This window comes from Heterocephalus glaber, unplaced genomic scaffold (assembly GCF_053883595.1).
Source record: "Heterocephalus glaber isolate CG9 unplaced genomic scaffold, H.glaber_assembly_v1.0 deba00001550, whole genome shotgun sequence".
NCBI lineage: Eukaryota > Metazoa > Chordata > Mammalia > Rodentia > Bathyergidae > Heterocephalus > Heterocephalus glaber.
Genome location: NW_028258343.1, coordinates 21,342,947 through 21,487,125, shown reverse-complemented (window position 1 = coordinate 21,487,125; position 144,179 = coordinate 21,342,947). Strand labels below are relative to the sequence as shown.

The 144,179-nt window shown below is 43.7% G+C and overlaps 1 protein-coding gene and 1 pseudogene across 1 annotated transcript; both read left to right on the top strand.

Moving 5' to 3' along the window:
* Positions 1-18,824: 18,824 nt before the first annotated feature.
* LOC101711975 (translocating chain-associated membrane protein 1 pseudogene) lies at positions 18,825-20,006 on the top strand (annotated as a pseudogene).
* A 19,442-nt stretch (positions 20,007-39,448) lies between these two features.
* Pkib (cAMP-dependent protein kinase inhibitor beta) lies at positions 39,449-129,113 on the top strand. Its single transcript, XM_021240668.2, has 6 exons — positions 39,449-39,607; positions 43,702-43,996; positions 44,184-44,997; positions 99,523-99,590; positions 125,316-125,486; positions 128,391-129,113. The coding sequence occupies exons 1-6, from the start codon at positions 39,449-39,451 to the stop codon at positions 128,456-128,458; spliced, it is 1,575 nt and encodes a 524-aa protein (XP_021096327.2). The 3' UTR covers positions 128,459-129,113.
* Positions 129,114-144,179: the final 15,066 nt, after the last annotated feature.

The following is a 144,179-nucleotide window of genomic DNA, read 5'->3' as shown; positions in this document are numbered from 1 at the left end:
CACCATTTATTAAAGAGGCTATCTTTCCTCCAGTGAGGGTGTTTGGCTCCTTTATCGAAGATGAGATGGCTGAGTGTGTCTGGCATTGTTTCTGCGTCTTCTAATCTGTTCCACTGGCCCTCAGGTCTCTTTCTTTGCCAGTACCATGCTGTTTTTATCACAGTAGCTTTGTAGTAGAGTTTCAAGTTGGGGATTGTGATTCCCCCTGCCATGTCTCTGTTACCTAGAATTGCTTTTGCTATTCTGGTCTCTTCTTGTTCCAAATGAACTTTTGGATTGTTTTCTCAAGGTTCATGAAGTATGCTGCTGGGATCTCAATTGGAATTGCATTAAATCTATATAGCAGTTTTGGAAGTATGGCCATTTTCACTATATTAATCCTTCCTACCCAGGAGCAGGGGATGTCTGTCCATTTTCTGATATCATCTTCAATCTCTCTTTTCAGAGTACCATAGTTTTTAGAGAAGAGGTCTTTGATTTCTTATCTTAGGTTGATTCCTAGGTATTTCAGGGTTTTTGGATGCTATTGTGAAAGGAATTATTTGCCCTATTTCTCTCTCAGTGAGGCTGTCATTTGTGTAGAGGAAAGCTATTGATTTTTGTGTGTTGAGCTTAAACCAGCTACTTGACTGAATTTGGTTATTAAGTCTAGAATACTTTTGGTGGAGTTCTTGGGGTCTTCTATATAAAGTACCATGTCATCTGCAAATAATGACAATTTGACTTCTTTGTTTCCTATCTTTATTCCTTTTATTTCTTTCTCTTATCTAATTGCCGTAGCTAATGTTTCCAAAACTATATTGAACAAGAGTAGTGATAGTGGACATCCTTGTATTGTTCATGATTTTTGTGTGAAGGATTTCAGCTTTTGACCATTTATTATGATATTGGCTGTTGGTTTTTCATAAATGGCTTTTATCAGATTGAGGTAGAGACCATCTATTCCAATTTTTTGTAGGGTTTTTATCATAAATGCATGTTTGATTTTGTCAAATGCGTTTTCTGCATCTAAGGAGATAATCATATGGTTTTTGTCCTTGGTTCTATTGATATAATTTATTACATTGATCAATTTGCATATGTTGAACCATCCCTGCATCACTGGGATGAATCCCACTTGATCAGGGTGTATGATCTTCTTGATGATCTTCTGCATTCTACTTGCCAATATCTTATTAAGGATTTTTGCATCTATGTTCATTAGTGAGATTGGCCTCTAGTTCTCTTTTTTGGTTGGGTGTTTCTCTGCTTTTGGGATCAAGGTGGTGCTTGCTTCCAGGAATGAATTTGGGAGTATTGCTTCCCTTTCAATTTCGTTGAAGTGTTTAAACAGTAGTGGCAGTAGTTCCTCTCTAAATGTCTTGTAGAATTCAGCAGTGAAGCCATCAGGACCCGGGCTTTTCTGAGTTGATAAGTTTTTAATTACATTTTCAATTTCATTGGTTGATATTGGGTTGTTCAGAATTTTTAGGTCATCTTTGTTCAACTTTGGTAATTCATATGTATCTAGGAATCTGTCCATTTCTTCTGTGTTTCCCATCTTATTGGCGTATAGCTTCTGGAAGTAGGTATTGATGATCCTCTGGATTTCTGCTGGGTCTGTTGTAATTTCACCCTTTTTATTCCTAATTGCATGGATTTGGGCCTTTCCTTTCCTTTTTCTGATAAGGTTGGCTAAGGGTTTGTCAATTTTGTTTATTCTTTTGAAGAACCAACTCTTGACTTCATTGATTTTTTGTATCGTTCTCTGAGTCTCCATTGCATTGACTTCTCCTCTGATCTTTATAATTTCCTCCCTTGTATGAGCTCTGGGGTTGTCCTGCTCTTCTTTTTCTAGAAGCTTGAGGTTTAGCATCACGTTGTTTAATTGGGCTTGTTCTGTTTTCCTATTGCTATGAATTTCCCTCATAAGACTGCTTTCATTGTGTCCCATAGATTCCGATATGTTGTATTGTCATTGTCATTTAATTGAAGGAACTGTCTGATTTCTTCTTTAATTTCCTCTGTGACCCATTGGTTATTCACAAGTGTGTTGTTCAATTTCCATGTGTTTATGAAATTATTTGAGTTTCTTTTGCTATGGATCTCCAATTTGACCGCACTGTGGTCTGATAATATATAGGGAATAACTTCAATTCCTTTGCACTTACTTAAACATGTTCTATGTGTGAGTATGTGGTCTATTTTGGAGAATGACTATGTGCAGCTGAAAAGAATGTGTATTCTGATTTTGTGGGGTGGAAGACTCTGTTAACATCTGTTCATTTGTTCAAGAGTTCGATTGAGTTCTAGTATTTCATTACTTATTTTTTCTCTAGTTGATCTATCTATTTGTGACAGTGGGGTGTTGAGGTCCCCCACTACAATTGTATTAGTGCATATGTGACTTTTCATGTCCATTAGTATTTTTTTTATATAGTTGGGTGCACTAGTGTTTGGTGCATAGATATTTATGATTGTCATCTCTTCCTCTTGGATTCTTCCCTTTACAAGGATGTAGTGTCCTTCTTCATCTCTCTTAATCAGTGTTGGTTTGAAATCTACTTGATCTACCAAGAGGATAGCTACTCCTGCTTTTTTTCGGGTTCCCGTCGCATGGAGTATTGTTTTCCATCCTTTAACTTTCAGTCTATGAGTTTCCTTTTGAATTAAGTGTGTTTCTTGTATGCAGCATATTGTTGGATTTTGCTTCTTGACCCATTCTGACAGTCTATTTCTCTTGATTGGTGAATTGAGACCATTAACGTTGATGGTTATAACTGCAATGTATTGACTTGTCGTTGGCATGACTTTTTCTTTTTGTTGGGTTCTCCCTCTTTACATTTAATTTCTTGTCATGCCAGATGGGTTCAGTCTGCTTTGATTCCTGGGATTGTGATCCTCAATGTCTGTTCCTAGGATATTGTGTAAAATTCTTTGGAGTGCAAGTTTGGTATTCACGAAGTTCCTAAGGTACTCTTTGTCATGAAAGTATCTTATTTCTCCATCAATTTTGAAAGATAGTTTTGCAGGGTACATCAATCTGGGTTGGGGGCTGTTTTAGGGCTTGGAATATGTCACTCCAAGTTCTTCTTGCCTTGATGGTTTGTGTTGAGAAGTCTACTGTGATTCTGATGGGCTTTCCTTTGTATGTGATTTGTTTCTTTTCTCTAACTGCTTGTAGAACTTTGTTCTTCTGTTGAGTTTCTGGAATCCTAACTATTATATGCCTATGTGTAGATTTTTTTTGATCAAGGCTATTTGGAGTCCTATATGCCTCACTTATCTGTATGTCAAATTCTTTTCCCCTGCTTGGGAAGTTTTCTGCCATTATATCTGTGAAGAGTTTTTTATGTCATCTGCACTGTCTCCTGTTTCTTTATTGACTCCAGTCAGTCTTATGTTATTCTTCTTTGCATCATCTAGCAGCTGCTGGATTGATTTCTCATGTTCCCTTATAATTTTGAAGCAATTTTTCTTTTCCTGGTCACTAATTGCAATCTTATCTTCTATATCTGAAATTCTGTCTTCACATTGGCTCATTCTGCTGTGTAGATTTTCAGTGGAGTTTTTCATCTCCTGGAAATCTGTTTGCATCTGTTTTATGGATACCATTCATTTCCTATGTTGGAATTCCATCATGTTCCTGAGCTCCTCTCTAGATTTATTAATCATGTCTTGCACTAGGGGCACAATTTCTCCTGTTATCTGAGAAATTATTTCTGATTTCATTTTTTCCAGATCCCCTTTTGTTGCCAGTTCAGAGAGTCCAGGTGGTTGAGTATCAGAGTATTCCATCTCATTTCCCTTTGGGGTTGCTGTAGGTGATCTGGAAGCCTGGTTTTGAGACTTATTTATATGTTTTCTCATTTGACTGGGGGCCAGGGGGATGCTGTTGGCACCCGCGGATCACCTCCTCTGAGCCCGGAGAGGTGGGATAGGGGCTGGGAGTGGCAGTAGGGATGGTGGCCCAGAAGCCCCTTCCTCTTGGCCAGGAGTAGCGGGACAGAGGGCAGCCCAAAAGCCCTTTCCTCTGGGCTGGGAGCAGCGGGAGGGATGGTGACTGGGAAGCCCCTTCCTCTGGACCTATTTGTAATATATCGAGTTAATATTTAACACTTCCTGTTAAATCTTGTGTCTGTTCTCATCTTTCCTGCCATTCTGAACTGGGCTCGTACCTCCCCCTGGCGAGTGAGCTGCACTTCGTGGAGCTGGACGCCCCTTTGACAGAACACGCTCTCCTTGAATTCCGTCCAATCCCTTTGGTTTCCTTCAAGCTCTGAGGCTAAGCTTCTGTTCTTCTTTGGCACACTGAGTTTTGTCTTTCTTACAGTAGAGAAATAGTTCTTAATATTTATGTTGCCATTAAAAATTAGAAAATGAGAGGCTGAGAGAGATACGTGTTCTGAACAAAACCAGAAGAACACAAATGTCCAAATGGCAATCAACTTTCTTGTCCCTGAAAGATTTCATTTACTTCTGCAGGATTTCGACTATCATCCTTGTGTTAGTGATTCTAATGTATGTACCTCCCTGTGAGATTTTCCTCCTGAACTTCTGAGCATTCATCCAATTGTTTACTCAGCATCTGCTTGAATGACACACAGACATCTCATGCCCAATAAGAACATGTCATCTTCCCATCTTTGAGTTCTTTTAAGACATTGTTATGGTTTAGATCTACAGTGTCCCCCTCAAAATCTCATTGTGCAGGGCGGGGATTTGGAAAATGACTAGATCATGGCTATGCTATACTCACTGGTGAATTAATCCATTGATGAGCTCATAGCTGAATGTGCTTTTTGGAGGCAGACAGACTGAAGAGCATGTCACTGGGTTGTGCCTCAGGAGGTTGTATTCCTCTCCCTGCCTACCCCTTCTCACTCTGTTTCCTGGCTACCATGAGGTGAGCAACTTTCCTCTGACATAGCCTCCTGGCAAGCTGTTTCTTATTTGGAATCAGCTGACCCTGAAATGAAAACTTTGGAACTGTGAGCCAAATTAAACGTCTTCTTTTGAGCTTGTGGGTGTAGGGTACTTGGTCTCAGGAATGGGAAAGTTGACTAACACAGGCACATTTTATTATTGTTCTCAATTATTCATCCTTCCCTTCCCCCAAAGAGGATTATAAGTGTGTATATATTTATCTGTGTATGTGTATATCCACTGCCTCATGGATGCAGTGCTTTCTTTGGGAGGAGAGCTTACTTTCCCACACCATGTAGATCAGCCTGAGCCTGGTGATTGGCTTTGGCCAATGAAGTGTGGCCTGCATACCAGTATACCAGTCTCTGCAGAAGCCTTCATGCTGTGTGATGTTAGCAGCTCTCTTGCTTTTACTGTCTGCACAGAGGGGCAAAGCATAGCTGAGTTATTCTCTTTCCACCTGGACCCTGGAGTGAAAGAACAACTAAGTTGCTGCATCATTTTTTAATAATATAGAAAAGTAAAGGAACTCTTCAAAGGCCGGAAACAAGAAATTAGGAGTCTTTCTCTGGGTCAGTGCTGAAGCTAGCCTCGGCCCTGTGGATCTGGGCTATTGCTTGCAGTTCACAGGCTTGGGTTTTAATGGGCAGAGTGTCAGAGCTGGGGCCACATCAGCTCCTGTGCAAGGTGAGGGCCTGGAGGAGACACAGAGCCAGGCCTGGGAATGTCACAGGGAGATGACAGGAAGCGTGCAGGTCTCTCCTGGCCTTGGTGACTGGGAAGAGGGAAGGAAATTCTGCCCTTGAAATTTTTCAATAAGCTTTCTCTCCATTTTGGGACCTGAACTGACAAGGAATTATACACTTAAACTCAGCCTCAGAGAAGTCTCAGTACTGATCAAGTTCCCGAGGAACACAAATTCACAAAAGCATTTCAGCTTGGGGTGGGGCTCCCTACAGTCTCAACTAATCGGGAGGCTGACATGAAGGATTGCTTTAGCCTGAGTTCAAGGCTAACCTGGTCAAAATAGGGAGACCCCCATCTCAAAACCAAAAACCAGCACAACTGCAATCAGCACCACCACCACCACCACCACCACAAAATATTTTAAAGGAGCTTGGAAATGCATCAAAATTTATCAGAACAACAAAATGAAAAGTCAGATGTACAAAGGTGGCAAGTGTTTGAATAAATAAAGACAATACAAAGAGTTTAATATAGTCAATGGAATAAAAGAGGCCAGTTTAAGGGCCTTGGCCCCTCTATTTTCCGTGGATACTAAGATAAAAAGGACCGCTGTAGAAGTCTGTTTATCTGGGCTTTGTATCACATCCATTCTCTTCTGTGAGGGGTACAGTTTTGGCACAGTTCCTTCTGAGATGTTTATAAAGATAGCCTGATGCTAAAAGTATTTTAATCTTGTAATGGATATTGGCATAGTACTTGTAAATTTACATTCTTCTTGATGAAGAAAGAACAAAGCATTTAAATGAACGTTAACTACCTCATGAAAAATTCAAGCCTAATACACAAAGCTGAACAGTTTTCTATTCCCATAACTGTGATTTTATGGTGATTTGAACCATTTATTCTAGGCATAATGGCAAAATTTGAAAGCCAAACAACTAAACACAAAATGTCTTTTAGTTGTAGCTTTCTATCTGTGCCTTCTTTGAGCCTAGTTAACATTAAACATTAACAGTCATCACTTGCATGGAATAAAAGATTTTAAATGGCTTTTAAAAGTAGTTTGGAACTCAGAGGAGAAAAGAGCTCATTTTCACTAGAGAAATATTATTAACTTTATTTATATTTATTTATAAATTTATGGAAGGTCAACTTAGTCTCAATAACAGAAAGTTGGAATCAAGTAATATTGTAGAATACAGGCCAGGTCTTTTCATACTTTGAAATAAAACACAGAAAATTGAAGAACAAAGTATTTCTTTTTTTTTCTTTTGTACCAGGGATCGAACTCAGGACCTTGCACTTGTGAGGCAGGTTCCGGAACAACTGAGATAAATCCTGGGCCCAGTATTTCTTAATAGATGCTGCTAAGAAACTGATTTAAGAACAATTAAAATGAATTGTCAGTTATCACATGTAAATGAGTACGTCTATAGTTCGTTCAATTGCATAAGTCAAAAATTCCCATTTGAGATCTGGTTTATTAATTAGAATTTTGGCAAACTATTCCTTCATGGGTTTTTGTGATTTCTGACTCATATTTGAAAGGAGCCATAGTAACGAGTGAGATCCCTGTAGACGCTAATGTGCAATTTAATGCCCTACAGCAGAAGAACACAGTTGTAACTACTTGTAGAGGAGGAGCAAGGGCTGCCTTGTAAACGGTGGTGGTCACTGTGAGTGTGGTGACTTCGCTTCTCCTCACCCTTGGCTCCTGACCAACCTCTCAAGGCTGGATTTGTTGTGATGTAATGAGAGAGAGCCCAGGATGAGTCAGAGTTGGATCTCCATTGCCTCGGCCTCCGGAATGCTCAGCTTTTAGGATTCTGATGATGAATGCTCAGTCTCACACCTGAGCACCTGCTCCAACTCCCCAGTGCTCTCTCTCTGCTCTGCTGTAAGACAGACTTTAGATCATGAAGATGTTCTTTTCTTTTTAATACAGCTGGAGTGACTGATCCTAGAACCCTTGGCTGAGTTCCCATTCTGATCCCTGTGCTGCAAACATCTAGTCCACCCTGGCTTGCTTCTCAGTTTCTACTCTACATCCTGTTTTTGCCAATTACAGACATCTCTACAGAAAGGAAAGCTGGAGAGGATCAACCATTTACGGCAAGGCTAAGACACATCCTTAATGAGAATGGTAGCGAAGTAGGGAGAAGGAACAGGAAACTGGAAGAGAGAGAGAGATGGTAGTTAATTAAGGAATTAATTATTGGAGCAAGGAAGGCTCTTGACTGGTCTGATCTTTAAGTTCTCCCCAGGACACCAAAGAGATGTGCTGATTAAGGGGGTGAGCAGATATCTGATTCTAACCAGGGGCTCATAACCTGCTCCCATGGTGCAGAGCCCTGGCCATGCATAAGTCACCCAACCTAGTAATGGACTCTGTGTTGGAATCTTAGAGGTCAGCGTCTTTAGCAATAGTTTAGCTGCTCAAGGGTTTTGGGTTTTGGGTTCTATCAGTGGACTTTTTATCAAAGCAAAACATACATTGAGGAAACCATACAAATATACATACAGTTCTTGGGAGTTTCACAGTGTACACACCCTAGCTGCTGCCCAAATTAAGCTTAGAATACTTCCATCGTTTCTCGGCCTTTTGGCTAAGATCAAGTGAAGCTTAGAATACTTCGAATGCTTCAGAACTTTCTTCCTGTTCACTACCATGTATTATTCAGTTCCACAGGTAACTGCTTTTTGACTTGTATTAAAGGGTTTGAAAAAGTATTTTCTTTCCCTTAATCCAATGCATTGAGGAAATGTTTAAATATTAAGCAAACATTTGCTAAGTACTTAGTGTGCATTTAGTAGTAAGAATTTTAAAAAGAATAAAGTATCATCTTTGTCTTCTGGAAAGCAGTTGGCAGTCTCCTTCTGCAGGGAGTAAATATTCCAGGCTTGGAGACCACAGGGTCTTGTTCACAACTGCCGAACACTGTTGTCATGCAAAAACAAATCCCGACATGAATGAGTGTGCCTGTGTCCGAATGACACTTGTTTTAGGGAGTATGAAATTTGAATTTTATTTGCCATGCCATGAAATAGTCTTTTGAGTTAATTTTCCCAGCCATTTAACAATGTAAAAACCCTTCTTTGCTCACTGGGTGTGGGTGGGTTTTGCATGTGGGCCTAGATTGCCAACCTTGCTTTATGACTTCAACTTTTAAGACAACCTAGAAGGGAACAGAGGAAAATTAGCAGAGCCCCAACTTGCTGTGCGGTACTTTAAGTCATTTTAAAGTGATCGCATCTGGGAGAAAGGAAGAGTGGCTGGTGGGTACCGGCATCCAATAAATGTTCTTACTGCTAGAATGATCATGATTAAAAATGTGAGGAGAGGAGAATTGAATGTGTGAGACCCAAATTCATCACTACAATGAGATTGAATCCGGGGCTCAAGAATGCTAGGCCAGGGCTCTACTACTGAGCTACTTCCCCAGCCCTACAATTATATATTGTGTTAAAAATATACCTTAAAATGATTTTCTTATAATAGCCTTAAGAAAATGGATGTAAACCTGGCATTAACTGTACTTTTCTTTCCTCTCTTTTTGCTTCCTTGCTTTTTCCCTTCTATTCATCTCATTCCTTTTTCCTTCTCTTGCCAAACAAACCTTGATATTGAAATCAATATTTTTTCAATAAATATTTATTATATATTTAGTATGTGTGTAATTTTGTTAAATTACTGATTGTCATCACATAACTAATCTTTTCATAAACGTAAAAAACAAACAAAATATTAACATATTGCTATATATTAAGGGAAAATGAAACATCTTTATTGTTTGTAACTTTTACATGAGCATTATATTTAGTTATTTATTACATATATTTATAGCATATTCATTTTAGTCAACAAATATTTTCTTTTAGTAAAGACCAAATTCTGTTTAAATCCAATGTTTTCCTGTTTCATGCTTATACCTATGGACTTGCTTTCATGTTTATGACCACAAATCTCAACAGCACCTGTCAATCTGATGCTTTTTCCACTTTCTTGAGCACAATTTCATATCTTTCACTTTCACTTATCTTTTTAATAATGGTTGTTTCAAAGTACTTGTTTTATAATTTAATAATCTGTCATATTGTGATCTCTTTTGTCACATTTACGTCTTGTGATGGACTGTATTTTCTTGCTTCTTCATATGTCTACTAATTCTGACTGATGCTGATCATCATATATTACTTTGACTAGACAGACCTTTTTTCTTGCTGATAGTATTCATTATATTTGCAGGTAGTTATTTGTAAACCAGCTTGAATCTTTTGATGCCTTAATAGGATGCTATTGTGTAACCTCTACGGTCATAGTGTTAGTTTAGCCTTATATTGCAGTGTTGTGCTTCTGGGCTCCCTACTGTATTGTCTGGTGTCCAGTGTTATGTCTTTTTTCTAGATAGTCAGGCTTCAAATCTCTCAGTCCTATGTGAACTGTGGGAAATTTTAGCGTACAGATGAGTGATTCTTTGCCTCATGAAGTTTCACCGTATTCAGGAATCACCACACATGCAGCACAGACCTCCAATTTCAACCTCTGCCTTCACAGCCTGAGAGCTGGCCATGATGTGTCCAGGGCCTTCTTCTTGAGCTGTGGTCAAGAAGAGGCCTCTAGGGAGACAAGAGGGGCAATTGGAAGGCCTGACCTCAGTGGTGTCCACAGTTAAAGGGATCCGTCTTGTATGCCTTTGATCAAGGCACGAAGACTTCGTCTCGGGTGTTTCATCCAGTTTCCTACGTGTCCAGAGAAGCCAAGTCCAGGAGCAATTACTCTATGGGAGCCAGAATCGGAAGCCAGGTACGTGGCACGTGGCTGTAGTACTGGCCACCCCGGAGGGTGAGGAGGCGATCATTTAGTTCATAAGTTGGAGACCAGCCTTGGCAACTTCTCCAGACCTCATCACAAAAAGAAACAAAACAAAAAGAGGAGAAGGGTAAACTCTTTAATTTTTTTTTTTGTACCTGGGACCGAACTCAGGACCTTGTGCTTGCGAGGCAGGCTGCGGAACCACTGAGCTAAATCCCTAGCCCCAATTGTTTAATTTTTAAATATTCAGTATATCAATTTCTTTCTTAAATGTGTATGAGTCCTTAGCAAAGGAAAAGAAATTGTTTTTTCTATTCTTTCATATTGCAATGCATTTTATTTTTCAGAACATAAGAAACTTCATGTACTGTAGAACTTGTAAAATTATCTTGTTTATCTTTGAAAATCCTTAGGAAAATAACAGCTACACTTTCAAGGTGAGTTTATTTTGAATTAGATCATCCAAGTAACAAGAGCAGCTTACAAGTACAAAAGTGACTCACAAGAACATTACCTGATGATACGAAGGAGATGAATCCAGTTTCTTCACTCGTGCCTGCCTCTCTTTCCTCTTACTGTCTTTTTTTGTTGTTGTTTGTTTGGTTTCTTTGGTACCAGGGATGGAGCTCAGGACCTTGTGCTTGCGAGGCAGGCTGCGGAACCACTGAGCTAAATCCCTAGTCCCAATTGTTTAATTTTTAAATATTCAGTATATCAATTTCTTTCTTAAATGTGTATGAGTCCTTAGCAAAGGAAAAGAAATTGTTTTTTCTATTCTTTCATATTGCAATGCATTTTATTTTTCAGAACATAAGAAACTTCATGTACTGTAGAACTTGTAAAATTATCTTGTTTATCTTTGAAAATCCTTAGGAAAATAACAGCTATACTTTCAAGGTGAGTTTATTTTGAATTAGATCATCCAAGTAACAAGAGCAGCTTACAAGTACAAAAGTGACTCACAAGAACATTACCTGATGATACGAAGGAGATGAATCCAGTTTCTTCACTCGTGCCTGCCTCTCTTTCCTCTTACTGTCTTTTTTTGTTGTTGTTTGTTTGGTTTCTTTGGTACCAGGGATGGAGCTCAGGACCTTGCGCTTGCGAGGCAGGCGGTGGAACCACTGAGCTACATCCCCGGCCCAGCCCCCTCTTACTGTCTTTAATCGGTGCACCTCTGAATTCTCCTTCCTGCGGGATTGCTTGAGCCTCAGAACTCGTAGGCCCGGCTTCTCAGCTGCTCCGCATCTTCTTTCTGCTTCTTACTTCCAGCCGCTTTCCCCATGGTCTCCGCCTCCCTTTCATCCTGGTCCTATCTTGTTCCTCTCTTTTTTTTGGACCGGGGCTCGAACTCGGGACCTTGCTCTTGCAAGGCAGGCATCAGAACCACTGAGCTAAATCCCCGGCCCCGTATCTTGTGATTTGGATCCTTATCCTCCTTTTTTTCTCTACCTGCCGGTATATGTAAAATTTATCTGTGAAGAAGAATCTGGCCCTTCATTACAGCAGCAGTGACAACAATGTTCTCCAAGAATCTAACCTATGCCCAAGTTCTGGTAACTTCAGCTACTGTGTGTATGTATCTCACAGCGAATTCCCATGGGACCCTGCTTGAATCCCCACAGAAATCCTCATTTCTGAGAAGATTCAGAAAGAATAATTTTTAATTAAAAATGCTGATATTACTTCTACAAGGGCCAAGAAAAGAGTTCAAGTGAACATTCATAGCTTCCTTAGATTAGAGATGTTCTCTCCCTTCAAAACATGTATTTACCACGCAGGAAAACATCATGGTCACGTTTATAATGGTCAACTCTGCTCTCAATGAAGGCAGTTGCAACTTTGGTGTTATTTATAGAAGACTCTCAACCAGTTCTCTCTTTTTACCCCCTCTCAGTTTGAAAGTCTTATTCAGACTTCACCGACTAATTCTTTTATTTTTCGCAAGAAAGATGAAAGGACTTTTTCTTTAAAAAAATCTTGAGGTCGGGCCGGGGATTTAGCTCAGTGGTTTGCTGCCTGCTGCCCAAGTGCAAGGACACGAGTTTAATCCCCGGTACCAAAAAAAAAAAAAACACAAGAAAAAAAACCTTGGTGTAGAGATCTGTTCTTAATCAATCTGCTTCTTTATGAAATGAAAATTTAATTAATTTATTTTTATCTGCAGGGACTTTATAATCTAGATGAGAGGTTCACTTATTAGAACATTAACTCTTTAAGCAGTTTTGACTGTAGGTACTCAATTTAAAACTTAGATTTTTAAACATTCTTTGTAAATCAATGGCTGGTTTCTTTCGTCCTAAAAAATGTTCAATCATGAATCCTTTTTATATAATCAATATAAATTAAATACTATTTCCTTTTGTTCTTTACCGTTATCTACAAGTAAAATGTGATTATGTAGTTAAGTATCAAAATGACAACTAACAAAATTTGATAGAAAGAGAAGAAAAAGTTGGCATCTCAAAAAAAAATTGAAGCTCTATTTATAAGGAAGAAGAATAGAGAAGAATCAGGTAAGCAGCAAATACTGTCCTCATGCCTGCTTTGTCCTTTTAGGTTCCTTCTGTTTTCATTCATTTGATCTTTATTATTAGGGTTTTCTTTTTCTCTCTTTCTTTTAACGTTTTGACTACTATTTCATGGTGTCATCATCAGCATTACCATCAATACTTTGAGTTGTTACCTCATTTGGCACATAGTTCAAGTTCTGGAAAATCTTCATTCCAATCAAAACTTTAACAAATAAAGGAAAGTTACACTGTCAAAAGCATTGTCAGTGTAGAAACCAATAACAGATTCTTCAGGAATCAGTCTCCTATTTCAAAAGAAGCTTTCTTATAAGGTTGTTAGGAATTGTTTTATGTTTGTCCCATTTATTAATGATCATAAAGTAGGATATCGGCAAGTTTCTTTGTACTTTATTTTCCTCGGCATTTTCCAACCTATACTAGGCTGATTACAGGGAGATATGCTCCTACACAAAATGTTAGGATGCATTTCTTATAGTCACTATTAAAGGGAATGTTTTCTAGAACTCATGCCCACGCTGATTGCCAATTGTACGTGACAATTAAAGTAAAACCATTTTTACATATTTTTAGAGCAAAGGAAAGCCACATTAGAGAGAAGCGACTTTCACACAGATCATGGCACAATGCAGGAAGTAGCAGGTGCTGAGGAAGGCTCCTGCCGGGGCTGGAGAGTCTCGGAGAGGAAGAACCTCATGTCATTTGTTTACACTCCTGGCATACAGGTCAGCTTCGGACTGGAGGATAAGAAAGCTAAACCCATGAAATAGATCTTTGTGGGCTGTAAAGCATTCCATTTACCATTCATATTTCAGAGACCAAGACTTGCTGCTGGTTTTATTGAATTCTTTCCTCCCAGATTGGAAATGTGTTGGAAGAAACACAGGCAATTTAATTTTAATAGACCTGTTGTGGCTTGGCTGTGATTAATTTGAAAACCATTTGGGAATTACAGTAAAGACAACTCTCAACTCATTTTCTCCTTAAAAAGTGAGTTCACAGTGAATTTTAAAAATGACAGTTACTTTTGTGGAGACTTTGATGGTGAAAAATTTTAAAAAGCTGCTATAATCTGAGCGGTGGTTTATGGACCGGCAGCTGCTGAACTCTGAACTTCCTGAACATTTGTAAAGCAGGATAAAAAACATGGCTTAGCAAACTTGAAATCTTATCCTGCTCTTTTCAAAATGGTCATCTGACACCCACGTGGAAGTATATGTAGAGAATAATAGGAAAAAGAACATCAAATATTTACGATTTCTCTCATTTCATTTCAATTTGTGATACACTATTGTGACAGTACATGATCACAGGCAGATACTGTCCAAGTGTTGCAATAGTTAGGATGGCAGGATGGACTGAAAGTAGAGCTAAGCATGTTATTTCCTTATCCAGTTTTCATCCTTTATTGGGTGACTACGGCAGGAGCACAATGACTAAGCTGGCAGGAAAATGAAGTAACTGAAGTTTAAATTACATTATTCAGAATATGTTAAAGAAATGTTTTGCACAACAAAGATGTTTTCTTGTCCTAGCACACAGGTTTGTTTCAGTAGCGTTGTGCTGATGGTAAACTGCAGCAACAATTTTCCATCTTCACTTCAGCCTACAGAAAGAAAAACACTGTTGAGTCATGGTAGAGAGGATCATCTAGTTTATTCCCTCCCTCTGAGTCAGAATCATGTCAGCCACCAGCATGAATGAAAAGCTCTGTTAGTCAAGCAGGTCCTGTGACTCAGCTCATCTGTAAAGCAAGGCCACTAGAACTTGCCTCATTAGAGTTCAGATTAGATCGAAGGATTGAATGAAAAGACTTTCTGTGGGTCTTGTATACAGAGGAGCCCGTAAGACAATATTATTCCTATTATTATCGATGAGATGATACAGCAACCTGCTGAAGCAACCTCCTTTAAATGGTACATTCATTGCCAAGAACATTTTTTCTCTCCTATTTCTCTTCGACAATTGAATTCCTCGTGCTACCATTCATGCTGCACATCCAGCACTGGCATGGCAGTTCCCTCTTTTTTACCTGTTCTATGTTTTTCTCAGCATCCTCAGTCATGCTCTAACCCATGAGCTCCTTGTGGTTGACAACCAGTCTCATTTTGATTTAATGCCCAGTGTGCAACATCGAGGGAGAGCACAGTTAATTCCTAACACGTACTTGTTTAGTGAGTATGAGTATGAAAACAACTGTTTAAGTGATACAGTCTTTTCTTCTTTTAAAATTAATTTTATTTTTAAAAATGATATACACATAATTTATGAGTTAAATAGGACAAAATAATATGTAATGGAATACAGAAATTTTCTTTCCAATGTTTCTTCAGTCCCCTTCCCAGAGGCAATCTCTTTGGACTCCTTTAGAGAAGTTTTCTTTTTTATTACTATATTTCTAAATAAATAATATGGATATACAGAACTGATGTGTTTTGATTATTCTATTTCAGGTGTTATCTATTGACTCTTTAATGTGACGGTTGAAGATTTAACTCTCAGTAACTTCCATCTTTTCTGATTCCTCTCCTTATTTCTGAGAATACTCTATTCTCAGAGTAGCAGTATAAGTTTGTGTTTTAATCTATATTCATTGGTTAAATTATTATGATGATGTAATATTTATAGCTCAACATTTCAGTTTTCTCAGATTGCATTTCCTTTTGTAATTCTTCTTGACATTGGTAATAGAGACTTGGTAAATAATTGTTTTTTCATTAGACTGATTCCATTTAAACCTTCTGCTAGCTTTTCATACCCCTTCCAACAGATTTTGGTACCATTTTCCCAAGGTCATTCTTATCAGGTTATCTATCAGTTGTTTTTATAGGACCATCTACCTGTAGATCTCTGATGTTTTCCTGTTTGAATGACTACTCTTTGGAGATACTGCAGAGTACTTGTCAGAAACTTCCTTCCTTCCCATGCTGAAACTCCCTTGATTTTTTTCTAACTTGGCTGAAAACTTGAGTGATTTTCTTCTAACTTGACTTTTTCTTTGATCCCCTCTTTTCTCTTGCTTGTTTACTCTTTTGTTTTTGTTGGAGCATATCCTTTATTTCCTGGGAAAGAATGCATAGGAAACACAATATTTGAGAATTTACATTTTTAAAATTGTCGTTATTTTATCAAGAAACCAGTATCAATTTCTATGTTGCATCAATTTCTAAACTGAAAAGAACTTTTTCTTCATAGCTTTGAAGGTGCTGGTGGCTTCTCTTCTAGAGAGCAAACATTAATGAAATGCCAAACACTAATTTGATTCCTCATATTTGTTTGATATACTGTACAATCTCCTTTTTTCTCTCTTCGAGTTTTTCTCTGGTACTCTGAAATTTCACTTACAGGTTTGAGTGTAGATCTATTTTTCATCTTTTTTGCTATCACTTAGTGGGTACTTTAAAACCAAGAAACTTGTGTCTTTCAGTGGTGGGAGTTTTAAAAAAAAATATGGATGATTCCTTCCTTACAGTTTAATATGATTTACCTTTTTGAAAATTTCTGTGATTTAAATATTGCTCCTCCTGAACTGTAAAATATTTCCATCTTTTCTCTCATTTCTCATATTTGTACTCTAATTTCTGGATAATTTCCCTGACATTATCTTTCATCATTACCATTGAGTTTTTTCATCTCAGCCATCATTCTTTTTTATCATGTTGCTGTTTGTTTTCCAAATATCCCTTTTTGTTTAGCAGCCTTTTTTTGTATTTCTTAGCTGTAATATTTTATTTCTCTATATGAACTTCTCCTTCTTAGGTCTTTGTCAAATACTGTTTTTCTCTCAGTCTCTCATGTTGGACTTTCTTCAGCTTGTCCCTTATCCTGGGTTTTCCTCATTTTGAGCACAGCAATGCCTTCAAGCGCAGCCACCCTCTGAAAGCCACAGAGGAAGAACAGAGAGGGCTTCACGGTCAGCATCCAACACGTTTATGTTCGCTTGCCTGCCCAATTTTCACAGTGCGCCTGCCTGACATTTCCCAGTCCAAAGGCCTCGGCTTTGTTGTCCACGAATAAAACCCTAGAACTCCAGTCGTGTGCTGAGCTGAAGTGGGCAGCCAGGCTTGGCAGGGAGGGGAGCAGTCCTCGGGCCCACGCCCTCTCCCGCAGGTTTCCGACCCTGCTTTAGCCTCCACCTGGGCCCCTCCGGAGGTGTCGCCGTGCCGTCCCGGGCCTTTCCTGTATTCTCCACGTTGAGTTTGCTCTGTTGTCTCGGTGCCGCCTCTCCAGGCTAAACTCGCCCCTTTCACCTGCTTCGGGACGTGACTTGAGGGGGAGCGGCCTGTGGGAGCCCCGTGTGCTCTCCAGGGTCCAGGCGGGCTGTCCGGCAGGCAGGCCCGAGTTCTGGCCCACCCAGCGGGGCGGCTCCTCAGGAGGACCTGCTCTTTCCGGATCGTCTGGAGTCCTTTGCGGGGGTCGTTCCTGGCTAATGCATGATCATTCCAGCCCCGAGCGGTTATGAAATCCTGGGGCTGCTGCGTGCGGGTCCCAGGAGAACCGCAGTCCCCGAACGCGGCTCGGCTCCCAGCGCTCCTTTGTCTTCAGGAGCCTGAGACGGACGTCCTGGGCCTGGTGCAGGCTTCCCTTCTGCTAGAAATACCCAGACCAGCAGCATCAGTTTGAGGCACTCACCTCTCCAGGCTGGGAAGCGCCACCTTCTCCGAAAAGCCTTCTGCTCCCTGCAGGAGCTGAGTCTCGAGCGCACCTCCGGAGCACCTCCCACCGCATTCAGATTACGAACTCCGTAGGCCTCTGCGAAGTGACCGAACCTGTGTAATTTTCTGGGATCTAACTTACAATTTCCCCTCTAGGGAACTGAGCTTGAATATGTAAGGAGATGATAAAGGTGAGACTTCAGAGGAGGGAGAAACGTGAGGCGGGGTGATGAGCACTCCACGTGAGGACTTGTTTTCACTGCTGTCACCGCGGCTGCGCTGCACAGGACTTCTGGGACAGCGGCCTGAGTTCGGAGCTCTTCACAGGTCTCCGGCGCAGCAGTGGGTTCCAGGGCAGGGCGAGCAGGCCGAGGCACATCCGGGGCGTCCCTTAAATTTACCAAGTTAAACTCTACGTCAGAACTGGGATTTCCAAGGCCAACACCAGAGGTTACCAGAATAGCCTACTGCGCCTGCCTGCTTCTGTTAAAGGGAACAACGTATTAGCTCGCAATAATGGCAGAACAAATCATCCCCGCTCTGCAGCAGGATTCCCGAATTCCCTTACTGTCTCAGTGGTTGGCTTTGAAAGGTCCATGTCTGAATGTGAGTCAGTAAGGTTTGCTCAGATACTGTGTAGGTGGATAGAGACAAAATGTTAAATGATTGTGGAGCACAGACATTGTGCATGGGACCCTTCATTAGATGCACCAGTATGTTTTGCTTACATTTGAGTAGCGCTTGTCCTCACTTAAAACCCGGCGCAATATATCCACCTGTAAGGCGGGCAGGAATGCGTCTCACGGGACATGGGAAGAACTGAGCAGTAGAAGGATTACCTAATAAAGGTCACGCAGCCAGTGTGTTGGAAAACAGGACTTTGATAGAGGGCTCTGTCTCATCTGGAAGAAGAACTTAATTTTAAGAGTAAACAAAAAAGAAAATCAATATTTTAATTGAACGGTCAGTTATTTCGCTTAGAGATTCATGCAAGACTGGGCCACCAAAATAAAGAAAAAAAACTAATTAAGGCTGTGGGGTGGGAAGCGAAGCCCCAGCGAGCGGCGACGACCGGCCGGTCGGGAGCAGCTGGAGAGAACAGAGCAGCTGGAGAGAGCAGAGCACGCACCGTGCAGAGCCGGGCGGCGGCCCCCACCGTGACGATTGGCAAGAAGAGCACCGAGAGCCCCTGGTCCTGAGTCACGAATCCGTCCTGCAGAACCACTCAGACATCGTGTCCTTGTGGCGATGGTCTCCTTGCTGGGGCTTGCGTCTGAGGTAACAGCAAAGGCTTCTATCATTTTTGTCACTCTTCAATACAATGTTATCCTCCCTGCAACAGAAGAGCAAGCTTATTACTCTAGTATCAAAGATTTGGCTTCGGTTTTCTCCTACACGCTAGTGGCGAGAATTAGTCATGCCGTAATTCAAAAGTATGTGTTGGATAAAATTAACAGATGGATGCACTTCTCCAAAACGAAACACAGCGAGTTTAATGAAGCTGGTCAGCTTAGTGCATTCTACCTTTTTGCTTGTGTTTGGGGTCCATTCATGCTAATCTCTGAAAGCTACATCTCAGACCCAACCATCTTGTGGGGGGATTATCCCCACAACCTCATGAGATTTCACATGAAGTTTTTTTACCTGTGACAGTTGGCATACTGGTTTCATGCTTTCCCTGAACTCTACTTCCAGAAAACCAAAAAACAAGATATTCCTGGTCAGCTTGTCTACATCGGTCTTTACCTCTTTCCCATTGCTGGAGCTTATCTTTTGAATCTGAATCATCTAGGACTTGTTCTTCTGGTGCTGCACTATTTTGTTGAATTTCTTTTCCACATTTCCCACCTGTTTTATTTTAGTGATGAAAAATATCAGAAGGGATTTTCTCTGTAGGCAGTTCTTTTTGTTCTGGAAAGACTTCTGGCTTTAATTCTTTCAGAACTCACTATTGGTTTTGGCCTTGCAAGACCAGAGAATCAGAACCTGGATTTCAGGACTGGAAATTTCACTGTGCTGGCTGTTAGAAGTGCTGTTCTGGCACCCATGTGTATTACTTGAGCATTCGTGATGTGGAAGTTTATTAATTTTCAGCTTTGACGGTGGATGGAACACTCTGCTTTTCAGGCACCACCTCTAAGGAGGAAACTACCAGTGACGAAAGGCAGCCGGTCTTCTAGAAAAGGAACAGAAAATGGTGTGAATGGAACAGTGACATCAAATGGAGCAGACTCTCCCTGTAACAGAAAAGAGAAATCTACATAATGAATTAGAAACTAATTGATCAATGTCCCCAAAGAAATCTGCTTTTTACTATATCTTTCAGCACTGGAGATTTTTCTGTTCTTGAAAATACAGTTTCTGCTCTTGGATTCTTGCTATTGTACTGTTTCATGCATTTTTTAAAAGGGCATTTGAGGGAAGAATGATTATTATGAGAGAAAAAATATTTTAGCTTAGACTAAGCTACCTGCCTTCAAAATAGCTTAGGGACCACCACATATTTTATTTTGTCTTTTAATCTTTGAACATTTTTCTATTTATTTGGAGGAGAAAAAAATACTATTTGCAGAGATCCCACATATCAGTGAAACAGTTTCTTGCACTCACCAACTTTTTATTTTGGCAAAGTGACCTGTTCCAACAAGGTCATATTTTTTAAGTTATCTTTCAGGGTAAAATGGAAATACTATAAAGTCAGATGTCAAACTTTAATATGTTTCCAGTGTTCTGTATTTTAGGAATTTTTGTAGCCTTTACACCTGGAAAAAGCAATTTGTAAAATCACCAAAATAACTGTGTGCTTTATTTTATACATAGTGATTGCTAGTGTTAATCTTCCATTTAAAAAAATACATGCTAATGGTTACAACATGTGAAGATTTATCACCATACATAGAAGATCAAATTATCTTAACATAAAAGTACTTGTGAAGTAAAATCTTTCTTTTGCATTTTCAATACTTACAAACTGGTAATCACAAAATATTTACTATGAAAAGGAAAATCCAACTTTTTGATATATTTATTAATAATGATTCTTACTGGGGGCTTGTCATAAGTTTGATATGCACAGCATCTTAGAAATATCCTGGATAGGGCCAGGGATTTACCTCAGTGGTTTTGCTGCCTACTGCACAAGCACAAGGACCCAAGTTCAATCTACAGTACCAAAAATATAAAAAGAAATCTAACTTTTGGCCAGGGATTTAGCTCAGCGGTCCTGCCACCTGCCTCACAAGCTCAAGGTCCCAAGTTTGATCCCCGGTACCGAAAAAGAAAAAACAGAAAAGGAAAAAGAAAAAAAAAAAGAAATATCTTGCACACCCTTTTAAAAGACAATGCCTATTTGATTTATATCTATAAAAAGATGTCAGGTAATTATATTTGGAAAACTAATGCATTAACTTTAAAGAGATTGAAAATTCAGGTGGATAGTCTTACAAAAGACTGCTTTATGTTATAATTATAGTTTTGGTCCCATCTTTAATTGAGAAACATTTATCTGTATAAAACATATTTTTGGATATATATATATATATATATATATTTATTTATTTATTTATATCTCCACAGAAAGGCTCTAAAAAACATTTGAGTAAAATATTTGGTTCTCTTTTCTATAATTATCCTTTAAAACCCTTATAGATATATTTTGTTTGTCTGTCTTTATGGTATATATAGTGTACCTTTTGGTGTTCTTGTCTTGTTCTCCATTTCTCACTTCTGTCACCAGCTCATACATGTTTGTGCCATTTTTAGTGAAAAAGTTACAGATCTTTCAAGTTTGTGGTTTAAGTTGCCATGCTGCTAGAAAGTGTGCTTTCTCTTTCCAGCTGTTTACTTCTTCCTGGAAAAAGTAGTAGCTCTCTGTAGCATTATGGAGTTTCAGTGGAACCAAATTTTTGCCATTAAAAACTGGCATTATATTAAACTATACATTGAGAAATAAATCAGAATAAAAATTTTTTATTTCCACACACACAAAAATTAATTAAGCATTAAACACCAGGCTTTTTTAAAGTGACCTCTAAGCAAATCAGTTCAAAGGACTCTGATAATGACTTTAGTAATGCTCGTATAGTTGTTTTGGGAAACTAAGTTCTTACTAAAGATTTTAGATAAAATCAACCGTACATTGCAAGTCAATAACCAGCTACAGTGAGGGTTCTGGGAAAGCCAGAAGGTGAGAGATACATCCACCTGTCGTTTGTTCATCAGATGATTATCATGCTTCTCCTCTGTTCTAGCTGCTGAGGTAGGCACACTCAGGTAAACAGCAGTCTCCGCGCGAGCGAGCTCACTAATGGGACCCACGTGCTGGGCGGGGGCCCCAGGGCGGGACCCAATCACTTGTTCAGTGGAATCAGGGCATTCAGAGAAATGGAGCTGGAACTGAGCCTTGAGGATGGGTTGAACGGTCCAGGAGAAGAGAAGCAAGGACACTCCCGGCAGAGGACCCAGGGTGTGCAAAGGCTGAAAGGCCGAGAAAACATCCAGTCATTCTGCGGAAGGCGAGGAATTTTATATGACGGGCAATGGGCTGTGTGCGGTGTTAGAGCCGAGGCTGCAGAACCATTGGGGCCAGCATTTTAGGGCGCCTTTGGGCTATGAGTTGTTTGGTTTTACCTGGTAGGCATCAGGGAGGCACTGGGATTTGATATATTTGGCAAGAATAATTAACAAAACTCAGTTTTTAAATTGAGAGTAGAAGAGCTACCAAGTGGGAAGAGCAAGGAAGAAAAATACAAAGCAGAAAAAGGCCTCCCCAAACCAGTCCTGAAGGTGATGTCCTTGCTTTGACATGCCGGGACAGTCTCAGCCTAATTCTGCGCTTTCTACTGTGCAGACTCCTTTCTGTTTTTCTTTCTTTCAAATTGCCACCGGGTCTTTAGCTTTCGGCTCCATTTCTTACCTCAGGGTTCTGCTTTCCTTCAGAACACGACTCAGTGGCTGGTTTGAAGATCCCGCTCACCATCCCTGAGCTCTTCTTTGTCGGTGTTGATACTTGTGACGACGCAAGTCTCCTAACAGCTTTGAAGAGCAGGACTCCCTACCTTGAAAACTCAAAGACGGGCTTCACACAGAGCTGCCATATGGGTGCCCAGTGGCTTCCACCATGGCAAGACTGCTTGATGCCTAGTGGCCTGGGGTATGTCAACATGTCATCATGTTATCATATTTGAAGATGAAGGAAACATCCCAGTGTCTGCCCCTGTAACCTTGAGGAGGAAGCACAGGGCCTTGTGGCAATGCACATCTCATTTGGACGTACTGCTTCAACCCATTTACTGTGTATCTCTAAAGTCTGCCAGTTTTGAGAGCTAGAGTGGAAACGGTGCTCTGTATAAGGTCCAAGGAACCAGACCAACTGCTTCATCACAGACCACACGAAACTGTGCAGATCCAGTGGCACCGGAAGTCTCAGAGTTAGATAGGCATGCGCTATGGAAGCTCCCACACATTCCTACAGAGGGAACCTAGCTCAGAGCTTCAGCAATTTTGGACCAGAGCCTTGGCTCCTCTGCAGATTTTTCTCCTTTTGAAAAGCAGCCTCAGGCTTTCCTCTGGGAAAGCTACAAGCAACAGAACATTTGACTGTTATGTTATCAAGCATGTGAGTTATCAAGGGCTATGTGTTTGGTACCATGCCAGTGTTGGGTATGTGAAAACAGCCCTCCATCATCAAATGAAGTTAGTATATATAAGACCAGACTCACCCAGGTCCTGAAGGCATAGTTAGTGCATCAGCAAGTATTCCAGATGCTCAGGGCCCATATTTCTACCTCATTGCTTCACCCATCTCTCCCTGTTCCTATAGCCTCATGGGGAGCTCCCTGTGACCAGCTGTTGAAGGAGGAACAAACTGGGATCTGGTTTCCAAGTGTCTCTGGAAATGCTGGCACACTATGAAGAAAAATGCTGCAGGTCTACAGTTCTGCTCCAAAATTCTCAAAGCAGTGCACCTGGTTTTTTATTTTTGCCTAGAAGATGTTGTAACCAAAGACATGGGTCTACCACATGAGGCATGCACAGCGCTGAATGTGTGGGTGCACAGTGACATGCAGGTAACACAACCAGAGAATTAGTTACAAGACAGTCTGAAGAAGGTATGTGAATTAATCTCTCTATGTGCAAAACATGAAGACATCTTGGCCTGTGTGAACGCTCAGTGAAAAGTAACATTAGAAGGGAGGGTTTTAATAATCATGGGAAAATCTGCAATTGTGTGACTATTAGTGTCTTCCTTAGCCCTTCCTATCCTAACCAAATGAACAAGAAACTGGTCATGGAAGAAAGAATGGAAGCTATGCATGGGCTCAGAAACACAAAGCACGTCTGGACATAGCGATGGTAAATATCAGCCTGTCAAGACACTTAAGTGGCATCTCTCCCCTGGTAGTCTTGCCATTTACCCACTGGCAGGGTGATTATTCAGACCATTTGCATCATGGAAAGGTTGATGCTTTATTTTCACTGGAATAGATGTTCCTCTGAATACAGATGTGAATATGACAATGTTTCCGCCGAAGTCATCTTGCAAGATTGTTTGGAATCCAAGTCTTCTGTACAGAATGCCTTTCTCAACAGCATAGCTTTCTACACAGCATTACCCCTGAACAAGGAACTTATTTTATAACAAATGCAGTTGACAATGGGCTCATGTTCGCAGAACCCATTGATCTTAGCGTGCCGCTCACCTCCCTGAGAAGCTGGCCTGACAGAACTGTGCAGTGACCTTTTGGAAACTCAGTTTTGTGCCAACTGAAGAGCAACACCAGTGGAGACTGCAAGATGTCCTGCAGGGTTACATAGATTATATCTGAGGCCACTAATGGTACTGCTTTTCCCATAACTAAAATTCAAAGAACTGATATAGGAGTGCCTGTCAGAAAATTTGCCTCTCATTCCTCCATTCTTTGACTGATGGTTTGGAAATGTCAGTTTCCAAGGAAGCAATAATTTCTACCAAGGGGCACAGTAATAATTTTACTACTACCAATAAGCTTAAACTAATTATTTTTAATAATAAGCTGAAACTAACACTTGGTTACTGTGGACTCCTTATGCTACCTAACCAATTGGTCAAAAGGCAATTTTTTTTCTGTTTGGGAAATGAATCCTGACTATTAAGAAGAAATCGCGTTGCTAATGTACATTGGAGTTATAAGACTTTGTTTGGGGTGGGGGAGGGAATACCTTGGAGGTGCTATATTCATATGACTTGTGAGAAAATTTAATGAAAAACTGCAATTGATCGATAGAGCTGAGACTGGTAAAGGTACAGATCTTTACAAACCTTAGGAAATGAAGGTTTTGATTATCAGGAAATAAAACAGCACAGGCTGAGGTGCTTTCTGGGAGCAAAGGGGTGATGGGAAGATTAGCGGAAGAAGAAAGCTATGAGTGCCAGCTACCACCATGTGATCATTTACAGAACAAAGGAATGCTATGGTTGTGAAGTTTTTTTATTATTTTGACACAAACTTACTTGTATCTACATTAGCTGACTGCCTTTCCTTTCTTCTTTCCTTTTCTCATTCCTCTACTACCTAAAGTTAACAAGATGCACTCATAGTAATTCCATTGACAGCTCGGTATTAGTTACAGGTGAACAAAAGGGGAATGTGACTCAGAAAAAGAAGAATCCCCTACGGTGATAGTTTGTGTGTTCTCTTCTGGGGAAAAGGGTTGGCATGTTTTCAGTTGTGCAAGAGACTGTTGGGTGACATTAGGCAAAAGCATGAGTTTCCTTTTGACTTACACTGAATCTGCTTAAGAAACCTGCACATCGATGCCGAGAGGAACAGGATAGAAGGACTATTTCAGGTTGTTCTGCATGAACTTGGTTGAGAAGCTGAGAACTACATTTCCCACAATCATCCTTTTTACGATCCTAAGTTAAAGTTGACCCAAAGAGAATTTGTATGAGATCTAGAACATGTAAGTATGAGAACAACAGCCTTTATTCTGTGGGTGTCTTTGAGGGCAAGGTGACAAAGATGAGGAACTCTTTTTCCTAACTGTTGGCCCCAGCAATTAAAAGCCTTCAAGCTCCATCAGCTGGTTACTGGCTGTCAGTCACAGAAGCCACACAGAACTTCACCCCTCCACCCTACATTCCTACCTGGGAGGCCAGGTATACCGCCTGCAATCAACCGCCGCTCTTTGACTTGAAACAACATTTCTGGAAGACTCTGCTCCTCTGATTCGCTTCCTTTTCCTTTGGACGATCAGTGAACTAACTCCTCCTATGATTGGGCAAGGTCTTCTTACTGCAATGTATCCCTTAGCTGGCCCAGTCATAGACAAACACCTTCTAGGCTCTTGATTTCCATGGAAATCTTTAGAATATTAAGATGAGGAGGATGGCTAAGTCAATTTTAAGGAATTAGGAAGTTTTTTTCTAGGAGAACATTCTTTTCTTGAGGAAATTAATGTTGTATAACAGACAGACTTACAAATTGAAAGTTTGAATCATTAAAGTGGAGAGTAAGACCAGAAGTATGTTTAGGGTTATGAAGAGTCTAACTTTCAGAAACATTATCTTGAACTTACTGAAGCAGAAAAGTGACTTTGTTGGCTGAAATAGCTGAGAACTGCAGAGTGTTCTTTATGGGTTTTGAGCTTGGCTGAATTTAAGAGCTCACACAATATTATCAAGAATCTCCATACCTTTAAGCTCTGTTTTCTTGATTGGTTTCATTCTCAGAAGCTTTCTAAGAGGTAGCAAAGATGAGAATTAGTCCTGGGCCTGTATTCTATCAGCTTAGTAACACCAGTGGCATAAAGTGCTCTTTTCCTAATATTTTAGCCCAAGTGCTCAGGCCGATTTGGTTGATGTACCTTGGGTTGTGGGCCCACAGCACAAGTGATTTACAGATTTTGTTTGTAAAACGTAAGGTTGGAGTAGGTCTGAGGAAGTAGGATAGCCCGTGTAAACCTCACGTATTAGAAATGGAAAAGTCCATAGGGAAAAGAAGCTTTCTGTTGTTAGGATGCTGGGCGGGCAACATCATATGTTTCTGTCATGTCATCCTTTGTTATCTAAAACCCACACTTTAAAAAATTCATACATCGCATTTATCATAATACAACACTGTTCCTTTGTAACATAATGCAACTATTTCGTATACAGCAAAACTACCTTCAGCTTCTCTCTGCAAAGTACAAATATGTTTTGTACAGTTACATTATGCACCTCTAAATCAAGATGTTTGCTTTATGCCTGTCTAGGATGGAGCTTCTTGTGGCCCAGCAGTTGATGGCCAAGTGGTATATTTGTTTAACCACATACAGCAAATATAGCAAGCCATAGTGGAGTAAATAAAATAAAATAAAATATAATATAATTTCAATACAATTCTCATTTGGAAGTGAGATGAGAGGTTTGAATAAGCAGTGGCTTCACTCTTCCAGGGTTACAAGTTCTTCCTGTCCTGGTAGGACAGTGAGCTCTGTGATCAGCCAGCCCCACACGAAGGAGTCCACCACTATCTTCTTGTGGCCACATTTGGTGTGGATTTTGGAAAGGAAGCTTGTTTTGGTGGATGCCATAGGTGAGCAAGCCACTTCTTGGTGGAGTCTGGGTGGTGTAGGGAATGCTTAGGGATCGAGCGCATGTTCACGTATTTGCTGGAAGCAGAAGTTTCTCATAACCTTGGAAAGCATTAGGATAGCTTACATTTGGTTAATGCCATTAACTAGTAACTGGAGCCCGAGATGATAACAAGAATCTGTGCTTCAGTTTCTTAGTGTTAGGTCACAAAGTGCCTCCCATATGCTTAAAGGCTCTGAGCTTAAAGGCTTTTGGAGGTGCAGAACAGTTGCTGGAATCAAGAGTGATGATTAATTTTCTCTACATCTCCAGTTGGCAGGACAGACAATACTTTTTCCACTGTTTTTAAATTGAGATAATTAGACTGATTTTCTCCTAAACCCTCTAACATTATCTTTATGCAGGGAGTGGCACTCACACTCACGTTTCTTGGAAAGGGTCTAGAAAGTCAACTCATAGCTTCTGGGTCCTATTCTCATTTGTTATTATCAGCCTCCCTGGCTTGCTTTGCAAAACTTCATCTTAGAGTGGAGAATTTTCCTTTTTTTAAATTTTCAAAGCTGATGGTTATTTGAATGTCAGCTGTCTCGGATCTTCAGATATAGATCAGCAAGTTTGTGATTTCCTTTCCTCTGCTTTCAGATGGGCAAACTTGAGTGAATTGACTAAATACATACTCAGCAACCTGACATTTTCCTACCAAATTCCCAGAAATTCTAGCCTTGGGAGACACATGTGCCTAATCTGAAAGCACAACAGATCACTGTTTACCCACTGCTCTCCTACTGGATTGCACAAAGGGACTGCTTTCTAGCAGGTGCCAGGGGAATACTCACTACCCTGTAGCCCACCTAGACCTGGCCAACTCAATACTTGAAGATTTGGCAATAATGTCTTCCACATTGGCCAGGATTTTTTTTTTGGTACCAGGGATCAAACTTGTGAGGCAGGCGGCACAACCACTGAGCTAAATCCCCAGCCCTGGCCAGGATATTTTGAAGCAGAAAACAAACAAACGAGGTAATAATTCGTTCCCAAGCCTGAAAAGGCCAAGGGAGGACCTCAGCTAGATGCATGGCCAGCTGTGAAGATGAAGCTGCTTTTACAGCGTCGCCAGAAATCTGTCTCTTCTCATTTCCACCTGTTTTTCTCTCATACCTTTCCTTTCCTCACAGATAGAGTCTTTTAAGACCTGTCTAACATATCTGTGGGCAATGTGAAGCTTGTCATCTCCTGATCACTTATATCTTCTAACGGCTTAGCACCCAATGGAAGGAGCTGTCTGCCGTGGTTTGTGTGGGGTTGGAGCGGGTTTCTCAGAGGGTCGTGTCCCTCGGCTGTGTGCCCAGTGTAGTGATGTTGAGGGGAGCATCTGTGAGGAGGAGGAATGGTAGTGGGAGGCGATGAGGTCATGGGGCAGCACCCTCAGAAGAGGTGAATGTCGTTCTCACAGGGCCCTGGTTAGTTCTGTGAGAGTAGGTCATTATAGATGGAGTGAACCTGTCCCCCACACTTCCCTGGCTTCCGGTCTCACATGTGGTCTCTCCTCACACACACTTCTACCACCATACCATCTGCTGTGTTGTAGTCCTGAGGCCGAGTGCACGGGGGCACCACATGCTGCAGTCTCCAGCACTGCACGCTAAGGAAGTGTGCATTGTTTATAAAGGGCCCAGACCCACTTGCTTTGTTAGAGCAACAGAAAACAGATTTGGGCATCCTCTCTTCTCCACAATTCCCAGTCAAAGTCCTGGGTGACTTTAGCCTAGCTTGGGTCACATTCCTAGCCCTGCACCTATGTGTACTGAGATTTTACTAGACAAACTTGGGCTACCACATGCTTTTGAAGATGATGGGAGAAGAAGTTCTTGAAAATAAAACAAAGAAATTCAATTATTATAAAATGGGTACTGGAAAAGCAAATGCAAAAGATATTTATCATTGTCATACAGAACAGTCGCCCAGGAGTCAGAACAAAACATAGTTCAATCACAATTCTATTATTATCTATCCATGTGGGGCCTTCTCAGCCCAGTTTCCTCATTTATAACATAAGGACATTAGTACTAACTCAGTTATTTCGCAAGATCTTGTGATGAGAAGTTATGTAAAGATATCAGGAAATATTAAAATATTTCTGGGTGTTCTTTGCAAGATAATGCTCATGTTCCTTTCAAAATGCATTGTTCTGAGTATAAAAACTGTACTCCCCAGTATAATCATGTTATTGCCATTTGGAAATAATTCCCTCTCTTCCTCCCTCCCCCTCAGTACTTCTTGGCTATGTGATTTAGGGTAAGTTACTTTTTCTCATTGAACCTATTTCCTATCTGTAGAATTTTGATAACTGTACCATGAAGGTTAAATTTAATAACACAATTAACAACTTGGTATACAGGTAAATCTTCAGTTATTCCATTTCAGAGATGCTCCTGACAGCAGTTATGGATACTGTTACAAAGTTAGGCTTTCTCCAAATGCCCAGTATATAGAGGATAGGTAAAAAAAATCAGGGTACTATTTTCAAAGAGAGCACTGTATGGCTGTAAAGATTCTTTCTGAAACTTTTCAATAACAATATATTCATCATCTTAAATAAAAAACTGACTAAAATAAAAAGCTATATACAAATTATGATCTCATGTATCAAAAATCATGCAGAAAATGCACAAAAGGTCAGGAGTATTTCTGGGTTGTGGCATTATGAATGATTTTTTGTTATGCTTTGGGTATTTTCTATGTCTTTTATCATGGAGAACTTTCACAATCAGAAAAGAAGGTTACCAAGGTAATATGATAGAAAAGAGCACTCTGAAGTAGGGAAACATTGACGGTACTTCTTAGCTGAAAAAGGTATGTTTAAGACATCACCTCTTTTATTAGGCATATGATATATTATCTCCTATATTTTAAAAATTAATTGCAATTTGCTTGGGTTTATGTGTAAATGAATCAAAGATCCCCAGAAGGAATGAGAAGAATCACAAAAACTTGGGTAAACACAGTTCTACTTTCTCCTTGATCTTGGTGAGCATCAAACTCAAAAGTCTGTTCTTGAGAAAGTCCATCCCCAGGGCCACCGGGCAGCACTTTCCTGGTACAGCAAATGTGCGTGGTGCTTGCAGGCAGCAGTGTGGTGATGAGGGGATGTGGACTTGGGAGAACAGTGGAGCGGGTGGGGCTTGAGGAGCTGGGAACCCGGGGCGCATGAGACCCCCGAGTGTGAGGAGCAGACACAGCTCTGCCAGGTGACTACCCTTGGGGCCACAGGAACCTCGGGAGCACCTCTCACAGTGGATTTCCCTGTCTGCACCTGTGTGGGTGATTTCACTCTAGCACCATATTCACTGTTTGCAGCTAAAAGTAAAATAAGCAGCTTCTTTATTCAGATGAATAAAGCAAACTAAATAAGCAGTGTGGTTAGTTTTGGACCTTTAGTTTTGAAAACATGCATTTTGTAGCCTCCTTGTACTTGTTTAACTGATACCTGTTTATGCATTGCTTTGTTTCCTGGTAATACTTCTTGTTACGTCCTTGTGAAAAATTGTAGGTTCTGATTGTGTGTGTGTGTGGGAGGCAGTGGTAGAGATTGAACTCTGGCCCTCACAAACTCCAGGCAAGAGCGTTATTGTTATAAACTCTTGTGTACTCCTTGTATATGCTTGTTCAGTGAATGAATATCTGAAGAGTAGAAATATGCTACGTAGATCTAGAAAATTTCTAAGAAATCATCTAGCCTCAATTCCTAAACTTGTAGATGAGCAAATCGACTCCAGTAGGCTGCACCACTCTTCCCCAGCAGCAGAGAGGGTCATGTCGGGTTCTTTGGACTCAAGACAGTGTGTTTTCCATCGGGAGAACACAACTGCTGCTAAGTCGACAGGCTTTATACCTTTACTTTGGGATTGAGGCAGCTTTTACTGTAGTGCCGCAGCCTTTATGACACTAATATAATTCTCTAGGACAGAAACATCGTTAAGACTAAGACATATGCCACAATCCAGAGATTCTACTTCTCATTTCTACCCTAAGTTACACGTATGTAAGAATTCTACTAATAAAAAATTACAAGCAATATTTGTAATAATAAAATCCCAGAAAGAATCTGGATGTTTCCGTAAAACACATAGCTATAAAAACATTATTATATAATATGTCTGGGTCCATGTGCTCTGTATGTGAAAACATTATCAAAGTGTTGAAAATAAATATGTTCAGTGGTGATGGAGCTAGGTATTTATGGGATGGTGGAACTAGCAGTCAAAGAAGGTAGCTTTAAGGGTGGGTTTGATTTCGTCTCTATATTTAAAATTTGTAAAAAAAAATAGAGCATATTCATTATTTGTATAACATAAAAAAGGCTTTAGAAACACAGTATCCAATGAAAGGAGATTATGCCCTGGTTTTTGACGTTGCTTTCCACTGGAGGGGACTCTGAAACATGCAGAAGGATGTCATCATTCTAAGCCAGCGTAGGTCCTACACAGTGATACCATGGGTAAGTTGATATTTCATTATTATGGGAAAAAGAAAATAATAAAAGCAGAGACCAGTGACAGAAGGCAGGAAAACTGATTACATTTTTATCGTAAAAGAGTCAATTTAGTTTATAATACAACACCACATTGTTTCAAGTCCAAATCCGATATTCTCATGCTATACACTTTCTTAGGGAAAGTTCAGAGATTTCAGTATTGGCTATTTTGAAATATTTTACCTTTGATGTTCCTGTACTTACTATTTAGTTTGGCATTACTGTAAATCAGAAAAATGTGAGTAAAATCAGAATCAGAAAAAGGGGATATTTTAACGTATATGTGGGAAAACAGTATACAGAAATGCTAAATTATTGAAAAGTTTGATTACAATATTTTTTACTGAGGTCTGAGCCTGCCTCTAGTAAATGTATCATGTTAACATAAGCCTTATGTATATGAAGAAGACCTGCTTGAATAGCAATTTTACATGAATATGATTCATGGTGTTACAGGAAGCTAGGAGTGTGAAAGTTAAGATAACATTCTTAGGGCTCAGACTGAATTAAATTTTGAAACTGAGTTCCACATTTACAGTTTTTAAGATTTTGGGTCAGTTATTTAACCTGTCTGTGCCTCAGTTAATAATCTGGTTAAAGGCAGTAATACTACATACGTCACATAGTTCTGAGGAGGTAGTAAGTGAGATAATGAGGGAAAAGCTCAGTAGGTGCTCGGTAACTAGAGAAAACTCTGGGTGTGTTCTCCGTCCAGGGAAGTGTATAAATGTAGGCAGAATGCAGAATGATAGCCTTTACCAGTGTTCTACAAGACAAAGTGTAGATTGTTAGCTCTGTAGTTAGTTTGGTGAATACAGACACCAAAGAGAAGAGAGTTTAATCTCCACGGTGGGTGTTTCAAATTTGAGATGATGACAGAGCAGTTAGAAAGTGTTCTTAGTCTAGCCTGGCCAGGGAGTAGGAGAGTCAGAACACGGTCAGAGACTGAGGTATGGTAAAGCGTGGGAAACATCTGGTAATGCTGTTATTCCACAGCTGTGTGGTTCCTTTAGAACTGCCCCTGCCTGTACCGGTAAAAACCTTTCACAAACCTTGCTTAACACACACACACACACACACACACACACACACACACATACACACACACACACACGTTTTGCCAGGTTAGAAAAACTTTCGATGATTACATAATTGAAGGGAAATTATTAAAATGACTGGAAATTGTTGCTTTTCAGTATTAACTGCATTGGTAGACTGCTCTCACCTGCTTCCTTTACTAGAATGAAAAATATCTATTCCCCATCCTTTGCAGAAAAACTTCCTACTGATTTGAGCTATTTAAAAACAACTGGCAAGATATTAATATCCAGGTCAAGAATCTAGTTTTTTTTTTTGGCTTAAAAAATTAGTCAAACTGTATCTGCTCTTATCAGTTTCATTCATTTCACCAGTGGAATTTTTCTTGCATGTTAGAGTTACATTCAATAGTTCACTAAATTAGAATGATACCAAACCAAGTTTGACCGTCTTTCACTAGTTGTGGAAATATAACACTTCAGATAAATGTCTAGCTAATCTGATCATCTGTATTAAGGTTTTAAAGAATAAAATGAACTATTTGGATATCCTCAACTGAAACTCTATACTCAGTAGTGAAAATGCTAGTGCTAGTCTGCGTTGTTTCCCCTTTTTGTCTTAATTTTCCTTTTTTGTTTTAGTAAATAACAAAATTTGTGGCTTTCTTCTTTTCTTTTTTCTTTATCTTTCTTTTTTTGTGAGATAAGCTATTTCTATGATGCCTAGGCTGACCTTGACACATTGGGCTACAATGACCTCCTGCCCAGGTTCTGAGTATCTGAGATAACAGGCATGGGCCATTGTACCCTGTGGAAAAACAAGATTTAATGTTCAGTATCAATGAACACAACTGAGGTGGTTGATATATTAGTTTCAGCTCCTTACACATTAAAAAATAAATCCATATAAATGGTTTTAACTCTCCAGTCAAAAGACACAGACTGACAGATTGTATCAAAAAACAAAATGCACTGCAAGAGACACACCTAACACACACACACACACACAGATCGAAAGTAAAAGGATAGAAAACAACCAGGAGTAGCTGTCCTAATTTCAGACAGGCAAAGTGGACTTAAGTCAAAACTGATCAAAAGTGTCAAAGAATGTCAATACGTGCAGGTAAAGGGAACAATTCAACAGGAAGAGATAATGACTGTAAATACACTAAATATCAGCACATCCAATTTCATAAAACTAAAACTAACAAATTTCAAAAGATGGACACTAACACAATTATAGTGGGGGCCTTTAGTATCCCACTTACAAATGGATAGGTTGACGAGACAAAAAAATTAACAAAAAATATCAGAGTAGAACAACACTATTGAACAAATAGACTTCACAGATATCTACAGAGTATTTCAACAATAACAACAGAATCCATATTTTCTTAGCAGCATATGGAACTTTTTCCAAAATGAAACATATCTTAGGCCATAAAGTATGTTTAAATAAATACAAAAGAATTTAAATAATCTTTTGCATGCTATAAGATCACAATGGAATGAAACTAGAAATCAGCAACAGAAAAACCCACAGAAACTATACAAACACATGGAGATTAAATGACACACTCCTGTATACCAGTGGGTCACAGAGAAAATCTGGAAAAAATTACAAAGACCTCAGAATCAAATGACAGTGTCACTGCAGCAAACCAAAACCTGTTGGACATGATGAAAACACTCCTAAGAAGAAGTTCATATCTGTAAATGCCCACATCAAAAACAACTGAAAGGAAAAAAAGATGAAATCATGATAGACACTTCCAGAATCCAGAGGATTATAAGAAACTGTTTCATAAACACATTACAATAAATCAGAGAATCTAGAGGAAATAGTTAAATTCAGACACACACAACTTACCAACACTGAACTAGGATGATATAAAAACCTTGAACAGGGCTGGGGATTTAGCTCAGTGGTTCTGTCACCTGCCTTGCAAGTGCAAGGACCTGAGTTTGATCCCCAGTACCAAAAATAAATAAATAAATACATACATACATAAATAAATAAATACATAAATAAACAAACAAACAAATAAATAAATTTTTAAAAAGTAAAATCCTTGAATAGACTAATAACAGGCAATAAGACAGAGGTAGTAATAAAAACCTATAAAGAAACATAAGAAAATCTCAGGACCCAATGGATTCACCATTGAATTTTACCAGAACTTCAGGGAAGAAATAATGCTAATATTCCTTAAACTGTTCACAAAATTGAACAAGAAAGAACACTGCCAAACTTATTTGAATTCCTCATTAGCTGATACTAAAACCAGACAAAGACGTAACCACAACAGAAGAACCAACCCCCCCCCCAAAGCCCCCAAAATACAAACAAACAAATTAACTACACGTCAATTTCCTTGATGAACATAGATGAAAAAATCCTCAAGAAGATATGTGCAAATACAATGCTACAAATCATTAAAAGATCATACATCATGACCAAGTTGACTTCATCCCAGGAATGCAAGGATGGTCCAATACAGGTAAATCCATAAATATAACACACCACATAAACAGAAGTAAAGATGAAACTTACATGATCATCTCAATAGACTCAGAAAAAGCCCTTGACAAAATCAAATATCCATTCCTGATAAAATCACTGATGAAAATAAATAAAAAGACTGCAGCTTAAATCGATGAAAGACATTTATGACAAACCCACTACATCACACTATATGGAGACACACTAAAAGGTTTCCCATTAAAATCAGGAACAAGACAAGGATGTCCACTCTAACTATTCCTGTTGAATACAGTATTGAGACTTTAGCTACAGTAATTAGGCAAGGAAAAGAAATAAAAAGGATATGAGTAAGAAACTACCCTTATTTGCAGATGGTATGATCCTTTACATTGAAGACCCAAAAAACTCCACCAGAAATTTCTTAAAACTAAAAAACAAATTCAATAAATTGGCAGGATGCGAAACTAACACGCACAAAAAATAGCATTCCTGTACACCAAAACTGAATGAATCCACCATGAAAGTAGTCAAGAGAACAATCCCACTCACTGTAGCTTCAAAACAATCAAATAACTAGGAATTAACCTAAAAAAAGAAGTGAAAGACCTCTATAGTAAAACCTATAGTGCTCTGAAAAAAGACATTGAAGAGGACACTAGAAAACGGAAAGACATTCCCTGTTCCTGGATAGGCAGACTCAATTTTGTCAAAATGGAAAATGATACATAGATTTAATGTAATTCCAATCAAAATGGTATTAAAATCCTGCATTTCAAGTTGTACTCTAAAGTTAGAAGGAGAAAAACAGAATGGTACTAGCACAAAACACACATGTAAATAGAATGGAATGAAATAGAAGACATAGAAACGTCCTCATGCACCACTAGCCATCTGATTTTTGACAAAAGCTCTACAAACATATGCTTGAGAAAAGATAGCTTCTTTAACAAATCATGCTGGGAAAGCTGCTTGTCCATGAGCAGAAGAATACATCTAGACCAATCTCTCTCACCCTGTACTAAAATCAAATCAAAATGGATCAAAGATCTAGATGTGAAAACAGAAATACTGAATTTACTGGAAGATAAATTTGGTAAACTCTTGAAAAATAGGCATAGGCAAGGGCTTTCCGAACAGAACCCCAATCACACAAGAGATAACACTGAAAATCAATAATGGGATCGTATCAAACTAAAAAGTTTCTGCACAGCAATGGAAACCACAGAGTGAAGAGACAGCCTACAGAATGTGATACATTTTTGCCAGCTACTCTTTGGGGAGAGGACTAGTATCTGGAATATATAAAGATCTCAAAAATAAGTAGACCCCAGTAGGAGGGCTAGGGGAAAGGATAGAAGGGAATGGGATTAATATGAGAAAATGGAAAAATAGGAACAAAATCTTTGTAAATAGGGAGGAATGGAGGGGTTGAAGGGAGGGCTGGGCAAGGGTGAAAAATAAGCACCAAGAGAGACTATGTAAAGGTGCAAATTTCCAATGATGAATGTCATTACATTGTATACCTAAAATGTACCAATGATTAGAATGAATAATCGATAATGTAAAACAGGAAGAAAAGGTCCAAAGGGGTAGGGGTAGTGGGAGGGGCAGGGGAAAGGAAAGAAGGGAAAGGAAAAATGATGAGAAATGGAAAAAATGGAAATAAAGATTTTGTAAATAGGGAAGGGTGGAGGGGGTGAAGGGAGGGCTAGGAATGGGGAAACAATAAGAACCAAGATGCATTATGTAAAGGTACAATTCCCAATGAGAAATGTGATTGTGTTGTATACCTAAAATGTACCAATAAAAGAATTTAATAAAAAGAAATTAATGAAAAACAATAAGTTGACGGAGCCCACCATCACTTGTCGAACAGCACCTGAATGGGGGAGTGAGGATGAAGAAAAAGAAAGACACAGAGATAGAGTCGGGAGGGCTCCCAGAGAGATTGAGAGCACAAGTTTATTTTTTCTGGATCTTTTATACGCTGAACAGGCTGTGGCTATTTTTAGTCCTGGCCCTGATACAGAAACGCCCACTTCTCTTTTCTTTGGAATTTCCCCATTCTCTAGAATTTCCCTGTTCTTTTAGTTCTTTATATCTCTGGGTAAAAGAACATTCATCATGGCACAGGACAATCTTTAAAGATAAGCATTTGGCTTGGCAGGGACAGAGTATTCCCAGAGCTGATATCTTGTCCTTTACAGTGGAGGGCAAAGTTAAAATGAAATCTTCATAGCTAACACTGCCTTCCACAATAAGTAGACCCCAACCCCAAATAAAAGATCCAATTAAAAAATAGGCAAGTGAAATGAATAGATACTTCTCAAAAGACAAAGTACAAATGGCCTATAAGGGCATGAAAAAATGCTCAGCATTTTTGGCCTTTAGAGAAATGCAAATCAAAACAACGCTGAGAGGGCCGGGGATTTAGCTTAGTGCTTCTGCCACCTGCCTGGCAAGTGCAAGGTCCCAAGTTCGATACCTGGTAACAAAAAAAAAACAACCCCAAAACAACAACAACAAAAAACAACACTGAGATTCTATTTTACTCCAGCAAGAATGGCTGTCATCAGGAATTAAAAAAAGGTGCTGGGAAGTTGCAGCCAAGAAGGAACTTTTCTACATTGTCAGTGGGAGTATAAACTAGTACAATCATTATGGAAATCAGTATGGAGATCCCTCAAAACACTAAAAACAGAAATACCATTTTACTCAGCTACACCCCTTCTGGGTATATTCCCCAAAGAGTTAGAGTCATCATTTTATAGGGATACCTGCATAGCCATGTTGTGGCAGCACAATTCACAATAGCTAAATGATGGAAGCAGCCTGTATGCCCATCAACAGATGAGTAGATAAAGAAAATGTCATAGAAGAACACAATGGGGTACTACTCAGCAGTAAAGAGGGTCATAGTCAAGTCATTTGTAGAAAAATGGATGAATTTTGAGATCATAATGCTAAGTGAAATAAATCAGGCATAGAAGGTTAAATATTGCATGGTTTCCTCTTATAAGAGAAATCCAAAATGAAAATAATTTAAGAGAAAAATTAAAGAAAAATAATAGGAAAGAGCAAGATAGACTTTGTTGGGGTAGGAAGGAGATTTAGGGAAGGAAGGAGACAGAAGGAAACATTGCCAAGATGCAGTGTGTGTGTGTCCCAGTTCCCCAAGCTGTGTAGAGTTAGTGTGCATCACAAATCTATAATAATAAAAGACAGAATGGAAAAGGTTACATGTCAACATCTTACAGTACTGTGTATCTTATTGTTATCGCTCCATGAATAACTCAAGTATTGCACCATTGTGTGCACAGAGATGCAGTTGGATTTATGTATGTGAATGCACTTTTCCATGTTCATCACCAATTCTTTTATAATGTGACTGTTTCACCATTGTGTGTTTTAATCTGTGAGGGGGGAAAATCCTCAATTTAATATTATTTCATATATGTGGTCTTTTTTCTTTTTCTTTTTTTTTGGGGGGGGGACCGGGGATCGAACTCAGGACCTTGCGCTTGGGAGGCAGGCAGCAGCACCACTGAGCTAAATCCCCGGCCCTATATGTGGTCTTTTCTAATAATAAATTTCCTTTGAAAGCTTGACAGGATATCATTTGTAGAGAGGATAAATAACAAGTTCTATAATTTTTTTTCTGGAAAATCACTTCTTTTTAAATGTAACAGGAGGTGGTTTGACTTAATAACATTTCGAATTTCTTTCTGATCAAAACTTCTGCTATTACTGAGGTTTTGAATAACTTCATCTGACCTTTTAATCTGAACAATGAAAACTGATGTTATTTTAAATTAGGGATTTGAGTAAACTGAGGAAAATTATAGTCATTAAAGAATCATGAAGGAATTGCATTTTTAATATTGTATAGTGATATACATTGATGATTCAGAGTTAAATGATCTTGAACCCATTTTCAGGAAGAAATAGCCTTGTTCCCTGGGATTATTTTCCACAGTATTTCCCTCTCCTATCTGCAACTTTGCCTATAAATTTCATTTGCCACCACAGAAATTGGATTAGCCTACATCCGGGGATTACCGATGGCAGGAATTGCCCCTCTGAAGTACGGGAAGCTCGGTGTATCCAGAGCAAACTTGGAGATTAACCACAGAGTTAGGGGTGCAGTTCAATAGTGCTTCTCAGCCTTTAATGTTGCACAACTCACTCGCACATCCTGTTAAACAGCTGTGACTCAGGAATTACGGACGGGGGTCCAGGGCTATGCTTCCAATAAACTCGGGCGGTGTCATCGTTCGTGGTGTGGAGAGAGCCTGTAACGATACCCCGCAGAACGCTGATATTCAGGGACAACTGTGGCTGATAATCTTGATTATCGCTGAGTGTGTGGAGGTCGCTTTCTCCTCCGGTGCTGATGCTAAGGTGAGCGGTGCCTAGCCCACGTGCTTCAGTGCTATTTAACTTTCCTATTTGGACGCCCTGGGTAGCTTGACGTGAACAGGGTCAGGGTGGGAGAAAAGTTGGCTGAAGCAGCTTTACATGTTTTTACAGCAGAAATGGGCATAGGCTGTTTATAAATAACAATTCTAGAGAAGTTTTGTGGAAAACTGAGGCGTTCATTGCCAGTCTGGCTCTGTGAGATCATTTAGTTAATGTGAAAGCTGAGATTATCACCACTAAACTGAGAAACACTTTTTATTCTTTCCTGTCTGTGAGATGCAGCCTCAGCATTACGTGCGATGATCATTTACCAAATACATTCCAGTGTGCCTTAGAGTCAGCCCCGTGCTGATTAGGCATACTTTATCGGTATCATTCATAATTTTAAAAGTATTAAAGAAAATATAGATCGAACTTAAATATAATCCTAAGAAGACTGTCCTTCTTCAAAAGGAATGTGAAAACGACTTCATCTTAGGTAGGAGTGCCAATATTCATTGCCATTTTATTTGAAAGTGAAGATGTGCAGAGTAAAGGCCACCGGAATCACTGGGAACAGAGCTGAGGACAGAACTGGATATCTCAGAATTAGGTCATCCACGAAATTCTCTACAAGTAGATTTCCTGCTTTCTTTATGATTCATTTCATTCAGTCCTGAACACCTGTCAAATGTGTGAGCTTTGAGCGGTTACTGAGACTCTGTGGAGCAGGATCTGCAGACTTAAGGACTGGCTCTCCGCTGAGCTGGGGTGACAGGGACTTATCCTCTCGCTGGAACAATGGAAGAGGAGCAGGATGTGCCCAGACGAATGACTTCTTTCTAATCCTACTTCACAAACCTGAGCAGAAAGCCTCAAAAGGATACATGCTGAACGAAGACAGGAAGTAAGAATTCTCATAAAAAAGAAAAGTATCCATCACCTAACCAATCAGGTAAAACCACAACATCTGGTGTCCTGTGGAAATTATCAGGCATTTGAATCCTCCCTGTCTTCACTGGCCAAATCACGCAAAATTCTGAGGGAACTTACAGCTCCCGTTCTGTCTCTAGCAGGAGGGAAAATGGACTGGTGCAGTGTGCTTTTCTTTTGGTACCAGGGATCGAACACAGGACATTGCACTTGCCAGGCTGGTGCAGCGCCACTGAGCTAAATCCTGGCCCTGAGCCTTAAGGGGCAGTCCTTCTGGATCGGGCAGCTACTTGAGCATTCTGAGCGCCCATCAGCTAGAGAACGGAGCAGCACAGTTAGCTCTGACCTTAACATTTCCTCCTGTCCTCTCTACGTGTTTTAAGATTGTGTTCTTTCACGCCTGGCTTGGGAAACTCGTTCAGCTTCAATATCACAAATGCATGAGGTCACCACTCTAGCCCTTCTAAATTTCATGTTTCGGTGAGAAATGAAATCCAATCATCCCACAGACTTTGCTTTTGGACCAGGCACCACGTACATATCCTGTAGAGCGGAAGGTGGGTGAGGAGGAAGAGTGGGGAATCCTATTTCCTGAATTCCGTGTAACCAGAGTGGGGCTGTCTCAGGTACCAGGCCCCTCCCCTGGGCAGGTTTTGTCCCCAGGGACAGAAGAAGCTACTGTTAGGGATGTAAAGCCTCCGCAAAGTTTTAACCTTCAGAATCTCCTATGCATTAGATTTGATGCTTGCAAAGCGTTGGAAATGCTGATAAGCTTCATATTACTACGACATTCCGTTTGCCAAACAGACTTGAAATGCTGTCACCTGCCAGGCTCATCCAGCTCGGTCACTCCTGTGGGCTCAGCAGACCAAGCGGGGTACACTGAATGGTGGGACCCCAGTAGATGTCTGACTCCTAGTCCCTGTGACTTGTGAATGTGACCTTGTCGGATAAAACCATTTCTGAAGATGTGATTACGGTAATGATCTCCGGATGAGGTCATCATAGATTGCTTGGCTGTACCTAAATCTTCTGACCAGAAAACACAGACAGTAGAAGAAACAGGAAAAACAGGAAGGTGAAAGCAGAGGTAAGAATAACACTGCTTACAGCCAATATGCATGAAGGATTAATTTCCCCTAGCTACCAAAAACCCTAAAGAGGCAACAAAGAATTCTCCCCTCACACCTTCAGAGGGAAGCTCGCCCTGCCAACACCTGGATTTCAGACTCCTGGGTTCCGAGGGTGAGACCACAATTCTTCTGGGTTTGGTCAGCAGCTCTGTGGCTGTTTGTTACAGTTCTGTAAGAAACGAATAGGCCCGTATGTAAAGACATGGAGTAGGCTGTGAGGGACGTCTTAAATTCTCCTGCTTGGATCTCAGTCAGCCGGCCCACATTCTTCTCCCTGCAGATGTGGTCTCCCAACTTTAATCTCAGGAGGCCTGCTCAGCCTCCTGCCTGGCCCATGTGTCCCTTTCTGCACTCTTCCATGTGGTTTTGCCTGCAATCTTCAGACCCTAGTGCAAGATAAAATCCCTGGTCTCTTTGTTAGAAAATGACCAAGTGTCTCCAGACCGGCTCAGAAGGGCATTTAGCAGGCAGGGGCCCCTCTGAGGGGCAGAGGCTTGTTGATGGCCTGAGAGGCTGTCTTGCCTCCTGTACCTATGCACACACACCCTGCAGAATGCTGCTCAGTACTGAAAGATCTCACTGTGCACACAACTATTCGCTAAGTTTTCTTCCACCTCTGGCTTGAAGTGAAAAATCAGCTTTCTGCTGCGAAGCTTTCCCTCGGTGTTCACTCCGTGTAAAGGACTCGGTGTCCCTCGCTAGGATCATGGAGGGCAGCGGTGGTGACCTTGTGGCTGCCTGGGATTGCACGTTTAAACCGCTCTTCCTCACCTGGGTCCACACCGCAGGCTCTTCCCCCCTGGGTGGGGCCTTGCCCAACGTGGCACAGCCACCCCTCAGTCCTCTGTTACCCGTGGCATCTTGTTGGTGGCTTCAACCCCCACGTGGATACTTTAGTCCCCAGGTTTTCGGTTCCTCAGTGTATAGTCAGCTGACCGCACCCACAGCTGTTCCAGAAATGTGGGTTCCTTCCTGCACTGAAACTTCAGACAGCCTCCTGCCTTTTCCTCTCCTACCTCTCCTATATGTGGGGCATTTGCAGTCCCGGCTGGCTCTTTTTTTTCTAACCTTCACATATGTTCTGTCTTTAAATTACCCTCATAACCCCATAATTCAGCTACTCTGTTGAAAGGAACGGGCAAGCTTTCTTCCCACCTTCACTCGACCCCACCCCAGCGTGGGGTTAAACTAGCTTCACGTGATCCTGTGAGACTCCTGCCACCGCCCATTCGTGGCCTCCGGCACTGCTGCTCTGCACCTGGCTCAGGTGCTGCCCGCCACTCGCGCAGCTGCTGCTGCAGACCCCAGGCTGTCTACCCACGCGAGGCCACCGAAAGTCCGTCCGCTCTAAGCCGACAGAACATCGGTAAGTCTTTACTTTGCCTTCGTGAAGAAATGAGGTTACTGGTGGTTCATTTAAAAGCTACTTCCCAAGCCACTGCTGAGTGCGGGTGCAGGTGGAGTAGACAGCTCTCCCGGCCACAGGTCCCTGGGGTCCTGAAGATGCCAGTACAGAGTGTACAAACAGCTCAGTGAGGTCTAATTGTTTTATCAAATTTCTCCCCAAAATGGAGCTTTTACAAAACAAATTTTGTGAACACCAAGAATTCAGTTGTAGAATCATAAAAGTCCAATCAGGGTAGTGTAGCTCCTAACTTCAAACATTTAACCAGATTGTTCATAATAGGATCCCTAAAATAAATAGGCTTTAGGATAATTTGCCTTAGATAATAGCAATGTCGTATACTATCATATGATATAATAATATTAGGCCTTAGAAACAGGCCAAATAAGTTTTGAAGTTATATTAAAAATAAACATAAACCTCCATGTCTTTTATTAATAGTTGTACGACCACATAAGTAGCTATTTTCATAGAAAACACGATATGCCCCTGCCGTCATTAAGAAAAATCACAAGACTTACTAATTGAGTTCAAAACTAGTTTGTATTCTTTCTAGCTACCTCACCGGGTTTAAATGATCTAAACTTTCCGAGTACCAGTCCGTTCTCGCTCGTGCATGCTTGCAGCACGCAGTGCTTGGGTTCCTCGTGGGCGATGGCGCGGGCTTCACGCGTCTCGGTCCGCGGCCCCTCGGCTGCCGCCCTGATCACAGGAGCATTGATCTGATTCTGGTTTCCGGCCCGCGCAGCCCGGCCCGGGAGGGGAGCGGGCGCTGGTCTGCGCAGCGCAGAGAGATTGCAGCTTCGGAAATCCGAGCCCAGCCGGGTTCCGGGGCGCCGCCCCCCGGAGCAGCAGCTCTGTATCCCGGGCTGCGCAGCCGCGCGCTCCGGCGGCTCTGGGGCGCGGGGACCTGGAGGACGGGTTCATTTTCCTTAGCGAGAGCCCCGGAGTGAAGCCTGCGACGCGCTGACCTGAGCTCTCCTCTGCCCCGAGGTAGCCCGCGGGCGCGTCGCCGTCCGGATCCGCTCTTCTGTTCCCGACTGCGAGCCTGGTTCCGGGCGCAGGTGATAGGATGGGCATTCCTGCCTCGGCCTCCGCCCGCGGTTAGACAGGGCCAGGACGCGTACCCCGTCCCCGCCCCTGCCCCTCGGGCCCCGCCAGCAGCGGGGACAGGACGGGGACGGGGACGGCGGAGCCGCGGCGAGCGCACTCGGGGCTCGGCTCGGGACGCGGCGGGAACCCGGCCCGCGGGGCCGCATCGGTGCGCAGCGGGTACGCACAGGGCGCTGGGCGCTGGGCGCTGGGCGCTGGTCCCGGGTGCCGGCCGGGTCGGGTCGGGTCGGTCCGGAGCGCGCACCGCTGCCTTCCTCGCGAGGGGGCGCCGGGCTCCCGCTTCTCCGCGCCGGTTGCTGGGCTCGCCACCGGCCGCCCCTAGGGTTCCCGCGGGGCCTTCTGGGCACCACGACCTCGCCTTACGCGTCCGGGCGCAAGCCCCGTCCGAGGCCGCAGAGTCGGTGCCGTCTCCGGAGCTGCGCACACAGCGCACTGGGCCGATCCGCCCTCCGGGACCGAGCCCTTGGCCCGGGGACCGTGCAGGCCCGGGGCCCTGGAGGCCGAGGATCCAGGAGAGTTCACCTAGAAGGTGAAGTGCGGACCCGCCTCGGGAGCCGCGACCCGAGGGAAGGGACCCGCGGCTTCTGGCGCGCAGCATCCGACTCGAAATCCGCCTCCAGGGCGCCCCTGGCAGGCGCCTCGCTGTACCGGCCTAGCAGGGCCGCAGCCGGGGACGCCGCCCGGGCTGGGGTGGGGTCGGTTCCTCCGCGCTTTGGGGCTGCGCTCCGGTCCGGCCCCTGCCCAGCATCGCCGAGTTCGTTTTCTAAAAAGGAGTTTTGGAAGCTCGGATGGTCCCATTTTGAAGCAAGGTATTATTTCGAGAATTTTTTTTGGTAGGGGAAATGATTTGAGTAATTTGCTTCAGTCTTTGCTAGACTTTCTTCAAGAAAGTATCAAAGGTTACATGGCTACCTTCACCAGAATATTTAAAAAGTATTGTTTCATTTTTGTTAAATTTTCCCCTTAGTCTGTTTTAAGCATATGTTTAGATCAATAATGGAATTAATTTAATAGTCTGAAATATAATTACTTAAATTCGTATGCAGTTTGCACTATAGATTTTTTAGAAAATTATTGAGGTAGAATTTACAAATTTGCGTATCATATAAGTCTCCCTTTTCAAAGGCAGATGAGTTTTAGAAGTTACTCCAGTGATTTAGAAACTTCACCAGTTGTCCAATTACCAGGAAAACCTGGCTTTGGGACACTTTCCTCACTTTGTAATGCTCCTCGTGCAGACTTATAGTCACTGTCCCCATGCAAACATTTCAGTCTCTTGAGATAGAATTTGTCTTTTCTGAGTATTTTGTCTGTTTGTTTACGGCTTCATTCACTTAGCATAGTATCTTTGAGGCGCATTGCTGGGGCACCATGTATCCGTATTTGGTTCCTTTTCCTTGCCAAATGCTTTTCCGTGGTATGGATATACCATATTTTGTCAATGGCACTCACCAGCTGCGGGGGCTTGGAATGTTCCCATCTCGGAGGGCTATCTTCTGTCGTGCTGCTGACCCATTGTGTGCATCTTTGTGAGCGCATACTTTTTCATTGCTCTAGGCAGACACTTGGCAGTGGAGTTTCTTGGTTATGCCATGAAGGTGGCTAGCTTTTGAAAAACATCATAGAATGATTTCTGGTAGAAGCTGCGTATTTACAAAATGTAGAAAATTCTGGAGGAATAAATGTTTCTTAGTGCATCATATATGATTTTTTATGTATGTAGAGAGGGTTGAGAAAGAAAACATGTTGAATCCTTTCAAATTTGGAGCTCAAGTACAGCAAACAATTTTGAAAAAGATGTTTGCAGTGTTTCTGAGTAAGATGTTTTGTGTGATGTTTTTAATGCTAAATGAGAGCGAATCAGGCTTAATCAAGACTGCTTTTTCAAACGAAATGAGAAAGAGCAGTTTGAAAATTGTGCTTTTAGAGTTGATGAGAGCCATTGTCTTGACATAAATTCAGTGGGTTTTATATTCCTGCAGTGGAAAATTTTAGTTGAGCTAGAAAAAAGTATCATTCCCTCTGAGTATCAAAAAACAATCCCCTGATAATATAAACTCCCTGAGCCATGATGCCATAGAATTCTTTTCAAAAATAATTAAACACATCATTTTAGGTAGATGTGGAGATATAAGGCCCAAGATTCAGTGATTACACATACAAAATCCAAATGTCAGATATAAATCCAGGACTCCAGCCTTCCCGTTTTAAAACTTCTTCCATTGGTAAGCATTTTCTAAATCTTGTTGGTCTCAAACATTTTCATGTGCTCTATGAACTTTTTACAAGTCATTATCAGTAACATTACATAAGAAGAATTCTAGGTTAAGCACTTGTACATACCCATAAAACCAACTATTTTTTCTTCTTTTAGAAGTACAGGTGATTTTGAGAAAATCTGCTTTTACCCCAGTGAGACGCACTGCTCTGCTTGTGTCTGCGCTTGGCAGCAGACAGCAGTGTCCTGCATGGTGTCCCTGGTGACTCTCAGTGGCTCCGTGTCCCTGCCCACCCCTCCTCCTGTGAGCAGCTGAGAGCTGGACGCTTCGTTGGAGAATGGGGTTCAGAGAGGTCTAGACAAGAGTGAGACACTTTGGGCTTGTGTGGGTTCCCGACTAGGAGGAGGCGATCACTCCTAGAGCCCGGGATAGTTGGAAATAGGAATTCTCAGACAAGGATGATGGCCCAGGGGCTGCCTGTGCTTTGAGACGAGAAGGTCTGGGGCCAGGACAGCTGCATGAGTGTGTGAGGGAGCCCCGCAGACAGCAGAAACAGGCCTGGCTGCCCGCCCGGACCCGCCCTGTCCTTGGGGGCCTAGGGTCCGCTGCTGTACCGAGGGAGGAGAAGCCTCATTTCCGCGGAGGTGTGGGGACAGCAGGGCTAATGGCGTGACTTCCCTTCTGAGGGTGAAACAAAGGGGAAGTGGAGGTCCAGTCCGAGGGGCTTAGGCATGAAACCATGGAGGGTGAGGAGGAGGGAAGTGTCTCCTAAGCATGATTCTGTTTTAAGGATCACAAAATGATTTGTTTCTAGACTAATTTTTTTTTTTTGGTACTGGGGATCGAACTCGAGACCTTGTGCTTTCGAGGCAGGTGGTGGAACCATGAGCCTAAATCCCTGGCCTGTTTCTAGACTAGTTTTGTTGGGCCGAGATAATGTGGCTCAAGAAGAAAACATCATTTAAAGAGTGAGTGCATAAGTGTGTGTGTGTGAATAAGGGTGCCTGCAACTTGGGCAGGTACATTAGTTTATTGTGTTTGTTAATTGTTTGGTGCAAATCAGTGCTTCTCTGGTGGACCTTCTGGAGCCAGGTGTGATATCAAATCACAAAGAGCTGAGGTGAGAACTTGCAGTCCAGTAAGATGCACACTGTAGGCACGAAGGCTTCCCTTATTGGGAAACTGTGAAGCAGCTGTCGCCCCAAAAGAGGAAGCTCGGAGGCTGACGCTTCCTCAGAAGCCACCTGCCTCTCAGTTCCTCCCGCTGGAAGGACGTCCACACCAGTCCTGCGCATGGGGGTAAAGAAGAAAACAGCATCCATCACCCGTGCCTTTCAATCACGGCACAAAGCCGTCCACACCTGCATTAGCCGCGAAGCTCCCGGATGCTGGGTTCCAGGGGAATTTGACAGGCGCTGCAGTGGTGAATTGGGCAGCGCAAGGAGAGGAGTGGAGTGTCGGAGTGCAGAAAGAGGAGCTGGGGATGGGAGCTGGGAGCAGGCACTGTCTGTGAACAGGGCAAGGGGAAGGAGGAGCGGGTCTGGTGGGTCCCGGGTAGTCGCCCCAGATTCATGTCCTTCCCCGCCCCTCAAGGCGACCTTGCGGCGGAAGACGGTGGCTGCAGGTGCAGCTGTTAGGACAGGTCAGCGGGTTAGGGCGGGACCATAACCAGTACAACTAGGCTCCCCCTAAGAAGGGCCACAGAGGGCGGAGGAAATGTGGCCGTGCAGACGGGCTGTGCCCGGCAGGCCAAGCGTGCCACGGTTTGCTGGTAATGACGAAGAATGAGGCACAGAACAGATTCCCCTCTGCGTCCACAAGAAGGAACCAGTCCCGCCATCCCGAGTGTTTGGCCCTGGCCTCCTGAACTATATGAAGACAGATTCCTTTGTTTGTGGTAGGTCATCCCAGCTGCTCTAGAACCCTAACACAGTGGTGTCAGGGAGATAAGGAAAGACCAGTGGGGAGGCAGCCAGGAGGCTGTCGGGGAGCACACCCAGGAGATGTGGCTGTAGGTGACACTGGCATGCAGAGGTGAGTGCATGACCAGACCTGCTGTGGGAAGCACGCGGGGCGAGAGGGGAACCCGAGAAAACAGGGGCCTGGAAATGAGTTCCCTGGGACCCAGGAGGAAACACCTGAGGAGAGGAAGAACATCGTCAGGGCAACAATGCCTGTAGAGAGGCGTGCACCCTGTGGCAGGATCCGCGGGCCACAGTCATGAAAGGAAATAGCAGGAGGTTAGCTGAGAGAACTTTCCACCCGACAAGAAGAAAAGCAGAGTAAAGGCGTTAGATTGGAGGAGGAAGAAGGAAATGGGAAACAGGAAATGGACTCAGCCAGGGTTGAGAACTTCTCCCAGACTGCAGGGGAAAGATGGACGGGAGAGCTGGGGAGCGGGGCCAGACTGAGGCTCAAGGGGGCTGTCCTCTAAGAGACGCTTTGTTCTCTCTTCTGCCTGAAGGGCTCCTGTGTGGGAGAGGCTGGAAGGACAGGGAAGGCAGCTGCTCCTGGGGCCGCTTTCCGGAGGAGGGGCCAGGGTTGAGGGCCCTGGAGGCTTTAAGGAGCAGCAGGTGCCGCCTGGAGCAGACGCTTGCAGGCTTAGGGGAGTAGGTAGAGTACTCCGTCCCTGGAAATAGCCATCTGTGCTGAGACAGTGGGATGACTGTTCACTGAGCCGCTCGCCAGCCTCACCCTGGGTGCAGAACTTGGCGTGCGCCCTTTGCCCTCCAGCCTGTGGGGCTGGCCGTGGGCTGTTCTCTGGAGGAAGAGGTGAAGAACAAGCCTTGCAAACCTTAAAAACTGCGAAACATTCTTACTCACTGTCTTCCTAAGCATGACTCTGTTTTAAGGTCCACAAAATGATTTGTTTCTAGACTAAATTTCTTTTTTGGTACCAGGGTTGGAACTCAGGACCTTGCGCTTGCGAACCAGGCAGTGGGCGGCACTGAGACAAATCTCTGGCCCAAATTTTTGTTTTTATGAACACTTTAAAAAAGTATAATTTTATTGACTTGTTGAAAAACTTTTCACATTATCTGTGAATAATTTTTATTTGTCTTAATTGTCAATTGATTCACTTCTTTCCTGTAGGTTTTATCTCAATGTGACCCATTAGAAATCTAGATTAAGGCTAAGTACAATAGAGTGCTGCGTAAGGACAACTCAAATTATTTTACATAAGGATTGTAAATGTTTATTTGTTAGTTTACTTCTGTGTTCCTTACTTTTCTCTCCTTGCTGAGATAAAATACCCGACACCCAAAGTCAAAGGGGAAGGACTTACTTGGCTCACTGAAGTCCTAGAGGTTTCAGTCTGTAATCAGCTGGCTCCGAGATGGAATGGCAGAGGGCGTCGCAGAGGAGAAAGGACACGGTGCACACAAGGCAGCAAAGGCAGCAAGGGGACCTAGCAGTGGCTTTCTACCCCTTTTATCCCATCCCCTGAACCCCAGAATCACAGGTTCCAGATTCAGCCACCTCTGGAAAAGAAAGCCCCACCTCATCTGCATGCAGCTTTGGGCGGACATCTAAGCACAAGCCGTAACTACTTTAAAAGTTTTGTATCATAAAATATAATTGAGTATATTTAAATATTTTAATTTTAATATCCAATATTAATTGTTTCAATTTTGGTTATCTTTTAGTCTTTGCACATTTTTAAGGAAATATTTTAATACTAGTGATATATATATATATATTTTTATACTACTTTTTTCCTGGTAAAATTGCTACTTCCAGAATAAAAGTCAACAATAACACCAGATTAAAAGAAAAGAAATAACATTTTTACTTATTATATAAAATGTCCTATAAAATAGTTTTGGGGTACATAAAATTGCAAATATTAAACATATGAGAAGGCTCATTTTCCAGTTTGCTGAAACGGTGCATTCTGATATCACTGTGCCCTGTGGTAACCATTCATTTAGTACAGATACAGGAAAATAAAATTTTTAAAAATGCCTACACCAGAAAAATACATTGCTTTAGCTATTGGCAACATTTCAGTGTAGAATGCAGTTCTCTGAGCATGATATGTACTCACTATGTGAATTTTTCACCAAGAAGCCAAGGTGGGAAAATAAGACAAACTGGCTTCCCCACCAAGCCCTTGCCAACTGTCTGTCGCTGTAACGTGCTGAGCTGTCTAATGCTTTACTTTCTGGACAGACACCACCAGTCCCATAGAACTTTACCAAGCGTTTAAAACTTTTTTTTTTTTTTGCCTGGGGATCGAACTCGGGTCCTTGTGGTTGCGAGGCAGGTGACGGAAGTGCTGAGTTAAATCCCCAGCCCCGTTTAAAAACTTTTTAATTCTGGAGTAGTGCTTTTGAGAAAATATACACTGGAATGGAAATCAAAAATTTCAGAATCCTATTAAGAAAAAGATAAAATCTCATATTTTGTTGGTCTGCCAATTTAAGAAACAAAAATGACATCAGGCCATATGCCCTGTTTCTTGCTTAATAAGTGATCTTACTGTATCTTTCCAATGGAATAAATTATAGTTTTAGGGGATGCATAGTGTTCTACTAAAATAGTGAAAGGAGTCACAGTTGCTAGATATGCAGAATGTTACCACGTTGGGCTTGTAAAACAATATCATAGTAGAAAACTCTGTTCATAATTTTATACAATATGTACACATATCTTGATTATTTCCTTTGAATAAATATTTAGACATAGAATTGCTGGATCAGTGATGTTAATTTATAAAAGAGCTTTGATCTATTTTGCACAAATTCTTTCCAGAATGCCAGTGTACTTTACACTCAAAATAACATTTTTACTAATATACCAATACAGCTTCAAAATTTAAAATGTTTAAATCAGTAGGAAAGGTAGCTCATATTTTTATTTCTTTGAGGTGGTCAGCCTGAATATTTTGAATTAGCCAATATGTTTATTGGATGCTTGGATTTATTTTATGAGTTGCAATTTTGTGTTCTTTGCGTATTTTTCATCTTTTTTGTTTGTGAGAGATTTTTATTCACAGTAATTCTGTGTGTTTCTTAGTTGCACTTTTTGAGTCACCTTTTAAAATTGCTTCCTCTTTTAAATCACTGAGGTGCTTTGTTCTGTAGAATACTAAATATTTCTGGGTGTTGATGTCAAATCCATCAATTTTTTCTCGTGTAATTTCTGACTTTGTGAAGTTTGAAAAATACTCATCTCTCTTTGTTTATAGTCTTTTTGATGACATTTATATCTATTTAAATTTTTAATCTTTTGGAAGTTATTTTAGTAAGGAATGTAGTAGGCACCTAAATTCATTACTGTTTAGAAAATGGCTAGAATTGTCCAGCTCCTTTGTTCTGTAACTACTCTTTCCCCATTGATTTGAAATAGCATCCGTGTCCCCTCACCCCTGCACCTGCTGTAGCTCCCACCTTCCTTGTGACTCTTTGGCCGTTGTGAGGGGCCAGACTTTCCACCCTCAGGCCTTCTTGCCCATGCTGCAGCGCATGACTGCAGGGTCCTTGCTGACTCCCTGAGCTTTCTTGATCCACATCTGTCTTCCACGCCCAGCCGCAGCAGGACCAGGACATCCATTTCCCAGTGTAGCGCCCAGCTTCCTAAATTCCCCTTGTGGAGTGGGAATGCGTGCCTCAGCTCCATCTGTATCGCCTGTCTGACCACGGCTTTCTGTCTCTCTGGAAAACTGACTGTTTGCTACAGCTCCTGTGCCTCCCGAGCCGCTGTTCCTCCACTCGGTGCTCGCCGTGGCTGCCATTGCTCCTTCTGTCGTCCACCCGGCACCTGGGCAGTCTGAGCCTCCTGAGGGCCCGGAGACAGGCAGGGCTCTGTCCTCCTCCCGACCTCATGCTCAGCTGGGGACTTCGCGTGCCCAGGGACAGCGACCGGTCCAGCCGTGTCAGCCTGCGCGCCCTGGGCCGTCACCCTGTGCACGGTGGCTTTCCTAAAATCTCACATTCTGAGACTGCTCTGTCTCCGTCCTAGTCAGCAGGCGGAGGGCACCATGACTGGGCGTGGTGCTGCTGCTCAGGCCACCTGTCCTCACCCCTTCCTTCTTTGAGTGCTCGAAGTGAGGCGTTTGCCAGCCGGTCTCTGTCTCCTCAGCACGGGGTCCGGGAGGTTCCACCCCCCCCCCCCGGTCTCCCGACCGGCCGGAGCCCCTCAGCACAGTGCCCTGACCCTGCCATCTCCGCAGACCACCACCAGACCCGGGTGCTTCCGGGTAGCCTGGCAGACTCCCGCTTTTCCTGGGACTGAACTGTTCCTCAGGTTCTGTGTGGAGTAAGGTATTCACTAAGAGGCTGGACACTTTTGACATTTTAGAAAATTTAAATCAATTTTCTGAAAATCAGTTGCTAACTATAATCTATAATTCTACCTACTCAGGAGGCTGAGGCAGGAAGGTCACGAAGAGTTTGATGGCAGCCAGGACCACTTGGAGGGACCCTGTCTCCAAACTCCCCCCAAAACAACAGAAAACCCCAAAACAAAAACACATAAACACGAAAGTCCTCTGTCTTCATCTTTGCTTGTATGGTGCACTATTATTTTGTCTAACGTACATGGTCTCTCTCACTATTTCCGGTCTTTCTACATGACCCTTCAAATCCACCGTGGGCTGAGAAAGACACCCTGGAGCACATCTGTTGGGAGTATTACAGTTGCGCAAGGCACACAACCCACATCACATTGGAATAAGGCGGAAGATGTCCATCTCACGGAAATACTCAGCCTTCAGTCATGTGCCTGGAGTTTAAATGACTTGACGGAGACCCAGTTTCCTTCTCATCCATCCTCTTCCTCACCTGGGCTTCCTCCTCGGCCCCTGCTCCTGACAGCTCCGAGACAAACTGGTCAGCGCAAGTTCAGAGAAGACCAGTGCGATCCGCCCAGTAGCTCTGGTGCTGGTTCCAGGATGCAGCAGCTGCCACACACGCCTGTCCTGGACGCAGTTGCTGTGGCTGGGAAACTGTCCCCAGCCCGCTCTGGGCAGCTGCGGTCCTGTCTCTGGGACAAGGGGCAGCTCCAGTTGTCAGGTGGAGGCCTCCACATCATTCTTGGAAACAAGAGGCTCAAACGGAGGGAGAGGGGCGGAGGGAAAGCTCCAGGCAGAAGAGGAGCAGTGGAAATGCCGCAGCCTGGTGACAAACGGGTTACAGAAACCAGGGCTAGGGACAGGCGTGGGGAAGCCCTCGGGACTGCTTTATGGGGAAAGCCCGAGCATTATTAGCATACACGTTCGCACGATGGTTATTTGGTGGGACAGCAGTATTTCTTCATATCCCAGTTTAGCTGTATTCTTTGCAGCTAAAGTTGCAAAATAAGTAAGCTTTGTATATGTAAACCTTCAGTATATGGCTCTTGAATTAATGGATTTTATTTTAGATTCTCCCTATTCAAATAATATTTTGAAGGGAAATAAGAAAAAAGGAATCTTTCCTCCTTATATAATTGTTTCTGCAGATTAACGTTTGAGAAAACACATCGCAGATCACTTAGGAGACACTAGAAAAATATCATTCAGTTGGAAACCAAAAACTTCGCTGTGCAACCAACTCAGATTTTAATTGGTCATGTGACCCCAAAAAGTCCTTTGATTTCTTGAGATTGTGTCAACATGATTTTATCAGTATGAATGATGTTATTTAAATTCTTCATGGGGAAATCAGGACCCTGAAAAAAGTACCTGTATTATTCTAGATAGAGCCTGTAATGGCATCTTAATGCCACATGTACCATTCATTTCCGGGTTCATGCTTGAGGGTGGTTATAAAAGTGCTTTAAAAGTTTTTAATGAATTATAGATCTCAGCACATGTATCTTCCAGATGAAAAGTTAATTAAATCAAATAAACAAATGCCTACTAAAAAGCATCCTCCCGGGTGCAGGGATTGGGTTTGGTGAGCGGTGCACACAGGAGGACGGAGCCCCTGTCTCCTCTGTGAGGCACCTGCAGCTCCGTCCGTCTGTCTGTCGGAGGGGAGGGGAGGGAAAATGGTCCACTCAGCGGTCCTTCCAGAGTGTGACGGTGTCCGAGAAAGCAACAGAGTGTTGGGGAGTTTCAAAGAGCGGAAAGAGAAGCTCCGAGGCTACTCAGAAAGACTGTACAGGACATAAAACTGGGATGGTCCGCGAAGGAGGAATGGGTAAGACATCTCAGAGTTAAGAGAGCAACAAGAACAACAAGGCAGACACCACAGGAGGGGGGGAGCTGTGGGGGGCCTGTGAGGGGCAGGGAGGCACGGTGGGGGACGGCAGGGGTGGGCCTTGTACCCCGGGAGGAAGGCGTGGCCTGAGTGTGTAGGTAGTGCTCATTCTTGAGTATCCTAGGGGACTGGGTCACCAGTAATTCGTGAGGCAGAAGTTACTTTGACGGGCTTATCTGAGCACAAGCACAGAGTGATTTATATTTTTAGATAATAAGGGGAAATGGTCATTAAAAGAACCAGTAAAATATTGGAGGAATTTGCTTTGCAGCAACTCAGTATGAATTATGTCAGTGGTTTTTTGACCAAAGTGGTATTTAGAGAAAAAGCAAGCAGAAGCTTTGGAGTCAGACCTGGTTTTACATCAGCTCTCCTGCTTACTCACTGTTTTGTTTTGTTTTGTTTATCCTTTGCATTTTTAGTTTATTTGTTGCATAGAGACAGTGTGCACTTGTGGTTTTATTGTGATGATTAGTGATTGTCTGAGGCCCAGCGCTTTTCCCTGCACTCAGTACAGCGCTGGAATTTGTGACCATTGATCCCTTCATCTGCGAGCTGCATTAATCATGAGCCAGGGTGTAGACTGGTTCTGTGCAGTACCTGCAGCCTTGAGATGGATACTGATGAGAGAAAGATTTTAAACTCAAAATAGAAATGATGTTATAAAGGTTAAACTGCAATTTACAAAAGTAATATTATATCTCGGTGGGATAGTACTTTCTGAGTTTAAATGTGGCAGTGATAGTCTAGGGCTAAGGCCGTGTATGCGTGTCTGAATGCATTGATGAAGAAGTGTCCTCATTCATACAAACTTCGGGGGACTTCCAAGGAAAAGGCTTCTCACTCTTTTCCATCAAAGAAGTCCCAGAAATCTAGAGGCATAAGTAAATCCAGAGGCAAAATTCTTCATAGAAAAGACTGTTTCTTTGAAATTTCTTATTCATCTTAGAAATTTCTATACATTTTGCATTCTATTTTAAAATGTTTTATTTTAATGTACAAATAATGTTTGAGATATACCCTATCAAGTTAAATTCCCTAGATAAAGTTCGTCACGTGATTGTGAATACTTTCTGGCACACGGCCGAGTCTTCGTGGCAGTATTGTCTTCTCAGTGCAGACAAGACAGCCTGGGCGGTATATGAACCCACAAGCTCGTAGTGGAGTAAGAATTCTATGGTCCTCAACATAGACGAGCTAATAATTCAGATTTGCATGGGTTAGAATTCCTATACATTTGTGCAGAGTGGTTCAACTCGCACAATCATACTACTGCTAATATAAACATGTATGGCAGAATGTTTACGTAAAATGTGCATGAAATTAAGTTCTGGAAAACATGAAATTGGAGGCTTCCATGTCTCTCCAGCTCCCAGAGGGGAGAGAAAAGGTCGAGGGGTTTGGGATGCTCCCCTGGGCTTCTGCGTTCCTGAGCACGGTTGGTTTGTTCCTAGCTAATTTCTCAGCTAGAACTTGGTGGGAGGATGGTAAGCGACTGCTGTGCTGTGAATTGCAAGGAGCTTTTGAAATTCAGGTGCCTTTTTCTTGTTAGTTAGCTCTGATTACTTTAAGATCCGATTCGCCCAGAGTTAGTTGCACTAAGGATCCCTGAGTAAACGGGACAACAGAATTCGCTTGGAGAGTTGCTGGTCAGCACAGGAACTTCCTTCCCTGAGCCCGGATCCAGACCCGTTTTCGGGACCGGGTTACCTGAACATGCAGCTCCCTTGCAGTTCATGTTGTGGCGATTACAGTGACAGCAAGGGCTGGGTGCAGCTCGGGGATAGAGCCCTTGCCTAGCGTGTGTGAGGCCCAGGCTTCATCCAGACACACGAGGAGCGGGTGGACATCTCATCAGCTAGTCTTCTTGCTGATGGAGTCCATCACTGGGGGTATTCGATTCTTTACCCTTTAATGATTCATTATAGCTGAAGAAGAAGAAAACAAACACGGGAGTCAGGAGAATTTTTGTTTTAGATTTTGGTCCCTTATTTTATTTTACTTTCCATCCCCTGTATAGGCTAATGGCCTCTGGGGACGTTAAAGAGGTTGAAAATTTTAAAAATGCCAAATCCTCATGTATTTGACAATTTTTCCTAGGAGTGCTGTTCTCTAGTTATTGATAAATTATAGTTTAAATACCCCCTAATGCTAAGGAATGTGCTGTTTCCAGAAGCCAAGCGGAGCAGGACAGGGCCAGAGTCCTTGAAGTGGTACAAGTCTAGGGTAGGCAAATGACTGGGAAATGGCATGACCAAAGTCACCTGAGTAGCACGACTCACAGCTGAGCAAGCGCAGATGCGTTTGTGAGTCATTTTCAAATTAGGGTTGGTTGCCTAGAGGAGGGTACTCTTGCTAGATCTTGAAAAATAACCAGCAGTTTGTCCGGCAGTGGGGAATGCGTGCTGGGCAGCAGGAAGAGACTAAGGGTGTGTGAGGTGTTTATGGACCCGAGATTAATTCCGTATAATGGAGTGTGTGCTCCCTGAGCCAGCCACAGGCGGGGCTGGAGCTGGAAAATGTGCGGAGCACGTGCAGGGTGGATTGGGCTGAGGGTTTTGCACTCAGTACTGTGGAGCGCTGGCTTGAAGTCCTGGCCCTCTGGGTCCATGCCTCTTCCCTGCCTGGAGGAAAGGACCTTCGAGAGAGAGGGCGGGGCTGGACTCTTGTTCTGGGTGGATAAGTTCTTAGATTGGTTAACTTGGTGGTTGCCTTGTGAGGTATAGGTCAGATAAGGATGGAAAGTCTGACTCATTTAGGGTTGCTTGAGTTTTAGGCTGTGGAATGTGGAGATGTTGACACTGAAGACCTAAGTGTGGTCTAACTGCAGATAAGAACTGAAGGCCTTCCCTATAAAATGCTACACTGGAATAGAATATATGTTCAAATATTGTGTGTATAGTTCTGCCATAAGAGCATGTGATTCAACTCGTAAGTTCTGTTTTGTTCACTTTTCATCTACAAACCAAGAACAGCTAAATCATAAATTTGAAATTTTGAAGCTTTGAAAGTCATATTTTAAATGTGATTTAATAAGAAATAGCCTTCTTTTAAAATATTTAGATGTAGTCAGATGTGGGTTCTGATGCTTTTGTTTTTCTGTCAGTTTCTCTAAGTCTGCACACATAATGTTTCAGTCAAGGATCCTTTTTGGGTACACTTCAGGGTGGGAATTAGCTCTGCTCTGATTTTTGTTCAGAGACGATTGGAGAGCGCCTTGAGAAAGGAGGGTGTAGAGTGTGTGTGGATCCTCTGTCATTCAGAGACACAGGAGGCCTGGCTCCTGTCACCCGCCCCCCCCCCCCCCAGCATTGAGCAGGGCTTGTTCTGGGAAAGGCTGGTCCCACCCAGAGCTGTTGCCTAGCACGTCCTGCAGAGCCATCATAAGGGGCTGTTGCCGAGCAACCAGTGGCTTCTAGAGCATCAGCCATGGACATGGGCAGTGATGGGCGGCTGCCCCATGGGAGAAGCAGAGTCACATGGCGGGGGGACCTGCCTCCCCGGGGGACACTAGGGCTGTTAACAGCAAGTGTTTGTCCTTAGGATCAAAGATGATAACTCGATTTCCGAGAACACACAAGTCGTTAGGGGAATTACTGGTGTAACTCGAGTGAAACATGAACTTGAGGCAAGGCAGGTAGTGATGGTTGCTAGAGTTGTCATCTCAAATACTTTCAGTCTGGTTTCTCTCTCCTTCAGGCTTAGTTTCCTGGGTCAATGAGAAGTAATTTTTCATTGTACTGATGGAATATGTGACCTTCTCTATTAACATTATGTAACCAAAGCAAATATTTACATTTGAGAAAAACCAGCAAGCTAATTCTATTCTGGTCAAGTGGACTGGATGATAAAGTATTTGATTCAATAGCAACACAAGAGTTTGCCACTACCACTGAGATACCGCCCTGAGTTGTCTTTCTATAGAGAAAGATCAGAAAATAACAATTTGTAAGGACTGTGCTTTATTTATTTTTAATATTTAAAACAGAGTTGACAAGATTCCCAGAGAAGACGGAATTAAGCTTTTAAGATTTAAAATTTCCATACTGAGCAATGGCTTTTCTTGATGATCCAGGCACAGATTTTAAAGGCCAAGACAGTGCTTTCAGTATCTTGGAGTAACATACATCTTGGAATATGTATATCAGGTGATGAAGATCTGACCCAGGGCTTTGCACTGAACTGCATCCCTAGCCATTTAAAAAACAAATTAATATTGTGAGACAGGGCCTCACTGTCTCTAAGTTGCCCAGGCTGAGCTTGGGCTTGCATGCACCACTGTGCCTGTTTTTTATTTTTGTAAACACTTAAATTCTTGTCAAGAGCTTCACACAGGTATTTGCTATATACCCACGCATGTGCACTGGATCTGATTAGAGTACTAAGGAGCTATGTCAGTAGTAATAGAACAAGTAAAGCTTCATACTGTTTCCATCATGTATATCATTGGCAGGTGCATTCTATTGATCTGTTTCCTATATAAGAGTATTAAATACCGTAAAATGTATTAAACAGGGTAGGTGGCAGGCATTGTTCTTTGTGGCTTAAATTCAGAATGCCATTTAAATCTGCTGACACCCTAAGCAGCAGGCACTGTTATTAAGGGAAGCCCGGGCTGGCCTGGAAAGGGTAAGTAACTCAGCCAAATACACACAGTATAGATTTGGAATCAGAAAGTCTAGTTTTAAAATCTGTGCTTTTAATCATTATAGAATCCTGTAAATTCCACATTATTTCATAAGGGCAATTCAGTCTGAACTCACAGCAGACTGGTTTTTAAATTATAATGATATGCTGACAATAATTTTTGGATAAAGATTATGCTTCGTTGAGAGCTGATTTTCTTTGGCTGATTGTACCTATGCCACACAAAGAAAACCTAACATTTTCTAATCTCTGATGATAACACTCATCTCACTGAATGGAAACAGTGTTAAGCTTGCTTCCTAGCACCATCTCTTTCTGTACCTAATTTCTGCACCTTCGTCGGCCTGTTTGAATACCTGACTTCAAATGTTCCCTTTAGAAATTCTCCCTCCATTCCTCCCCTGCTTTGGATAGTTGATGCTTCCACCTGCCTCTTGGAAAAGCTCTTTTTGGATGAGCCATGCTTGCTGATACCCGGATGTTTTCATTCGAACTCAGGCCCCTCTCAGCTGTCCTCACCGGTATCCCTTCTGGACGATGTGTTTCTTCCAGATCCTCCCCTGACATGTGGGTGACTTCTTCCGCTTTACCCAAGTCAACCCTCAAGCATGGCAGCTTCTTGCTGTGATTACTAACTGTTGTTATGGTCACAACGAACCTCCATTCATTTTCCTTAGTCTTGCGGAGCTGTTCAATATCCTGACTTTCCCGTGATGATGGTCATTTACTGATCATGAAACCAGAGCTTGTTTTATAAAATATCATTGATATCTTTCCAATTAGAAAAGAACATGATTTAATTTACAAAACAGAAAATAAATAAGATAATTAAAATCTTATATAACCTTTAGAAATAACTTATTAACATTTTGTTATGCATGGGATTAACTGATACTTTCATTAAAATGAAATTGTGGTTTTGCTGTATGCTGTGTCAAGCTTGTTCATTTAATATTTTACAAAAAATTTCCCATGGCCCATGTTATATATTCCTCAAGATTTCTTGGTGAATTGAATAACATTAAATTGAAGAGAAATTAGAGCAAAGTTTCAGTCCTTCCAATGAGCTTTGTAGCCCTGTGAGCTGGGAAATTATTTCTGAGTTTTGTTTTGTCATTTGTAAAAATGACTCTCGAGGTGGAAAACACTTCTCTCCTAACTGTGGGCTTCAGTAGTGACTTCTGTCCAAAAAGTACAGTGGAAAACGGTCGGGGGCCGGGATAGAGAAACTGGACAGCAGAGAAACCCGCTCAGCCCAGCTCAGCAAGGTCAGCATTAGTGATGATGTCGAGGTGATTTTACGCAGCCTCCATGGGTAAATGCATGACTCTAAATCCGTGTTAATCCTTCCCAAGTCTCACAGCCCCAGTCTAATCAAAAAGAAATCATGAGACAAATCCCAAGCGAAGGACATTCTACAAAGTACCTGCTCAGTGCTTCTCAAAATCCTCTAGTTACCAGACAACAAGGAAAGTCTAGAAACACAGCAAAGAAGAGACATGATGATTAAATATAATATGATATCGCGGACCATATTCCATACCATCAAAAAGAGATTAGGGAAAAACTAAGGAAATAAAAAGTCAAGTTCAGTTGACAGTAACCTATCAGTATCGGTTCATTAACTGTGGCAAATTTACCATGAGACATTAATAAGGGGAACTGGGTGTGAATTAACAGAAACTTTCCATATTAGCTTCAGATGTTTTAAACTCTAAAGCTACTCTAAAATAAGCTTATCTTTTAAGGGAAATACTCTTCCACTTCTGGATACAGATCTGAAAGATTGGAAAGCAGGGTTTGAAGAGGTGTTTTTGCACTTGTGTTAAGGGCAGCATTATTCACAATAGTCAGAGTGTGGAAGCCACTCAATCCCCAGTGATGGATGAGTGGAGAAACAGATGTGCTCCACTGGAGTATTATTCAGCCCTCTGAAAAGGAGATTCTGACACAGGCTATGAATGGTTAAGCTTTGACATCATTATAATAAGTGAAGCCAGAGAGTCATAAGACAAATTCTGTATGACTCTACTTACGGGAAATGTCTAGAGTAATAAAATTCATAAAAACCAGAAACAGAATGGTGATCCCAGGTGCCGAGAGGGAGAAACAGAGATTGATGCTCCATAGTTTTGCAAGATTAGAAAGTTTTGGAGGTCAGTTGCACACCACTGAGAAGATGCTTAATATGGAACTGTGTCCTTGCAAATGGATGAGATGATAAATTTTGCCTTATGTGTATTTTTCTACAGTTCAAAAAGGAGTCACCAGTGAAGTAACTCTTTTGTTCTAGGCAGTCTCTATTCCTTTTTAGTTCATGATCCTCAGGAGCCTGTTTGAAGTTAATTATCCAGTGATAGGAAGCAGTAGAGATGCTAAGAACGCAGGACAGGAGGCCGGGGATTTAGCTCAGTGGTGCCGCCGTCTGCCTTGAAAGTGGAAGGTCCCAAGTTCAATCCCCAGTACCAAAAAAAAAGGAAAGTAGGACAGCCAGGATTTAACACAGTAGTGTCGCTGAGTTCAATCCCTGGTACCAAAAGAAAAAGAGAGAGCAGGACAGTTAGCACAATGCATTTCAACCAATGGTCATCCCAAAGTCCATGTAAAGGTTACCTGGAAATTACGGGACCGAATGCTCCTGGGTGGTTAGGGAATGGAGGGAGGGTGGTGTTGATTGGCACATTTTGAGTGTTTTTAGTCTAAACTAAAAACTTCTAGGAGCAGAGGCTGCGGCTCTAATTATATGTGAAGTGATCTTTGAGTCGATAGTTTTAATTTCTTCTTTGTAAGCAAAACAAGTATCCTGTTATGGACACCGTACGTGTCTTCCATTAAAATCATATAATACAATGACCAAGAATAGGTATAAATATATTTTTTGAAGTATCCAATGACGCTTGGAATTATTTTTGAAGTTTTAAAAAGATGGTATTAATATTTATGCTGCAAATGACAGTTGGGTTATTTTAAAAGGTGAGTTCAGTCAGATAAGAGTTGTCAGTATTTTTTTCTCCCTTTCCTTTTCTGAGGAGGAGGAAAAAATTAAATATGTGCATAACTGATAATTATAGCTAACTGTACACATTAATATAATACAATGTGATGTTTTCATATATACATTGTGTGATCATAAAAATAGCAATTAGCATATCAGTCACTCAAACACATCATTTCTCTGTGGTAAGAATGTTCAGAATCCACTTTTCTAGCTTCTTAAAAAACACAGAAGAGGTTATCTTTAACTATGGTGCAGTAGAACACCAGAATTTATTTCTCCTCTTAATTGTAACTTTGTATCCATTATTCAATGACTACCATTCCTCCTTTCTCCCTTCCCATCTGGAAGCCACCATTCTGTTAAGTTTCTATGAGATCAGCTTTTTAAATTACACATATGTGTGAGATCATGTAGTTTTCTGGGGCATCTTTGAAACCCAAATATGTTACAGTGTAATTTGCTGATCTTTTCCTTTGGAAGCCAAAAAAACTCTTTAGAACATCACATTGCTAAAAGGAAGCAGTAAGACTCAGCAGTGTGATCACAGATACCTTTCCTAAGGTCCCAGACTAAATCTAGTGGTAAGTGGAGGAAGTAAGTGTTTATCTTTGTCGTGGCTGCAAATTCTTTACTGCATGTACACTTGCTTGCATGCCTCCAGAGCAACCTGCAGCAACAGGCAGGAGAAATGTTACTGTGCTCACTCAATGCAGGGGGCTCTGTCACTTGGGAGATGACATCCCCAGACCTACGCCCGATGAATGGCTGCTTTGGAGCCAGAGCTTGGGCTGGTGCTGGGGACCCAACATCACATGGCCCCTTGGCCTTTTCTTATTGTGTGCTGTGAACTAGGAAATGTGAGAAGCAAGAGAAATGGAGAGTAATCAAATTATTTGAAAATTAACTTAAAATAACTGTTAATACTGTTGACATTTTGGAAAAAAAGATACTTTGAGAATCACAGTGAAATATCACCATATATAACTCTTGGGTTTTATGCAAATTAAAATTGTATTTCACCAGTGTGAATGGTCTGGAGGATGGATTAGAGGGGGATGCCCCACTGATGGAATGGATGTCAGCATCTGGGGAAACCTGGGTACGGAGGGCCCAGCCAGGTGGGGACGTGCGCATGGAGTTGGAAGAGTGATGAGCCAGAGGAGGCAGAATTTGTTGGTTTATTAAGAAGAAAGCGGAGAGAGAAGATAGTAGACAGCATAATCCCTAAATGGATAGCATGAACTCAGACCTAGGCAGAATGGCAAGTCCTAGCCTCAGGAGAAAAATGGGCACATACTATCTGTAAATTGGGAAAAACATGTCCCTCTCACCTTCTCCACCCAAGTATTTGCTATGCGAGTGCTCAGGTGTAGACTGCCTGAGGGGAAGGGTGTGCTTTTTCACCTCTCTTGGAAGTGGAAAAAGCGGGGTTGGTTTCTGTAGTGTTGGCTTTAAGATGGGGACATTTCAACCTGGAAGTCTAAGAGAACATAAACAGAAAAGAACTCTCAATCCTGTGGACTGCCCAGTCCTAGCGAGTTTCCTGGAGAGTTTTGGCCTGTGAGGACTGCACCACATAGGATTCTTTTTCTCCCCCCAAAATTCCAGTTGCTGCATCCTGTGATTGAGGAGGGCAGTGTTCTGGCTTCTTGGCCTTGGAATTCAAAGATGAACTGTTGTGGGAAATAGAGCTTGTTGAGGCAAACATTTGAGCAAGGGGGTTACTCCCCTAGTAAATCTATTTGCAATGGAAATTTGAAATCCAAAGAAAAGTCCGTATCATGCTGTACTCTTGATTTTACTATTAAGAATATGCTCACTTTGCACAGATGGAGAGAAAAACACAAGGAAGGCTGTTCAAGATACAAGCGATAGGTTTGAAAAGAAGCACATTCCTCACTTATAAGGAAGTAAGGAGCTGGTTACTCAAGAAAATCTGTCCCTCTGTTCTCAAAGTAGAAATAAGAAAAAATTAGGAAGAGGAGTGAAAAAAATAACAATCAGAATTGGTTTAAAATCGTGTGGCACTTGGTCATTAAATTAGAGATTTTTGCTCCAGGAATTACATGTTCGTTTCTGTAGGAAACCAGGAACTAGGTCTTAATAGCTCTTTCCCCAGATTCGTTTCTTCAGAGGTCATGGCTCCTGAAAAGACACCAAGGAAGAGGAATCTGGGGGAATCAGGAAACCCTACAGTTAGTGGGGCCACACCAAGGCAGGGAGGATGGAGCAGGGGCACCTCTGTCCTCGTGGCCCTGGCACTCAGTGGTCACTGCTGCTGTGAAGCTGGAGGACAGGACAGGAGTCTGCATTCTAGAAATAAGTGTAGCATGGTCAACTCCTGCCAAGGGCAAGCGAGCAGCTGAGGATGAACAGAGCCTGAGGTGCACCCGTCCAGGGGAGCCAGCAACCCGAGAGAGGGAGAGAAACCGAGCTGCTGGGTGATTGTCCTGGTGGGTTGTGCCAGCTTAAACTATTCACAGTGGACAGAGCTGTCCCATCAAGGTAAGGATTCAAAATTTACAGTCTTTAAGAAAAGAGAAGCAGAATTCATAATATTCTCTATCAGGTCTTATAAACTTCCTATTCTTCTTTTAACTATTATTCAGAGACCATACTGATATTTTTTAAATTGAGGTTTATTTATTTAGACTATGTTTGTGATATGTTTGTAATTACATTTGTTTGGGGCAATTGCAATATATATGTATTATATAAAATCTCATATCTTGATCAGTTTTGATCTCCGTTCCTCCCCCACTGCCCTGCCTCCCACTTTCTCCAGATCCCCTTCTCCTTTTCCAAAAATTCTACCTTCCTGTTTTCTACCCCCTCTGCTTTATTTTACTATTTAAATTATTTATGAATATAAGATATCAGAAATATGTAAAATATAAATGAAGATGATAATATATTGAGGAACACAAATAAAATTGGCAATAATGAAGATTTATATTGTATTTCTGGATACAAGTAATGACTGTTGTACAGTTAGCTATCCCAAGTTAACTTACAAAGTTAATGAATTTTATTTAAAAACTCATATTTTTAGGGAGATTTTTAGCACCATGGTAAATAGACAGCTGAAGAGAAGCACATTGTAAAAAAAAATGATGAGAGACGCTACGAAGTATTAAACCATACTACAAGATTATCACTAAGACAGTGAGGTACATTTTAAGAAAAAACTAAAATAGAAAGTGAAGCTCACTGAGTTTGAGTCTCAGCGGAGGAGATGTGGCTGCCATGTGGGATGAAGCTTCTGTTTCTGTCTCTGCAGAAAGTGCTGGCTGTTCAGAGAGCTCAGCAACAGTGACTGGTTAGGGTAAAATGTAAATTTTATGCAATCTACAAAGAAATAAATATCAGACCGATAAAGGAGGAAAAAGCAATGAGGTAACTAGAGAAAAATAAATTGGCGACTAATTTTATAGCCTTGTATAACATGACATTGAAGGCAGAGACCGTAGTTGAAGGTTAATGAACTGGGTTGTAGATATATTAAAATTCGTACTACATACAAACAGAGAAGAGATGCAAATGGTGTAATTCTAACAACGCTTTTGACAATTATTTTTTCTCTGGATTTTTTTTGGAGACTAGAAGTAATGAATCAATAAATTCTGACTCATATTCCAAATACACAAATGTTTGAAGGATTGGTAAAGCTGGGTCGGTACCAACTTAGAGCTGTAGTCCCTGCAGGCCCAGAGCATCCCAGGGATTTTTTTTGTTGGATGAGAATGTTGTACAGAATATGACTGGAAGTCCTATCACTTCAGTGTGCGTGTCAGCTGAACATAAACACCGTTCCGGAGAATCCTGGAAAGTGATACTGTCCCACCTAAAAAGGTCAATGAAATATGACTTACAGGATCCGAGAGAGCAGACAGTTTTATAATTCCTTATAATTCTTAAATGTGTCAGGGCATCTTATTTCAGTGGATTATTTGCAAAATCCTGAGTAATGTCAGAATTTTCATAACATGTTAAAACACATTATTTCTAATAACGATGTAACGCCGCTCGTTTTCCCATCTTGAATAATGCAGAAGATAGTTGCAGTGGAGGGACATAATGATAAAATCTGCAGACAGATGCTTTCTGTTCATTGCAGAGTGTGGTGCATTGTTTTCTCCTCCTTCCGGGGTAGCTTTGCACTTGCTCCAGAGCAAATGTGAAGGGGGAGTTTATGATGACCAATGAACGATGAACACAATTTAAAAGTTTTATTTATATAAAATATCCCAGTTTTACCTGCCTGTACTGCTGTAGTCAGTGCACATGATGACTAGCTAACAAAATAGCCCTTTCCTGTCTGGGGTCCTATGAGTGTCACTGGGGGACCCTGAGCCCCACATTCTCATGGGAAGAGGCACTGGTGGCCCAGCACCTTCCTGCTTTCTTGGTCACATCCAGCCCCTGACCTGGCTGTCCCTCCCCAGCACAGCGCCCGCATCCTTCTCTCCCTCGCATGGGTCACCACTGTGCCTCTGGCCTCCCTTTCCCACTCCCCCAGTAGCTGTCACCCCTAGATCAAGACTGTTGCTTCCGCTGTTGTCCATCGGCCTAGAAGAGGTTGTCCTGGCTCCGATGCCAGCGAGCTTTTCCCAGGCAGGTGTTGGCCCTGGGTGTGGCCAGCAGCCACAGTGAGCGCACTTCCCACACTGGCTTCTGTGTGCTTGTCAAGTTCTGCTCCTCAGATACATGCCTGGAAGTGTCCAAATCACAAAGAAAGAGTACAGGGCCAGGTTGAGCTCATGGTAGAGCTCACCCAGCATGCACAAGGCCCTAGGTTCAAGCCCAGGACCACAATAAATTCACAAATACATACATGAAACACAACTTTAACACTACTACCCCTGGTGAACAGTGTGAAAGTGACATAAACTATAGAAAAGTGGTTTCTTCTGGTGGGCAATAAAAGAAAAAGAGAGTCTTAGCCATTCTGTATCTAAAAAACTAACAAAATCAAACCAGCATAGCCTTAAAGATGAAAGAAGCAAATCCTGTTAATTTTCATGCGAGCCAGAAAAAAAACCCCAACGATTTGTAAGCAGTTAATTCTGGAGGGGTAAATGGAGAACAAAAGAAAGCAGACAAAATATCCCACAAGCAGAAGAGCCGTGCAGGTGACCTGTAAAGGAGAGCACAGATAATACAAAGGACGAAGGGGCCTGTAACAGTTTAGCACGAATTCCTAGCCATTAATGTAATTGGCCATCCGTGTTCTCCCTGCACAAAGCTCATTTTCCCTTTCTTCCCCCAGGAAGTATCCACTCAGGCATTTGCCCCGCTGGCCTTGTGGCTAGTGTGTTTTAAGCGCCGGCCACTTCTCAGAGTCTGAGTCACCCCTGGAGAATTGCTGAACTAGAGTAGAAATGGCCACAGGCAGTGAGGACACCAAGGGTCGGCCTTGCCCTGTGCAGAGGTCCTGGGATGGTGTGGAAATACCAGTGACGTGAAGAATAGTGTGTGGAAAGGGAGAGCTGTTGTTTGTGGTCAAGAAGACAAAACTAGGCTGAGGAGTAGACTTGGAGGAAGAAACATTTTTGCTTAATTAGAAAAGTTTTCCTGAAATTTTAATGAGCTCGCGCTGGTTACTGACCTGATTGGAGGAGCAAACTCAGTACCATGAGGGATTCATGTAGAAGATGGGAGAGCTGAAGGGGCGGGTGAATAATTAACTCACGTCAAAGACAAAAGTTCTAGGATCTGTTCTTGAAATCCATATGGGAAAGAGTTCTGCTGAAGACAATGCAAGGAGGGACGACAAGGGTTCTCCAGAGTCGAACACAGCAGCTTTGTTCCTTACCTCTTAGACCTTAGCTACATCTCTTGTCTCTGAGTGTTAGTTCCTACCTCAAAGAGGGATAGAAATAATATGTGTCTCATGTCTATGAAAGTTGGAGAAAAGCCCAAATGAACCCATTCAAAATGTAAATGTAATGTAATGTCAAGTGGAATGTAGAATTCAAAATGTTTAGTGTGCAGTGGGCACTTGGAAAATGCTACCATCACTGGGAGGAGCTAGAGTCTTATCTTGGGAGACTCACAGACTGCTTTAAACAACCCAGAACGTGAAACGGACAACCACTAATGTAGAAAGCCCTTCTCCTCTTACCTGGGATTTGTAAAAATGAGCTTCTAAAATGTGTAGTGAGATATAGTAAATATATACACCATTAATAAATGTACCCCCACCAAAAAAATGTACCAGGTCAGTCGTTCCATTTTGTGATCGTTTGCTTATTGTTTGCCCTTCTTAGTTCAGCTTCTAGCTCTTCATATTATGTTAAAAGGAAGCTGTGTTGTGAGCCCCAGGTTGCTCCATCAAAAGAGATCTCAGACCCCATGTTAGGACCTGCTAGAGGGGAGCCAGCCGTGTGTGCTGGATGACTGGAAGTTGCTGGGGTTTGTTGGAACAAAGTATCTGGGTCACAATCAGTTCCTGTTTCCATCCACCTTGTTGGTATGCATCAGTGAATAATTTGTTAGCCATGAAGAAGTCAGAAAGTACCGAGTGGCTGAGCTACAGTAGATGGTGCTGACAGGAGCTAGTGATTGTCCCGAGCACCGCTAGCTCGAGGACCTGGGTGACCTGGAACGTGCTTACCAACCATTCGATGAGCATCCATGGTCCCTGCTCCCTTCTCCAGGCCCATGTCTGATTCATCCCACCTTGTTTTGGGTTCTAATACGCAGTTTGTGTTCTGTTTCTTACTGGTATACAGTGAATCTGTGCCTTCAGATGGCTTGGCCTTACAAGGGTGTGCATGTAACACTTGCTCAGTAGCAACTGCTCTTTGGATTTTGCCTTTTGACCTTTTTCCAGGCTAGAAATATACTCTGATGATGTTGGAAGTAGCATGAAGCCGCAGTTTCCAGTCAGCCAGGCACTCACGAGGTGGAGCTGTGTTGCTAATGATGTTCGGTAGGTTAGGTGTGTTCCTTGCATTTCAATCTACAATATTTTCTACTTGGGATGAATTTATCACAGCATACCCCACTGCAAGTCAAGGAGTGTGTATAATTTATACGTGGAAACATTTAAACCATAATGCAGAAGAGAGCAAAGAATAAAATCAACTCCACTTGCCAGATGGACTCATTTCACTTTGCAATATTTGCTTAAACTCTTCCTTTTTAAATAAAGTGCTCTGCTAGTTAATCTCTGCTTAGAAGTGTGTATGAATCCGTGCCTGTTGTTCTAACCCATTTTTTCACTAATGTATCTGTGGAGCCATTCCGGTGCTTAGTGTCGGGGACCTGTGAAGGTTCGTTCTAGCTCTGTCTTCTTGTGCAATTCGTGTCTCCCTTGGTGAATGAAGCCCTGCATTTGCTTTTCTCATCTAGTGACTTGGCTTTTCATAAACTGGGCCCATGGACGGCAAAATGCTACCAGTTGGACCAAAACATTATTCCAGATTTTTGTCTTTACATATTGTCAGTACTGGAACCTTTTGAAAATATTTTCAAGGTGACAAAAGCTAAACTTGATAGGAAGTCAGGAAAATGTGAATAAACTAAGCCTTTCCCGGGAAAATGACAATGGAGGGTTGTGTAAGGTAAAAAGAGCCGAAAACCAAGACCAGACCAGGCCACAACAGGCCTTTATTGCAGGGACGATCGGCCGGGCTGTCTCTGAACAAAGGAGAGACAAAAAGCAATATGGCCGGGATGGGGAGAGTCTTTTATAGGAGCGGAGGTGGGGCTTGTAGGAGCTGGGGTGGGGCTGAGGGAGGTAGTGACTAGGGACTGGAGGAGCCAGTGACGTACTCTTTTGGCAGGAACAGGGGCATGTTGGGAAGAAAGGTTGCTCTTTGGTGGGAGAAGCCATCTTGATGTAGTTTTAGGTAGGGGGCAGGGGATTATGGGATGAAGACAACTATTATACATAGGAGCTCTGTAGGCAGTGGGGGATCTATCAGGTGGTAGGGAACAGGGAAAGGGGGTGTTACCAGAACCTCTGCAGTGAGTCCTGGTCTCCTGCGAGCCCTGGCAGCACAAGGTGAATTGACGTATTATACACAAAAGATAGAAAAAATGAGACTTGGAGAAGAAGCTGAGCTTTGGGTCTGATCAGTGCTGCTCTGGGAGGCAAAGATGAAAGCCCCTGAGTTTACCACACTTTTATTCGGTACATCGGGAGAAACAAGTGTAACAAATGACTGGGGACGGCGGAAATCCAAGAACAATGAGGAACCGAGTAGAGGAAGATCTGGTTCCTCCCAGGACGTCTTCAGCTGCTGTAATCTTGTCCTGGAGAATCACAGCATCACCGGACCATGGAGGTCTCAGCTGTGACTGGAGGCCAAATGGAATTATGTCTCGAAATCCCATAGCTGGCCTGTAGGCAGGAGAATGAGGCCTAGTCAAACGATTTTTCCCCAAAATGATGTAGAATTGCTCCCGACTTATCTCCCTTTCTTTTTGTTTTATGTGAGGGTGTTTTTAGGAAAAGTGAGCACACTCAACAATGGCTTATCCCTATATATTGTGAGGGTCTGCAGTGTGTTTGACTGGCTTATCTACTCTAAGCATAATTTCTCTTAATTTTGGCTGTAAAAGGACTAAAAATCTAATATTTTTTTATACAATTTTGGCTAAAAAACTTAAAACTTTTGTTGAACTCAAATAAATATTATCTTCTGTTGTACTTTTCTACTGGGTGTTTAAGACCAAGCTACGGTGAGACCTATGTTAAATAAAATCAACCTCTTGCTCTCTAACAAGGTCAATTAAATCTCCTCAGGCGCTGTCTTGGAACCGTGCATAGAGCCTCTTAGCTCCCCTGTCAGTGTCAGCCATCAGGATATGTCAGGGCCTTCCTTGACCATGTTACCTTCTGAGAACGCATGGGAGATTTTTTCCTCCAGGTGACATTCCTTTGGCACACGTATTGTTAGATCTTTACTGTTTTGGTGTTCAGCAACCTCCCTGCTGAGGAGGTTGGGTGACTCACCAAAAATGAAGGATCTTGGAGAAGGTTCCTACATGTCCTGGATCTTTTTGTTGTTGTTGTTGTTGACCTTGGAGGTCAAAATATTGGCTGTCAACCGTTTTAGTTCTGGTTTCTAAACTTTGGTTGTTGAACACCCAGAAGATAAGATCAATAACATTAGTGTTGCAAGAGGAGTAGTGAACTCAACTATTATAATTTTACCTGGATATTAAGCATTTTGGAATAAAAATATAGTTAAAAGACTGATATTATAGCCAATCGTGGTTGTTCTTGTGGTAGAATCCCTAAGGAGCTATCTTTTTATAGGACGTCATCTAAGGAAAATAAATCAGTCTGCAAGTATGCTTATTATTATAGGTGGCTGGAGCATAAGAGAAAGGCAAATATCTGAATCAAAAGATTATTACCGTAGACAATATGTTGGAAGACTCATACAATTAGAGGGCATGAATACCTTTGTATACCAGAAAAGGAGCAGTAATAAATATCACAGTTATATAAAACCTTATGTTCTTCAATACAGTTTGATACCAAAAGCATCTTTCTAGTAACACTCTTTTGTTTATGCCACAGAAATTAATCTTTTGAAGATGACCAATGTAGACATATCACAATAACATATTTAGAGCTTAACCAATGTAAACATTTTATAATAACATATTTAGGACTTAAACTTCAATGATATCCAATGTAATCAATTTATAACATATTGAGACAATATTTATTTTGATGTGTCTCCCATAAGATTATGAAAATTACTAAGGGGGTCCCTTTAGTGAATTAAGACCAGAATAATTATTTTCTGGGCAGCCGCTTCTTTACTCACCAAAGGGAGTACTCTATTTACTTTGACAAACAAACAAACTATATATATATATTATATATATATATATATATAATATATATAATATACATATATTTTATTTTTATAACTGCTTATTGCAATTTGTTTTTTGCAAGCAGATGAAAATACACATTACTTTTGTAAAATAAATCTTGATGGGATTTTGATCAGTTAGCAACCTAGGGGAAGAAGGGCATGCCTTTAACTTCACATTTATCTGTAAGCCAATTTAATAATAGGTGAATATCTTTTAAGAAAAAAACACTTTCAAAAGGTGAAAAGGAAAAGAGAAAAAGAAATTGAGCTCAACTGTACAAACGGACCAAAAGATAAACATATAAGACAATTTATAAAACCGGAGTGCACTCAAATATATTTGGCCAAATTGAATTATAATATCACTTTTATGGTTTTTAGGTTTATAATTGTATATAAGACTGGTCAAAAACTTTTGTAGTCAATTAACAGATCTCTTAAGATTAGGATCAGAAGGAATGAAGCCCTTTTACACCTGTAAATGTAAAAAGAACATTTTGAAGTTGTCCCCCTCCATTTTGTTTTCTTTTTCCTTTATCATAAATCTATATTTATTCTTCCTCTGGGGGCATCTTCTCAGTCCTGGACCCCGTCGTGGATTTGTTGGGCGTTGCTGGCGAGGTGGGTCGCTCAGGGGCAGCTGGCTCATCGCTCTCGGTGGGGGTGCTATCCCTGGTCTCTGAGATGTTGGTGGTTTGACCAGCGTAATCCATGATCGCATGTTTTGGGAGGGCAGCCAGGAGGTTTCATCCTTATCTTTCAGCACGCAGGCAAAAATCTCTTCCCCAAGTTATTAAGGCAGGAGCAATTTTTTGACACATGGCCTTTTGTAATCTTAAAAGCAAGTTTAATAATTTAGGTTCTAAGGTAGAGCGGACCATAGCTCCTTCCAGTCTTTGAGTCAAACAAACTGAACAAGAGGAATCACTTAAAATATTAAGAGGATGGGGAGGGAGGTTTTCAATCACAAATACAATGGCTAGCAACTCTGACCTCTGAGACCAGGTGTAGGTGAAACATAGCTAAAGGAAAAGCTCCAAATTGCTGCTTGGCCCTGAGATTGAGCCCTTGGTGAAATAGGCTGAGGCACCTTGCAATGGCTGAAATTGAGTAACCTTGGGGAGAATAAACTCATGTTGTGCAAAAAACTGAAATGGAGGATCACTAGGATGATGATTATCTATCTGTCCAATGAAATCTGCAAAGGCTACTTGGCAATACAAAGCAGTTTATAGCAGCATCTGCATTTGGTCCTTATCAGCTGGGATAATGATGAAATGAGAATCAGCATCAAATAATTGTTGGGTACGATTACGTCCCAAGGAAACTATTTTTGCAATTTGCTCTAGATGTAATTGTAGAGATTTCACTAACTGGTTAGACAAAAACCACCATTCCATGGGAAAGACCTGTTTCTCATACCATTGTCCTATTACACCTGTAGGTGAGTGAGGGGGGCTAAGCACAAACAAATGAACTGGGTAGTTAGAGTGGATGAGAAAAGCCTGCCAGGTATGTATGCGTTGTTCTATTGTAACTCCTTTTGTGCCTCTGGAGTTAATCTTCGAGGGGAATTAAGATCAGAATCTCCCCATGATATTTCATACAAATTCAGCAATTGAAAAGTTGCTATCCCTATTTTTGGCCTAATCCAAAAGGCAAATCGAGGTCGGTCAGTCAGCCACAAAGAAATGTTGAAAAAGCAGTCTTCTAAATCTGTAAGTGGCCACTTCTGGGGAATTGCCAGTGGGTTTGGTAAGCCAGGTAGCAATGCCTCCATGGGAATGAGGCTGGTGTTAACTGTCCATAAGTCTTGAGGCAAACGCCATTTCCGTGACCTTTTTGGAATAATAAAAATGGCTGTGTTCCAAGGGCTCTTGGATGGTTTTAAATGCCCCTTGTTAAGTTGTTCTAATATAAGTTGCTCTAAAATGGTTAGTTTCTCATGTGTTAGGGGCCATTGATCAACACAAATGGGGTCATTCAATTTCCATTGTAAAGGCAAAGCTGCCTTGGGCAGAGAGATTTCTTCAGTAGCCCCAACTAAAATTTTTTTATCGTATCCAATTCCAAGGCGATTATTTTTCTGTTGCTGTTCTATAGGCTGCATTCCACCCTGAAGTTGCTTTCCTAATCCCATTTCCCGTTCATATCCCATTTTAGACGTCATGTGTTGGCCCAGTGAGGTTTCAGGGGCCAAAGTAGTCACTATGACTCTCCATTCTTCCATTAAATCTCTGCCCCATAAATTTACAGGTATGGGAGCTATGTAAGGACAAATACGTCCCAATTGACCACAGGCTCTTCATGAGGCAGGGGAATGGAGCTTTGCAAAACATGTTGGGGGGCACCAAGGCCTACCAGAGATGTTTTAGTTGTTTTTTTCCCCCAAGATGACAGCCAAAAACACGTGCCAATCACGGACATGTCGGCGCCAGTGTCTGTCAGCCCTGTAAAGAATTTGCCATTCAACTTAATTTTGCACATGGGGCAGTTTTTGGAAATCTCTTGGGTGAAATAAACCTCTTCTTGAGGAATTTCTGGCTGAGGATCCTCTTGGGAATTTTTAAGGCTAACATTATTTAATTGTGGTTTAGGCAAAAGCAAGAATTGTGCGACATAATCTCCTTGTTCTATTACCCAGAGTCCTGTGGAGCTAACAGGGACACATAATTCAGAGGTACAATCAGAAACAACAATAGCTGGGATAACAGTAATGCCTTTCAAAGTTAGAGAGAATTTTCCAAGTATCAAGCCAATGGTTCCAGGGGGTGGGGGTCCATGAATTCCTGTGGGGACAGATACTGGAGTCTCACCTCCCAGCAGGTGACCTCTCTGAGCAGCAGGAAGATCTATTCCTCAGCTCTTGAGTGTTCCCCTGATGAGGGAAGAAATGTCCCTCCGGACACCCATGCCATCTGATTTTGTACTTGTGCACGGGCCTGAACCAGGTACCACTGACTCGGGGACTGGAGCCCCCTGGCCCTGATCTCCTATAGTTTCCTGGGCCCAATTCCCATTTTCCTGGCAGCAGTGTGCCATCCTTATCATACTTGGAGTGGCAGGCTTTAGCCCAGTGAATGCCTTTTCGACAGCGAGGGCAGGGCCAGGCGGTAACTTATTTTCTCTGGAGGTCTGACCTAGTGGCTCTGGGTCAGCCTGTAAAGCCACTTTCGTTTTGCAGTTTTTTCTGAGATGCCTGGATTTTCCACAATTAAAACATTTTATTTATTTATTTATTTATTTATGTATTTATTTTTGGTACCAGGGATCGAACTCGGGTCCTTATGCTTGTGAGGCAAGCAGTGAAACCAGTGAGCTAAATCTCGACCCAATGACAACATTTTAAATCGCTGCGTGTGCCGCGTAAATGTTGGGAGATGGCTTGAGCCGTCAGAGCTGAATTGTATAAAGGAGACCCAGTATTCTGGCATGCCTTAATATGTGCTCCAAGATCTTTAGAGGAGCGAACAGGATTTATTGCCTGTTTGCAATCCATATTAGCATTTTCATAGGCTAGCTGTAAGATCAGGATGTCTGCTGCCTGGGAATTAGAAATCTGTCTCCTAATAGTTTGTTGTAATCTTGCTACAAATTCTGTGTAAGTCTCCACCGGCCCTTGCATGATTTGAGTAAAAGATTTCATCGGCGCACCCTCACCTGGCACAGAAGCCCAAGCCCTCCGCAGGAGGTCCTCCAGCTGGTGGAAGAGTAACGCTGGGCAACAGGCCTGCCCGCTTAGATCCGAAAAGTCACCTGATAACATGTCGATAGTAACTTCTCTCCACTGAGCATCTCCCTGAGCATTTGTATGAGCCTGTTCCCTGATTAAAGAACGCAGTTCCACCTCAAAGTGGAGATACTGAGCAGGGGATAGGCACGTTTTTGCAAGGTGAAAAACATCATGAGGAACCAGAGAATAAGTCTGCAGTACATTGTCCAACAAACCCACTGTATAGGGGCTTTGGACACCATTAGTTAGCACGCTCTGCCTGAGCTCCTTTAGGATGTTAAAATCGAATGAGGCGTGAACATACGTGTCCACCTCTGGGTCATCAGGATCAGGCAAAACTGAGACAGGAAAGCACAAAGGGTCTCCCACTGCCTTGCCTGATGTCACAGCCTTTTGCAGGGTATGGCGATAGGGAGGGGCCCCAGAAGAGGGCTTCACAGGGGGCCAGCTGGACCTTTGCGAGATGCCTGAGGAGGCTGAGGAGCTAGAGAGTTAGGGTCTTCCTCAGCACGCTGTGGCGGTGGAGCAGAAGCCGCAGTGGGATGAAAGCAAACCGGAGAAGAAGCCGAACAAGGGGAAGCCTGGACAGAAGGGTTGGTGGGCGGGGGGGGGGGGAGGGGTTAGCTGAGGTCTCCTGAACTGACTGAGAGAATCTGAGAGCAGAGTGGACTGAGGCCCAAGTGGGGAGCGTTCGGGGGAGAGACGATCACCCCTTCGCCGAGCCTCACGGAGAACGGTACCTACACGTTCCCATGCTATTAAGTTAGTTGTCCTTTCCTGGGGGAAAGATGGGATGTACATTTGCATGTCTTTTAGCAAATCTATCACAGCACCCTTAGGTACTGGGTACATAGCTTGCTTTAACAGCGACTTAAGTAAGTTGGCAAAGTTACGCTGCTCTGATGACAGAGACTGACCCATAGTTATAACTCAGCAAAGATAGAAAATTACCCCTAGCTGGACACTCTTACCACCAGTGTCCTTCGTCTGAGTCTGGAAATTGTCCTGGGAGATCCGTGTGCTGTCTGTTTTACTCCGAGTTTGTCTCACAGGCGAGTTCACCCCTGAATCCCATTCACATCCACGGCAGGTGCCAAATGTAGGGAACAGGGAAAGGGGACGTTACTAGGACCTCTGCAGTGAATCCTAGTCTCCTGCGAGCCCCAGCAGCACAAGGTGAATTAACTTATTATGCACAAAAGGTAGAAAAAATGAGACTTGGAGAAGCTGCGCTTTGGGTCTGATCAGTGCTGCTCTGGGAGGCAAAGACCAAAGCCCCTGAGCTTGTGGCACCTTTTATTCAGTACATGGGGAGAAACATGTAACAAACGACTCAGGACAGAGTTCAGTACAGCGGGACAAACAGATGTAACAAACAACTCAGGATGGAGAGTTCAGTACATCGGGAGAAACAAGGTGTAACAAATGACTGGGGGACAGTGGAAATCCAAGAACAATGAGGAACCGAGTAGAGGAAGATCTGGTTCCTCCCAGGGTGTCTCCTGCAGGTGTGATCTCATCCTGGAGAATCACAGCATCACCGGACCATTGAGGTCTGAGTTGTGACCAGAGGCCAAAATAGAATTTTGTCTTGAAATCCCATAGCTGGCCTGTAGGCAGAAGAACGAGGCCTAATCATTTTCCCCCAAATGATGTAGAATGGCTCCGTACAGAGGGTCAGACTTCCTATGAAGAAATCAAGGTTATTCTGGTGTTAAAGCGCAGTAAGGGGGAGGCCACTTGCCTGGGGATGTTTCTGTGCCTGGAGCTCTCATGCAAACCAATTGAAGCTTAACTGAGAGACAAGGCTTGTAACTGATTACTCTTGAATTGAGCTTCGGCCAATCACAGATGACTAAGTAGCTGATTGGTTAGATGACTCACATTGAGCCATACTCAAATAAGGCCAAGGCCAGCCATAGCCAATCAAGTCATTTCTCTACTTCCCAGTTCAGCTGTAAATGTCTGCCACTCAGGCTGCCAGGGCAGAGTCTCTGAACCTCTCCCACTTTTGAATGCTGCCTAATTCATGAATCATTCTTTGTCCAAAAAAAAAATCTCTTACATTTATTGAAAGTTTTCTTTTCACACTTGGTCACCTGGCTGGTCAATGGCAGTCTTTGAACTACACAGCCCAAGTCTCAAAATAGAACAATTGCAGAGAATAAAATACAAGAGTGCTTTCTAGTCCATTTTTTTCAGTTTATTGTGCTACTTACGTTTTTAAAAAGTGGAGAGAAGTAAGATATGAATTCTTTGAGCCCCCTCATCAGAAAAAGTGAAAATATGTGATGCACTGACTTCAGCTTTTTTTTTTTTTTTGGTACTAGGGATAGAATTCTGGACCCTGTGCCTGCAAGGCAGGCGATGAAACCACTGAGCCAAACCCCTGGCCCATGGATTTTTTTTTTTTTGTACTGGGGATTGAACTCAGGACTTTGTGCTTGCAAGGCAGGCACCAGAACCCCTGAGCTAAATCCTGGGCCCTGACTTCAGCTTTAATCCATCTTTTGAGACTTGTGACCGGCCTCTCCTCTGCCAGGTTTAATCACAGCCTCTTGTACCCATCGGCAGGGGAATGGGGCCTGCAAGGAAGGTGTTGATCAAGGGTTACCTTTTTTAAGATTATTTGTCACCTTAGTTTTGCCCTGCAGTTGTCTGGTTTCTGTCTAGTGACGTGTCTCTGACTCTGTCATGTCTGTCTCCTCAAGGTTTGGGTGTGCATACTTATACTGGAGACAGGGAACTGAGTCGTTAATTAAACTGCAGCCTGAGAACCGAACCGGGAGGTTGCAGTTCCTTTAAATGTCCACTAACCAAAGCCAGACTCAGGTGTTCCTCACAGTGAGGCAACATTGCTGTTGGATTGTCACCGTGTAGTGGTAGAACAAATATTTTCTCTTTTCAACTTTGAAATTAGTATAACTCAAGATTAAAAAGCTTTCAAATAGTTTTAAAATTTTGCTCCAAGTTTGTTGTGCCAGGTGTGGTGTCGCACACCTGTAATCCCAGCATCCTGGGAGGCTGGGGCAGTAGGATCACAAATTTGAGCCCTGTTTTATACCTTTATAAGATAACTAAAATCCATATTCTTGACTACCTGAAGGAAATAAAAATTTAGCTGCTGAAGTACTCCACAAAAGTTAAATGATATGTGAAAAGTAAAGCTCTATCGTGTGTTATCAGGTTTCACCCAATTATGTTCCTAATACAATTGTGGTAATCTGTATTCTTTACAAATATGTTTAGGCTGTAAAATCCTAATTTACGTATGTTTGAAGACACATAATGTTTTGACTATCTTAATGTCAACTCATTAGCCTACCTTTTAAATAGCATGGAAATTATAATGGTAGTTATCGGAACACCCACTGGTATGGAAATGTAAACGTATGCTTACTTTAAACACAACTTCAGAAGTCAAGGCAGTAACTCCTGAAGGATGAAATCACTGTCCAAAGATGCAAATGAGCTGATTATTATTATTTGTCTCAGAGACTACATCTTCAAACTTCTGGCAGACTTGGAATGTCTGAGCTGCTGGTGTTATTAGTGTTTCCAGGGTCCAGCAGTTTGTGTGTGTGTGTGTGTGTGTGTGTGTGTGTGTCTTCAGAAGTGTGGGTAAAGGACTCTTCCCTCAAAGCCCAGGCCATATTACAGATTTGTGAAAGACCTCCTTTGGTTTAATTTTGTTAATGACCATATTTTCATTGTCTTGTCATGTGGAACGTGGCTTCACTCTGTGGGCTGGCTTCTAGGAGGTCATGCAAAATGGCCTCCTTCATTTAAAATTATTCTGAAGAATAACGTAATGTGGATTCTGTTGTTAGTATTGAAATGCACACCAGAGCATGGCACATCCCATGACATAATTTCAACAGTGCTTTTCCTTGCTCTTGCTGTGTTGCCTGTGGTAACACCCTGGCCCACGGCTTAGGGTTTCACAGCTTTTGACACTAGGTGAACATTTGAGCTGTGCAGAAGAGCCTGATGCCTGGAAGCCAGGTCTTCTGCCACGTCCTGTGCCACTCTGCCTGGCTCCTCGGAAGTCATGCCCAGGACAGCACAGCAGGGAGTGACTGTCCCTTGTGCCACTTTTCCGCTGTGTGGCCCCAGGCAAAGCACTTAACCTTTCTGTCTCAGTGGTTTTTATCTGAAAACTGGAACCAATAATGGTGCTTCTCTTGTAGGGATTTGCTCTTTGTGCGATGTTTGAAATACGGCCCTCATGGCTTTGATAAACTTGTAAGGCGGAGGGATTTTCCTGGGTTTGATATTTAGGGGTTTTCCCCTTTGAAGACTGTACCCTGTTAAGGCTGTTCCTTTTGCCTTTGTTTTCAACGGCGCTTTAACTTATTAAACATACACTCATGAGAACTTGTTTCTATGCAGCGTTAATGGTGATATAGTCTGACAATAATGATTGCTTTTTTGTCATTTATTTTAAACCAAGGCATATTTGCAGAACTAAAGAATTGCTATAAAAGCCAAGCACAGTGTTTACATATCTCATGGCTGTATGGACAGTGACAACTCCTGTGACTGGGCTGGAACTTGTTTCTGAATTGTGTACACATTTCATTTACTTCCTAATAGGTTAACGCCATTTCTAATTTGCTTTTCAATTTCTGTCTTTATAAATGTGCGATTAGCTGATAGCCTGCTTGGAAACTGAACTTGATGATTCATTCCTCTTCGCCTCTGTATTGTCCCTGAGAATATTCCAGTGTTTATCAAGTTTCTTTAGCACAGGTCGGTACCTGACTTCTCACACACCTGTGAGTCTTTGTTAAGCAGTCTACAGTCTGTTTTAGTTATGCTAGAAACCTGTGAAATTTGGACCTGTTTTCGTTTCAAAACAGAGCAAGAGGCAGGTGTACCATTGTCAGAAGAAGAGCTTGGCAGCAGAGGGATGGGTGAATTTGTTCCAGCTGAAAGCTAGAGTGTGCACTCCAGGGTGAAAGAAGCCCCTGGAACTGAGACACTTCAGCGGCTGCTCGAAGCCCAGCCAGGCAGCCTGCAGCCCGCGAGGACCAGCCAGGTGCAGCAGATGGTGGGGCTGAGGGACAGAGTCTGGAAGCAGGCGCTATGCAGGCAGAGCGACAGAGGTCTGATCACAGAGTGTGGGGTCCTGGTTTGAGGCTGGGGCTCAAGCTTGTAACGTAGGGCTGGAAAATCGAGTAGAACGGCAGAGGGGCCCACTTCGGAGGAAGCATCCTACCGGGGCCTCAGAGCAGAGGTGCCGCTCTGCAGGGCCGCAGGCTGGAGGAAGCTTGTGACAGCCTCAGGTCCGGGGCTGTGAGGATTGGGAGGATGCTGCGCAGCCGGGAGCCAGGCAGGTCTTCAGAGGTTCTGACTCTGATGTTCTGTGGAAGAGATGCCCATGGCGTGGCGCCAGCGCGGAAAACCACAAGTGTGCCCTTGGCTGAGGTGACGTAAGCGATGAGAAAGCAGCTGGGATGCGTCAACCTTGCTGTCTTTCCGCTCCGTCCCTCCCTCCCTCTCTCCCTCTCTCCTTTCTTTTTCTGTAAAGCTTGTAACATTTAGATCAGATGTGACTCCGTACAGTAGAAACTGCTCATGTGCAGCCCGGCCTAAAATATGGGTGTGCTTTTCCCGTTCTTCTTGGATTTATCCTTAGGAAGAGATTATCAGATAAAAGGATAGAAAATGAGAGGATTAGGAAGCAGGCGTGTGTTCTGCCTAAAACTTGCTTGCCATGGTCTTCCCCGTATTGGTTTTGGTTCCATGGCTCAGTCTCCACCTCCTTCATGGAAATACTGTATTTACAGCCCACCGTTAGGAGTCGCGATGCGTGGCAAAGCTGCCCTTGCCTAACTGCAGTTTTTATTGAAAACATGTTCATATAGTCTACCTTTAATTGCCCTCACAATCTGAAGAGCTGCATCAGTCAGGTTTCACAGTAGATGATACAGATTTCAAAACTTACTGCCAGGATCGGCAAGGATGTTGATAATCAGGACCTGTGATGACCCATTTTGTGGGTACAACCACTGCTGCCTCTGCCCAGTGAACTTGTAGTGGCGGCCTGGGGACAAGGGGGAAGGTTATCCATGGCCTCAGCAACATGTGCCTTCACTCACCAAGACCGACTGGCCACAGTCACTGCCCACTGCCAACTGCCAACGAGAGGCACCCACTCAGAGCTCCATGTGGTGCCAGCCATGGGTGGCCAGCCACGCTGCTTGGTGGGATTATGTTGGCTGCTTCCCTCATGCAAGGGGTGACACCTTGTGACTACAGGAAAAGACACCTCCCCTGGAAATAAACGTGCTCTCCCAGCAAGCATGTCTCTGCCAGCACTACCCAGCATGAAGTGACAGAATTCTCTAATCCACTGTCATGGCTTCCGATCAAGGAGCTTGCACCACGGCAAGTGAGGTGCAGAGATTCTCAGTAATTATTCCTGTAGTTCCCCTTTCCTGAAGCAAACAGCGCGATAGAACAGTGGGACACAGTTTCTGTGCTAAGTGGCAATATCTTGCAGGGCCCTGGAAATGCTCGCCAGGAGGCTGCATATTCTCTAAGTCCAAACCTTCGTGCGCACTCTCAGTGTAAGGAGCTCTGTCTCCCATAGCCAAGATTCATAGGAATAGCAGCAGTCAAGGGTTAGAAACAGGATAGACACTACTGTTACCCTTAGCAATCCATTAGAGAAATTTTGCTTCCTTATATTTCAGAGCTGTGTTTTCATGGCCAAGATATCTTAGCTTCAAAAGGAGCACTTCCACCAGGAGACACAGCACCTACCCTAAATCCAGAGGCCCACTAGGCATTATCCTTTTTGGTTGTAGGTAGAGAAAAATGCAACAGCGAACATCCTTTACCTTGGAAGGGCCGTGTTAAAACACATCACACTACTAAACCCCTAGGAATTTAACTGAGGTGCAGGGTCATACAAAGCCCACAGAGGTGCATTACATGGGGAAATTGTGGAAATCATCACTGCTGAACCCTAGAAGTCCTTGATGGTGGCCTAATCTCTGCAGTCCCTCTCTGGGTATGATTCTCTTTTTACTGTTTGCGCAGGCAGAGATAAGTTATGTTGGTTTCCACTTGGCCATCCCTACCATAATGTCACTAGTAGCCCAAGGGGAACCATTGTGGGATCCTGCCGGTCGCTGAACATCTCTACTTGGCTTGTGTAGTTTGGAACTGGAGCAGTCACCACTGGCCTGGTTTGAGACCCTCCTGAGCTAAAACTGCACCAATCATCTGACCTCCACAAGCTCCTACATTTCGGGTCTCTTGGAGTAGAGGATGCAGAAAGGGGATAGGAAGTCAGCAGTCTTGGGAGTGGAATGGAAGAGAAACAAGGTCATGCCTAAATTCTAGGTGTGGCGCTGAAGGCATGAAAGCAGAAGTAGAATATAAATAAGAGGAAGTCGTCCTGTTGAAAGCCAGGATGCCAGTGCCTGCATCTGTTCTATACACATGTGCATCTCCTTCGCCTTCTCAAAGGGCTGTCCTTGTTTTCCTGTCCACACCTTTCTGAATTTTCATTATGCTCTAACAACCTGCTTTTCTTCATATCCCTTATCAAAATAATATATATTTGATTACATTTATATAATCTGTGCTACTCCAGCTAGCTTCTAGTTCAATAAATATTTGTTAAATGAATGACTGAAGACTAGAGCTTTCAACTGGTTGCTCTTGGCATTCCCTTTATTCAACATGACACTCTCGTGAGTATCACCAAAATGCTGGGAAATGTGTTGTGGGCATTTTTCCTTTTGTGGTTGTCATTTTCTTCCCAGAATGGCTATTCGGTTGGGTTGCAGTAGATCTTTGTGATCGTCTATCCCTGAAATGCACTATTTAGCCTGACCTAGTGTTATGATTCATGCTGGTGTCATTCATTGCTTTATACTGATAGCAAAGGCTGATGCCAAGATGATATTTTGGCACTGATTTGGCTTTACCTTTCACTCTAACAGGTGGAGTTTGATAGTGAGGGGATTCTCGGAGCCAGTGATCACAGACATATTGGGCTTGTCTCTGATTTGGGCGACACCTGCAGGACTGCACCCTTCTCCACCACAGGTGGCTCAGGGTTGCTTAGAAACTTTCTTATATTGATATTTTTCCTCCAGCAAATTCTGGCTGTATTCATCGAGCTGCTTTGTCAGCTGCGTATTTCTAATCTTTGAAAGATTATGGAGTACCGGCTTCAACACTGGCTTTCTGCCACATCTCAGTGTCCTCACAGAACCAGTAACAGTTCTCTCAGCCCCGCTTCACAGACCCAGGAATCAAAGGGACATCACAGAAAATTGGGGCTGTGCCCTAGATGTAACCTTCAGGAAACACTGACATTCTGCTCACTGCTGTTGCCCTAATAACTGGGTTGAGCCCTTTACATCGCCTTGATGAAGAAGTGCAGGGTCCCCTCTCATTGTAGGGCTGGGCTCCAAGGCTTCGGTGTGTGCCTGAAACTAGAGACTGTTCGAATCCCCTATACATTATGATTTTTCCGAGGCAGTCAGTACAGGCAGTACTTGGTTAGTGTGACTGGACTGGACTCAAGATCAGAGTTTGAATCTTGTTCTTGTGGCTTGGGCAACCTCTGTCATGCTGTCTTCTCATCCATGAAACGAGAATGATCATATTTCTCTTGAGCAGGTTCGGAGGACTGTGATAATAATGCACATTCATTGCCTAGTATGTTTTAGTTGTTGAGTAGAAATTGTTTTTACTCCATCTTTATCCCTTAGCCAGGATCCCCTTAAAACAGAGCTTGAATAGTTTTTCTTTTAAGGAGTTCATAAAGCTTATATTTCCTCTTGGCTTATTGTTCATGGAAGGCAAAATGAAAACTAACCTAAAATTAAGGAGGGAAACCAGAACAGCATGCTTTATGTGTTCATCTGTAAATTGTGGGTAATAATATCTTTCTCATAAGTTTGTTGTGAAGATTAGATGAATTAACATGTCAAGGGTTAAAACCATGTGCCATGTTCCACATTTTAATTTGCACCATTGATGATGTTTCATACTGTTGCTGTGGCTGTGGCCTGTGGATCAGTTAAGCTCAGGCTCTGCAATCAGGGAGGACGGGTTGAGTCCCTGTAGTTCCTAACAGGTCAGTCTTGGGTATTTTACTTACCCCTGCTGAGCTTAGTCCTCATGAACCAAGTGGAGAGGACAGTGGCTGCTGCCCAACAAGGCTGCCTCCAATGAGCAGCATCAGAGCACATGGAGGTTTTAGCACAGTTCCCAGCACATTCAAAGAACTTGGCAATTTTAGGTATTTATATTAACAACACCTATTTATTAAGCATTGATTTAACCGATTCATATGAGCACCTAACTACCATCTACCAGGCACTCTTGTAGATATTGGGGATATAGTGTTGAATGAAACACAATCATGATCTAGTAAAGCTTCCATTAAATGGTAGCCTTGGATTTTTAACATTTTAATTAAAACATTTTTTTTCATGAGGAAGGAAAACTAGACTTCGCCCAATAGAAGTCATATGGACTTTCTGAATGAGCAAAGATGTTTTATTTTCCCGTTATTTGTACAGAAGTGGATGTTTCTAAACACTATAAAATAATTTCTTTTTGACAAACTTTGAAGATCTCCATCTCTCAGGAAGGAGCATTTTATTTGCTCTATTAATTAACTTGGCAAAAATAATAAAGCTTTATACCCACGTAAAATACTCTTGAATGTTTTTTAAAATTCCTCTATATAGTTAGTATGCCTAGGTCATAGATATTTTCAAAATTATTGGCATTAGGAATATTTGACCTTTACCATACTGACTGTTTCAGTGATGATGTGAAATTTATGCTTTTTAAGGACTTTGTAAATGATCAATGTATCGATCAATCAAACTAAGTGTGAAATCATTCTGTAATTCCATTTGGCTCTTCTTATATGGTTTGTCTACAATTCTTTTCTCTCCACACAAGAAATGAGTAAGTTTAATTAAGTAAAAGAAACAATAACTATTCTTAGTTTGTTTTGAGTCTCACTGGTTGAAAGGGACACAGTCTTAATTCAGCATCATAATTCTGATTCAAGTATACTCTCAGTCTCAAACTTCTGGGCCAAAGTTGTCTATGTGTGTGGGTAGTGTTAAAGCAAGGAAGGAGCAAGAGGAGAATGTGTAAATAATTGCAAAAGTGAATTACTCTGGGAATCCATTAGCTGAAAGACTTCTGCTCAAACTGTTTTCAAAGGTCACAAAGAAAAAAGTGAAAAGCAAGAACCATTTGTCCAAAAAGACGCAGAAAATAGCAATCAGCAGTATAAAGAGGTGGACACAAAAGAAAAAAATAGAAACATTTATCCCTTGCAGCATAATATTCTGGAAGTGTGAAAATTAATTATCTCCTTTACTTTCCCTTTGCAAATGAATTGGAAAATGTCAAACAAATTTCTGGATGAGTGAGGTTAGGCTCCTGCAGAACTTTTCTGAGCAGCTCCCAAGCCTGGAGAACTTTAACCCGGTGGCTTGTCATGTGTGAGCTTTCGCACTTCCTCTGTTGTGGGCAACATGGTCAAGAAAGAAGAAGTCTGTGTTGCCTTCCGTGTTGCAAAACAGTATAATGTCATGGGAAGAACACTGCACCGGGTCTCAGGGTTGCAGGCTCTGATTCTGCCTTTATTCATCTCCATAGCTCACTCAGAAACCACAGCTTACGGAACCTCAGGTTTGGAATTAGATGACTGAGAGTAAAGAGTGAAATATATTCTTTCCTGAAGGCCTTTCAACTCCAGCATTCTGTGGCCTCAGGACCCCATGCTTTTCTTACTAGTGGAAGCACAGATGCGAGTCCTCCTTGCCCAGCCCTCAGGGCTAAGAGAGCTTTGCCAGGTGTTTAGAATCCTCACTGAAAAGTATGTGGGGCATGAATATTGAGTTAGCTTTCTGTTACTGCGACGAACACCTGAGAACACCAACACAGGAAAAGAGAAGGGGTTTATTTTGGCTCGAGATGGGAGGTTCCAGTTCAGGATTGGCTGGTCAGCTGTTCAGGACAGTGGACCAGCTCTCACCTCATGGCCTGGAAGTAAAAACTGAGAGAAAGAAGGGGAATGGCCCCTCATGTGTCTCCAGTGACTCAGAGCTTTCCCCGAGGCCCCACCTTTTAAAGTGCACTCTGGGAACCAGCCTTTACCACAAGGGTCTTTGCGGGAACATTTAAGATCCAAACTGTGGCAAATGTCATGGAATTGAGTAAGAACATGATTACTTATCCCCCAAAGTTCCTATTTCTGGGTAAGGCTATAGCTCAGTGGTATAGTGCTTGCCTAGTATGCATGAGCCCCGGGCTTCAATCAATAGCATCGCCAAAACAAACAGAAAACAAAACAAAACAGAAAATGTCCCTGTTCCATTGAGCACAAATTGCTGATCAGAATAAGAGGCCGTCTTCTAAGTAAGGGATGATTGTCTCTATTATTAAATCAAAAGGAGCATGTTCTCACACAGAAATGTGTGGTTTCTTCAGGGAAACAGAATTGAAACTGAGTTGTAAATAGAAGAGAATCTCACTAACTGATATGCTCCTGCCATCGATGTTACCATTCATCTGTCAGTAAACCTTTAATGTACGGGGTACTTACATTAGGATCAGATATTCACGTGTTGACATTTCTTACTATTTTAGAATAGTCAAAAGGCAGCACATATACAAGACATGGTAAATGTAACCAACTGGTACCTTAATTCTACATTTCATGTGTAGGAAAAAGGAAAGTCAGTTCAAGTTGAGCTCTGTAATCACTGTGTTTCTCAAAATACTAAAAGAATAAGAAGCTGTGTAGAGAGCCATGGTGGCTTATTGCACTCTATAGTTTTCTCTCAAAAAATCATCCTCAACATTTACACTCTCTGGGCTTGTTTTTCAGTGAAATTACTTAACTTTTTTTTAACTTTAAAAATATACTGACATATAGCTAACATACTATAAGTCACCCATTTAAAACATGTAATTCAATAGTTTCTAATATATTCACACACCATCCCCCACAATCAATTTTAGTCATTTTCATCATCTTCCTGTAACCATTATTTACACAATTTCCCATTTCCCAGAACTACTCCACCATTAGCTCTGGGCTACCTTGAGCTTTCTCTGTTTTATACCTTTGCATATTTTAGCTTCCTATCAGTGGAATCATACAACACGTGGGTTATTCACTGAGCATAATGCTTCCCACGGTCATCCATGTCGATGCGCGTCTCAGTGCTTCATTCTTCTTATGACCAAATAATAGCACACTGTGTGTGCAGACTGCGTTTTATTTAAGCATTCATCGGCTAGGGGATGTTCATGTTTTCCATGTCTGGCTATCTGAATAGCATTGCTGTGAACGTTCCTGAACAAGCTGTTTTGTGGACTTGAGCTTTCAGTTCTCTTGGTTATAGACCCCTGAGAGGAATGGGTGAGTCACCTGTGACTCTGTGCTCAACAATTGGAGGAACTGTCAAACTGTTTTCCAAATATGCTGCACCACTCCCATTCCAAGCAGCAATGAGTGAGGCTTTCAATTCCTTTACATTGCTGCCAACACCTGCCATTGTCTTTTCTTGGGGTCGCCATCCTCCAGGGTGTGAAATAATATTTTGCTAGGGTCTTACTCTCATTCTTGATTGGCTACTGACACTGAGTATCATTTTAATGCTTTTTGGCCATTTTGGAGAAATGTCTATTCATATCTGTTGCCCAGATGCTTATCTTTTTATTAGTTAGTTGTAAAAGTTATTTATACACTCAGGGTATAACTTTCCTGTCAGGTATATGATTGGCAAAGAACTTCTACAGCTCTGGGATGGTCTTTTCATGAAGAAAAATTTTTCACTGTGATGAAGCTTAATTTATAATTTTTCTTTTGTTACTTGTGCATTGGTGTCACATCTAAGAAATAATTACCTAACTCAAGGTCATGAAGCTTTATTTACAGTGTTAGCTTTTACATTTAGAGCTATTGTGTGTGTGTAGGGTGTGGGATATGAATCTGAATATCAAGTTCACCCAGCACAAGTTGTTGAAAAGACTATTCTTTCCACTATTGCATTCCTGTTAAAAATCGATTGACCATAAACATGTGGGGTATTCCTGGACTTCCAGTTCTGTTACATTAATTGACAAGTCTGCTTTGATAACTATTGCTTTAGAATAAGTTTTTAAATCAGAAACTTTGAGCCCCTTAACTGCTGTTTTCAAGTTTGTTTTGTATTCTAATTGAATTTGAGGATCATTTTGTCAATTCCTGCAAGAAGAAGAAAACTGAATTTTGGTCAGGGTTATGTTTGATTGTGTATATAAATTTGAGAAGTTTTGCCATTTTGATCATAGTAAGTCTTCGGCTACAGGATCTGTTTAGAAGGCCTATTTTCCTTTATGGACTAGACCTGTTTCAAGGTGGAAGAAAATCTCCCGCGCATTCTCCATAGCACTCTCTTTTGTTGAACTCTTTAATATTAGATGGCGTGTCTGTAAACTGGGTTGGTAGCACATGGCTGGGAAGGGTAATGTAGTAGACTTCATATTGATGGAGTGAAATCAATAATAGGACATTTATTACCCTTAAAAGTAAATAACTTCATTTAGGTTCAAAATTTTAACTGTTCAAGAACTATTTGGAAGAGTTTTCAAGAATATCAGATTGTACACAGTAATAATCTATTTTAGCTCTAGAAGAAAAGACTTTGGGCATGATAGTTAGCTTTTGTTGATTTGGAAAACTCACCTGTGGAAGATTATTCAGATTGAAGCAGAAGAGTAAGGCACTATAAGAGGAGAGATTTATCACTATAAACTGTTTTGTACAATGTAAAAGTCTATTCTGATATATTTATTAAAGTCTGATTAAGATCATTTTAGTGATATTTGATGTTTCTAATAATGATCATCAAAAACTACAAGAGGCTAAAAGAGACTGCCCTGTCAAGTATCTTCAATTTATCAAACAGGAGAAAGGAATTAAGATATTTTCAAAAGATTCTTAACAGAATTTGCAAAGTTTTAAATAGTAAGATTGTATGATTGCATAAAATTCAAGAGAGGGTATGAAATTAATTTTATGGTGCGATGGAAATTTTTTAGAGTTAATCTATTTTGTAGTTAAAAAAAAAAACAAAACAGAAGGCAGAAGCCTAGAGGAACACAGTATCTCTTCCATGAGTTAAGTGACAACTTAGACCAATATTTTAAAAAGTTCTTTTATTAGTGTGTATTTGTGAAACATAATGGATACATTCACTGTGGGACAGTGGAACATATACAAATTCTATCTTGTTCCTTTTTACTTCCCTTCTCTCCTGCCTCCGCACCCCCAGATTCCCTTCCTTTCTCCACAAAGTCTGTCTCCCTATTTCTTATCAACTGTCTTTTTTTATTTTTAAATTATTTATATTTTGAGTTTCTCATATAGGAGAAACCATATGATATTTAACCTTCTGTGTCTGGTTTATTTCATTTAGCATGATGGACTCTGGGTGCATTTATTTTCCTACAAATGACCAATACTGAGATGAGCGATAACATTGATGACAGTTATGGAGTCTTTACAAGGCCGGTGGAATTACTGTCATCACGTTGCTAATGAGTAAGCTGGTTTGAGAGGGTATATAGCATGCCCGAGGACACCAGTGGAGCTCGCATGAGCTTGCCTGACTCGAGGGTGTTGGATTCTAGCTTTCTCTGTCTTGCTGTTTTCCAAGAGCAATGCTTGAAAAGAATTATGGAGGTTTAGTTTAATGGCTCCATTTCTTAGGCCTATTTCTGTTGTTTTCCTTATCCTAATTGTACTCTTCCTGCTGCATTTCATTTGCTTGGAATAATTTCATGGAGAGCATACTACATTTCAGCACATCGCTTGTCATGTAACTGTGGTGAAGCTTTGACATCCGTTACAGCAATAGCACACTTGGTTCATCTCAAGCCGTTTTTTGGGGGGAGTACTGGGGATCAAACTTGGGACCTTCTGCTTACGAGACAGATGGCAGAACCACTGAGCTAAATCCCTGGCCCTGGAGCCGTTTCTATGTGTCCTTTGATCTGACATCTGCTAGTCTGATCCCGATTTTACTTTTCCTGAGAATTAACTACACGTGGGGATGCCATATTTTGAGAAAAGTTTCTAATCTGGGAAAATGTGGACTGAAACAAGTATGTATGGAAACACTGTGGTTCACTGGTTCAGTACAGTCTGTACCCATGTCCTCTAGGAGCTGCTAATCATTCATCAACCGCTAATGGAGCCCCCGGTGTGCTATATGTGCTGTGGCTTACAACAAGAGCAATGTGTTTCTCATGGTTCTGGACAGCAGAGCCTGGAATGAAGATATGAGTGGGGCCAATTCTCTCAGCAGTCTACGGGGAGGATCCTTCCTATTGGAAGCTCCATGTACGCCTTGGCTGGCAGATGTGTCACTCCGCGTCTTCTCATCCCGTTTCCCCCATGTGTCTTTGTCTTTAGTGTCTTCTCTCTGCTCGTAATGCACAAGTCACTTTGGATTGAAGACCTTCTCCACTCCAGGGTGGCCTTGTCTTAACTTGGTTACATTAGTGCAAACTATTTCCAAATAGCTTCACATTCACAGGTATTGGGGCCAGGACTTTACCATTTTGAGGGGCACAATCCCACCCCTAACTCCAATCTGGTATGTTTTCCTTGTTGCTAGAATGGGATTGAGACTAGCTCTTCAGGGAAACCTGAGGTGGGTAGACTCATTCCACTGAGAGCCGTTGGTCCTTCAGCATTTCGAGTGGATGTGCTTTTCAGCGTTTCATTCACAAAATGGGAGTATTCTCATGATTATGTGCTATTCTGGGTTTGGAAGGCCCACGAGATGATGTTACTCCAACTAGTGCAGTGTGCTGTGACACCAGGGACTAACTGCAAGGGGATGAAAATATCAGCAGCAACAGAATCAAGAGACAGGCAGGAGCTGCGAGGATCAGCGAGTCACTAATGTTTGGAGCATGGCTTTCAGCAGCAGCAGTTGCTTGGAGAATTGCTGTTAGTGAGTCACCCGCTGCTGCCTCCGATTTCCTCAGAGACAGATGGACCTTGATGCGAATGAGGTGCAGAGCAGTGGTGCGTTCAACCGGCGTGACAGGCGCAGAGTGGGAGACTTGTCGTCATCCTAAGTCTAGGGAGACAGGATGCTGACGTTAACCATTTCCTTGAGTTTCTTTCCTGTTTCTTTTCATTTTTGTCTTAAGACTCTTTCGCCTTTAATTATAGTGTAATTTAATGTCTTCCAGTGAAACCTGTCTGAATAAATTAATTCATCTTCTAAAAGAACAAATATATTGAATGGAATGCTAAGAGTTTAATGTACCTGGTAAACACCACTCTAGGGAGAAACACTTCTTAGTAAAAAAAAATGTGTTAAAACATTTTTAGTTCTAAATTTGGGCTTCAGTGACACTGACATCTTTAAAATTTAGCTGGGTGTTCCTTGGACTACAGTGAGTGATGGGACAGGAGCGCTATTGCCTCACTCAGTGGCCACTACAACGACAAAGAGCCCGTGACCTCACGGTAGTCATTTAACCTCATGGAGTAGTTTTACCTTCTTACAAAGAACAATCCCAGTAATGACCTCCATTTACAAGCACTTGCTGTGTGGTAGGCAGCATGCTAGTGCTTTACAGACACTGTCTCATTTGCTCTTCCATCGACTTATGGAATGCAAGTCTTATTTCTGCAACATGGCTAAGGAGAGCAGAGCTGAAGTCGCCCAAGCCCCATGGGTGTTGCATTCTAGAGCCAGTCTGGCCCCAGTTCCGGTGCATGGGACCCCACTGTCCTTACACTTGCACTTCTGCAGCCTGAGCCTTTTTCTGACCAAAGTCCCATGCCCACCTGGCTCCCTTTGCCCAGTGTTCTTGTCCCTGGACTCAGCTTCTCCACCAGATTCCAGAAGGTTCGCCTTGCAAAAGCCCTCCAACTCCAGTAGCTCCGAGGCAGATAAGGCAAATAAAGTGCTTTATTGGGCACTTACTAGGGTGGCTTAGCTAACCTAAATTGTGTCCGTTTCATACGAGCATCTTGACGTACACAAAAAGCCATCAAATTATATCTGCTTAAAATAGTTTCTAAACTGGGTCTATATTTTGTGCTTTGCTTCGCTGCTTTGCAGCTCCACCTCTCTTGCTTCAGGTGTTTGTCTGTCTGGTGGATGCGGAGGCAACAGCACAGTTGTTGATATTCTTGAGCTGCCTTCACGGACACATTGCGGTGCTTTTACAAACAGACCAAGGTTTTTTGAGCAGGCTCTTAGTCTTACCAGTGCTAGCAGAGTGTGTAACAAAATCACTTTGAGAAATATGGGGCCTCAGCCACACGGCTCCAAAGCAGAATCCACCACCTTCTCTTCCCTGGCTTACTCTTTGCTGCTCAGTTAGGATGGCTTTGTGTCACTGGTGTGGCTCTGTGCCACACAGACCTGGGTTCAAATCTTGTCTCTGCTTAGCACAAGCTCTGTCAGAAGCTCAGGCTCCCCAGGGCTCCAGCAGCATTTTAATTTCTGAGGCATTTTGTGCGGATTCAGTGCCAGAATGCTCGAAGCACCTGGACAGTCAAGGGCACCTAGCTGCCGTTTGCTTCCTTTCCACCCCGCAAGCCAGGAGGTTCGTTTTCACATCCAACACACTTCTCACTGCCCTCTTTTGAGAGCAGAAATGTTTGTTTGGATGCCAGATGTAAATCCACTGGTGTGAACACAACCATCCTGGGTGGTCAGACTTAGCGTTTTTCAACTTATTCCATCATTAACTTCAGAAGTAGCTCATTAGCTCCGTTACCTGGAAGCTTCCTTTTTAATCTCAGTTGCACCTACTGAGCCGTCTTGCGGAACACATGTGAGATTTATAAACTGATTCCTGGTGTTCGGGGATTGGGATGTAGGTAAGACATCCATACAGGCTGAGAGGTTTAATATTGGTGGAAACATTTAAAAATCGCTGCTCTCATTGATGCTTGATGAAGGTGTGTGAAGAAGCAGTGAGTTGCTTATGCAAACGAGCGTGGCTGCCTCAGTGCCCAGGGTAAGGAGGGCAGGAGGGCTTCCCGGGTGACCAAGAGGTGTCATCCCACAGCTCCAGACCTCCTGAGCCACACACGGTGACGGAGTGGAGCGAGGGAGCCCGCTCACGTGGGGTGCTGATTCTCCGGGATGTAGGCGCCCACCGCCACTGCGGCTGCCACTCCTCACCTTGCACGTATGGAAAATAAGAAGAAAGGTAATTTGATCTTGCTGAGGTTAAAGGTAATTTGATCTGCAGCCATCTGTACAGGAAAGGCCGTTTTAGGGCTACACTTCCCACTCTGATCCACTGGGAAGAACAGCAAGTAACATCTGAACATTATGCAAAAAATAAGGGGGTGTGGGACCTCCGAATGGGAGCCAGTCCGAAGAGCTTCAAAGAAGCCTGATTATGAAACTCCAGTCTAACACGAAAAACCGCCACAGTGAAAACTATCCCCAAACAATGAAAAAGACCATGGATAATGCAGTCACTGTGTGAAGAGGAAAAGGAGATGACCAACAGATTTCTCTTCAAAGAAAATGAAGGGAGTCTTGGATTCCTGAACAAAGTGAATAAGTATGGTTGGCTTCCATGAAAATGCCACGGGAAAAAATCCTGGACTCTTCCCTGATTCTGCCTGGTCAGCTCTCATGTGCATTCTCCAGGCTGCAGCTAGAGAAAACATTATCTTCGAGGAGAAGCTAATATGGTGCCTTTCCTCAATCTGAAGTAGACAGCAGGATGAAGAACAGAAATCCTGGGTCTGGCTGCTGCCTAGGAAATGTCCTTCTGGTTGCATGGCCAGGCCGAGGGCTGTTGCAGGGCATGGTGTGATATTATAGGAATGTTCTGGGACCTGGTGACCGTCCAGTAGGAAGCCATCTCCCGAGTGACGCGGATTCCCAGATTTGTGCCTCTTACATGCACAGCTGACATCATATAGCCAGCTTTGTATTGTCTCTATTAACTTCCAAGCTCACATGTGAAATCTGGTGATTTACCCAAGCAATAAAAATTGAAGAGCAAGTTTTTTTTGACTTGTCATTTCTGTGTGGAACCATTAGCCTCCTAGAAAGAAAGAGTTGGTTGCCAAATACTTCTGCTTCTTTTTCCTCTCACTGCGTTTCTTCCTCTATTGTGAGAATTTTTAAGAAGGATACAAGTGACTTGTTTACACTTTTCTTTCTTGGAATTCTAGAAATTTTACATAGAGACTAAAGCATGATTGAGGCTGGCTGATGAATGCTCTTCTATTTTGAGAAACGGCTGCTTTAATTTTTCATGAGATCTTTAAATGGATTTAAGACATTTATAGACCACATCAAATTGCCTTTCAATTTGCTTGTCAGCTTGAGTCAGAGTTAATTCTGTTATTCCATGTTTTTAATCATTACCCCTCACCTAGGGAAGAGATATTCTTTTTCCTTCTCTGGTTGCTGCTGCTTCCTCCTTCCTTGTGAGAGAACAGCCCATTGTGTAGTTTGGGGCTCTCTCTGGTCCTTTTTTAGCCTAAGATTCTATTACATCTCACTTTTCCAACCTACAAAACATACAAAACTGCTGAACTTTCCATTTTCAGTTTTTCCTCTGTCTAAGCTTCAGACCGTATTTCCAGTTGTTTGCAGTGCATGTTCGGTTGGCTTTTCCACCAGCTCCTCCTCACCTGCTGTTTCCTTGCTGATTCATTATTGTCCTATTTTTCTAGACATAAAACCTGGGAAATAATTCATCTCATCTGTCTCCTTCCTTCAGTGTCCCTAGGACCACATTCCACAGATATTTCCATTTCGATTATGTTTTTACATCCACATGTATTAGTTAGGGTGTGAGTTTCTCAGACGTCACAAAGTCCAAAAACAACAGTGGATTAAACATGCTAAGTTTGGTGCTATTTGATGTGGAAGCCTGGGGCTGCAGATTGCTGTGACACCTTTAGGGATGTCAGGTCCTTGTCCAGTCACCTGAGGTATCCTCGTGTGGAGGGTGAATCACTGCCACAGATGCAGACCAGTGTGCAGAAAGAGAGAGGAAGGAGAAGCCACCCTCCTTTCTCTCAGGTTGACCCAGAAGCAGAATATGTCGCTCCTGCTCATAACTCATGCGTAGTGGCAAAGTCTTTTCCATGACTGTGCTTGAACTTAGCAGCCATGGGGCGCTTGGTAATGTAGTCTGCAGTTGTGTACCCAGTAGATGTCTCATGTCTGTGGAGGAGGAGAGAAGAGCTATCAGCAGCCAAATAGCATTATCTCCCATGACTTCCTCACCTGAATTTTACAGTCTTCACCCTTCATTGGGTCTTTATTGCCCATGGCGAAGATTATTCAGACTTAGCTGGATTTGGTTGCCCAGTCAATTCACCCATTCTTTCTTTTCAAGAATTGTTTTGTTTTGTTTGAAACTTTGTTAAACCCACAGCATAAAGTTTGTCTCAGAGCTCTCTATGACCTGGTCCTACTCTACCTATTCCAGCCTTTACTCAACTTCCGTGGTTTCAATAATTTGTTTATTCAATCAGTAAACACTGGTTGAGTGTTTGTTGTATGTTGGACACAGAGTCAGTCAATTTCCTAAGCAGTTCATGTGGCTTCTGTGGCTAGAAAGCGCCCTTGAATGGGATAGTCAGTTATCACCACAGATCACCTCCTTTTGGTTGTTCTCACCATTGTCATGCTGGAGAGCTTAGTTCTTCTTAAGGACAGTCTCTGAAAACCAGGTCTTACAGTTGAAATGTTTAATGTGCTTTAGAGTCCAATGTGGTCCACCTGACACATTTATATTTTCATGTTTTTATATAACAGTAGTTTTCTTTAAGAAACAAAAATGGAAAAGAATGCCCATTGAACCAGCTAGCTAGATTCAGTACCTCTCTGAAAATGGAAGATGATTGGATGCAAGCTGAGCCTAAATCTTAACTCATACACTGCAATTGTCTTGTTGTTTATGTGTTCTCAAACAACTTAACCTAATCCCCAGTCCTACAACACCAGTGTGTAAACATCTTTATAGCAAAACACACCTCTGACTAGGTTTGACTTCTAAGCAACATTTCCTTCTTCTACAGTCTGAGGTGTTAGGAATGAAAGTTTACATAACTAACCTGTCATGATTTTTATATTTGAACTTAGATTTTCAGGGAGTTTGCAGGACAAGGTGAGATATGTGAATCTGTTATACAAATTCAGGGCCAAATATGCATTTGAAATTTTGATATTTTATTCATCATGGATTTTTTTGCATACATTTTGATTTTTAAAATATATTACATTCGGATATTATTTATCATGGTTTCTGAATTCTTGGGCACCTCCTGAAATTTTTTGTTGAAGGCCTGATGGATTTTCCTTTTTATGCATATTATTTGCATACTGATATGGCTGGGTGCTTGAGTAATTAAAACTTCCAAACTAGAAAGCATGTATTTGGAAGACAAATATTCATTATTTTGTCAAACTCTAGAAGCAAAAAATACTTTAAATCCTATCTGTACATGGTTTACATATCTACAGTTGACTCAGATCACATACAGAGAAAAGCCAGTCCTTGAAAACAAGGCAAAAGCACCAAAAGGGAAGATGAAAAAGGACCCCAGATTCAAACTTTAAGTGACCTCCTTGCATTTTGTCTTAAACTGACTTCTCTCATTCCAACTCCAGCCTAATAGCCACATCTCTAAAATGACAGCATGACCATGTAGTTATCAAACTGCACTAGTCAGCTTTATTGTCCTGAGACACGCTACCCAACAATCACAACTTAAAGGTGTAATTTAGCTCACGTTTTAAGGGGATTCAGTCCATGGTCAGCTGGCTCCAAGGCAGAGACATCATGGCAGAAGGGTGTGGTGGAGCACAGCTGCTCAGTTCATGGCAGTCTGGAAGCAGAGCAGAGGAACAGCATTGCCAGAAAGGAAGGGTCCAGGACAAGACTATCAGTGGACTGATGATCTTCGAGATCTCTGCTTTATTAGTGTTTCCTATAAGATCGTTTCTTCACTGATTCTTCTCCTCCTGTTCTTAGTTTCCTATGAATGGTCTGCAGATAGAAGACTCAGTTGAAGGGAAACAGTCTCAGAGTGAGGGGTGAACAGCAAGAAGTGGTGGGGAAGCTGGTGTGGGAACAAGGGTGAAAGATCCACTTTTGATTTGAAAAGTGCCAAAGTGTGCAGTCAGCCAGCGGCACATTTAAGAAACACCTCATGCACCTTGACATCAACAAATTATTTATCTGTCACACTTCTCCTGCCACCTGTGAAACACTGCTGGGGATAAGACTAGTGACTCATAGTCTATGCCCTCAAAAGCCTTGAAAATCCTTTTGTGAGGCAGGAAGGCAGACATGAATCAGAGATTTTAAAATGCTTGTGTTAAATGTGAGCAGAGAGAGGTTCCAGAGCATTGCAGAGTGCAGAAGGGTCACCTGAGCAGCCAGAGGATGGCAGAGAGGCCTTGGGGAAAGGGTGGCCCAGTGACCCAGCTTGGATGGACAGAAGTGAGCCAGGGGTGGAGAGGAGATTGTGGACAAGAACTTCAGCCCAGTGTGGTAGAAACGAGGGCTCCATTGGTTGGGTGCAACCTCTGAGCTTCAGGGTTGTGCCTGCCAGGAATGGGGTAAAGGGAGAGGCAGAAGGAGCCAGCTCCTCATGGGCGCCCGGTGCTGCATCCTGCGGAGATAGGAAGGCTGAGAAGGATTCATCATGGAATCATCAAGAGCAGGCTTATTTTGAAATAATTCCACCTAACATCTATGTAAAGAGTGGATTTAGCCAGGCATGATGGAAAATACCTGTAACCCTGATGCAAGAGGATTCAGAGTTGGAGCCCAACAGAGTTGGATCAAAATTTAAAATTAAACAAAGAGGTGAGGGGGAGCTTAATGTGAAGGCCTTGGGTATAATCCCTGATACATGCATGTGTCTCACACACACACACACACACACACACACACACACACACGAGTGGATTTGCAGGGAGCAAGTATGGATACAGGAAGTTCACTCAGGACATTGCTGCCGTGGCCCAGGAAGAGGGCATGGCAGACCAGAGCAGCAGTAGGAGCGTGAGGGAGGGGCATTGTGCCCGGTGGGCAGGGCTTATTCTGTTCCATCCTTCTTACCTCAGGTGCTAAACCTGGAGACACAGAGCCCATTCTGTGAACAAAAATTATATGTGTGCAGTTTATTTCAATTTTTAGGAGCAAGATAGCTAAACTCCTCCTCCATGGTTCCATGTGGGTGCTGGGAAGGTAGGTATAGTGGCTCGGGACTCTTATAAAACGTGCAGAAGGGATGTGTTTCTCCAACTTCTAGCAGGTGTCATCGTGATATTTTCTTTCAGTGATCTTTCTGCGCATGCTTACTCAAATGTGTGCTGTAATAAGTTTTTTTTAACGGGATGATTTACTTAATTTAGCATCAGCCCTTAATGGCACTGATGCACAAATTAGTCACTGGATTTTGTAGCTGATGACTCCAGGTTCTAACATCTGATGTCAGTGATGAAGCCATTTCAAGTTGTAATAGGAAATTTTACCACCAAATTTAAGATTCTGCTTTTTTTCCATTCAAGCCATGGTACTTACTAGTGTTAACTCAGTTAAAACAGAAGACAGCCAAAATATTTAAAATTTGCTTATTTGACTGGGTTATCTTTTCTGGTTCTTAGGGTTTTTTTTCTTTTGTAGGAAAGAGAGTCAATCAGAGTTTCTTCGTAAGCCTGTCTTAAATAGCAGCACGTTTCTACTGGAGACTTGTAAGTACCCTTTTTCTTCTCTCTGTAGGAAATTAGATATTGATTATCTGGAAAGAAATGGCCTCATTAGTAAAACTTGACAAAATATAACTATGCATGAATGTAATCATTATGTACTGCAAATATGTACTAATAAAAATAAAAAAAGAAATAGAACATTGTCAGCACCCTGAAAAAAAATACATAGCTATGCAGTCTATGTTGGCATGCAACATTTGTAAAATCTCCCACTGCTCAGAAAGCAAAGGACACCAAAAACCTCAATTAGAAAATCTTCACCAAATCTATTTACAGGTAGTAAATATTTTATTTATTCTTTGGTTAAGTTGTCTTTCTTGATGTCTTTTTTCCATTCATAAAAACATGTGTCCGCGTATTTTAGAAACTTGGTCACATCAGTGGAATGGGAGTTTAGGGAATGAACAAAGCAGGGGGAAGAATTTATATATTTTTGAAAAATTATATGATTTTGAACAACTTTGTATTTTTCATTAAAATGTCTAGTGAATTGTTTGAAAATCAAAACTAGTTTTCACATAACTAAGGTTTGTTCAGTTTCACCAGATTTATGAACTGTCAATACTGTGCCGTAATAATAATTCTGGCCTAACTGGTCAGTGCAGAAATGGGAAATCTGAAAGATCTTTCCTTTTTCAGTTGCCAAGAGTTCAAGACAAGCACACACTTTCCCTATCAGATGAATTTAGAGAAAACATTGGGAGAAAAACTAATGAAATCCTTGGCCCAAAAATGTATCTGTAGTGACAGCATTTTATATTTTATTCCCTGAAAGGAAACTTCAAGTCTAATGAAGTTGTCACATTATTGCAGTCATGCACATGATCAGCAAATTGAGTTAAGAGAGCAGGTCCAGGGCCCGAGGTGGAGAGACAGTAAGGAAAGCAACCTCATGTGACCAAGGTCAGGCAGGTCATGTGGCCAAAGTCAGGTCAGAGTCCAGCCAGTGACCACTCATAGGCTGTGTGAGAACTTCTACAGCACATTTCTGAGTTTGCAGCTATATATATATATCTGTGTTGGAAGGTTGTTGACTCAAAATAATGACTACCTTAGATCATTTCATGATTGGAAGAAATCCTAGAAATGTTGTTTAGCAGTCAATAGTCATTTTATCTTGGTGAATCTATGGTGGTTCTAATGACAGAAATATTTGTGTAGTACCTAATCAAACCAACCAAGAGGAACTGATACATATAGTTCTAACTTGCTTCCTCAGCTTAGTTCTTAGAAAAATGTTTAATTAAAAGGTATATCAACTTTTAATCACACATTTTGTATCCATATAGCTGTTGCCTAGCTATGTGGCCTTAGTTTTGGTTTTATCCATCCATTTATTAATCCTGTGGTCTGGGGCAAGTTGCTTCAATTCTCTAATGCTTTAGTTTGTCAGTAAAATGAGGATAGCAAAGCTTATATAGTAAGGGGATTAAATGAAATATGACACAATGCTATATAAATAGCGAAATAAATCTTTACTATAATCACAATTTGTCTTTATTATTTTGAAGACCTTGAAGTTTTATCCATGTAATGATTTCATTGATGAGCATAGATAAGTTAGTAAAATCACCAAAAGAACCATCACAATGCAGATTCACGGGCACCCTCTTTGCTGTTTTCAGCTAGCATCTTATATAATTTACTTGAAAGAGATCTACAGGGTAGCTGTTGAGAAACATGAATTAGCCTGATAGGAGAGATTTTATTTCCACAAAATTGTCTCACTGATTTTGAAATCTGCACACCACTGCTTCACAGCCTCATTGGGCCTTTCATTTTTGATGATGACGCTTCTGGCTCTGCTTGCCATCTGTGGTCCAGGGAGGCAGTCAGGTCACAGGAGTGGAGAGGGCAGGTGTGGATGTCACATGTGTGCATTACCATTGCCGCTGTCCTCGGGCTGTGCTGTTTAGCTGGTTCAAGTAAACCTAGGGGTCCAGCCTGGAGACGACAGTCAGTCTCAGCCAGGGACTACTGGAGAGCTTCTAGTTCAGGCCTCTAATTTTACAGAGAAGGAAAGTAATTTAGAGATTTGCCCAAGGCCACAGGACAGGACCTGGACTAGCAACTTCATTTCAGCTCCAAACCCAGCCTGGTCTCCGTCAGGACTGGCCAACTCTGATGCTGCCATTCCGGGAACTGGTAACACCCATGAAACCAGTTTCTCAGCTGGGTGTGCTGGGAGCAGGAGAGCAGGATTAGAAGGCCCTTGGTGAGCTTCCTGCCTAACAGCCCAGCTGTGAGCAAGAGCACTTCCACCCCAGCTCAGGCCGAGGGAGGAAGGGCACGGGAGACTGGGCACTCACTGTCTCCATTTTCTGTTTGCTTCTGCCTCTTTACCGTAGGAAAAGCTGAGCCTTTCCAAGCTCCATGTCTGTGCTGTCCACTGAGAAAGAAAATCCAGGAGACAGGTTCCTAAAGGAAGGTGAGACTCTCCGAGATTAAGGGGTGAGACCTGCTGAGGAGTCCGGGTCTCCTCCATATTAACTGGCTGTCCGAGGGCCAAGCACGTCACATATGCTGCCGCCTGTAACCTTCCAGCTGCGGGAGTATTATTCTGTGAGCCCTGAAGCCGGGGCTGCTGAAGCTCCAGGAGCTCAGATCCCTGGCAGAAGTTCCTTAGCTCATAAGTAGCTGGGCCCAGAAAGTTGAGACCAGAGTTTTGAAACGGGTGCGTTCCCTTCCAGAGCACTTGTACCTTCTATTTTAACACTTTTTTTTTTTTTTTTTTTAGCTCTGCCACACATAATTCTGTGAAAATAGGTCAATCATAGGACACAAATAGCTTGAGACTTTGTGGAGGGTTACCATATGTCTCACTTGGAATTTTGCAGTTGCCTTCCAAGTCATCTCTGGAATTTACTTTTTCTCTTTCCCAGTCTATTCTGATTGCTTCCACCAGAGTGATTGTTCTAAAATTCAGGTCAGTGGTCATGTTATTTCCTCAAAATGTTAGGGACTTCCTGTTTCTTTTCTTTTTTGGGGGGGGGGGGTACCAGGAATCGAACTTGGGACCTTGCACTTGCAAGGCAGGCGCCAGAACCACTGAACTAAATCCCCGGCCCATCCTGTTCCTACTAGGATAGAGCAGGTCCTTAACGAGGCTGGGTGATGGGCCCCTGCTGACTTACCCGCTTTATCATGTGCTTTTCTCTCCCTTCTCTGGGCTCTGGCCACACTTGGTTTTAATCAGTTCCTGAAACGTGTTGTGGTTTCCTTTCTGTATGAAATGCTACTTTTCCGCCTTTACTCCAGCTCTGACTGGTTTTATTCCATCATATCTCAGATTATACTGTCAGTGAGTCAGATCATGATATACACACCACAAAATGCCCAGCTGCACAGGAAATGTTACAAAGAATTAACAAATGAGATCAATCAAATTTTGTAATTTTTGCTTGAAGGCTTATAGTTTGTAATCATATATGAATTTGTGTTATTTTTATTTTTTCTCCCATTTGATTCCATAAAAGTAATGAAACTTTTGTCAGGGATATAATTGGCACACATCCAAGAAAGTTAATGAATTCATAAACAAATGAAGATGATTCTGGATTAGCTAATTTATATTTGGTAATTAGTTTTGTTAATAACTATTTAGAATTTTAAAAATTTTCTTTTACTTTTGTAAAACAAGTTATATATAGTTTTAATACCTAAATGTATGATTTCCCTTGATATTATAACTGCCTTTCCCTTTCTGAAGTCAATATTTTTCAATTAATGGGGCTGAGGGTTAATGATCAAACTGACATTTCTTGTATTAAGCCAGTTACCCTAAAGCAGTTAAGACTTGAAAATGGCAGCTATAAAAGAACAATATATCCCCATTTAGTGTGCCAGTGAAAGATGGAAATGTATCATAATTTGTTTCTAAATGTCATATCTTTATTGCACTTGCTAATTAAAGGAGACTAATTTTCAGGAGCAACGCATTATTTGGGGTTCTCCAGAGCAGCCAACTGGATGGGAGATAAGTAGGTCGTTAGGTTGGTAGACAGGTGACAAGAAGGGACTTGTTAGAGTAATCGGCTCATGCAGTTGGGGGGCTGAGGGATCCCACAGCAGGGGTCTGTATGCTGGGATCCTGGGATGCAGGTAGCATGGCTCTGTCCAAGTCCGAAGCCTCAAATCCAGGGTATCCAATAGCATAGTTCTGCTTGGAACCAAAGCTCTGAAAACCCAGGGGGCTGCTGAGATAAGTCCTGCACCCCCAGGCCAAGGAGCCTGGGGTCCTGATGTCCATGGACAGGAGGGGGAGGAGTGTGTCCGGCTGCCTTTCCTCTGTGTTTTGTTCTCTCCAGGACTCCTGGATGATTAGACGTTCCTGTCCATGGTCAGGGCAGACACACACTAATCCCTTCTGGAAACTCTCACTCCCACACCACAGTATAATGCTTGACAGGTTTCTAGGTATTCTGTGATCCAGTTGCATTGATGTATAACATTAACCATCACAAGCAGTATTTTACTTTTTCCTCAAGATTGATTTCAACCCTATGACTATGCATAACGTGGAAAATGAAGCTTGGATAAGGCCTCAAAGTGGCCACAAGTGGTGGGCAGCTTTCAGTGCTCAAAATTTTCTCCTCAAACTCTTGGTGGGACAATGGGATGGACTCTGTCTGGCATGAGGGGTTTCTGCATTCTTGTCTCTGGACGAGCCACTGAGGCCATTGGGATTGTCTGCTGATTGTGGACCACCAAACCTTTCAGTGTGTAAGATCCAAGTGAGAAGAACAGAGTAGATACGCACCAAACAAACAAAGAAAGCATATTTAGCTTGAGTAGTCTTGAGTCTCTTCTTGAGTAGAAGGCAATTAACTTCAGTGGAAGGAGGTTTAAGAGTTAGAGAATGAAGTTATGGTTGCCATAGGGACGGTGCTGGCCACTGTGGCCAGGATTCATGATACAGATCCATGTTCCCCACATTACTGTCTTGGTCTCCTAAAATTTCCCACAATTACTAGAGAGGTCCACAAAGCCATGTATCCGTGTCTACAAAAACCATGGTCACATAGGCGTGCATACTGTCATTTTCCAATGTATGTAGTTTATTGTTATAAAAATAGGAATTGTTTTAAAGTATTTATTTCATAAAAGCACTTTTCATCAGTCACACATTTTGTCAATCAACAGATTATGTAAAAAATTGAGATGCATCACACTTGAGAGGTCGTCTTACCGTTAACCCTCAGTGAACATAGCTGTCACTCCTATTCCGCAGGACACTCACCTTCTGTGTTACACACACTCAGGGTTTCTGAGAACTCTCAGGTCCTGTGACTCTGTCCTGAGTGCTACCTTGTGATTTCCTTCCACCACTTCCTGCTGTGTCCTGTGGCCCCTTCATGCTGTGGCGTCCTTTATCTCAAGATCATGCCCAGGGCTCTCCCTTTATTGCACAAAGCAGAGATATTACCAGGATGGTTCAACTTTGAACATGGATAACTTTACTAAGGCCTTGAGGACACCATGAGAGAATTAGAATTGAATATTCAGTGTCATGCTACTATTCCTTAGTTGGACCCACTCACAGGGGCCCCAGACTTGGTTGGCTTTTTGTTGATCTTGTTGCCTTGTGCAGTACATCTCCCAGGTGGCGGCGTCAGTTATGCCCTGCCTACCTGGAACCCTAACACATTCACAAGTGATCTGATGTTATAAAATGGGCTTTATTCCCGAAAACACTGCGCACTGTAGTTATCTTGTGGAATAAGTCTGGCCCACAGGTCTGCTGACAGAATGTCTAGATTGGATTTTGAAATTACCCAGATGTTCTGTCAAATTCGTCTCCTTTTCGAATCTTTGAAATCAGGATTTTGCTTTGTTTGTTGTTTATTAACTATGTGATAACTAAAGTTCTTTCTAACTTCAAAATTCTCAGATGCCCACAAGCGATTCCTGCATTGTCTCTTGTTTTTCCTCTTGCCCTAATTAGCATTAGTTTGACTTTGCATCAATTCCATTAAATTGTAAAACAGGAAAAAGAATTGGGATTAGATGTGTGATGGTCAAGATCAGATATACACACAAGTCTTTTGTGAAGAACGTACATCTCAGTCCTGAAAATAAGTCTATTGAAATATTTCTATACATATTTCAATAGACTTATTTTCCCCCAGATGTTTAACTTCACGGGTCATTAAAAATGTCTAATGAAAAGTTCATCACTTGTCCCAGTAATAGACACAGATAGCATTAGGACCAACTGCCTATGTTTCCAATTCTTTTTTTTTTGGTACTAGGGATAGAACTTGAGTCCTTGCGTTTGCACAGCAGGCAGTGAAACCACTGAGCTAAATCCCCAGCCCTCCAATTCTTAATCTAAGAAATAGAAGTCAGCACTAAAATTAAGGAAGAGATTGGGTAAAAAATGCAATTTTTAAATACCTAAAATTCTATTTACAGTGATAATTATTAGGAGTATATGAGAAATAGAGATGAGAATGACTGGATTTATGTTTGCCAGATGAATCTGGAGGAAAGATTCAGAAAGGATTAACCATAAGAGAAGAATCTTAGGCTCAAAAGAATTTACCCCAGGCACTAAAATGGCACCAAAATGCCTAACTTACTGGGCCTTAGAGGAACCAATGCCTCTGAATAAAGAAATATTTAATACATGTTTCTTCTATGACTGGGGTAGCTTATGGTAGATTAGAAATACATTATAATGTATCCACAGAGCCTTCTGATTTGTAATTTACTGTGAAGCAGGTTCTGAATTTGAATCATGGCAATTAACAATACTTAAGGTGACAGAGACTGCACAGGTCAACACCAGGTGAGCCCTTCTGTACCCCTCTTTCTCTCATGTACCATGGAGCATTTGGTGGAGAAAGTGCACATGCAGGTTGTAAAGAGAGAACAGACAACCCTGAACGTGTGCCCTGGGCTTCAGTATCTCCACACCTTGTAGTCACGCAGAACCCTCTCTTTGCAACCTGTGATGCTGGTCATTTTCAGAGTCCAGCGGAAGCCAATCTCAAGGCTTTGGTCCTCTAAAACCTCAATACTCTGAAGTGCAGTGTGCAGCTTGGAATTTGAAAGCCAACTGCTCTTGAGACCAAAAGACCCAGGGTCAATTGACTGATGATGTGGTACCTCGGACCAGGACATTCTGCAAACGAGTGAACCGAGAGCTATCACAGACATGTTAACCAGGTTTGTCTTTAGACCTACACTTTTCAGTGCAGCTAAATGTCTTCAGTAAATTTTTCTTATCTATCTCAAAAATTCTAAGTTTTGCAGTGATTACTAGCTCATAGGTCTAAAAACCAATTGGCTTCCTTGGAATGTACTTTAATCGCTACTTCTCTCCTTAGCTTCCTGCTATTTCTGATGAGTGCTTAGAAAGTTCAGGTTGGTTTGATTCAAGTAGGACTGTGTGTAAGATAAGAGGACTCAAGGAGATGATGAGTGGTGGCTGTTTCACTCCCAGAAAACAAAGAAAGAACTCCAGGTCCTCCTGCTTATGTTGCAACAGCAAATGAGAGCATACTTTGGTTAACGAGGGAACATGACATGAAAGGGAGCATGGAAACTGAAGTCCAAAGAAAGGAAGGCATCTGCCCATGTGACACAGTTGATGGTGCTCAGAACACAGATGTGAGTCCAACACACTCTCATCAGCATTCAAAATAGGTAGATGGCAAAACTCTTATAACTAGGGAAGTTCTTTCCCCCACTTTTCCCCAAATAACACCTCTTTTCCATTGGTTAATTGTGGTGCCATTAATGACCCGGGTCTTTGGTCTGAGGTTTTGTGTGGGCTTCTCCTTATAGGGAGCCAAGTGGGGGCATGAGCTTGTCAACGAGTGAATGAATGGTTTTCCAGGCTGGATTGACAAAAGGACGTTGGCAGAGGCAGGGTCTGGGGAGGGGAGAAAGAAGAAATCGGTGAAGGAAGAGCATGAAGGGATGCAGGGTAGTTGGAGTGGGAAACCCCAACTGCCCAGAGGCCGGACCTGCAGCCGCAGTGCGGATGTGCTCCCATGTGTCTTAAGATGGACCCTCAGTGCTTCACATACCCATCCTTCTGTTATAACAGTCCTTCTGTTATAAAAAGTTGGTGACATTGCCACATTTCCAAAGATTGCTTCTCAAAAAGCTGACAGTGAACTTCCCTATGGGATGACCCTCGAATCTTAGTTGTGCCAAATGAGATCTTCTCTGATGTCTTTTCCGCAGTCCATGCTTTACACCTCTCTGTGAGACCCAAAGAGAGCGCAGTGGGTAGTACTCTTGGTCACTGTCGTAGAAAAGCACTTCAGGACACATCAGTGTGAGGCGCAGGCAGGTGTTAGGCAGATTTAGAAGTAAGAGAAAATAGGGAAGGGAGAAAATGGCTCTGTTGGGAGGACCGGCTGGCCCATTGGTAAGGGGCGAGATGAGCTTCTGTGGATTTGTGGGTGGGTTAGGACCTGGGTGAGCAGCAGCTCAGTTCTCTTTGGCAGGATGGCCCAGGGAAGTCCTTGTTGCTTAACGTGGTCTCCATGGGAGGTTTGTCTGCTTGGGCCATCTCGGGTCATGGAGGCGCTGCTGGAATCCAAGGAGACCAAGGGTTTAACGCAGTGGCTAGAGAAGTCCGGCCACTCATGTGCAAATAGACGTCCCTGTAAGTCGCTTGTGTCCTCAGTCTTGACGGGGGATGACAAAGGTTAAGTAAATTTATGGCTTAGCAGTCCATATTGCCAAATTTTAGACAGACACCCCCTAAAAGATGACCATGCCTGTATATGCAGAGCTAAGCAGGGATCTGACCCAGAGTTTTTAGGTAATAAATGAGACAGACACAAAGTGAAGGCCAAGCTTTGTTCTGCTGGTAGTTATCTATGGGCATCTGTAGGCCATGCATTTTCTTTTTGCTTTTTTTTTTTTAAAGCAAAAACAGCTTTTAAGTCCTCAACTGCCTCAGAAGAAAACACAAGTCATGCTTTTAACGAGTGACAGATTCCGGATCCAAGAGTGAGTTTGTCCCTGTCCTTGTGGTGGTCCCTGACTATCACCAGCTGGGGTTTAGAAACAAAACAGTGGAAAACATTGCTTTAGTTCACCTAGCACAAGATTAATTTTCAGTAAATAAGCGTTGTATCTACCTTCGCTCTTTTCTCCTCCTGTATTTCTGTCTCCCATTAGGATTTTTTTTTTTAATGTTAAGAACAGCTAATTTGGTTTACTGGAGTCTGTCAGTCTCCAGTCTGAGACGCACTTTTTCCAGAACTCAATTTCTGACTTCTCCTTTCCACAGTTTAATCAAGGGTTAAGGTGCAAAATCTGGTTCTTTGTGGAGTAGCACCTACGAAGAGGAGTTAATTTACACTGCCTGGTGTCAGGATGTAATATGATTATATTGGCAAAGCTCTAAAGGGAAAATATCCAAAGCTTATTTTAAAAGTTTGAAAGAATCGGGCCGGGGATTTAGCTCAGTGGTTTCACCGCCTGCTGTGCAAGCACAAGGACCAGAGTTCGATCCCTGGTACCAAAAAAATACCCAAAAAGCTTTGAAAGAATCCAGTGTTAGAGCAGATGGATGGAATAGAATGTCTGATCACTTACCAGCTGCCCAGCTAAGAGGACATCAGGCCAGAGTGTACATCGCCAAGAGAACGTCATCAAATCCTAATTATGGTTTTCAAGGACAAAAGTCAGAATTTTACAGTAAGATCTCACTGGTTGGTTTGTATAAAATGACTAAAAGGATTAGTAAGTAGAATTCAGTCAGCTGTCAGTTACCCCTGTATTTGTCAGCTTTTCCATTGCTAGGACAAAGTGCCTGACATACACAACTTAAAGAAAAAGAGGTTGATTTGGCTCAAGGTTTCAGAAGCTTTAGTCCATGGTCAGCTGACTCCAAGGCAGGAGCATCATGGTGGAAGGTCATGGGTGGAGCAGAGCTGCTCAGTTCATGGTGCCCAAGAAGCATCTTTCTATTCTTTTTGTACCGGGGATTGAACTCAGGACCTTGCACTTGCAAGGTAGGCGCCAGAACCACTGAGCTAAATCCCCAGCCCAGAAGTATCTTTCTATAGGTGCAAAGATATTTCCATATTTTAACAAAAATCTACAAAGATGAAGTGCATCAAAAAGTTGTCTATTAGATCCCCAGTATCAAAAAAAAATTGTCTAAAATTTCACAGTCTTAGAATCATGAACTAATGTTTATACTAATGTCTTTACTATTTTTGAAGAGTTCTTTCAGTTATTGTGACATGGAAGAAAAATTGGAATGCAAAACCAACACACCTAGAAATAACATAATAATTATGGCATAATTAAGATTATGCCATCAGCCACAGAATTTGCTTCTATGTTATTCTGTGAAAGAATTTTCAGTGCATGTAAGCATGTGTTCTAATGAGTAGATTATCTAATAGTTAATGAGAAATATAAAAAGCAAAAACTAAATTTTATTTAAAGTTATACATATACTTCAATCAGATGACCTATGATTTAAGTGAGTAAAAGTTTCCATATCAGGTGAATGGTCTGAACAGGATTTTGGGTTTGAAACCCTAAGGTGAATATGTGGTTTAGAGCAGGAAAATGTTGTTGAAGTGATTTGTGCCATGGCACGTGGCTGCTCTGGGTGAATTGTAGGTGGCTTCTTTTTAACCCGAGCCATTTCTGTGTTATTCTGATCTTTCCTAAATTGCAAGGGGTGTATGACTGTAGGAAAAGGCAATGTGATGACATGATTGAAAGTCCAAGTTTTAGAATCACACAGAGGAGGTTTAAATCTTAACTTTGGGTAAGACTCCTACTGTCCAGAAAACTCAATCTTAGCTCTCATTTAAATCATGGGCGCTCTCTCTTTCTCTCTCTCTCTCTCTCTCTCTCTCTCTCTCTGGTAATGATGAAACAAAATAATGTAATAAAGCAATGTAAAATTTACACATATATGTAATAGAACAACTGCAGAACTAAAAGCTCAATTAAGAGTAGATGTTGAAATTTGTATAGTGAATGACATTTTAAATCGCTAACTGAGCTTTTTACTCCTTTACATTTCCTTTAACCCTTTCTACCCACACTCTGCCAAAAAAAAAGATACACATAATCTACAACAGAAGTTAATTTAAGTGTCTAATTTTTTCCTTTAAAATGAGAAGAGCCCAGATCTTGAAAGTCAGCACTGTGTCACACAATAGCCTGACTTTTTGGAAGAAAAGACCTTTTGAGCTATGATTGGAGAACTGAGAAAAAACTTCAGAGTGGGAAAAAAGTAAATGATGACACAGGTGTCAGATTTTATGTGTCTGGGAAGGGAACTGAATCGTCTGCTAGCTAGGGACAGTAAAGGCGGAGAAGTCTCTGTGGAGGTCCCCATGGCTCTGGCTCACTGGATTGAGCAGCCAGGGGCCAGCAGGAGAAATTGTAACGAGACTAAAGCATTTCTAGGTGTGGAGAAGACGCTGCCTTCGTTCCCAGGGAAATGCGACTCTCATTCCCAAGAGCCTCCAGCTGCAGAATGACCCTGGGAAGGCAGAGAAGCAGTGGTGAGGAGAAACACCTGGGAAGTGGGCCTGATGGTGCCTCGCAGAGTCCCCAGGCCCTTGGGGTATGCAGAAGTGGGACTGAAGTGGTTTTGTGGAGCCCAAGAAGGGCACAGCGTGGTTTAAGTGGACTTTAGACCCCACGTGTTCTAGGCTGGAACAGAGGGTGCAGTGCATGCCCTTCTACCTGAGCGAATGGCCACCTGCTGTCATCTGCATAGATTTCTGCCTGGAATCGAGGTTCCTGATCCAATAGCTGTGGTCCCAGGGTACACTGAGGAACGAGAACGGGTCTCAACCCCGTGAGGGTCAGGGTGGACACAGGACGCACGTGAATGCCATGCCTCATCTCCCTCCGCACTTGAGACTCATTTTCAACAGAGTATTGGTTTTGGTTTCAGGATATTTTAACTTTCTTTCTTTCTTTTCTTTTCTTTTTTTTTTTGGTACCGGGGATTGAACTCGGGACTTTGCGCTTTTGAGGCAGGTGGCAGAACCACTGAGCTAAATCCCCGGGCCTAGTTTTGGGATATTTTAATAATCTCTTCGCCATGCTGTTGGAGAGAACTGAACAAGACCCAACACTGAAGAGATGATACTGATATCAGTTTATTACTCACATAGATGGGAGCCTGGAGGAGGAGACCTTTTGTCATTAGGGTCACATAGGAGTTGCATTCGGGAAAGGGACAACCAGGGCAGGAGGAGGTGCACTTCGTAATATTAATAGGGTGAGGTGCCCCTGGAGCCCGAGGAAAGGATGGCGTTGGCTTGTTTGAACAACTCTGCAGGCACATGACCGAGGTGAGCAGAACTGTGCCTGGTTCCTGCGATAAGGAAGGTGATCTGGCTAGGGAGCCTCATCCATGGGAACAGAGTGGAAGGGCAGACCTCAGCGGGTGCAGCCTCTAAGTCTTGTCCTTAGGCCTCAATGGACCACTTGGTGCCTTGACATCAGTTTAAATCTTGATAACTGAGATTCCTAAGGATTTTCAGAACTATTACTACAAAGAGCAAAGCAGCCACCTGTCCAGGAAGGAGAGGGAAGCATCTTCAGGTGGGCATCAAAGACAGGACCTATAGAGGTGTCCTTGGAGCACCTTTACTCCTGTAAAGATGGGATTTCCAGGAGATGGGAACAATGCCTGTGGGAGACAGGGAAAGGAGACATTTTCCACTTTGGGATTTAAATAGGAGCTCTTTGAGAAAGCTCTTTGGGCTTCTCAATTAAACTGGCCACCTCAGGGGCTGATTGCCTGAGGCCATTGGGAGAGGTTGAATTCCCATCGGATGCCTCCTTGGAGACCCCATTGCCAGACCAAGCAGTGAAGGGAGTGGCTGGTCACTATCTACAGCAGAGAGAACTCCAAGGAAGTGAGTATCCTGGGAGGCCTTGAAGCTGGCTTTAGCATATGTAGAGAAATCTATGGACTTAGCTTTACATACCTGTGAAGCCAGAGATACCCGGAGTTCTTTACCTTAAGGAACAAGTCTCTCTTTGGCAATGGCCTAGCAGTTTAAAAGCATACAGATAGGACCAGTTGGCTAGGGCACCATGCACTAAGATGGATGAAGTGCACCAGTTATGCAGCTTTGGATTCTGTCCTTTATGAGAGACTTCCTGGCTAAGGAACAGAAAACATTAGCTCTCCATTGAGCTCTGTTATGCATGACAGGGGAAAGTCACCATTGTTCTTCGGCTCTGAGGAAGATAACTTTCTTCTGCATCATGGTATGTGGAAAAGGACTGAGAATAGAAAAGGCTACTTCTTCCTGCAGGTAGAATATGCTGGAAGGCCCAGCTTGGGCCCCATCCTATAGCAAGGAGGTCTCAGTAGACATCTGAAGCTCATGGGGGGCCTGCTGCAAAGACTCGAAGTGGGTGGATAGCTGGGCATAAAGGGCTATGGGATCAAGGCCTATGAGTCTCTCTATTCCCAGAGAAGCCCAGTGTGTGGCCACTCTAGTGGTTATAGCTCAAAGCCAGCCCATGGGTAATCTGTGACCATGAGGGGTTCAGAGTCTACAGGAAGCACACAATGAAGATGCTGAGATCTCTGAGCTGCCTGTTGCTACAGTGAGACAGACTGCGCACCTTTGCTTGGAGCGATTTCCCCTCAAAAATGGCTGCTTTGTCAGTGACAACATTAGTGAGATTAAGTAAAATTTGCATGTGATTGTGTTCCTTTTGAATCCAAAGGAGGCTAAAGGACCCTGAGCTTGTTATTAACCCTCTGGCTTCTGAGAGAATCGGCACCTGTTTCTTGATACAGTGCCAGGGCCTTGTGTGAGGTTGTGACCTATGTGCTTGTTGCAAGTTCCCTTGGGACTGTTTCTGTATCCTGGATGAATATATCAAGGAAAGATCCATGAAATATTATACCTGTGCCTCTGGAGGGAAACGGAAGCCGTGCAGATCTTGGCTGCAAGGATGGTGTGTGTTGGCAAGGCTTGGCGTGGCTGCTCAGGCATCCAGTGGGTAGCTTGCTAAAGGTAGATGATGTCTCACTGGAGGTAAAAGCTGAGGCTGTCAAAGTAGTCACTGAACAGATCGTAGTAGTCCAAGTGGTAGGAGCAAAATATTTACAAGTTGCTGATTGGCTAGCAACAGCAATTTGGATAGTCAGGTGGTTAGGTAGAGGAGCCGTAGTGGATTGAGCTAAGGTTGCAGCGTTTCACCGGGAAGCACCATTACTTTCTTTGCAAATAGGCCACGTTGGGCAAAGTTGTTGAGGACTAGGCTACATAATTCAGATCTCACAGTCTCGAGGTCAGTGTTAGGGAACAGGGAGGTATGTGGAAAGCCGCATGGCCCTGGCTATGGGGAGAATGCTGATAACCCGGTACTCCTGAGGCAAGACAACATCTGCTGAGGACAATTACCCATATACAGGCATTTGGGTGTAGAGAAAAATCTAGTTCCTCATTAACTGAATCCTTATCCACCCATTCTCTATAGTTGCTGCTCCATGCTACCCTCCCCCGTGCTTCTCACTGGGTAACAAAAGGTGGGCCAATTGTGGAGTTCGTGGAGTCTGTCTGCTAGAGGCAGGTCTCTTCCCAAAAATTGTATCTTTGTTTCCCATCATCCCCCCAACAGGTGGCTGAGGGTCTGATCAGCCCTGGGTACAAAGTGGAGAAGCAGAGGGGATAAATCACCTTTTCACTCATAGCTGTTACATATTGGGCTTCAAGCTCTGAGGGTACTGGTTTGAATTATATTGAGCCTTGCTCATTATTTTAACTTGGGGTAGGGGAGGAGGAGTTATGAATTCTAGACTAATTTAATTTGCATTTATTTTTATTGAGTCAGAATATCTGGGCTAAGGGATATTTTAGGGCAAAAGTGCTGTATCACCACAAGCAATTAACACGACAATATCTCTGATGGTTAAAGTGATAACAATTTCCCCTTTATTTTATATTTAGTTATTCCCTCATGATTATGTGGGGTAGCATGCTTAAATTTAGTAGATTCCTAGGTATAACTAGGGAGTGAACCCTTGTGCTGGTTAAAGCTTTGATGGTTTGCCAATTGGGGTATTCCAACAGAAAATATATTTAGTTCAGAACCTGTATTGCAGAGATGCAAAAGCCAGTCAGTGCCTTTTATCTTTGCTGTATAAAGTCTTCTAATGTTTTGGATTTCCATTGTCAAATTGTGGAAATTTGTTATTGTTGTTGTCGTGTTCCTCTCCCTGTGTCCAGGTTTTTACCTTTCCATTTACACTTTTGCTGTTAGTGGTTCCCCAGACATATTTGCAGGGTGGGTGTGTGGGGTTCTTTCCACCCTGATTGTATTTCTGAGTCTCTTCCTCTCCAGACCCTGAAACCAGTGTCATCAAGCATAGGGGTCTCATTCCTGGTGACGGTTGACTTCCGTGGTTTAAATATGCCGAGCTTAGGTTGAGGTTGAATCCACCCCCTCTCCAGGTGTCCCGCAAGGGTGCCAAGGGTGTTTCCTCCAACTCTATGCATTAGCATCCCTGTCCCACAGCGATGAGGCCCACAGAGCTGGGGACAGTGAGGGAGCAGTGCTGGCCTGCGACTCAGCTGTGATGGATCAAACCACTGTCCACCACAGCCCCATTCTATTTGTCGTACTTTGTTTTTCTTTTTCCTCCTTGTGCTTCCCATTCATTTTTCTTTCACTTCCTCTTCTCCTTGTCTTCCCTTCCCTCCTCTTCCTCCCTTCCCTTTCCTTTCCCTCCCCCACCACTTTCCTTTCTTCTCTGCTTGGATCCCCTGAGAATATCTGGGTTTCTAGCCAGGTGACACTGCAGCTGCCAGTTGCAGTCCCTGTAGGGTCCCCCGAAGTGCCTTCCGGTCTGTGCTTGGCTCCCCAGCCGTCAGTGGGGACACTGGTGGTCTCCCTGGGGGAGGTCTGCACCCAGCAAAGCCATTCACCTGTTACTGGGCCTCGAGCTGTTGGGCCAGGAACCAAGAGCTCCCTGCTGTGCTGGTAGCATAGTGCTGAGCCCGGCACACTGGCTGTGGGCTCAGCTGTGGGAGACCCGCTGGGTACCAGATGCTCCTTTCCTCCCTGCCCTTTTGTTTCTCCATCAGCGCCTGAGCCAGGGGCCGCACAGGAGGAGAGAACACGGAGAGCGACACGGTCACGCCCCGTGACCATGAACGCCAGCTGTGGGCCGCACCCTGCACAGGGTGGTCGCCTTCTGTCCCACAGACTCCACCCTCACCCAAGCAGCTGGCGACAATCACCAGGCGAGACAGTGGCCAGAGGCCGAATGCTGCTGAGTCAGGACGGGCGCTCTGCTGCCCTTACAGGGACTGCTCCACCTGACCACGTCCCAGCGCAGAGGCACGCTTCTCATCTCGGAGAGGAGAGCGGGCAAAGGCTGACGACACAGCCCAGAGCCGCCCAGGCCAGGCCATGCCAGGGCCCGGCGATTGGCAGTCCGCTCTCAGGCAGCTTCTGCAGGCCCGGAGCCAGCTGGCCAGGGCAGTTCGTGGGAGCTGGGGCGAGTACTCGCGCTTCGGACGCCACTGGCCTCTGGTCTTTCTTCTTCGCCCCGTCGGTTGGTCGGTGCAGTGCAGGAAAGATTCCTGCCCGGGGCCGGAGAGGCTAAGCTGGAACACCTGCGCCGGACACGCGACACGGACTCTGCCGCGGGCGGCGCTGGCTGGCGGGGTGGGCTCTGCCGGGGAGGTGTGAAGGGCGTCCTGGGGCCCGGGCCGCACAGGAGCCCGTGGGCAGCTGCTTCTGGAGGCCACCGAAACCATTGCTGGGGAGAAGCCGGATGCGCCGGGTCCCTTGGACGAAGGAGGCGGGGACCTCGCCGTGGGGCAGAGGGGGGAAGCTGACCCACTGCTCGGCCCTCTTCCTTCCGGAGGTCGGCGTAGCGCCCTGTGGGGCCTTACTGCTGGGCGTCACGGGGGAGGAGCCGTGTGACAGCTCGCCCCGGAGAGAGTCAATTTAATGTGGAAAGACTCGAGTTTGCTTTGACTCATGGGATTGTTTTCTATGGAGAAGGAAAACCCGAGAGCTGAACCTCACGCTGGCAAGGAACGGTGTGGTGACATCACTGCACATTTGGAGGGGTGGGGACCCAGTGAGATCGACAGTCTGCTATCGCTTGCATGAGAAGAAACTGAAACTTAAGGCCAAAACTTACTTTTCTGGCATTATGGATGGTGTGATGTCCAAACAAACAAAGATAGTAACCAAACCAAATGCGCAGCTCTTTGAAATGTAGGATATGATATTTTCAGAATTCATTAAATGATGTCCATGTTGGCAAGTGAGTCAGAATTCTTCACAAGCCCGGCACAATGAGAAATCAGAAATCAGGAGCGGCTAGCGAGTGCTGCTGCTCAGGCTGACCCGGGCTCCTTCGTAACTCATAACTTTTATTTTTACTTACAATTTTTTTTAACTTGAACAGAGTTTCTCAGAGTTCTGGAGTCCAAGAGGTCCGAGAATAAGGTGCCAGAGGACTCAGCTCTCTTCCTGGCTTTCCAGATGGGCATCTTCATGATAGCGAGGAAGGGCCAGTTTGAAGAGAAGGGAAGAAACGTAAGAGCCAGCTGAGGTGGGAAGGTAGATGGGGACCCCAGACTAGGGCTTGCATTGCTGAAGGGGCTCTGCCCAGGACATGGGGAACTTGACAAAGCCCTGACCTCCAAAGAAAGACCCCAGGGAGACTTGCTGGTGCTCTTATCACCACAGCTGTCAGGATTTTCCTGGTGATGTCTGCTCTCTGATCTACGTCTTGAGGCAGTGTTCAAATACCTTTTCCAAGTGTTGGCTTTGCCTAGGGCAAAAGCAAGGCTGCCTTGATAATTTCTGTGCCAGAGTGGAATCTCACACAGGTTGGCCAGTTTGCAGCTCTGTGGTTTGAAAAAGCCATGCTGAGACTATAAAACCAAACAATTTAGAAGCGCTTCCTCACTCAGCAGACGAAAATTTAGAGTCTGTGTAGTAGAAGACACTTTAACCCAAGTTTCAGGTCACTTGAAGTGAAAAGTTTTTAAAAAGTACCTTACAACTAAAAACCACACAAGGAATTAGCTACCCTGAGGTAGATACTACGGAAACAACAAGCAGAATTAGACCGGATTGTTCACAGAGAATTTTAAAGTAGTTTTAATAGATTTGAAAGGAATAAGTGGAGGTGCTTATTTTAATTCTTTTATTTTAATGGGAAGATATTCATGTCACAGTATAAAATAACAGATGACATTTAAAATTATGCACAAAAAGACTAGAAGTAAATAGCATGATGCCTTTGTATGATGAGATTATAATTTTTATTTTAATTTTTGAAGTATTCTTTTTTCTTTGAGACAGGGTGTCCATGTGTTGCCCACACTGTTCTCAAACTCCTGGGCTTGAGTGTTCTCTTGGCTCAGCCTCCCAATAGCTGAGATTAGAGGTGTGTGCTAATATTTTTTACTGTGAGAAAAAACAAAGCAAACAAAATGTAAATATAAATGACTAGGAAATAAAATAGTATAATACAGTGAAGCAAACTTGAATAAAAGCTATGTAGCTTTCTAAAAATGAAAAAATGTAATAATTGGAAAAAACTTAGTATATGGGTCATGTAGCAGATCAGAAACAGCTGAAGAGAGAAGTAGTGAACCGGAAGATAGATCTGAAGGGTCTACACAGAATGAATCACAGAGAAACAAAGGAAGAAAATATGAAGAAAAGGTTTGAAAGCCACGGTCAACAGAATAGGACTGTATTCCGTGCATCTAATTAAACTTCCCAAGAAAGCAGAGAAAAGATGAAAGCCACCATTGAAAGACAGTGTACCTAGTAATTATCCAGTATCGATGAATGCCTCAAATTCAAGAATCTCAACAAATCCCAAGGTTTTCCCCAAGAAAGACAGTAACACAAATGTGTTAGTCTCTGGCCTCATCCAGCCCATCGAAGGCCTGTGTAGAACAAGAAGATGCACAGGGAGAATTTGCTGCCTGCCTGCCTGTCTTTGAGCGATGCCAACAGTTTCCTTCTTTAGGGTTTAGACTTGGACTGGAACTTGCAAGATTGAGTATTCCTGATTCTTAGACCTGGACTCTGACTGGAACCAAACCATCAGCTCTTTTGGGACTTCTTCAGAGATACAAATGGCAAACTTTTAATCAGGTGGAGGTGTACACTGTTCATTAAACTTGCCTGAACGAAAATGCAAAACACTGGAAAACACTATGTGAAAGTTAACCAATTGTATCAACTTGAGTAAGAAATGCCCAAGTAATGGATCAGGTGAAGGGATTCACTGAAGACAGAAGATCTCCCTGGCGTGAGTGACAGCAACCAATGGGCTGGCTGCCTGCAGGGACTAAAAGGGCAAAGAAGCAGGAAGGCTCAGTGCTGTTTCCTCGGAGGGGGAGCTCCCGTCTTGTCCTTCACCTTGGACGTGCTCTCCTGGCTTCCAGCTCAGACCCTCTGGCCTTCTGATACGGACTCACACGGGACACCACAGGGAGCTCCAGGCCTTGACTGGATCCTCCAGATCTCCAGGGCCCAGGCAGCCCTTTCATGCTCTTCTACACCCAACCCTGTGGGCGGCCACTGTAAGCCAGTCTTGTAAATACCTGTGTTTTTGTATATCTTGTGTTATATCCGTTTCTCTAGGAAGCACAGACAGATGCTTGCTATAATCTGAGTGTGTTTAATTCTCCTAGAATTTTGTCATGAACTATATTATAAACACCATCTGTTGTTTCCATGAGCAACGATTTTTCCATCAATATCGAGTTTTCTGTTGTTTTCTCTTCGTGACTTCTCCAAGATCACCAGCAATGGGTCAGTAGTTAAAAGCATTTTTGTGCAATCAAGGGATGATATGTGCATTTGCTTTTTCTGGAGTCTCTGTCCTCTTGTGTGAACACACAATTTTAATAAGCACCCTTTTGTCACCTCGTCAGGTCTGGGTGTGTAAGTCCTTCACTTCTGTCCTCCTATTTTAATAAGAAACTATTCTTGGTCTTTTGTATGCACACAGGAATTTGGGAAGCAGCGCCTCACTCCTAGAGGAGAGTTGCTTGCAGAACTTCCCTGGTGGCCTTTCCAAGCTCTCCTTGAAACTGGTCTCTAATTTCAGACATGCACCTCACCATCCCCAAGTGACTGGGGAGTTTTTATGATTCAAGTGCTCAGAGGAAGAAATACGTGCATATATTTTAATGACGCCCATTTGGTTTGCAATTTGAGTTCCAGTGATAACTACGTTCTGTCTTCATAATGTTCCGTATCTGGCAAATGTTTCCTTTTTCTTTACCGAGGATTGGCCTTTTGCCTCCCCTAACTCAGTGAGCCCTTTCATTTCCTTTACACCTACAGGGATCGCCCCTGCATTTTAAGCCCAACATGTGCTTTCCCACCTCCATGAAGTGCCCCTCAATGACTACAGGACTGGTGGTCTCCACCTTCTCACAACTAGCTTTGAATGGAACCTTTATTCTTTCCCCCAAAGTAAACGGCTTCTGTGATTTAGTTAGTGTGAGCAGATGGACTCAGCTGGCCCTAAGTGGCGGTTAACAGATAGCAGTGCTGACTCCGCAGCACAGGGTCCTGCCAAGCAGCCCTTATTAAAGTGCTCAGGAACTGTGCACTTAGCCAGGCGTGGGGGTGCACACCTGTAACCCTGCCGCTCAGGAGGCTGAGGCAGGAAACTGCAGCAAGGTCAAAGACAGCCTGGGTGACGTAGTGAGTTCAAGGTGAGCCTGGACTACACAGTGAGACCCTGTTCCCCCCCTCCCAAAATTTTATTTTATAAAAATCCACGTCATAGAAAACTGGGAAAGCAATAAAATTCAAAGAGGAAGATAGAAAAAATAAGACTACCCAGAAAGAACTACTGTCACAGTTCATTTTAGTATATTTCCCTGATAATATTTTACTATGTGCGTATTTTAAAAGTTAAAATTTATGTACACAAATTTTGAACATTTTCATTTTACATATATGTTAGATATCATTTTTAGGAACTCATTTTTTTCTATTTCACTTATATAATAAATGCAGTGACAGATTTAATTCTTACAAAAGGTTTTTGTACAAGTTAATTGGATCCATTTAAATAACTTTACGTCTATTAATGTAATTGTAGATTAATACAGACATGCATAATTTTTGTTTGTTTTTTTTGGTACAGGGGATTGAACTTGGGACCTTGTGCTTGCAAAGCAGGCAGTGGAACCACTGAGCTAAATCCCCAGCCCCAGCCATGCATAATTTGATAAGCAATAACATTTTGATGGTATATTTTTTCTTTCTGAAATTATTTGCTGTTTTTTTGGGAATTTTTTCTCCTCTGTGACGTAGAAAACCCCCAAAACAACTCTTAAAGTTTTGCTACTGTGATTTTGATTAAATTTCTTGCTTGATGAAACACTAAATTGATTTCCTCTCCTGTAAAAAAAAAATACTAAAGAGAGTTTAGAAAAGAAATCAGATCTTGGAAAAGTTCAATCATTTTTCTGCTTTTCTCAGTTGGAAAGAGAAAAGTTGAAAATGATATTCAGAGAGGGACTTGGAAACATACTGAAGAATCTTTCTTTAAATTGACAAAATAGGGGCATTACTAGAACTTTAAAAATTGTATACATTTAAAAAGTGAGTTCCTTATATATCAACTTTATTTATTCGGTTTAATTAAGGAAAGGATTATGAATGCTTTCTGTCCTCAGCCATAGCCTTTACTTTTGCTGTACCTTTTGGCTCTGCCTCTTTGACGTAGTGGGTATATGCCCTGAAATGTTAACATCCAAGAAAATTTTATTTTCTCAGAACTTCCATTAAAATTTAAAAATTATGTCATCCTAACAAGGTTACATTTCAGGTGTAATAAAATGATATCAAGTAAATGTAAGACAAGAGGCGTGTCAGATAAGTCTGTGGTATGCTTGCGTGAGCCACCACCGAGAAAACCCTGCAAGGATACACACCAGAGTGACAAGAGCCCTGTCACTGCCTAGCGGAGTAGGAGGTGATTTGTTTTTGCTTCTTTGTGACTTTCAGAATCGCCCTCTCTCCAGCAGTGAGCACATGTACATTTCCTACCCAGAGAGGACGGGATTCATTTTGAAAACGAAAACTGGAAAGAGATTTATGTGTTTACTAAATTTGCACAGAGGACTTGCTCTAAGCAAGCAGCAGCCTGGTTTCGGTGCCGCGAGAGCGGGGGTGGAGCGGCTGTGGAAGCCTCTTCGTGGTGCCGTGTGCCGTGCAGAGGGGGACGGGGGGGGGGCGCACCGGGTGCACTCGGTCAGGTAGAGGAGGAGCGGGACCAGCACTGGCGGGCACCGTGCAGGAAGGGGAAGGGGTCAGGTGCCCAGGAAAGCGGCTCTGAGGAGCTGCGGGCCCCTGCGTCCCTGTCTCCTGGGTCCAGTCCAGTGGGGGGAGGTGACGCTGGCTCGGCCTCCGGTTGCTGCATCTGCATCGCTGCCCTGTACCTGGCCGGGACAGGGGGCGCCCTCGATCCCCTGCCTAAGGCAGAGCGGGGAAGCCACTGTCTCTCCTGCGAGGATTGGGCTGCTGGGGGCTCCTCTGGGTGCAGGGCACTGTGATGTGTGAGCCCCTGGCCGGAATCAGGCCCTGGATGTTACTCACACTGGGAGGCTTTCTCGAGCGTCGGGAAGGGCGGAGAATTCAGACCCATTTTAGCTACTGTGCAGGACCCTGGGAATGTTCGGGCTGCTGCTTGCTGGACACACGGGGCTCGCTGATGAAAATTCTGTGTTCAGGGAGAAATTTCCTATGGGCGGAGTGAGGGGCGTGAGGTGCTTGACAAGTAGCCTGATTCAGGTGGAGCAAGTTTGAGACAGCGCTGCTGGTGATGAGGAGGAGACGTGTGTCTGTGCGTGTGTGCGTGTGCGTGTGTGTGTGGGGGGCGTGGAGTACCAGGGAGACAGACACCATGAATTGTCCCTTCCTGTCTTTATGACACAAGGTCAGAGGCTGCCTCTAAACCAAGACAGCGAGCCTTTTACAGCTTTTAATGACACGGCATGGCCGGCTATGGCTCGCGAGCCTGGGTGCCCACCAGGGAGCTGGGGCCACATCAGCACTGCGGGTAACGGGCCTCAGGCCTGCCAGTCAGTCGGGGTGAGACAGCTGGGCGAGTCTCATTTGTGTGGTTACCAGCCGAGCGCACTGATAGCCATTATTTCTTTGGGGCCAAGGTCATGAAATAGTTAATATTATTCACACCTGTCACAGATGTAGAAACTTAACTAGCAGAGAAGTGTACTGTCTTGCTGGAAGTCAGGTCTTTGAGAAGGCAATGAAGGGTTCGATTCCGGAACTTTCAGGCAATGAACGTGCGCAGTCTCCACATGGAGTGGTTCTCAAACCAGGGGACGAACGGAAGGGTGCCCGGCAGTCCCTGGACCCCGTGATGCATGCTCAAGTGGTGCCACAGGCTGCCAGCAGTCAGAGCTGTGCTTTCGTCCTCACTGGAAACAGGCTTCTCTGAATATGTGCAAAGATGAGAGACTTCAGGAGGCTTTGAAGAGCTTGGAGTCACCGTTAGCACAAAGAGATGGGCAATTGCGGCTGGCTGGGTGGTACAGGCTGGAACCCTACCACTGGGGAAGCTGAGGCAGGAGGGCTGCATGCTGAAGGTCAGCCCAGGCTATATTCTAAGATGGAGGCAGCCTGAAGTACAGAGACCCCGTCCTCCCAAAAAAGATGATCAAATGAGGCATGGTCTTTAATTAAAAAGTTTGCTGTAATAGCATATTTAAAATATAATATGCTATCATTATGATGCGTGAGTATAAAATGATTGGTACTGTAGGCTCACAAAAGTGGTGTAAGTGATACGAAGCGATATGTGGCTTGTTCAAGTAATTGCTTTGAAGGATGTGGACATTTACATGTATAAATGCTGGTGTGATATTCAAAATGGTTCTGTTCTTTTTTCCAAGTTTTGTTTTTATTAGTACAAGTTGCAGTGCATCGTGATTACACTCATTGTAGGGAGTTGGTGGATGCACGTAACACATCTTAGTGCTGTTTGCTTTCCCTTCTCCCTTCCCTCCTCTCTGGGTCCTCTTCCCATTTGAGGAAGTTCTGCCTCCCTGCTTCCTATTATCTCTCTCCTACTTTGCTCTTTATTTGTCCTTTGGGTTTCTCATGTTGGAGAAACCAGGCAGGATTTAAGCCTGTGCTTCTGACTTATTTCACTTCACACTATGGTCTCAAGGTGCATCCATTTCCCTACAAAAGACTCGTTTGTCACGCTTATGGCAGAGTAGTGCTCTGCCGTGTGTAAAGACCACATTTTCTTATCTACTGTTCTGTTGATGGATGTAGGCATTTCTTCTTTCAAAGACAGACGCTGTATCTATCAGTTATAAAGGCATTCTGAAATTAAAGCATGCCATTTAGAGTGTCCGTGTTTAGACCATTAAGTTACCTTTGTACTGTATTGGAAGAACAACTACAGTGCCATCTTTGCCATACACGTGTGCCTCTCACTGCTACTCCTAGGCAAGGACAATCGGGCTAGAGGATGAAGGGCCGCAGTTCCCCCTGTTGAGATACAAATGGTGAAGGGGGATCTGCTCCAGCTGAGCCCAGCCTGGTCACGTGTGCGTGCGTGCCTGCAGGAGGGACAGCCGGCAGCGCCCCTGGGAGTCAGCGCTGTGGCTGGGCAGGGCTCTCGATGCGGGAGGGCCCGGCTGCTGTCCAGTGTCTGCCTTGGTCAAGGCTCTGCCCGCGACACCACGTTGTCACCCGCTAGACACCCACTCCCGGACTGCTTAAGCTCCGTGCCCAGACCTTTACTGGGCAGAGGCACAGGGCCTTTCTCCTGCGACCGCCGTCAGAGTCCACTTCCTCTTTCTCCCCCTGCTGTCCACCCTGTCAGGCCTGAAGCCGCCCATCGGGAGCGCACGCGCCTGCCCAGCCTGGGTTTGAGCCAGGGTTCTAGTGCTTTCCAGATTTCTTGCACTTCCTAGTGCAAATGCGTTTCTGGGTCTTCTTCATGCTTTCTCTCCCCCTCTTTTCTGCTTCCCTCCCTTCTTTTTGGAGGCAGGATTTCACTCTGGAGACCAGGCTGGCCTTGAACTCTCCATCTTCCACCCCTGCCTCCCGGTGCTGGGATGAGGTGCGGGAAACCCAGGAAGGTTTGTGTCCGCAGCGGTGGGAAGGACGATGAGCAGCGTCTTCCGCGGGCAGCTGCCCCTGAAGCTGCTGCTCTGCCGTCTGAGCCCTGGGGCGCCTCCCCGTGGGGCCTGCCCGTTGGGTCGCCCTCTGCGCGCGGGTCCTTCCTGGCGTGCGTCCCCGGGCCGGGTCGCACCGACCCCGCTGTCCCATCCTTTCAGAATGCCTGAGGGCTGGATTAGGGCCCAGGGTCTCACCGTGTTTCCCAAGCTGGCCTGTAGTCCAGTCGGGCCTCCCAGTGTCCGAGATCCTCCTTCCTCGGCCTCTTGTGTCTGGGGTTACAGGCGTGCACCCTCTGGCCTGGCGCTGTCCAATTTCAGTCCCCACCATAGCGGGAGCAACAGCGTTCCTTCTAGAGAGCTGCAAGCGTTAGGAAGCTCAGAGCAGGCGAGTCCCTGTAACCGTGGAGGGTGCAGAGTGGGCAGGATTTTCCAGAGAAAAAAGGGCGGGCGGCTCCTGGGTCGGCCGGAGTGGGTGCTGAGCCGGGTGGGAGGTGAGGCCCCCTCCCCCGAGGACGCACCCCGCCCCGCCCGCTCACGCGCACGCCCTGCCCCGCAGACCCGGCCATGAGGACGCGCTCCCCCACCCGGCCCGACCCGGAGCCCGCGCTCTCCAGCTTCGCCGCCTCCTCGCGCAGCGGCCGGCGCAACGCCCTGCCCGACATCCTGGGCGCGGACGCCAGCGCCTGCGAGGAGCTGCCGCCGCCGCGGAGCCTCTCGGTGAAGGAAGGTGAGGGGGGAGGGGAGAGAGGGGAGGGGGACGGAGGGGGAGGGGAGGCCCGCGTCGCCCCAGCTCCGACGCCCTCCTGTCCCGGGACGGGCCCCCCTCCGCGCCGGAACCCAGAAGCCTCCCTGCCAGGGCCGCGCGCCCTCGCGCAGGGTGACCCTGTTAAGTGCGGCTCCGGATGAAAGGTGATCATTTAGCCAGGGGAAAGAGCACGGTCAGAAAAAGCGGTCCGCTGAGCCGCAGGAGAAAATCGCGGTCCTGCTCCGCGCTCACGGCTCACGGCTCACGGCTCACGGCTCAGAGCAGTGTGAAGATAAACGGACGGGCGCTCTGCTAAGGCGTTGGGACGCGGGGGTTCCGGGGGATTTCGGCTCTGAGGCTTCACAGGAGCCCGGTGCCCTGTGCCATTTTAGTCCAGGGTGTACTGGTGTGCACCTGTGTGTGTGCGCCTGTGTGTGTAAGTGTATGTGTAGGTGTGTGTACGTGTGTGTGTGTGTGTGTGTGTGTGTGTGTGTGGAGTGCTGTCCCCAGGGACCGTGAGGGACAGAGGGGCTAGAAGCTGCTCCTCACGGGAGGCCGAGGAGCAGACTTGGGGCTGGGCCTCAGGACGTCGCTTCCCACCCGCTGAGGATGCAGACGGCCTCCCGCTCGGCGGTCTCACTTTTCCAGGAGGCGGCTGACCTCAGCGGGATGCTCTTCTCTGTATGCCAGTAAAGCAGTGCACACGTACGATTAAGGACTGTAAGAAAAAGAAAGGGCAGGAGAGAGGAAGGGAAGACAAGCCGTGAAAATACGTGCACCTTCTTTGTCCTTTTAAATCTGAAAGTGATGTGACTCAGAAGAGGTGGCTGCTCATGAGGCGCACCCTAAGCTAGGTGGAGAAGGTAATTCCTTGTCCACACGAGAAGCCTAACTAGAGTTTGTGTAACTTACACACACACATCCTCATGTTCACTGACCTTGCTTAGGTGAACAGAGGGAGCAAACTACACTGCAAGAGTCAGTAGTGCTCTCCATTTTATTTTGGTCACTAGAGAGCCCATCATCTGCAAGAATATGATTCTGTCTATATTTTTCTTTAAGTTATTTTGAAATAAAGTCAAAGATATCAACTAAGAAACTCACAGTCTTAAAAGCAAATCCAGATGTCACCACAGATCTGAAAACAAATGAAAGGCACGGGCTTACCTAGGTGTATGGTAGAGATAACACTTGCTTAGCAGAGCTGTAAAGAAGTTTCTATGCCCATCTTCTTTCTCATCAGCTAAGCAAAAATATTAAGGATTTTAAGATGAATAGTTTCCAAGTTAATGAAAACCGTCTCTGATACTAGTCCTTTAAAAGTACAAATTCTGAGGAACGTCTGCAGGCTTCCTTCAGGGCTGTCCTGTTTTGTTTTTATTAGTTTGTTAGTTTTTAAATCAGTATGCTGAGGTGTAGAGGGAATCTGGGATCTCGAATGCCTCTCACACTGCATGAAGTTAATGTGAGGTTTCACGCTATCTCATCTGTGCCTTCCAGTTGATACCTAACGGGGACAGAGACGTCCCCTGCAGGAGGTGACAGAGGGGCATGCCAGGGAGCTAGAAAAGCCACACAGGGATCCTCCTTCCACCATTACAGTTTGATCCACTGTTAAGTTGTGCCTGCTGAATGCTAGGCATTCAGATAAATATATGATTAACAGCCCTAAGCAATGTCATAGAATTAAAATGGGGTGCTGTGGTAGGATTTGGAGGTGCGACTCGCAGATCCTTCAGGGCCACATTACACACTCAGGCTCCCCAAACACACTTGGCACCTGTCTACCCCGCACGGTGTCATTCATGGGGCAGCCCTCAGCCAGCCCTGCGGGGCTCTGCTCCTGCAGTGAAGCCGGCCCACAGGAGCTCGAGCTCTGTAACCAGTGCTCGGTACCAGCCCGGGCCCGCTTCCCCACAAGAAAGTGCTGGGGCCCAAGAGCTGCCGCCCCCCCTCCGGCCGGGTGGGTGCCAGGCGTCCCGTAAGGTGCCTGTGGTCCATGTCCAGTCTCCGTGTCTCATTCTCCAGCAGGCTCTCAGCTCTGCTTCCCAAGTGGGCCCATCATGACTTCTGCACCGTTCTTATTTTCTGTCCGTTTCAGTGTCCACATTAGCACTTTTAACCTCTTACCTGCTAAAAACTCACTTTACCTGCATTTCCCATATCCCTTACCTGACAGTCCCTGAGAACAAGGACGTTCTGTTCGTCACACTTCATTCACAGCACGTGCTTGGTGAATATTTGGACAAGGAGAGGGGAAGACTTCGTAGAGTCCACCAGAGTTACCATCAAGATGCCTTCCATGACTTTGGCGGGCGAGCAGCGCCAGGGCTCAGCGGCGTCCGGCCGGGCCATGCACAGAGCCCGGGCCCTGGACGGACAGACCGTGCTGGTGTCGGGCTTGGCCCTTCCCCTAGCTTAAGAACAGGGCCGCTGTGTTTTATTTTCACCGGGTGCTGAGCAGCGCGCCTTCCAGTAGCCCGGAAGGGGACAGAGCACAGGCCCAGGTCGCACTGAGAGGCAGAGTCGGAGGCCTTGTCTGAGGGCTTTGGCTTTGTTTTTCCTGTGGAGTAGGAGGTGAGGTCAAGTCTGAAAGGCGAAGGTGGAGGGAGGGTGAAGCCTCTAGCCGGTCCGGTCCGATGGGCGTGGAGCGCCAGCTGTGGCTCTGTCCCGAGGGTCGGCGCCCCTGAGCCTGCGTCTGTAAGTGGAGGCCGGGTCCAGAGTTAGAGGGCGGCTGCTGTAACCGCAGGAGAGGAGGGAGCGAGGGGCGGCGGAGAGAGCCCAGCCTGCTCGCGTCTCTGATGGCGAGGTGTGTCCTGGACAGTGAACAATGAAGAGGGCAGAACAGAAACATTTCCCATGTGATGGAATCTTGTTTTGTACCAGATGTGCAACAGAAGAGCGAAGCAGCAGCACGAGACCGGTTGGGAAATCCCAGAGAGGAAGAGAAATGAAGCCGCCTCGTTTGTCAGAGGCGCACTCAGGCGCGTGGAGAGGCGGAGGGGCTGTGTTTCCCATGATGTGTGGCGTGGCGGTAACCATGGAAACGTGCGTGACTCCCGTGACTCGCCGTGACTGTTCACTTGGACCGCAAGTATGATGTCGAAAGTAGGCCATTAAAAGGCAAAGTACGCCCCACTGCATCCAAGAAAAATGTTAAGAATGCAGGATCACTAATACATAGTATTGTCTGTAAGCCCCGCAAAATCTGCTGTTCTCTTTTGGATTTATTTAGCCAGCTGTGTGTTTAATTCCACTTTTAGGGTGATTTTTGTGTTTCTTGTCAAGTATACATTCATTTAAACTTTGTAGAATTTGTAGGAAATATATTTTTGATGAAAAGGAGGAATAATAATAGAATAGTCAGAATTACATGGGTACAGTGTCTTTATTTTTAATCAGTATTGCGCCAGAGTTTTTCCAAACCACAAAAAAGATTTTAAAATATTGTAAAAGTTTAACAACATAAACATCTCTGGGATATTTTTGTCTGATATATTTTGCTTCTAATCTGTGTATACTGTGATTTTTGATGTGGACCCTTGGAATGTAACCTTTGTGACAAACTATTTCTGTGGAACATGCCTTTCAAACGGATTTCACGACCTCCCTTCACTGTGTGTGCGCATGTGTCTTATTGTAATGTGAAATATACAAAACAATTTTTAATTGCTTCACATTGCTTTTTCTCATGTTTTGTATATGTACGAGGTATATCTAAAGTGATATCCTCAGGAATACATACCTTAATTTTTATATCTTTCCTAGAGTAGCTAACATAGCAGTAAACACTTTAAAATTTGGTCAATAATGTAGGCCCAAGGAGAAAAATACACACTTTTAATATATGTTTAAGTATATATTTTGAAAGGAACAAAAATAAACCAAGGCTTTAGAGAATTTGGGTTTATTAGAAATTTTAGAAAAATACTAGAATTCTGAATTTTAAAAAATTTGAATAATTAATGTATTTTCACTTTCACACATATGTGCATGTGGTTTTAAAAAATTTGATTGTTGGCTTAGGCCACATCTGTATACACTGACCAAATAAACTCTTTCACTAGAGAAATTGTTTACTGTTACAGATCTTCATTTTATCTTCTGAAGTATGCCAGGTGAAAAACGGTGACCGTTTTAAAAGGATGGCATTAATAGTCTGCAATCTAAATCACCTCCGGCTCATTATTTTATTGACAAAGACTCCCCTTATATCTTATACATCCCAGAGGAACAGATTTCAAATAACTTGATTGTTTTAAGTTCTCAAATATAAATTTTCCTGTGTGAAATAAAAGTATTTTGGCCTAGCATTACCTTAACATCCAACAAAATGCTTTGCGGGCACTGGAATTCTGCTTCTGCAGCTGCTCCGGACGTAAGCTGAGCAGTCAGTATGGGGCGGAAGGAGAGCCCTGCCTTTGGCCGGCCCTGGCAGGGGAGGCTTTGCCCCTGGGGATATTTGGCAGAGTTTGGGGGCCACAGCCGGGGAGGGGGTGCTGCTGACGTCTGAGGGGCCGGGGGGGGGGGGCTGAGCACCCTGCACCCCGCAGGTGAGGAGCCCGCCTGTGCCTCAGGGGGCCGGGTGCTGGAAACCCTGAGTAAGCTTCAAGCATGTAGGCGCGGGAGTCATCGTCTTGGCTGAACCCTAGTCACTAGTGGTCGATCTCGGACAGTTTACACATCGAGTCTCTGCAGCCTCAGGTTATCCTCTGTGGAGTGGTGTTAATAATGGAACACACTGAGGGCGGGTGGGAATAGTGAATGGGGCGGTGTCTCACTTGAGTCGTGCCTGGGAATGGAGAATTACTCGATGAATATCAACTATCAGGATCACGACTGTCATGGTCCATCCCAAGGGTTTTGCTGTTATTCTCTGGTAAAGGGGGCGTTTGTGTGGCTCCCTTCTGCCTCCCTCTGGTATCTCACAACCACCCCCAGGTCCCAGTGCTGAGAGACGATACCGTGTTGGGAATGGACAGTCCATGGTAATTACCCCATCAGTGCCAATTCAATACAGTAGGTAGTGCTGACTGGTGATGAGAATCGTTACCTTTCAATAACGAGTATTCTCACTACTGTTTAAAGCAAGAAAAGAATTTCAAGTCAGTTTTTAAATAACTTTTCCCACAAAAAAGGAAAAAGTAACATCACTCTTGCATAGTATACAGTTTTTCTCTCACATAGAGGATGAAAGCTAACGCAGTGTCCTCCCTCAGTATTACTAGTGGTGCTGTATGCACTCTGAGTGCTCTGCATGCTAAATCACGAGTTCAGCACAGTGTACACAGTGTCCCTCCACATCTGTCTGTAAGTTCTTCATATTTACAGGAGCATTTGCCAAGAGAAGGATCCTTCCCAAGGGGCCCAGATGACGGAGAGTGAGAGATCAGTAGCAGCTTTGAGACAAAACTAAGTTCACCTATCAACTTTTATTGTTAAAAAGCCGGGCTATTTGGGGGGAACCTAGATCCTGTCAAAAAGCTGCCTAGCCAGGGCTCCTGAGAGAAAGTTGTCATGCCCAGTTTCCCCATCCCCTTTGTACACGCTTTGTACTGCTTTTGTCAGTAGCTGTGAAGTCTTCATTGATTTTGCCAGGTAGCTGGGCTGAAAGGGGCAAATGCTATAAAGCAGCTGTATGGGAATTCAGCTCTGTGCAAAGGAAGAAAAAGAACAAAAAGAATTCACTCTGTGTCACGTGCCCAGGGGTGTTTTTGTGATCTGCATGGGAAAGGGCTGGAAGTGAGTGGTGTGGTGGCAGGCTGGGAGTCCTGGGAGGGGGAGAGAAAGGAGAAGAGAAGGCCATGGGGGAGGAGCCTGGAAAGGGAAGGGCAGGCGAGGATGGACAGCAGGCAGGCTTCCCACAGCCCTCGTGGTGTGCGGTGTGCTCAGCCTCGCAGTGCAAAGTGCAGCTCTGCCATTGGCCCTCATGACTCCGGTCCTCTGTGCCTCAGTTTCCTCAATGTGTAACGGAAATAGTGAGCATTACACATGGAACACGGGTAACTGCAAAGGATAATGTGTGACACAAAGCCCAAACAATCAGTATTATTATTCACTAGAGAACAAAGGGAGAATATCCTGGGTCCATGATTTTTCCCGTATTATTTGTCTTACCAGATTTGCTCCCTTTTCCATTACTCTCTGTCCATGAGGAGCAATTCCTTAGGGAAGTCCGGGTCTGGTGAACCGGTCAGTCCCTTATTTCTATTATTGATGACAACTGTCCACATCAAAAAGCCGCTGTTATTTAAAGACAGAAACATTGCCTACCAGGGTTGAAGTAGGTATTGTTAGTACCTATGAAAATCATAGAATGGATTCCTTATCAAGCATTTATCAATACAAATTATCATACTTGTACTTTGAATGATTTGTGATTCCTAAGCACATGGCAGATCCTTTCAAGACTTTATAAAGATAATCGTACAAAAATGTTGCTCCTGCTTCTCATTTTATAGAGCAAGACAACAGATGCAGGGGGCTCTTGAGATTCACCCAAGGACCCCGAACGGGGCTCCGGGGCCCTGTGTTCACACACCCCGTCCATGAGTCTCATCACATTTGCCTGGATTTCTTTCAGGAATCCTGGAAAACCTGACAAGGGATTTTCAAGATTCAGCCCCATGTATATGGAGGAACAGCACATGAGCCACCGAGGGGCACCAGCGTCATCGTACATGCAATCTCATTTCCTTGCTTGGCTTGCTTTCACGCTGGCGAATAACCCATGGCTCTTGTGGGCGGGAGAGAGAACCTGGAAGAGGAAAGAGAGAAAGTCTGGGCGGAAAGGAAGAGGAGCAGCACAGCCAACTCGATGCCGCTCCCTGGCCTAGCCCTGGGGTGGCCCGTGGTTGGAAGAGCCGCACACTGGCATTCAGAAGCTGTGTGACTTGACCTTCCCCGACTGACACAAAGCTGGAGGTGATGGCTCAAGAGGAGGAAAGAGTGATCTTGGCCCACAGCCTCAGGGCCTCAATCCACGGTCACTTCCTGGCCACCAAGGCTCTGGGGCTGTGGCAAGGAGAGGCATCGTGGTGGGCAGCTGGGCAGTGCGTGATGGGCCAAAGGTGCTCACCTCAGGGCAGACAGGAAGGGGCTGGGGTCTCAGTGTCCCCTTCAGGGAGATGGCCCGAGGGATGGACTCCTTGCTTCTCTGCCCCATCTCCTGAGGTTGCATCATTGCACGGTGGTGCCCTGGGGTGGGAACTCAGCCTTGGATACCTGGGCCTTCTGAGGACACTCCGGATCCAAACGACAGCAGAGGGGACACAAGCGTCACCTGCAAGAACTGATTCCGGGCACTTTTGCAGTCTGTTTACTGCTCGGCAGGACTGGCAGGAAAAGCAGAAGCTTCCGAAGGGCTGGGCTGGAGGGCTGCAGAGGCCCGAGGGAGCCCTTCTCTGAGGGAAGGACACGAGAGTTGGACGTCGCTCCACCGCAGCGCCTTGGGCTTGCTCTGGCAGCTCGGTGAAAACCCCTCACAGCACTTCAGACATCAGACATTCAAACATTCGTGATTTTAGTAAAGTTTCATCTACATTGGATTTCCAGTAGTGGAAAGGATTTGCTTTTGCTTTTAAATCTTTCCTTTCTTTGATATCCTAACCTTGTGGAGAACTACAGAAGAAACACCACAGGGCTGTCAGTCAGGACATGTGGACTTGGCATCAGGGTTTTGATTTAAACTTGGCCTAAATCAGCAACGCAGTGCAACCTAGGTGCTGGTTCTTCGTTGGCTCAGGGGCCTGACAAGTACCCGAAGCGGTGAGAACCAGGTGAGAACCAGTCAATTGCTTTGGCTGGAAAGGTAGCGACTTACCAGGCAAGCGACAGCCACAGGTTTTAGTTAGCATGCTGAGTCCCAGACAGACCACGGGTACCGGGACAGAAGTTTTGTGTCAATATTTGATGTGAATGTCAAGGTCTGACTTGCCTTTGGGTGAATTAATTTACTTTGGGGAATGCAGTCTTTGACACTCAAGTGTAAGAATTCCCCAAATCGACACTAGGTGGCGTCCTCCCCACACCTCTCAAAATCACACGCCATCAAACCAGCTTCCAGTTTGCGTTTTACCAACTCTGCTACATGAGTTGTTGGTCAAGATTATTTTAAAACAATCACCCAAAGTTTAGTATTCCAAAGCATTTTTCCCCAAGAGACAGTTGAGAAAGGACATGATAAAAGTGCTGTAATCCCTGGCTATCGATTTATTTTAGGGTACCACATGTCCTACGTACCGGAAGAGGGTGCTGTAATCCACCCTAAAATACTCTCCTTGGGAATAGAGGCGCGACTACTTTTTCTCTGGAACAAAGACTTTCTTTTTCCATATAACAGGGTCAGCTGGATTATTTCAAAGACAGCTATGCACAAATGCTTTATTCATTAAAATCAAATTACAAATAATTCTGAATTCGCTAAAAGCTTAAGATGTAAACAGATCTTTGATGTCTTTCAAGTTGAAAGCATTGCTTTCCGTTGTGACTTTCGGACGTGGAAAAGCCCCCGGCAGCTTGACCCAGGGGAACGGCCGGGTCAGGTCATCTGGGCCGCTGCACAGGGCGGGGCAGGGACCGGGCTGGGAGAACTGGGTGCAGCTGAGTGAGGGGCGAGGCCCGGCCTTCCAGGGCAGAGAGGGCCGAGGGAGAGCCCCCCACCCGATCCCGTAGGACCGGGAGGGACACTGGCCGAGGAGGCTCGGCAGAGGGCCGTGGGGCTCGGACCCGAGCGGCGCCTGGCGCCCTGGAGTCCCTTTCCCGGGCACGGCCGTCCCTGAGCCGTGACAGGCCGCATGCAGGGGCTCGGGGTTGGGGCGGAAAGCACCGCTGACGCGAGACGCCCCACGCTTCCTCCTGTGCTTCAGGCGCAGTCGCTGGTTTCGTCCCCACGGAGCCCTGCGCAGGCCCGGAAAAGTGCTTGTCCAAGGTCACCCCAGGGAGTGGCGAAGCTGTGAAGCCGGTGGGCCTCTCACTGTCAGGACAACCCCACAGCGTGGTGCCGTCGTTGGAAACTGAGGCACGGGCGGTGAAAGGTTAAGCCTATGACCGAGGTGGAGGGTGTGCGCGTGGGCGAGACGGCCTCTGATTAAAACAAGGCCCTTGGAGCCGGTGTGCGCGTGCAGGCCACAGCCCTGACCCGGTCCCTCTTCTGCCTCCCCTCCCGGCTGCCCCCACATAGGTTCACCCGAGGGACTGGTGTCAGCCTGGGATGAGCTGCCACCCTCGGTGCCGTTGTCACAGCTGTGGTTTTCACGCACAGCGCACTTCCTACATGCAGGAGGAAGGCGCCCTGGGCCCTTCCCTCCCCAGTTGCGGATCCCAGGGCTGTGCACTGGTGCCTCCTGCTCCTGCCAGCCTGGCCTCCTGGGCCCCACGTTCCTGCCAAGCTTCCCTTGGGCCATCAGGGCCGACGTGGCCTTGCGTCTCCTGCTCAGGGTTTGTGCCCCCACTGGTTACTGCTTTCACGAGGGGAATGTTGGGGTCCCGCGAGAGGCCGGGACACGGGGAGGCTCGGACAGGAGTCACCTTGTCGGCGCGGTGCCTGTGAGCGGAAGCCCAGGCCCGGGGCTGCAGGACCCAAGCAGAGAGGGAAGGGCAGTTCCCTTCCATTCACAGGCTCCTTTCATACAAGCGTTCCTTTTGCTCCGAGCTTCACTTCTCTTATATGTGCATTAGAGTTACTGAAAAACATCTTCAATCTAACTGGATTGCGATAGTCTCTGATGTTCGAACCCATTTTTAAAGCTATTTCTGAGAGAATGAGAATGATGATCATTAGCGTATGCACTCAGGTTGCAAGCAAATGTGCATTTTCTCTGGCTTTGTTTCTGTCTTTCTGTACTACTTAGCTCGGGTTCCAGCTGGAAGGGGACAGAGGGGCCGTGGACGCACTGTTAGGCCCCGCAGGAAGTGCCGCTGGGTCCCCCTTCTGCCTGCTCAGTTTTCCTCTCCCAGCGCTGCTATCCAAGACCCCGAGTGGAAGCGGGCAGTACCCCGACCCAGGTGCCCGGCCCTGCCCGGCCCTGCCCGGCCCTGGCCTTGGTGAGGAGCCTTCCCTCCCACTCCAGTGCGAGCCAGAAGTTCCCCCGACCTTGCTCACCACTGGAAACAGTGCCAGCTGCTGCGCCCACGTGCCTGTCCTCAGAGCCCTGCAGCTGCCTGCCTGATGCTGCCGTCCGACCTGCCCCGTAGACCTCTTCCCCTACGCGCACAGCATGGCCACTGGAGGTCCACAGCCCAAGAAAACAGCTCTGCAGCAAGACAGCGCTTCGTCTTCCACCATGGGGCAGCCCCGCAGCTGCCCTGGTCACTGCTCCTTCTCCAGTGCAGAATTACAAAGAACAAAATGCATCAAAATGCACTCACTGCTGTCATGTGAATCTCTCTTTCCTATTCTGCAGAAAACGATTACATTACATTGTTATGAGTAGACCGATCTCCACAAGTGTCCTTGTAGTTCTTGAATGAATTCTCGGGGTGTGTTTGTGTTGTGTGTGTGCACGTGCGTGCGTGCGTGTGTGTGTGTGCACGAAGAGACAAGAGCACAGCAGCGGTAAGGGCTGTTTCCATAAGGACTCACACCACTCTGTTCTCTAAATGCATCTGCTTAGCTTAGCGTTACGGACATAAGCATTTTTGCTGTGGGTTGCAGCCAAGCTTTGCTTATACCATCCATGGGTTCTTCTTCTGACACAGACGTTTTCTGTAAGGAAAACTTCTAAGCCACATCTTATTCCCTGAGGTAGAATGAATTCTAGGTGGCAAATATTTACAGTTGTAAACAAATGCGAAAGGCATAGGGTAACATCAAAATGTATTTTGGCTTTTGGCAAACATGTGAATTTCCTCCTCAGGAGTCAGGTTGCCACAGATTGACAGATTTACTCAGCCTTACATTGACAGACTTGTTCCTTTCAACTGTCATGGAAAAGGGGTAAAATCCTAAAGGTTCAGAATAAAACCAGTCACAAAGCAAGTGTGATACTCAGTTCTCAGCCATCTGCCTGGATTTGGGACAAGATTGTTTTTACGACAGGAATGGATGGGGGCCAGCCAAGCAAATCGTGGTGAGTTTCACCTGTGCTTGAATATTTTAATTTTCCTGGATCTCTGTATAACTAAAAGAAAAAAGTCAGGGACATGTTTCACATAGCTACCCACTTTCTACCACTGAGGCATCGTTGATTACGTACATATACTTTTTCCTGGGTCTTATGTTTCAATGATCAGTGTCAGGAGCAATGCTACATAATTTTAGGGAAAAATCATTTGGTTAGCCTAGTTCTCCTGCCTACACCCCAGCTGTGGAATTCTGAGACGTAATTCCAGTTTGGCCTCTGGTCACAGCTGAGACCTCAATGATCCGGTGATGCTGTGATTCTCCAGGACAAGAAACATCCTGGGAGCCAAAAACATCCTGGGAGAACAAACATTTACTCAGTTCCTCATTGTTCTTGGACCGCTACCATCTTGTTTACATGGATGTACTGAACTCTCTGCAAGTCATTTGTTACATCTGTTTCTCCCGATGTACTGAGTACTGAATAAAAGGTGCGGTAAGCTGGGAGCTTTCGTCTTTGCCGCCCAGAGCAGCACTGATCAGACCCAAAGCTCAGCTTCTTCTCAGTCTCATTTTTCTACCTTTCCTGTAATTCGCCGTGTGCTGCCAGGGCTCGCAGGAGACCAGGACTCACTGCAGAGGTTCTGATAACGTCCCCTTCCCCTGTTCCGTACAGATCAGGACAGCTACATATTTTAATTCTAAGTAACCTCACAAAAAGCAAATCAAAGGCCAGGGATTTAGCTCAGTGGTTCCAGCGCCTGCCTCGCAAGCACAAGGACCTGAGTTCAATCCCCAGTACCAAAAAAACCCAAAAACATGAACAAAAAAACCCCACAGCACACACAAAAAAGCAGATCCAAATCTGATTTGAGAATAATGATTGTGATAAGTCAAGTAATTTGGGGAGTTGCAATAATAAGATACTATTTTCTTGCCTGCTCTGCCTGTGAACTTGTACTCAGAGGTCAGCGATGCCGCTGTGACCCTGGAGACTGAACAAGGGCTTGGCAGGTCTAGCTGCTCTGGAGCCCTTGCACTTCGCCCTGCGCTTCATCCTGTGTGACGGTCAGAAGACAAGCAGCCACCCAGCCTGGGCTCCACTCCCGTCTTTAGCATCTTTCAAACACTTGCTTTTCCTTCTTTGAGACCTGTTTCCGGCACTGCCCCTTATGTATTCCTCAGTTTGAATACTAACGCTCTTCTCACTTTGTTTTTGACTCTTGTTCTTTCAGGCTATAATTTAATTGCAAATATCTTCCCTAGTGTTTGTCTTTCTTTTATTTTCTAATAGAAGCATTTATAGGTCTTATACAACATTTGTGGAACCGAATCAAATTTCCCCATAAAGTCAACACCGGACCTAAGCATTGAATTTGATTCAGTTCTTGTCCAACTCAATTTGCCATCAGAATTGTAGAAAGAATCAAGCTCATGAACCGAGGTACTACTGTATGTTTTCTGGCAGGATATTAATTACTTTTAAAAATTGGCAATGCCAACAAAATTTCTAGGTGCATTTTAAAAAAATTCAATGCTGACTTCAGACTAAGTGCTCAGCAACTGTCTAAAAAGTCTCTCTGGGGTTACTTGGTTCTCTCAAGCTTTTTTCTTTTTTTAAATTCAGAACCTAAAGAATGGGCTCTGCATATAATTTTCACCTTTCCTAAGCTGTCACCATTGACTTAGGGAGCTGAACCTGGGTAGCAGCTCACAGGGCTCTGCTGGCTCAAATTTCCTTCCTTACACGGATTCCAGAACAGCAAAGTATAGGGAACAGGGAAAGGGGACGTTACTAGAACCTCTGCAGTGAGTCCTGGTCTCCTGCGAGCCATGGCAGCACACGGCGAATTACAGGAAAGGTAGAAAAATGAGACTGAGAAGAAGCTGAGCTTTGGGTCTGATCAGTGCTGCTCTGGGCGGCAAAGACGAAAACCCTCACCTTACTGCACCTCTTATTCAGTACATCGGGAGAAACAAATACATCAGATGACTTGCAGAGAGTTCAGTACATCCGTGTAAACAAGATGTAACAATCCAAGAACAAGGAGGAACTGAGTAAATGTTTGTTCCTCCCAGTATGTTTTCAGCTCCCAGGATGTTTCTTGTCCTGGAGAATCACAGCATCACTGGATCATTGAGGTGTCAGTTGTGAGCGGAGGCCAAACTGGAATTATGTCTGGGAATTCCATAGCTGGGCTGTAGGCAGGAGAACTAGGCTAACCAAATGATTTTTCCCTAAAATTATGTGGCATTGCTCCCGACAGCAAAGCTCTCGGCAACTTGCTGACTGTCTCACCACTGTCCACCGGTTTACCCGAAATCAGCGTTGACTTTGGAGTCCTCTTTCCTCTAGCCTTGCAGGATGACTTGGTGTTTGTCACGGACAGGCTCCTGCATCTGGGGGTACTACTATTACATGCTACTCGGTTCTGTAAGAAACTTAAATTTATTTTTCTAAACTTGGCCTTAGTTGCAAATATGAGATCCACAAAGCAGTCTAGAAAATCTCTATTCAATTCAAGGAACTCTCAGTTCATTTAAGGTTGTCTTTAGCTGACGAATGTGTCATATTTCATATGAAAATCAGACAATTGTTCCCTTTGCTGCCACCAAACCCACTGAGTCCCGGTTTCTGTGTCTACAGCTGACTTCTCCCCAAGTCAAGAAGTAGTGATAAAAAAGAATTTCCCTGATGAAAACACGCTGCTAAACGGTGCAAGATATGTTAGCCCACTGCACTTTATTCTTTTTCTTTTTTCTTCATTTCTGTCTACGGCACGATGCTCATTAGCATATTAACACGCTGCCACATCACCCGCCTTAAAAACCAACAAGAGCTCCATGAGTCCACAGGTCCATCCAACCCCTGAGCCAACTTCTGGGTCCTTCTTTATGACAAAACTCTCCAAAGTACGTGTCAGTATTCGGGCTGTCGGCTTTCTTTTCTTAAACCCTCTCCTCCAGCCCATGGCAGTGACTGTAATAAAGGCATCAGTGACCTCCAAATTATTCAACCTGAAGACCGACTCTGGCTTGTTCCTCTCCAGCTCTCCTGCGAACCTGATAGCCAACCTCTCCTGGAAGCGCGCCCCTTTGTTTCTGCTATGACCCTATCATCATTTTCCTCCCACCTCACTGGCCTCTTTGATTTTTTTCAGTTTTCAATGTCTGGAAACTTCTACTCTTTCTCCTCTATTAACTCTGGACAACTTCAGAAGTTCCATCTTTGAATCCTTTCTCAGTACTGTCTACATTCACTCATGGGAACGTGAGGGACAGATAACCTAATTCAGTCCTATGGCTTTGAAATCCAGTTACATGCTTCTGATTGCTCCTAAATGTATACATTAATCGTCTACTTCTCCTATGAATGCCAGACTTCTATGTTCAAAAGTCTGCATTTCAATATGTCTTCAATGTATAATTGACATCTCAAACTAGTCTCCAAAAGAGAAATACTGATTTTCCCATTCCAACTCAGCTTCCCTTACTTACTTTTTTTAGTACACTAAGTGGAATGGCAATGCAATTGGGTGTTCCAGTCAAAAGCCTTGTACTTTCCTTCCATGGGATGGGCGTATCAGCATCAGACACACAGGAGCTGAGAGCCAACCCCAGAGGACATGGACAGGAACAGACATGAGGATACTAACATGAAGACTACACGAGGGGTGTCCAGAATTTACAGTGGCTGTTTAAATTTTAAAAGTTTCTCTTTGCAAAAGACACAGTGGCATCAATTTCCCTCAAAATACTCTGCCTCATTTTGAACCCGCTTATCTCATTGTTCTTGCCACTTTCTGGAGCAGTTCTGGAGGCCCTCTTTCATGAGTGTCTTTACATGATGTGATAGAAATACAGTGAGAATTGCGGCCAATGCCATCCGGTAGAAAGGCAGTGCGTCCTCATCCACCTCCTTCACCAGGTCGGACAGTGTGCGACTTCCAGCTCCTCCCCAAGTCAAAACAGCCATGAAGGGAAATGTTTTGGATCAACTCAGGACATCAAGGCAGCCACGACAGCACAGCGGAAGACACTGAGGCAAGAGGGCTCCAGGGCTGCAGACAGTGCTGAGAATGACGGGAGAAGCGCTTTTGAAGCAAGGGGGAGGATTTTGATTGGGATTAATGACAATGTGCTTTTTACTGCAATCATTTATAGAGCTTTAACCCTTCACCTATTTTCCGATCATGCTGAGTTACATTCCCTTCTGGCCCCCAGGCCGTGGTCTTCAAACTCATTGCCCGGGTTCAGGTATTAAATGCAATGTCAGGAGGAGGAGGAGGAAGAGGAAAGCCTTCACTTATTGAAACCTTTAAGTCACTTAACAATCACAAATTGTGCTGAGTTTGCAGAACATTGCCTAACTAGAAATAGAAAGATGAGCTCGTAATCAAGCTCAGTTATAGAAAAACAAGGAAATATATTATTGTATGTAGGTCTGGACTGAAGATTCATACCCAGTGTCTTCACGTTTCCTCCCTTGTTTGGCATGTGAGTTTTCACTCATGATTGGCCCCTTGTACGGAGACGGAGGGGCTCGTGTCTGCCAATTCCAGTGAGTCAGCAAATGGTTAATGAGGTATCATCCGATAGTACAAGTGCTGTCATTAGTATTCAATGTTGTTAAAATGAGATGCAGTCTTGCATTAGTCTACCTTCCAATGTTGGAATACCCGACACAGAACTTAAAGGAGAAAGGGTTTATTCTGACGTACAGTGCAGTCCATGGTAAGCTGGACCCAAGGTAGAAGCATCATGGCAGAAGGGCGTGGCAGAGGAGAGCTGCTCAACTCCAGGCATACGAGAAGCAGAGAGCAGGGGTAGAGCCAGAGAAAAAGGGACAGAGGCCAGACATAGCCCCCAAAGTCGTGCCTTCAAGACCCACCCGGACACACTCACAAGTGCACTTTACTAATCTCCTTGACTTCTCTCACACCAGTCAAGTTCGAGGTTAAGGTTAATCACGGTAAATCCTTCATACACTTTGCGTGTGGCCGATGCTTGTCCCTGGGCAGAGGCCTGTGTCAGACAGACCGTCCCTCGTGATGGAACAGCCTTAGGGTGCAGTGCGGGATGCAAAGGGTTAATCTCACCTTTCTTCCCATTTCAGGTAAGTGAATTCATAAGTAATGTTTCTGGTTTAACTAAATAGCATAAGACAAGAAGATTGAAAAGGCTGTTTAAATAGGCTATAAAACAATGCTAATAAGGTGCACACAACGTGACAATAAAGAACAAGGTGTTGATAGTGCTCTTCTTTCAGTGCACATTTTTGCCAGCCACATCTAAGTTATAAATTTCAACTAAAATGTCTAGGAAACTCACAATGTAAGATGACTTGAAATGTGAATTACAGTACATCCATTGTTAGTGAAGCTAACTTTCACTCTAAGTGAATTCTGGGCTTTGAGATAGTACATAATAGGCCCCCTATAATTATCAGGACAGTATATTAAAACATCATTTATTTAATCTTTCTTCATCATGTTTTCGTCAGTCTATATTTTATATGTTTTATGACATCCATACAATGTTATGCACATAAATTATGATAAATAGACATTTTATATTGATCACGTAAAGCACAAAATGTATTTAGAGACCACTGTTCAATAAGACAGCAATTAGCGGGCTGTGTTCTAAATCCTTTAGTTTTCAGAGCTGGAGGATCGAACCCAGGGCCTCACAGAAGCGGGGCCAGGACTGTACCCGAGTCCATCCCAGCTCTGCTTCTGCATCTTCCAGTAGAACGCAGCGAGCTAGCCAAGCTTTGCGGAGTTATTCCAAGAACAAAGCCAGGTGGGACCAGCATTACTTCTGTTCTCTTTGTGGTTTCCTGTGCAGTCCCAGAGCAGGGCCACCAGTCTCTTGGACTCAGAAGCAGGCCACACCCTCCCATCCATTAATTCACAGACACACTGAGGAACACACTGTCTTCGCAGAAAGTGAGTGCAGAGCACTGCAGCTCCTCCCAGGAGTCCACACAACAGGAAGAATTCTGGGCACCAGTTCTGCATCGTCCTCAGGATCCCGCCAGGTCAGCCGGCAGGGTGTGTGCCAGCCGTGCAGTCAGATTACTGGAAGAGGCTGGTCATTGCTCAAGCCAAAAACCCAGACATGCAAAGCAGTTCTAGTTCGCTTCTGGGTTAAGAATCAATTTCCAATAAAGGCTATTTTTCTTTCAATTTTTTCCTCCTGCTTTTCTTATTTTGATGAATTAAATCAATGTCACAGGTTGTCACAAGCATCCAGTGTTCATCAGGGCTAAGGAAGGAACGTGGAATATGATAATAGCCAGTGTCTACTGGGTACTTGGTGTGACACTCTTCTGGGCGCTTCGGGTGCAGTGACCCATCTCCTCTTTAATGTGATTGTTTGTGACAGCCATGCCCCTTTTATAAAAGACCCTAAGGTGCTGAGTGCCTGTGGAAGCTCACAGCGTCTATGGCTCTGTCTGCTTGGGAGGCTTAGGTAGGAAGATTGGGGATTTGATGCCAGCCTGAGTGAAGCCCTGCCTCAAAGCGCTTGCCTAGCAGGCTTGAGGTCCTGAGTTCAATCCCCAGTACCACAAACAATAAAAGGGCAAGAGAGAGCGTTAAGGTACAGAGAATGTAACTACTCAGTGAATTGTGTGTTTGGTAAACAATGTACAGAGGCCCTCAGCTCTTGGCAGTTTGGTCAGAGACCATGTTCTGAGTCTCTATGGTATAATACTTCTCTAGACTATTTAGAGTTCACTGGAAATACTATTAAAATGCTTTATTAAGATACCCTTTATGTACTGTATGGATTTGGCTCAATAAGCCTCGAGACTGTGAGTCATAATCACCATGACTGGGCCTAGGGAACTCAAGCTGGTTTTTCCTGTATAGTTTCCCAGCAAATCATAAAAGATACAACCATACAGTTGAAGTGGGGCTTTACAGCCAGGGCACAGTGTCAGAGATCTGCCTGGCTCTTCAATATGATCTTAGGGCAAACTGGGTACATTTCAGCCAGAATGAAGTCATTTTTGTTCTAACCCATAAATTCACCCCTCTTTGATTTGACCAAAGATTTGACTGCTTCGGCTGCATCTCAGGAGCATCCTTACATCAGTAAGTCCTCCGATCATCTCCACTCTGCAATCCTAGATCTGTCTGCCACTTTCTTCAGTCTCACGACACCTCAAGGCTGCTCCTTACACCCCAGCACTGGGTTTCCATAACACAGTTGACAAACATACCCTAGAGAGTGCAGTGTGATGGTTCTGACAAATGGAGACAAAGATATCTAAAAATCAATCGAGATGGAGAATATTTTCATGACCCCTGGAAATTCCCATTTCAGGGCCTTTCAAGAAATAACACTTGAGTAAGTGTCATCCCAACATTTTCAGATGTTCTTCTCTGTCTCTGGGAAGCCTCATTGTTCTGAAGCCCACCTTGTCTCCTAGTATCACAGCCACTTTACCTTTCTGATCATCAGCATTGGCATGCTATGTTTCTACCCTGCCACTTCTAAGAAATTTTACTGTATATTTAAAGTAAACCTCTCATGGACAACATATACTTGGAACTTGGGTGTGTTTTAATCTGACATCCTTCTCTTGGTTTGCTCTTTGTCCC

Bases quoted from the DNA above. Each gene is read 5' to 3' on its own strand.
- Pkib (XM_021240668.2), top strand. From the start codon at position 39,449: ATGCTTCCAATAAACTCGGGCGGTGTCATCGTTCGTGGTGTGGAGAGA. The intron at 39,608-43,701 runs GTGAGCGGTGCC...GCATGCTTGCAG, and splicing joins CCTCCGGTGCTGATGCTAAG to CACGCAGTGCTTGGGTTCCT. The intron at 44,998-99,522 runs GTATTATTTCGA...TTTCTTTTGTAG, and splicing joins TGGTCCCATTTTGAAGCAAG to GAAAGAGAGTCAATCAGAGT.